This window comes from Ascidiella aspersa, chromosome 7 (genome assembly GCF_963924565.1).
Source record: "Ascidiella aspersa chromosome 7, kaAscAspe10.2, whole genome shotgun sequence".
Classification (NCBI taxonomy): Eukaryota; Metazoa; Chordata; class Ascidiacea; order Phlebobranchia; family Ascidiidae; genus Ascidiella; species Ascidiella aspersa.
Window position 1 is genome coordinate 278,856 of NC_139453.1, and position 119,636 is coordinate 398,491.

At 35.3% G+C, this 119,636-nt stretch overlaps 4 protein-coding genes across 5 annotated transcripts; 1 reads left to right on the plus strand and 3 right to left on the minus strand.

The window, feature by feature from the left end:
• Positions 1 to 588: 588 nt before the first annotated feature.
• Positions 589 to 35,201, minus strand: LOC146137161 (uncharacterized). Its single transcript, XM_083393736.1, has 29 exons — positions 35,043 to 35,201; positions 34,006 to 34,197; positions 33,405 to 33,552; positions 32,593 to 32,659; positions 31,620 to 31,653; positions 31,308 to 31,376; positions 29,290 to 29,457; positions 28,948 to 29,025; positions 28,491 to 28,553; positions 27,667 to 27,804; positions 26,785 to 26,938; positions 25,991 to 26,038; positions 23,418 to 23,489; positions 20,669 to 20,737; positions 20,313 to 20,375; positions 19,708 to 19,899; positions 18,856 to 19,003; positions 17,443 to 17,600; positions 16,059 to 16,121; positions 14,506 to 14,568; positions 13,809 to 13,892; positions 12,508 to 12,978; positions 9,564 to 9,740; positions 8,387 to 8,546; positions 7,786 to 7,890; positions 5,907 to 6,443; positions 4,734 to 4,872; positions 2,762 to 2,875; positions 589 to 2,087 (listed from the first exon to the last, which is right to left on the minus strand). The coding sequence occupies exons 2-29, from the start codon at positions 34,192 to 34,194 to the stop codon at positions 2,022 to 2,024; spliced, it is 3,837 nt and encodes a 1,278-aa protein (XP_083249862.1). The 5' UTR covers positions 34,195 to 34,197; positions 35,043 to 35,201; the 3' UTR covers positions 589 to 2,021.
• Positions 35,202 to 35,275: 74 nt separating this feature from the next.
• Positions 35,276 to 47,865, plus strand: LOC146137162 (NACHT, LRR and PYD domains-containing protein 3-like). The gene is made up of 9 exons (XM_083393737.1): positions 35,276 to 35,299; positions 41,336 to 41,387; positions 41,619 to 41,678; positions 42,068 to 42,106; positions 43,152 to 44,905; positions 45,209 to 45,370; positions 45,995 to 46,060; positions 46,762 to 46,827; positions 47,707 to 47,865. Exons 1-9 carry the CDS (start codon positions 35,276 to 35,278, stop codon positions 47,863 to 47,865), a joined length of 2,382 nt encoding a protein of 793 aa, XP_083249863.1.
• Positions 47,866 to 53,541: 5,676 nt separating this feature from the next.
• Positions 53,542 to 63,880, minus strand: LOC146137163 (S-adenosylmethionine synthase-like). 2 transcript variants are annotated; one of them, XM_083394800.1, is made up of 9 exons: positions 63,710 to 63,880; positions 63,376 to 63,453; positions 63,146 to 63,268; positions 62,507 to 62,763; positions 61,994 to 62,119; positions 61,587 to 61,679; positions 56,866 to 57,048; positions 54,670 to 54,803; positions 53,542 to 53,745 (listed from the first exon to the last, which is right to left on the minus strand). In XM_083394800.1, the coding sequence occupies exons 1-9, from the start codon at positions 63,789 to 63,791 to the stop codon at positions 53,568 to 53,570; spliced, it is 1,254 nt and encodes a 417-aa protein (XP_083250926.1). In that variant the 5' UTR covers positions 63,792 to 63,880; the 3' UTR covers positions 53,542 to 53,567. The 2 variants fall into 2 exon arrangements, with proteins under 2 accessions (XP_083250926.1, XP_083250927.1); XM_083394801.1 differs by lacking the exons at positions 53,542 to 53,745; positions 54,670 to 54,803; positions 56,866 to 57,048 and adding exons at positions 57,598 to 59,553; positions 59,867 to 60,000; positions 60,069 to 60,251.
• Positions 63,881 to 80,245: 16,365 nt separating this feature from the next.
• Positions 80,246 to 115,122, minus strand: LOC146137164 (uncharacterized). Its single transcript, XM_083393193.1, has 25 exons — positions 114,827 to 115,122; positions 114,387 to 114,524; positions 113,501 to 113,725; positions 113,021 to 113,131; positions 112,337 to 112,462; positions 100,748 to 100,862; positions 100,123 to 100,238; positions 97,028 to 97,109; positions 96,461 to 96,624; positions 95,992 to 96,074; positions 94,618 to 94,766; positions 93,949 to 94,031; positions 93,409 to 93,533; positions 92,456 to 92,618; positions 91,849 to 91,989; positions 91,365 to 91,458; positions 90,220 to 90,387; positions 89,494 to 89,587; positions 88,924 to 89,080; positions 88,068 to 88,625; positions 87,342 to 87,456; positions 84,894 to 86,911; positions 84,339 to 84,444; positions 82,854 to 83,969; positions 80,246 to 82,591 (listed from the first exon to the last, which is right to left on the minus strand). The coding sequence occupies exons 1-25, from the start codon at positions 114,947 to 114,949 to the stop codon at positions 81,459 to 81,461; spliced, it is 7,503 nt and encodes a 2,500-aa protein (XP_083249319.1). The 5' UTR covers positions 114,950 to 115,122; the 3' UTR covers positions 80,246 to 81,458.
• Between the last annotated feature and the right edge of the window lie 4,514 nt (positions 115,123 to 119,636).

The following is a 119,636-nucleotide window of genomic DNA, read 5'->3' on the forward strand; positions in this document are numbered from 1 at the left end:
TGAACATAAACATAATACAACTTCAACATACTCCCCGCACTCTCAGCAGTAAACCACCATTATCAAATCTCGCCAGATTTAGTGTAGGTTAGAAAAAATAGGTCGCGCCAAAAACTTCACTGCTGTAGAATTATTTAAGTTGGGTCCAGAGCGGCGTAACCTGAATTACTACATTAACGCATTTCTTTGGTTTCGTCTTATTGAACTTAATTATTGCAATATAAGCAGTTGTGGCGGCGTTTAAACTTCCTTCAATAAACCAAGTTTGTGTGAAGTCAAGTTTAGTTGATTACAGAACTATATTGGAGCTCAAAGGTTTAGTAAATATGTCGATGGGGCATTACGTCATCAAACAATTTTAAACTGCTTACTAATAAATAACATAATTTATACTGCCTTGGCTAGGCAGGTGCTAAAAACTAAAATTTTGACCTCACTTAAAAACGTTCGCGAACCACTGCTACAGCTCAACTAACTGAACAACAGTGAACACTCATCTCGTGTTTTCTGCGGATTTTTCCAAATTCCTTCAATTCCACTAATTGCATGACGTGTAAGTAGGGGCATTCCCGAATGTGAGACAACACGACAGGTTTATTATACTTTTTAATAACAAGGGGCTTAACGATAACAACAACAGTGTATATTTCCTTGATCCTTATACACGAAACACACCCGAACGCGGGCGACATCTGGCGGGGAGAGTTACACGCAACCGCTGGCGCTAGGGGGCGGCAGAGGTGAAGAAACAGTGAAAGGCACCAAAAGAAGGTTCACCAGCTCAAAACCGAATGAACCAGTTTGCTAAGAACCATGGGGTGGCCGATACTTGACATTCCGAATACACAATCCGATACCAAATGACGTCATTACTATTCTTAAACAAACAAAGTAAATTAATATTGAAACGTTCAAGGGAATTTTTTAGGTTATTAGGACCAAATTCGCTTTTGGGTGAAGAAGTTTAGTGACCTCTAGTTATTGGGCGAGTACCGATACTACCACTTGGCATCAGGTATCGGCTCCGATCCGATATTATCGAACAGCCCTAGTAAGAAATGACGTTATGAGTTTGTAAATGTTTCGTTCGAGTTGTGAAATCTTGGGCTGACAAAAAGGCGCAACAAAACGTGTGTAAGTTGAAAATATAACACAAAGAAATAATAACACGCAAGAGCTGAATCGCTTCTCATGGAATATATAAGAACTTGTTTAAACACTGGATTCTAAGTTTCATACAACTTAAGAATATTTTAATTGTTTGACGAGAAATTATTGTTTGCCGTTTTTAATTGAGCGTTGTTCATTAGCCACGTTCAGGCAGAGGGTTTACTTGAATCGCTTTTGCTAAATTATTTTGTCAGTGCGGGCAAGTATGACAGTGGAGTTTTACACATGACTCAGCAGTTATATTGAGTGAAAAGGCAGACTTCCCGGATTTTTATGATTGCGAAAACAAAATTTTGTCGACGAAAAGTTTGCGGCAGAAACAAAATCCAACTTCTCCATAAGTTTGCTGAGTTAGAAAAGGTTTGAGAATTCTGGCAAAAAACACTGGTTTGACCAAAAAACACAAAAACTACAGCGAAATACGTGAACAGCGAAGGAAGGGATTTAAAGCGCTGCTGGTTTAAAGCAGGTTCACAAAACTTTTTAATAAAAATAACTGTAAGGCCTGATAATGGCGGGTCGGACTTGAAAATAATTGTCGAACTTTATCAATTTGAATATCGTAACGAAAAGAATAAATATTTGTTTTAACAAAAATAAATCGTTAGCTTTATAAAATTTTATTTCGGTTCAAATTTCATCAAAATTTAGTTTAGAATTGCATCCGACTTTAAATGTATTTTATGTTTAAGAAATGTAGCAGGTCGCGGTTTGGCGATTCCTGGTTTAAATGTTCATCCCAGAAAAATACGACTTAAATACTTTTATGCGATGTTTGGGTCAAACAAACTGCGAAGTAAGCAAGGTTCACGCGAGTTTTTATTGAGAGAACTTATTGCAGAAAAGTTTGTTCAGTTGAGCAGAATGAAGGAAGTCGCTACAGCGAGAATGGCGATTAGAAGTCCCAAGAAAAACATCTGGAAAAATAATATTTAAAAGTTGAACATACGGAAATTTAAAAACCCTGAAATTGCAAAAGCGGGAGCTTGGTAAGAAAGTTGAATGTTGGTAACAAGTCATTTTAAAACCACTTAAGTTCCAGTAGACTTGAGTCAAAGCCAAGTGTTTCACATAAAAATGAAAACTCGTTCGATCATGAGCAATAACTTAACAAAAACGCAACATGCAGCAAAGTACATTGAAGTGAAAAAAATGAGTTAAATAATACAATTCATCAAATTTTCTCTAAAACGTCCTAATAACAATAAAAGGGTTGGCTAAAATAAAAAAACGCTAATTAACAGAAACACGTCAATTACTTTAAAAGTTCGACCCATGAAAAAAAACACTTCGGAATTTGGCCGTTAACCAAAAAAATATAAAAAATCGTAAATAAATAGAAAATATAAATAAACTATTGCTACCAGGCATTATATATAACCGAGTGTTGCTCTTCCAGTAGTTTTATATAAAATGATTATATTATACTGCTGGATGAGCAACACTCGGTTGTATATATATTAGGAAATAAGTTGAATCTCACCGCTTCCAACAAAGGTTAATAAAAAAACATAAAAACTCGCCCGAAAAATTGATTTATGTTTAACAAAAAAAAATAAAAAATAAAAGTTTGACAAAAGTTGAATCTCACCGCTTTCCCCCTGGCCTCCTTCCCCGCCACCGACTCCCTCTCACGTATAAGCTCACGACATCTAGTGGTCACTTCCGACAACTCGCTGTCCATGACGTCACACGCGGAAGTGAGCTGCGGCGCCCCCCGGCGGAAGTAGAAAACGAGGGTTAGTGGGTTAATTCGCATGAGAGCAGCGTTAGAACCATGCCACTAGAGGCGAGAGAGAGCACCACACCAACATTTTGTTTCAAGTTTATTAAAAGGTCGCTAATAACGAAATTTAATGGATTTTTTTAATTGGACTGTTTGTGAAAGTTTGGCGTTTGCCTACTTAATAGACCAGTAAAATTTATTATGGAGAAGCAGTTTAAAAAAGGCCTTAAAAACGATAAAATTTTGTTTGCACTTATTTCGATATTATATTGAATGATCTGTTTTATTTTTTTAAATATTGAGTATTTTGTGGATGGCTTATCAGCTTCCATCATTATGCGCAAGCTTGGAATAAAAAAATGGATAAAATTTAGGGGTTAACTTCCGGACTTAAAACTTTAGTTTTATTGAAAGTATTCCACTTGCAAGTAAGGTTTAAGAAAAGCAGTTATATTTTAAATTTATTATGCGCGAGTTAAGTAAAAAAATATAAAAAAAACAGTTAAGTTTAAAACAAAAAGGCGTTAGTACGATTAAATGTGCATTTTACGATTTTTTTTGTTGGTGTTGATTTACGTCACCATTTTGAGCAGAATTAACTTCAAGACGAAGTTGGTCAAGAATCCCTGCTGTGACGCAACAGTGATGCAGCTATTGTCTATTGTTTTGTCACTACAAGCGCGCAATAAAGCAACTATGACGTAACACTTTGCGATTATCAACTAAATGAAAAGCGAATACTGTTTGATAATGATGAGTTTAAAAACATGCTTTCCTAAAATTCACACAAATCAATATTATTGATTTGAGGAAATCGGCGAAAAAAAAAAATTCTAATTTTTTTTCTAAAAAACACGGAAAAAAATTCATCTACTTTTATAACACAGAAAAGGTCTAAAAGGTCTTATAGAGAAAAAAATCAATAAAAAACTTGAGTACGATTAAAACGAAAAAAAGATTAGGTTTTCACCCATTCACAAGCAACCAACATTCAACCAATCAGAGCAGCGCATTAGGTCACGCTTGATTGGTTCTAGTAACGCACCAGTGCACACAGTCACGTGGTTAGGGATTAGTCTACTTTTGCTAAAAGTTAATGTTTCGACGAAAACGTGACTTTTAAGCAAGAAACTACAGATCATTGGGTTGTGGTCACGTGGTCTCCATCTGCCAATAGGAAACAGACACGTCAGAAAACTTTAAACATTACTTTATTCACAATATGTTGACACAAATTATATAATGTTGCGAGCAGGATGCCCGATAGTTGACATATTATTCCGATACACGATATTTAGACAATAGTATCTCGATTCGATACCAAATGACGTCATTACTATGCTGAAACACGCGAAAAAGATAAAATTGAAACTTTAAAGGTGGTTACGTTTGGTTGTGGGGCTGCTTTAGGGTGAATAGTTTACTTGCCTCCGTTTTTGGTTAAGCGTAAAGATGTTGAGTTCATAAAAAAAACTGACTTTTAAGGTGGAAAATGCCAAGTAAATGAAAAACTCAAGCCATTATTTGCGATCCTAAGGGGCGGTTTAAACTTTAAGGTAAATTTAAAAAAAAAAAAAATAGAACGTTAATAGCTGGGGGTAAATAAACTTATCGACAATAAAGCAAGTTTGGGCGAAACAATCCAAAAATATAACCTTTGAACGTTTTACTTTCATATTTTTTGATTATTCGAGCATAAAAATGACGTCATCCAGCATCGGATCGCAGCACTTTGGCCCAAAATATCAAAAATATCGGGGATTGGGTAAAAACAAGCATCCCTACTCACAACACTCAGCGCCAACGTGACACGTGTGACGTCACTATGATGACGTACCTTCTCCTTCTCCTGCGCTGATGCGTTGAGCAGAGTTTTGTTCCGCTCGAGTTCTTCCACGAGAGATTGTTCTTTGATCGAAGTTGATTCGCGGATCCGCTTCAGCTCACAACTCACCTCCTCACGCTCACGCAGCGCCCTACAGCGGATGGTTGGTGGTTAGTGGCTAGCCGCTAGGGGGCAGGTGTGCTAGAGGCGGTATTTTTGTTCGTTTTAACTTCCTTTTTGAATATATACCATGAAGGGGTTGTATGCGGCGAGCATACACGCAAACTTTTATTTGACAGAGATGCTCAAAATCTTTCGCTAAATGTGACGTCACAAAATAATCACCAAAAACATAGTTTTATATGCGGAGTGGTGATTAGTAAATACGATATAGTAAATAAATACTCTTAAGATATAGTAATTAATTGACTAACTGTCGGAATTTAAGTGGAAGAAGCACCTCGAGTCGTACGCATTAAAATAAATCTAAAGTATTTTGCATAAACATTTATTGTTTCAGGGGGGCTGGATAGGACAAGTTTTCACTGGGAATACTCTTGACAAGACACACATTATCCATAATAACGATGTCATTATAATTTCGTGTTATACTTAAGCCACATATTTAAGTTTTTGCCGCTAGTTGAAAAGGCGCAAAGCTTTTGTGTAGGGGTTTATTAATACAGACGTGTGGAAATTTTAAACCCGCTTAAAATCACCACCAAATATATAAAACTGCTCTATATGTTTGCTGGACCGAATAAAATGCTCACAAAAAAATCACAATTGCATCAAACGACAATCACATTTTATCTAATGATATTATAAAGTTTCGCATGTCCAGGTCACGTCCATGGATCTAATCATCGCGTAATAATCCCATCAATTGCAATCTCTGTCTTAAGCCATATTTGCCTTATTCAAAAACTGAAGCCGAGTTTCACTTTTGATCAATTTTAATTTAAGTTACGAGCTTTTGCACAACCTTTGCTTCATCAGGTCAATGTAGGAATATATGTTCTGACTCTGACCTGTAAAGCAGGGTTGTGCGAAAACTTGTAATAATTTGCAAAAACATTTGAATGCCGTGAAATAAATCGCGTGCCCATAAAAACGTTTGTTACGTCATATATATCGGGGGGGGGGCACCTTCTCGCTAACTGAACTGACTAAACTATCTCTGACCATTCTTTAATCCGCTCCAACACGTCACGCTTCACCGAGCACTTGACGTCATCAGTAGCGGGTATGACGTCATCTTCGTCGTCATTAATCCCGATCAGCTGCGGAACAAAAATCCCCTCCAGGTTGTCGCCATGGTAACCGCATGATGGCGTCACAGAAAGTGCTTTCTCCAATATGATATCTGACGTCATATCTCGATGCTCTACGTCACTGATGACGTCATTATCCTCTTTGCTCGCAAAGTTTACGCGCTCTGACGTCATCTTCTGCGGTGCTACGTCACATGGCACGTGACTTTTCGCTTCACTGACTTCGCTCAGTTGCAGGTGAACGATCACGTCTTGTTGCTTAGCAACCGCGTCCCGGGGGGAATTCCCGGCGGCCCCAGCTCGTGGTGACGTCATCCTAGGGGTGGGGGGCTTGAGTCGGCTCCTGGGGGACCTGAGGGGGTTACCCGCGTCCCCGGCCCGAACCTTGGAAGTTTGTGGAACCGGAATCTTGGAACCGCGTCGTAAGCGGCCTGGAATCGCGCTCATGCTGTGACGTCACAATCCTGCCATTGTTACAAGCGCTTAAGTAACTAGGAAGGCCTAAATAAGCTGCAGTGGAAAGAACAAAATAAACTGACTAAACCTGCCTCGAAATAAGTCTGTGGTTTAAGCTTGTTCCGACATATTTTGCCCCAAAGGGGATTTACCGGGGACTTCTGGGGTGCGGGGTTAACACAAAGCGAGCCACGGAACATGATTACAACCCAAAGCATCCAAAATAATCACACACAGTCGTATTAACCCGATATTACAAGTATTCAGTCCAAAGTGGAAATGGCGCCTAGTCTCGTCAGCTCAGCTTAACTTTCTATAATTCAACAAAAACCTTATTTTCAAACACAACAAAATAACAGCTTTTTATTCGTCATTTAAGCCTAGATCCCTCACTATTAAAACTTCTTAATGTATAATTGCGCCGCCGCCTATATTTTGTAAATTTCGAACAACAAGCTTGTTGATAATATAAAACAACATAGGACGCCTATTTGCCACGAGGTATTACGTCACAAATGCTTACACAAGAAGTTTATAGAAACACCCCACACGTCCAACCTGCAAATATATTGCGCAATCCACCTGACACTTACACTTAAAGGTTTAAATTTGAATCAGCAGAAAATTATTAATTCTTTCCTACTTATAAATTTTGCTTTAATGAAGTGAACTTCAATTTATTTAAGACAATTAAATGCCGTTTATGACTTGTTGCAAAAACAAAACTCACAAACTGACAAATAAGCTAAAACACAAATCATGGCTTCGCAATCATTGCTGCTTAAATTATAACATAAATCAACTTTTAAAGCTCTGTAGGAATTACAAAACTAACAAGATCAAAAAACTTACTAATAATTCAATAAAACAATTCTAAATGAACAAAAGTAAAAACCTTAACTGAACCAATCAACCTGCTAAACAATGGAAACAATGCCTAACAATCGCGTCTATTCGGTAACAATTGAAGGCGCTTCAAGTGGTACTTCCACAACAAACACTTTACACTAAACTACATCGATTTAAATGTTTAAAGAGCTGCTAACAAACATGGGTTTAAAGCAGACTTGATAAAATCGCATTTAAAAGTGTTGCTTTGCATTTAAACGACTTTCTAATTTATTTACTTGATAAAAATGGTAAAAAACGTTAAATAATCCACCCTAGAAATACTAATCGCACAAAAAATATCAAAAACAAAATTTTCTTCAACGAAACATATTAAATGAGAACAACTTTCCAAAAACGAACATTACTTAGACTTTTAACCTTTAACAAGAAATTTGCAGCATTCTGCCGAAACAATGAATTTAAAGTCGCAAAACTAAACTCACTCTTTCAGTTGAGTCGAGATCTCATCGAAATCGAGTTTAATTTGATCTTTTTCTTTGCAGCACGCGCCAATCTTTTCTTCCAACGCAGCAATCAGTTCTTCTTTTCTGTGAAATTTGATATATTTGTAAACCATTCCCAGTGCGATTATGAATCACAAACAAATACACGTAACAATGGGCCGATTGATGACAAACAATCACAATTGTGTTTGCTGACCTGGGATTTAAATAAAGGAAAATAAATTTAAAAACATTTTTAAAGTGAATTAACTTTGTAACTAAGTGTAAAATAAACATTTTTTTATCTTGTTCTTAAATAAATTCGAAAAATAGAGTGGTTTTGTTTAAATGTCTATTTTTTCTTGTGCTATTTTGAAGAAAACAGGAATATTATGCCGAATTACAACAATTTATTTAAAGTAATTTTTACTTCAATTTTATTTTGGATTTCAGATTTAAATGTGTGTTATATAAAAAATATAATGAACACAGTAAATAACATACAGCACTTATACCTTTATCAACATAGCCTTATTTTTTATAAAAAGAGCATTTTTTAAACAAGCCGGATATAAAGTATGAAATTCTTAAAATTTCTTACTGTGCAAGTGTTTCAAAACATTCTTCCATTTTTTGTTTCATTTCAGCGCAACTTTCTTCAGAGTTGGCGAGGTGTTGTAGTTTTGTCGCTAATTCTTCTTTCAACAAACTTGCTTCGATTCCAAACGCAGAAATAGATTCCTGGTCAACCGCTGACTTTTCTGTAATTAACAACTTCATTCAAATCTAACTTTAGCTTTTTTTCCGTCCAGTTAAATTAATAAGATAAATTTATTTGACAACATTTTCTTGTTATTTTTATTTTTTTATGCTTATTAAGCTTGATTTACAGCAAAGGACTGTTTAACTAAAAATGTAGAAAGAAAAAAGTTTATCTAGAAAATAAGTTTTATTTTGTAAAAATTTGCAGTTTTTAAGTGACTGCTGTTCTTAAACAATAAAAATGACTGAGAATATTGACAAAAAAGCACAATATCCGTGATTTTAATAAGAATAATATAGAAAAATACATTTAAGTCTTTGTTGGTAACCAGAATATACAGAGCAAAAGTGTGTAATAATATAAGTACAAGATTTTAACCATATTAAAAATGTAATCTATGGATTAAGAAAAGGGGTTTAAACTGTGAACTATCAGTAAAATTTGTTTTATCAAAGTTAGGGTTAAAACTGAGTTGTTTTAGTTTTACAAACAAATCTTGGAAAAAATAAAAACATTGAAACTACCTGTAAAAACTTATCAACGAACATACTAAATATTCAGCTACCTATTTATTCATACCAGACAGTTATTACACAATAAATATTTTTATTTTTATTTATAATTGCTTATTTTAATATTTTTGTATGTCACATTTAAAACATACACAGAAATGTGATTACCCACAACTACAAAGTGGGCCACATTATATAAGCGCCTCTACAAACAAATATAAAATATCACTGAATTACTAATGTTATGTACAAATAATTTTCACAAAAGTGAATTAAATGAGTTTAAACTCTTTGTTGAATATTGCATTGGCAGACATAAGCAACTGTATGCCTGGTAGCAACAGTTTATATTAGTCTTAAATAAACATGCTTTACAAGCAAAAAAAAGGATACAAATCACTTATGGTGTTTGTTTTTCAAAAAATGTTAAATTGATGATTTTTAATTCAGTCTTTATTATTCCCACTTCAAAAATAATTTAGGCATACTACATTTTTTTTTACCTTTTAAAGTTGTGACGTCTGTTTTTGATTGGTCAAGATCTAGTTGATTGTCGGCAAGTTTCTGCTGAAGCGCCACGAATGACTTCTCACGCTCTTCGCCACTCGATGTCAGCATAGCGATGTCACTTTGAAGTTGGGGAACTGATTCCGCGGTCTTTCGCACATCGACCAATTCACCTGGAAGAATAAAAAGAGGTAACATCTGAAGATTATGCTCCTAAGGTATAACTGTTCTGTTGTATGCAAATACTATTAAAATTAAAAAAAAAATTTCCATGTTTCATGAGTATTGATGTTTTGCATGTACATTGTGGTATTACAGTGAATTTGGAAGAATGTGGAAACCACATGGATAGCCTTATAACCCAAAGCACTATTTGCTTGTAAAACCAGAATAAAGCAAAATGCATATCCTTCCAATATAAGCATGGTTCTATATATTGATTGCTTTGCATTAAAAGTTCCACTAAAACATAAAGACCAGATCAAATTCATTTTTTACAGCTCTTGCAATTTCATCAAAGTCAAGAAACCCTGAAAATGCGATATTTTTTTTCACAATATAAACTGAATATGTGAATTTATAATTTAATCCTAAAAGGAGAATTAAACACAAAACTTTTAGGGGATCACCTTTCCCGAAAGGGGGGCAAGAACAACATGAAAAATAATCACGCAGATGTAACAATGCATTCTGGAAGAATATTAACAGTGATGTCATAATAGCAATAAACTTTAAACAGAGCCACCAAGCATTTCATTTTTACAGCTCTGCAAAAAAAATTGAATCAACTGTTAAGCTAAACGATTTATAATGTGCAACTTTATAAGCATGGCTGCCAAAGCTTGAGCACCCAAAAATTAGGATGTTTGGAAAAACTATGATTTAACAAATAAATTTAGGGAAATAATAATATGGTTTATTTTTGTTGACTTGTTAAAAATTAAGCAAAAAAGAACAGAAGTGACATTTCTTAGATATAAGAACAATAATTTACTAATGTAGACCTTAACGATAGGAACAAATCTTAAGAAATAAGGATGATGGTGCTAACACATGTCTTTTAGACCTGAGTGTTGATTGTAAAAACTGAACTACTTTTTACATTTTAATAGCTTGTGATAAAACAACTTTTGACCACTTTGAATTTTGCTTGCAAACAAAAACAATTTGTACACTGCATTCCACACAACTGACAAAACTTCACTTAAAAAAAAAAAAAACTACAATAGCTGTCATGTCCAATTGTGAGCATTAAGGCCTTTTAAAAAACATAGTTAACTGTTCCTATTCTTCCAAATTCCATATAGATAAACCTTTTTATAATGTTGCATGTTTGTATTACTAAAATGTTCGGTCAACTAGTAAATAGCTGAACAATAAGCTGACTTTTCCAGCACAGTTCTATTTATAAAAACTATTTTTTATAATAGTATAAACTGCTGATTAAATTCGGCGGCCATGAATTTGCCAAACTGTTAATCTAATATATGAACAGCATTTTCACGACGTACAGAAATGCAGATAACGCTTACGAGCGTCATAAGGGATGTGTAGATATTTCCATTCCAACCATTTCCTGACAAATGTCAGAACAACGATCGCTCAATAAAATGTCAACAACATTTTAATTGTATAATACAATGAGACGAATATTTGCTACAGTAGCTTTATGCCCACGTTGAAAAATGTGGTGACAAAAACATACTAAAAATATTGTTGTCTTTTTATAAATTCACCAGACATAAATAGATATAGAAAATATTTAAAATATTATGGACTCTTTATTAAAATAGATACATTTCATGGTCGTGACTAATGCATTCTAAAAAGTCAACAAAATTTTAATTGTGCAATAATATTTTGAATTTTTAAATACAAATAGAGATAAAGAAAATATTTTACAAAATTCTGTCTGAAATGTGACATCCACCCAATATGTTTTACATTTTTCTAAAATTTTCTTCCAACTAGAAAGTAATATTTTTAGCTCCTTTTGCGATACTTGTAGTAAATAACATTTGCAAAAAGCTGCACAACCTTACAAAACAACCTGGACATTTTGAGGGGTGTCCATAAAAACTTTATTCTAAATGAAAAGTCTGGCATTTCCTGTAAAGCAGAATTTTTTGACTCTTTAGTTTAAACTACGACAAAATTCTGACTGATATCTCTACATTGTGTTTATGCAAACAAAAAGCATAGAGGTTTGGAACTGAATAAAATGAAGCCTTTCAAAGCACAGGGATCAATAATTCTGACGTAACGTTCCGCTACGATCGATATTAACCTGATTAACTTGGGTGAGCTGATGTTAACAGAAAACCGGGAATTTATATTGGCGAAGATTAACAACGTTATTCACAGAATGTGCACAATTTAAGGAATAAACTTGGGGAAAAATTGAAATCAGTATATTCCAATAGGAACTGATTATTTTTTGCAAAATTTATTCTAGGAGACTAACTATGGCAAAGTGATGATGAAATGCATTCAATTAATGTAAAATTTATTGCATAACATTTCAAAACAGAAATTAAACGATTTGACTTAAACCTGAAATACAAGACCATCAAAAAAGTACCACCAAGATAACAAACTTTAGCCTTCTGACAATACTCCAACAGAAACCATAAAGTAACTGTATAATATGACTGATACAAAACCAAACTGCTAAAGCATTACAGCCATGGCTTGGTTTAGTTTGGAATCTAGCCACTCATTTTCCACTTAAAAAGAAATTAGTTTTTAGAAAATAGCCTCATTACTTCAACTGAAAAATGTCTGATACTTCTACCGCGATTTGATATGAAATTATGTCACATGATGTACTGCTACAAGAGTTATCATGTGATAAATGATTATTCTCCTTACAGAATGTTATACCAAGTTAGCTCATATAAACATTATTCTTAAGTTACAATAAAAATTCACACTACCAACCTTTAAGATCTTTTATTTCTTTGTTCTGCTCATCCGTAAGTTTGCGGAACCTCTCAAGTTCCGTTTGGTTGTCTTCGAGTTCTTTCTTTAAACTTTCCACGTCTCCAGCTTTCAGCGCAAGAAGTTGTTGAAATTCTGCCATCTCCGCTTCTTTTATGGAAAACTTCTGCTTCCATGAATCATCAATTTCCACTTCCAGCTTTTGCTTGCAATCCTCGATTTCCGCTTCCGTATTTTTCTTCCATCCATCTCTTTCCTCTTCCATTTTTTTTCTTAAATCATCTTTTTCGGCTTCTGTAATTTTCTTCAATTCTGCCATTTCCGCCTCCATATTTTTCTTTAATTCCGCCATCTCCGTTTCCATTTGTTGCTTCCATCCCGCTTTTTCCGCTTCCAGCTTTTTGCTCCACGAATTACCGTCAGGTTCCATGTTCGATGTCGTTTGGAGTTGGTCGGTTTCCACTTGGTGCGCTGCAGAGCATACAGATAAATTTTTTTTATGTTTTCTTTCCTATTAGTCCAGTGGTTTACAATCGGGTGCCATTTCTGACATTCACTGGTACCGAGATATTTTTCGAATTATTTTGGATTCTAATGTTTGCTTTATTAGTAATCTTCTTGATTCAATTTTTTGTGTATGCTAGCAACAAACCAAAAAGTTTTTTCAACTTGCGAACAGTTAGTGTGATCACTCAGCAAAAAGCCTAGTAAGGGCGCCGCAAAACAATTTATAATTTCGGTACTGCAAGCAAAAAAGTTGGGACCACTGTGTATTTGGTTTTATTACAGCTGTTGTTGCATTATTTGCTTATATTTGCATTCTTTACAATTTTACTGCTCCTACCTTTGCATGTGTAAATAAGCCGTAGTAGGTGAATATAAGCTTTTTGTCAAACTGATTTCAATCATCTCATAAAAAGGATATTTTATGTTTATAATGAAAATTTCAAGTTTAAATATCCACACCAGTTAATTGATTTGTAACTATTTATATTCGATTTAATTAACAGCACTAGAGAATGCTTAGAGTTGTCATTGTCATTGCGCAATGATTAGTTTCAAGTTTTTTTATATTGTTATAATTCGGACAAAATAAAATAAAGTTAAGTTCGGAATGTTCTATTGTTAATACTACAACCAAGTTGTAAGTATAAATCATAACCTTAAAAAAACCTTGCAAATATTAGTTTGAAACATTAGTTCTGAATATTATATTATTAGCATTTTTAGGGAATAAACAATCTCATTTAAACTTATATTAGCGAGGAAACTATCAGGTTGGTGCATTCCCTAATGCAAACCTGCAGTTTGTACGACAGGGGATTCCATTTCTTGGACAGCTTCCGATTTTGCTTGAGATTCTGCTTCCATGCTTTGTAAACGATCTAAAAACAAAAAGTGCGATCAGTTTATTAGCTTTAACACATTCAGTGTTCAATAGACTTCTGAAAGACGTTTGTTAGTCAAGGGAAAAAGATGATTTCATTATTTAGTTCATTGGAGACATTTTAATAATTATTGACAAATAAATTCAAAAAAACATTTAGATGCAGCAGTGTTTTAATTGCAAACAATAAAATTATACAATATATAAACAAGTTAAAGTATGCAGAACACCTAATTTCAAGGTAGACCAAGTATTAAACATTACAGAAATACCTGAATATTATATAAATAAGTCTTAATTATTAACATCAATAAATTGCCCTTTAACAAACTAATTAACCTAACCAAGGTGTTTTAAATTATGCAGTAATGTAATGTATTTGAAAACCCTATTGGTGATACTGTATTGCTTGTTCTATCTTAAATCTTATCTTAAGCTTTTAAAACGAAATCATTAAAATAAAGATTTTAACATTTACATAACTTGGCCAATAACTTAACAACAACAAAAGTTAAAATGATTGAAATTGTTAATTTTAAAAATCTACATAACTAAAGTGAAACAAAACAATCGTTGACAGATCACAAGCTTTATTCTCAAATAAAACAAACCTTTCAGAACTTTATTTTCTTCTTTTGTTTCTTCAAGCTTTTTGTCAGAACTTTTGAGCTGACCTGACAAAAAATTAAAAGTAATAAATTCATAAATCTAAAAATTCATAACTAAACAGATTTTTCCCTTATAACTTTAAACCAAAAGTCGTTAAAACAATAATATTAATATTTTTATTGTTTATATTAGGATCTAAACCTGTTGCAATACTTCAGTACCACAAAGGTTAAAAAAGATCTAAAACAAATCTATTTAAAACACAGAAAACTGCAAGTATGCCAAAACCAGACTCTATTTGGGTAATTTTTATTACAACCAACTAATAATACTCTTTTTATCTCTACTGCAGTATTCTGCATTTTAATATAGTCATTTTTACATTTGTTTACCCTCTATGAGTAATTTTGAATCTCAAACCACAAGCTAACAAATATATCAGAAGTTATACCGGTTCACACCGAGTGAGCTGACAAGCAATAAATTGAAAGCCAAGTCCAAAGTGTACAGCACCGTTAATATATTACGCAGACCACGCGTGCCTAGCGCATGCTTGTCACAGACATTACCTCATACCAACGTCAGCAAGTCTTAAGGGAACGCACACAAGGTGGAAGTGAATACAAGGAATGCTTTCATTGCGTCACACAGATTTATTTCATAAAGTGAAATGACAACTGTGAGGCGACACATGAGCTTACTGGGGCTAAATAACAACCTTTTCTGTGTGGTACATGATTTTGAAAGGTATTACATGATAATCTTTTATGTGCAATTTATGATATCTTGTAGATAATTTTTTGGGTAATCTTATATCTATTCTATGATTTTTTTTTCAGATATGCTTAACTAACAATCTTAAATGTTTAATTTATGATTGATTTGTAGATAAGATTGTATGACAACCATTCACTTTAATTTATACTTTTTGTGCAGTTTATGCAATGTAAATCCCAAGTCAAACTAAGTTAATACAAATACCTATGAATAAAAACGTAGTGGACAAGTGGCTATAAAACATTAAACAACGTAATAGTTTGCTAATTGCTGCATTATGACTTGAAAATATTTTTTGTCAAATGCACCACACAGCATGTTATAGGCATTTCACATAGCAAGATAAAGACATTTAAAAGTAAAATGTTGCATCATTTCTATGTTCCTGTACTTATCTCAACAGGTTTACGATGCATAGTAGCCAGCATAGACGGTTACATCAACATACTTTATCTAAAAACAACCAGAAAAAACGTTTAATCACAATCGTTTTTTTTTTTTATCTACAGCTGTATTTCCTTTCATTTCCCAACAAACCTCAATGCATAACAGTATATCAAAATGAGCAACGTTAAAAATCACCTAGCAAAAGTTCAGGGCAATTAATCATTTTTTTTTATTTTTCTTAAAAGAAACCTTTATTAGATTACTGTTTATATAAAGTGGTCTTTAATTGTCACAGACAATTGTAAATCGTTATATAATGGCGTACAGTTGGAATCAAGGCTTAACAGTCTAGGTTCGGATATTTATGAATAAGCAGCTGGAATCCACTTACTTCGAACTTCTTTTAGTTTCGCTTTGAAGATGAGGAAAGCAGGCGGAGTGACGTTGCCTTTGTCTGAAAAAACCAACAAGGATCCAATAGGCAACTAGTTGGGATCTAAAGTTGGATATATTTTACTACTGTAAGCAGCAGCAGCATGAAACAACAGCAAATATCACATGAAATTAAAAAATTGATCTTAACATAAAAACCAGTACTTCCCATTGTGTGACTTCTTTTGACTTATTATAACTTTCCATGACACTTTGCCTTTATGTGTGACAAAGATAATCATAACATTGTCTGTTGTTTGCTGTGGTATGTGTTTATTAAAGTAAAGTGTGCATTTTTAGGGCTTTATTTTCATTTAGGTTTGACATTTGCATAATAAAAGAAAGAAAAAGTTAACTTTTACAAATGTAACACTTGTCAACACTGATAATGACCAATGTGCTTATTTTTTCATACGCAAACCCTTGGGTAACAACCCCCAGATTGAAACAATTGGATTTTCAGTTTCAAGTTTTGTGCTTTTTAAACTTCTCCAAACATTATAATCTTTTTTGAATAAAAAAAATGAAAATGTGTGAATTGGGTGATTTTTTAGAAACAAACACAGGGAAAAAACATGTCTCCTCCAAACATTAAAAACTTTTTTGCATGAAAAAACTGAAACAGCAAAACCATGCACAATAAAAAGTAACAAAACAATAACGGTTAAAAAAACAAAGAAACAATCGATTGTTACAGTTAAAGACTAGAATCAGCTTAAAACGGTAAAACTTCAATTTAAACCAGGGGTGTCCAATTCAAACATCCCGGCGTGCCAATATTTATCCTATAACTTCTTCCCGTGCCAAAGTTTAGTATTATAATTCTTTCTAATAGTAAAAACGTTTTGTTACAAATAATAAAAACGTGTAGTTAGCAGTGATCATTACTGCATCTAAATGTCCGTCGGTGAGCTGACTTTTGCTTTTTGTTTCTTCACAACAAACTTTATAGTTATGTGAATGCTAGCCTCCACTACAATATAATGTTATAGAAGAAATTGTTAGTTGTCGTGATTGCCTCGATTGTTTTATATTGTGAATAACAATGACAATTTACTGTATAAAAAATTAAGTAATTTAGGGGGGCTTGTGTGCTGCTTGTTGGACACCCCTGATTTAAACAAAATTTCAAACAATAAACAAAGTGAAAAAAAGCGACCCGTCTCCTTCAAACCTTTTTTGAACGACAGAACTAGAAAAAGTAAAAAAAACAATGATTTCTGAAAATAAAATTAAGCATAAATATTAAATATCTGTCAGCTAAAACAGTATAAAGCCTAAAAAACAAGAAAAATCAATTGTAACAGTTAGGTTAAAGACTAGTTGTTGAGTAGCGGTTATACCTTCAGTGTCAACTTCTTCGGTTTCGCTCACACTTCCAGATAAAGACGAAGATGAGTTGAAGATGTTGAGCATCCGTTCGGACTCCTCGACCTCCACACGAACTCTCTCCTCACGTTCAAACAATGACTCTCGAGCGCTTAGTGCCGCCTGGAGTTCACTAGATCACAACGATGTTAATGTAACGATGATAAACTAGTTATTAAAGTTTCAAAATACATTCAGGTGACAGGTTGTAATTGAAACCAAAAACACCTTTATTTTTTAGGGGTTTAAAATCTGGGGTCTATAGAACCCTTGGGGATACGTGGAATAATTTAAAGGGTTTATAAAGTCCTAATTGAAGCCTTAGTTTATTATTTAAAAAATAGAATGAAGTTTTCAAAAGAAAAGAGTTTGTTTAACGCTTCAGTGTATCCTTTTAAATGTATTTAAACCAGCTTGAGATTTATTGAACCGAAAACAGCAGTTTTATTAAGTCTGCTTGTTTTTAAGACCTCAATTCATACACCAAATTTGATGTACAACCAAGTGTTACGTGTTTATCAACACTTAAACACCCAAATTAATTAATTGCCACAAGCCAAATCTTAGAGTTCATTAAGTTATCTTACGAATTTTTAAATAGGGCTTTAGATTACGCGTTTCAGCTTTCGTTTGCCAAATATGTTCTTCAGTTACATAATATCATATTTGATGATGCAAAGTTTTCCGTATTGTTGTGTGTAAAATTCCTGTGTTTTCCTGCATCAGTTCGCCTCGTTTCAAACTTGACATGTAACCTTTAATCTCGTAATCTATAACTGTCAGTCTTGCGGGTGGTTTTCTCACGTTCTGCAAAACAAGCCACTTGTTTCGCTGGCGTCTGACTCCCGCTGCAATTTGGCCTTAGAATGGCCGCTGTAATGCCTAAGCCATGTTTTAGAGTGCCGGCCAGTCGTTTCTTAGCAGCTTTGAGCTTTTCTCTCGAGAAGTCTTTTGCGAAGTCTTAGCCGACAGTCGCTGCAATAGGCGGTGGCTGTCTGTCTCACATTAACTTGAAAATAACGTTCACTAATGCTATTTGATAACGTTTTAATTCGTTGTAACAATATACTTTTGATTGGAATTTTAGTTGTGGTTATGACAGGTAGCATATCTGACCAGAAACCTTTGCAAACAACAAGAACTCACGCGGTTGCGTCCCGCCGGGCAACTGTATGGGGTCAGAGGTCAGGCCCCACTGCACAGGTCGCGGTGCGGCGCAACACCAAGTCCATCAAAAACCAAAAAATTAAGGGAACCACTTAAAAGTTTAAAACCCCTGATAAAATAGCCGTACATCCCTACCCTGGTCCACACAAGCAAAAAATCATTTAGCACACCGCAGTGAAAGGTTTAATAACCACCCGATTAACATAAACATCCACACTCACCTGCTAGCCTCGTTAAGTGCTGCCGTTTGTCGTTCCTTTTCGTCCTGGAAGCGCAACATTTCTTCTTCCATCTGCTTCTTACTCTCCAGCTCCACCTGGTGGGCACTTTTCAACTCCGTGTTCTGCCGCTCCATCTCGTCGATGTGACCTGCAATGTTGCCATGTGCTCGGATAAATACATGTTTTATTATATTTTTTTAAAGTGTGATCCCCCTCATCAATGGTTAGTGTGTTTACCTCATTCTTACCTACATTTTTATTTGTAACATTGTCGAAATTGCTTTTGATTTTATTATCTGCCCGGAATGGGTTTGACTTCACGAATAATAAAATACCGCGCTGGCTTAAAATTGGCAACCAGGGCCGTATCCAGAAATCCGCTTGATTTATATTATTAATTGTCGAACACACACTTGCTGATCAGCCAACCCCGAACGAATAACGAAAGGCGAATCACGCAGCTTCGGACGGTGAGCAAAACTCTGACGAAAACGATAATGTCACGTACGAAAAGGAGGGGTGGGTCCGAACCCCCCAAACCCCCTCCCTGGATACGCCACTGTTGGCAACATTTAACACAAAAGATGTTAAATTTACCGAAATATGGTTACCCACTAATTTATGGTCCTAGAAATGTATTTCGTAAATGTTTAAAACAAATAATAAACTGTGGGAAATGTATGTTTACCTAAAAGTACCATTATTAAAAGCAAACCACGCTGCCCCATAGTGTTTTTGCTGAATGACTGTGTTTTTGAAAATTCAACAATATACGCAAAATTCCTAAAACCGGACAGATTATATTATTTGTTAAGTTAATAGACATGTATTTTTTAAAAAGTCATATTTCACCTTGAAGTTTCTCAACAATGATACTTTTATTGTCGAGATTTTTCTGTACATCGTCCAGTTGTTGTTTTAAGTCCATTGTTACGTCATTGAGCCTTTGTTCCATTTCTTTTTCCCTTTCTTCTAATTCTTTCCTCAATAGCGCCACCTCGTTGATGTTTTCAAGTGCATCAAGTTTCGCAAGCGACAAAGTTTCTGGAAATATTGAACAATATTAAGAATATACTTGGGTACACAATGCACGGATCTGTAATGTAGCTTGATAATAAATTGCAAAGTCAAAAAGGTCGAGTAGATCTACATCATCTTGATTAAGACGTTTTGATACAAACTTGTACCATCTTCAGTTAATGTGATAAAAAATAGTGTTTTAAAATAAATTTAGACTAATAAGTAAAAAAATGAAAAAAGTTATCAAACAATTTCGACAAAACATTTGTAATGGTTTTATTTAAAAAAATTATATTAAAGATATTTTATTTTGTTCATTAATTTTTTGGAAAAATGAATTACTTATTTTAGGGTTCTAGCAGACTAAGTAGATTTCTTTGGTTTCTATAAGATGTTATTCTCTAAAAAACTCCTCTATTACATCACAAAGGCAGTACCTTTTAAATCTTCAGGACCATCTGAAGTTGGTGAAATGGGATCTTCGGAGGAATCCATTACAACTGCAAAGTAAACAGAATTTAATATCATTAGAAGACAACACAATTTTAACAAAGTAGAAAAACTATTTATGACGGGATAAAACTTTTAAATAAATTACAAGCTTTTATATGCTTAACTTAAAAAGTGGAATTATTACTTTTATTGAAAAGTTAATTTATTAAAAAACGTGACAACAATCAGCATTATTCCCAACTAGTCCAAATAATACACTGGAATTTCTAACATTTATATTTATTTATTTATAATTTAATAGGTTACAAACCGAGTTATTTCACCTTATTTATGTTTTTACCTTCCACTTGAACTATTTCTTGTTTTGCTTCTTTAAAGTTGTGGTTTTCATCGGACGAATCTGGTGTATCTAACAAAAACAACACAAGGTCTAAAACATTTCTGGTATTCATGTCAATATTATTCAACAATAGTAAGCCATACATTTCTTTTAATCCAGCAGGCACCAAACTATAAAAAATGAAGCACAATTTAAATATTGCCGAATGCAATTTAAACAAATTTTGGTGAAATTTTAATCTTAAGCGACAATTTAACTACATTTTTGTTAAATAACCAACTATAATTTATTTGTTTAATGACCAAAAGATTAAAAACCAAATTTAAAACTGTCAATATGTCATTAAAGTGGACAGTACTTTGTCCAACAAAATGACAACAAGTAATAAATCAAACTATGGCTGTGCTTTTATCAAACACAACCAACCAAGCAGGTTTTGTTCCCTTATTTTTTACTTTTAAATTTTTTGTATTGCGACCCACGAACAATCAAAGAAGATTTTAAGTTACAAATATGAATTAAAAACAGACAAAAACATAGTTTGAAGTTTGAGATCGTTAATTATTTTCTATGTTTGATGACATTTAGAAATTTGGAGGATCAAAATTAAATTACTCAGAAAAAATAAAGTATACCTTGCAATTCTGCCGTTTTATAAGATAGCTTATATCATTTAGAAACCACAACCTTAGGCAACAGCAAAAACACAAAATAGTTGGGATGGTAACTTTTACTACGGCTTCCTGTAAAACTGTGCAAACATATTTAAAGTTTTGTGAATGAGCAAACAAACTACATTAGAGTGAACAACTCTCCTTAAAACAACTTGAAACGTTGGCACAATTTTTGTTACAGCAGTTTTTATATTCATAGCGTCTTCTATTTAAACAACTATTGCAGCAAAACCCTTTTTACCCTCGATGTAGAAATTACAGCAACTGAAAAAAAATAAAAAATAAAAATAAATAAATAAATTGCGATGTAATAGTATACATTGCGAGCAAGAAACAAACTAAAGAGTTTTACTCTTAAACTCTTATTGTTTAAAAAATGTCCTATTACATCACAAAGGTAACTTTAACATTATAAACTGATGATTAACAACCTAATACACAAGCTCATATTACTCAACTGTCTTGAACTATTCTATTGAAATAAGATAAACCTGACTTTCCGACTAAATTTCAGTTAATAATAAATGACGGTCACGCCCAGTATAAGTAAAGACCTTTAATACACTTTTGAGAAAACTTTATGCAACACTCTACTTATTTTTAAATAATTGCATAGCCTTACATTACTGTGACATAAAAAAGAGATATGACAATGTACCACTGTGACATGATAATAAGGATTAAAGGCTTTTGTCCACTAATGGATTTTATTAACAAGGGAATATTGTTGAAAGATACTCAACAAAATGAGATCAATTAGCGACTTATCTATATTTAAAGTAGCCTTGCGAAAGGTTTTATTAAATGTTGTGACAAATTTAGGAAATTTAAAAGTGTAAGAATGTAGTGTTTATGCAGATAACTATTTAATTTATCAGAAATGTAATTAACAAAGTACCTTATAAATTTAAACACAAAAATATTGTTTAGGCTAAGTTTTACAAGGGTTTAAAAGTATAAATTTTGTACCTCAAAGGTTCTATGACTAATTACCTTAAATTACCTAAAGGTGTGTAAATTCATAAGTTGAGAACACAGTATTTTACAAATGGCAATAGACTGGTTTAAATTACATGTAAATACAAAGTCTCTCATATTGGCCAAAAGTTATCCTTTAATGATGATTTCTGTCGTTTTTACTACTTTGAACCATTAGGATTGTAGCAAATCTGTTTATCATAGTCACAAGCTATTACCAGGCTAACCATTAAGTAAATAACAAAACAATTTAATGAAATTGGTAGAACATTCTGTTTTTTCTCTGCCAATAAAACTATCATTACTGCGCGAGAAAACATATCATAGTCACCAACACACCTTACCACCAAGCTTTACGTTTATAAAATATATAAAAACATCCTGGTGTAACATGCAGAACATTTCTAACAACTCAAAGCTGGCCCAACAAATCCACAAGCATCTCAAGTAAACAGCCACTTCCAGTTAAATGCATCGTCCCACGAATACCAAGAAACTTTAGGCCTTTTTCAGTTGCTTAATGTTATCTGCATTCAGTCAAACGTCTTGTGGGTTGTTGTGGTTATATTTATAAAAAATTAATGGAATATCACCACCTACTCATAAATGGTCTAAAGTTACAAGGAGGTTGATTTGGTGAAGTAATAAGACCAGACAAAGACTGATATAACTTATCAAAAATATATAATTAATATTTTTGAAGATGTAATTAATCCAAGACTGATTAATAAGAATTTGCTTTACAGTGCTCTTCGGCTTTAGAGTTAGTATGAAAAATAGTATTGTTAAAAAATGTGCAATATACAGATCATAACACCTGTGACTGAATTTTTTTTTCTTTGATAAAAACATAGAAAATCGTTTATTGGTAAGTCAACAAAAAAGTGATATAGGTTGGTGTCTAAATACGACAACAATCCAATCAACTATAGAGACTCAGTTTTTTGGTTAAAAAAAAACTGGAAAAACTGTTTTTTTGAAAGACCTTCAAAGATCCAACAATTTGTGGCAACCCTGTTATTTGAAACTTGAAACAAAAAACACATTACAGCTTACAAATCCCCAAAATAAATAGAAATCAAAAAGTTAAAACTCACCAGGACTTGAATCTTGCGTTGTGATGTCACAGTGATCACTGTCGAGGTTTGTCGTTGGTTCCGCTTGAACGCCTGCGACACAGTAACATTAACCACAAGATGGCACCAAAGATTAAAGTGTTCCTTGCTTGGAATTCAAGACAGCAGATGAACAAACAAAAGTTAAATGCTTTTTACTCAAAGGTTATTCAGAATTAATTTTTTATAAAATGTTGATAAACAAGAAATCTCCTAATTTATGTTCGCATTGTTTTGTTTATTTCTAGAGACTGAACATGCCTTTTTTTACAGAAAAATATTTTCTTAACATCTTATCAAAATGCTGACCGATAAAAAGACTAATTTTCCAGCTGTGTGCCATGTTACATAGTGTGCCTCCATGGATTGTAAAATGAGCCATGAAACGTTTTGTAGCTTTTGAAAATAAGTTGTTTGTTTTACAGATAGACATACATGCAAGCATTTCAGACTTTAAGAGTTTTACATACACAGTTTGTCATGTGAAGCAAGATTGTAAACTTACTATTTTATTTTTCTGATGAAAAGCGAGTTGCAAAAACATACAAGCAAAAAAAGTTGTTTGAAATGCCTCTCAGTAGAAGGTTAAAATACCAACGAAGTTATGTGCTAAGTATTGCCAGGTTAATTTTAACTTTGTTAAATTTTTTAATGAGTTCAAGCCATTATTGACCAACAAAAACTGTGTAAACTACACTTTACTTTAAGTGTACAACTGATTACTAAAGCTCCCACTATTCACACTTCCCTTATAGACAACAAGCCTAGAATGCTGAAGATGCTTCCTGACACTTCAACCTGGTTTAACACTAAGTTCCTGCTTCTAACTTACTTTGTATCATCACAATGATGGCATCATCACCAAACAACCATCAAATCATTGGACAACTGAACACAACTGCTTACAAGCATATTGGCTGGAAGTTGTAAGTTGCAATTGTTTTATATTGAACCTTAAATAGTTTGCCTCCTGCGGTATCTAAACCTGTAATTACTGGAGGAAATTCAAAGCTCACGGTAAACAGGCTTAACTAATATTTGTTCTTTTTTTAGGTTGTTTGGAATGAAAAAAGTTTTTTTTTTTAAAACCTAACACTAAAAGAAGTTAAGATTCTTGTATATGAGAATATTTTGACATGTTGAATTGTGAGAGTAAAAAAAACATCAAAAAATAATTTTGCACCAAGTCGGATTGACCTTAAAACAAAGTAAACAATTTAAATCAGGAATTATTACCAAACATTAAATAGAACTTAAGCAACTTCACTTAAATACCAAGGACATAACAAGAACAAGGCTAAAGAATTAAAACAGCGAAAACACATTTATGAGACCAAAAATGCTGCATTGCATGGAAACAAACAACCTCACAATTAACTATAAATATTCTAATCAAAGTATTTAGAATAAATTGGCTGAAAATGCTGGCAACTTTTCTGGCTGTGTCACTTATGAGTTAAAACTTTAGTATAAAAATATTGGCCTTATACTGTCAGCACACAACTTGTAAGACTTTCATAAGTTAAGGAAAAATCTTTGAGTCTTGCTGCACCTTTGCATTTGTATGCAGAATGAACATGCCAACATTATTTAAATGCACAACAGGAAACAGCATCACGGCTTGCCCAAAGGTCAAAGTCAACTACAATCCAACATTCTGGGGTTACTTTAGGTCAGCTTGCACTAGATCCAGGGGTCGTTGACATTATAAAGAGAAAACTGTGCTTAAAAAGTTCCTCAATGCATTTTTAAACAAACTAGTTAACCAGAATGCAATTGAGCTTGTATTTTTAATGTTGTATACCAGGGTGGGTAATTGGCAGGGGTCGCCTAAGGTACAAAAAATGTCAAAAACGGAATCTGAAATAACCATAATATAAAGTGCGATTTAATTTAAAAGAATAACAATCTGGTAAGAATGGGATTAGATGAGAATGGCTGGTAAGTGTAATAGATTCCTTAAAATTATAGGAAAATTAAACTATAGTATAATAATATGAGATTTTATTTCAGCCTTACAAAATGTCTCCTACATTGTAATATAAGCTCAGCACATGACAATTACTAACTTTAGAATGATGTTGCAAAATCATGTTTTCGACTTCAAGGCTGAAATATTAAGGGGATTTTAACAATGCCAACAAGTGACATGACTAATATGCGGAAGTTTAAGTAATAGACATGCATTAAACTGATTGCAGCTTTGGTTTTTCTGCAGCCAGTTGGTTTACAAAGCTGTACATTAAGGCATCACTAGAAATCTATGGATTTTATTTATAAAAGGTTCTGGAATCAAACATAAATATATTTTGATCTTATTTAGACTAAGGAAAAGCTCTCCCGGTAATTTCTTATTAAAAAAGTATAGCAGAAAATCAAAAATATATTGTTTCATGATTAGCGTTTGGCTCTAACACAATCACCTAGAAACAATTAAAACAATAAATTTTGGTTATTTTTGCAACAAATTAGAAATACTGAACCCACAAAACCATATCGTTTTACAATATATATATTTGCAATATCATCCCAAAGTTAATTTATTAAAAATTCACCTATTTCTTCCAGTGGATTGTTGTTCTTGAGGTCTATGGCTGTGAGTTCTGGAACACAAAGTAAAAACATAACAAATAGCAAACCACATAGGTAAGGCACATTATGTGAAACTTTAAGCCGAACAAACACGGCAACATTACCTTGTAGATAATAAATACAAAAACATTCACATTGTTAGCTTCATTGATGTTAACATTAATTTATTTATAAATTTTGCAGCCTGGTGCTATTAGCCCCGTAAAAAATAAAGTGTTTAAAATATCTTCTCTAACAGTTTTTTTGCGAAAATGGTAATTAAAAAACAATTTAATTTATAATCTGTCAAAAATTCAAAATCGGATCGCTGAACGTTTTTTTAATATAATTTGACAACCACCGTTAAAATCACACCAAAAAATTGTTTTCCACAATTATTTAACAAATTAAAAAACAAAAAAAACATCTTCAAAGACTTGTTGCAACCCTATTCCACTTGGTGGTGCGTTATGTCTCCGATCCGGTAATATCAGACATGACTAGCAAGAATCAGGAACTACCAGTTTCACTACTAGAGTCCAAAAAGCTGACCATCTTATTCCTGAGTTACTTACAACATATAATGCTGCTATTTAAACCAAAAAACTATCGCCTTATTCCAGTATTGCTCACAAACATACACTCAATGCAACTTCATCTGACCAAGCTGAGATAATATCAGACATTTCTGGTAAATATGAGAAACTACCAGTTTCAACCAAATGCTATCGCCTTATTCCCGCGTTATATACAACATATCATACTCAATGCTTTTTACCGAGCTGTTGAAGTCGGTTGTTCTCCTCCTGACAAAGCTGGAATGTCTCTGTCAGTTTTTCTTTTTCCTCGATAATTTGCTCGATACGAGCTTGCAGTTCCTCTCTGCTGCCCTCTAGCTCAGTCATTGTCTCCTTGTTTTTTCGTTCCGTTTCCTACAAAGCAAAGTTAATTGTACCATTGATGTTATAAAAAAAATGAGTTAAAAATAGAGTAAAAGTGACTGCTTTTAATAACTTGCTGCAGGCTCTTTTAATTAAAATGAACCAAGCTTTTCTGTAAAATTCTAATTTTACTCAAATCTTAGCTCTTTTTCGTTTTCACAGAAAGCCCTGAATCAATCATTGTTTAGCTTAGTGTAATACAGATAAGTTAACAAAATGTGTTATTCTTTAATGGTGAAAATAAGGCCCAAATAGACGTTAAAAGCAACATGCTTTATTTTCAAACGTTTCGGCAATTTCTAATGCCATCATCAGTGTGTAATTTTTTAGTTTTCATAAAATCCAAAACTTTCAAAACTGACTATTACAGTAAAAGTCAGAAAATATACTTAAACCTTCAACAGTAGTTTTGTCTAGCAAAGCTAGCAATTTAGGTTAAACACTATTAAAATATCCTAAAATATATATTATATATATTTGGCCGGCAAAGGCGTTGTCAGTTTATCTGAATTCAAATAGAATTTATCTTTGTTTTGTTTTTATTAACTTTTAAGGTAATTGAACAAATTTTTAATTTTTTTACCTGCATTTTTTTTTAACTAAACTGAAGAGAAACCTGTTAATTTTATAAAAAGTGAAAAAACCTCCACAAAAATAAAAGCTTTTAATATTTAAACCACATCTCCCATGCTTAGTAACCACAGAGAAACGCTATTCACCTGAAGTTTTTCCGATATTTCTTGGATGTCCTTGACTTTGCTCTGATGAGCCGCGGCAAGCTCGGTGAGCTCGTTCTGCGTCTGCTCGTGCATCAGTCGCAGATGAGTGCACTCGTCCTCCGTGTTGCTCAACGACCTCTGTAACAAGTGAAGCGTGAAGGTCGTATCATTTTGGTACGTGCATGAATTTGAAAATACAGAATTGGAAATAGAAGGTTTTAGTAGGGTACACTCTGCACGGATCTGTAATACAGCTTGATAATGAATCGCAAAGCCAAAAAGACCGAGTAGATTGACATCATCTTGATTACTAAGACGTTTAGATACGAACTTGCACCTAATTCTTTTGTATTATCTCCCACCTTAATGTTTTGATTTACTTCTCAGTCACATTAACTGAATACGATACAAGTACATATCAAAATGTATTAATTAAGATGATGTTGATTTACTCCATTTTTAGGCTTTGCAATTCATTATCCAGATTAATGTATGTTTTAATGTATATTTATCAAGCTTATGTACAAGTAGGTTGGATTGTGTAAGTGTTCGACATTAAACAATGTGCATTGTAAATGTAATAATAATTTAATGCTAACTGTCGATGGAAGAATGTTAAGTTAAAATTTTTAAAAATAAAATTTTGTTTTTCTGTAAACCCATGCACACAATCTAATTCTAAAAACTTTTGTACAAAATTAAGGTAATTATAATATAAATTGTTTAATATAATTTTAAGTACTGAAAACGGAAAAAATAAATGTTGGAGTCTTTTACACAACACTAGCGCACTAAAACTCTATGCTTTGGACAAAAAAACTTACTTCAAGATTCGAGAGTTTTCCGACAGCCTCTAACTTTTCTTGCAAAGCTTGTCGGAGAGTTTCCTGAAAAAAATCATCAGTTTTTTTATTTGGATGAATAAGAATTGCATTTTTTTATGACACAACCAAATCTGAATTTCCACAATTTTTTTTTTTAAGTACACAAATGCCGTTGTAAACAGGAACTAAAAAGAGCAGGGAAGCAAATGCCGAAATAATTTTAATAAAAACATAAAACTTTATTATAGTCGGTCTCCCGAAATATTTAAACACTTTTTAGTGAACATTATTTGTTTTATGTAATTAAATTGTTCTCAGTTAAATGGCATTTAAATAAATCCTATTTACGATGCTAAGAGTGCACAGCTTTAATATAAAACAAAAACACCTTAAAATTTTCAAATTTAAAAATATGTTAAGAGCCAAACATTTGGCTAAAATTTCTCTATTTCCCAACCTTTGAAGTTTTTTCGTAGAGGTATTTGTCTTCTTGCGTTTGTTGAAGTTTTGTTTGCAGCGAGTCTTCGTCCTGACTCTAAAACAATATTAAAAAATATGACACATTTTTTGGCTTCAAAACTGGACAAAAAATAGAACAAAAAACAGATCATGTTTTTATTTATTAAAAGTCTGGCTTAGTTTTCTAATAATGTATGATAATCTTTTCTTTTCACTTTTTGTTAAGGAAAATAAACGCCATTAGTATGTAATGCTGAAAAATAGAAATATGCTTTAAAGTTGTAGTTGTTTGTATATATTTTTATTTATTAAAATCTGAAAAATAGAACGCTAAAAAAACCTTGTTTAAAGTCTGAAGTTGGTTCTCGAGGAATTCCAAGCGGGACAACAATCGGTCTTCATCGATCAACGCTTGCCATCCTTTCTCCGACGCATCGTGAGATTTCACCACTAGGCGCTGCAAAAGAGCTAGCTTTTGTTCGAGCATTTGTTCGCGATGCAGAGCCTCCTGGAAAAATTAAAACAATTTTGAGTAAACATTTCACCAGAAGTTTAAAGATAAGATACAATGCGAACACAGTAGCAAAAGATCAACGAAAACCACAAAATGGTTATCGAGTCAGTTGACCCTGAAGGTAGAAGGAACTCAGAATATGAATCGTTATGAGAATAACTTCAATCAAACTGCAAACGAGATAGTACTGGCAGGAAAACAGGAACCGACTAAATTTTTTCACAAAGAACTGAATGACTATAAGGCCCTGACAATTACGGGCGGGATATTTAATTTCTATCAAACTTTATTAACTTGACCATCAATAAATGAAGGGAAGATAAATCGTTATTTAACAAAAACTGGAAAGCGTTAAGAAATCTTCATTCAGTTTAAATTTTTACCAAAAAAAAAATTAGTTTGGAATTGCACAAAACCATTTTAAGTGTGTTTTATTTTTATCTAGGAAATATGCGACGGGTCGGTAAAATTAACTCGCAGGTCAAAGTTTGTTTTTTATAAGGTTTTTAAATTAAAAAAAATACGATGTCATTCTGACTGAATATATTACATTAGTTATTAACTAACCTCAAATAACATTGCGTATTGAGCACTTCCTAAGAGTGCAAGAGTTCGTGAAAGCAAATCACCAGAAGTTAACAAAACATCATACTGGTCAAATAAACTATCTATAACCTCCATGATCCTTAAGAATACAATCTTTTTGATAAATGCACTACTTGTCCATGCCTTCAATACTAATATCCAAACCACGATTTAAAATTTATATTCTTATGTGTGCGTCTCATCTGCAATTAAACAAATTTACTTTATAAATAATACTGAGATCTTTCAAATATTGAAACGCTACACAATACTTGATTGAGCTAAGAGTTGATATAAATAAATTAATATATACTATAACTTAAGCATATGTATTATAAAACTGGAAAAATATAAGATTTCTTTTTCTTGCCAAAAATGAATTATCTAAAGCTCATTGAAATGCAATTGTTCTTTACATTTGTGAAAGCTTTTCTAAACAACTACAACCACCATTCAGGACTTGTGTTTTAACCTGCATTCCATTAGAACATTTCAGTGACTGTGAGTGAAATCATGTGAGGTTATTTTAACACCTCATTAGTGTTGATATTAATGTGGCAAGTGGATTAAAGCACTTACACCTAACTAATGTTGGTGAGTTGTAAGGTTAATGAACACACAATGCATATTTGAATTGTTTGTCACTTAGTTAACCTCAATCTGTTTAATACACTTATTTACAAGCAAATACATACATAACTAACATTTGCTGTGAGAAATTTTAGCTACTAAACAAAGCTCAGCATGAAATTAAAGCAGCATGAAAAAAGACACAAACTAAAATGATTGTTTTAAACGACAATAATTTGGGATTTATTTTCCATCAAAGAAACATATATTTTAGAGGGTTAGAAAAAAAAAGGTGTCAAGGTAAAACTTGATCAACCCCTGTTCCATCTAATGGACCTATTCATTAAAAAGGTATACCCAAATATTTAGCCTGGGAAAATTAAGGTATTTCTTCCTTTTGTATATTTATAAGTATAACTGGCTCAAGTTATTTCAGAAGTTGATGGACAATATATTAGTGGTGATATGATTAAGTTGTACAAACTACCGTTGAGCCCAGTATCGCTGCCACTGCAACATTTTAAAGGAAATGGACAGACACATTCAATTCAATGCAGTTTAAATCAAATTCCGGTTATAAATGAAAACCACTGACGACCTCATCTTATTTGCTGCAATGTCACTTGGTTTGTAGAAACCGTCATATTATAAATAAAAGTTTGCATTTAAACTTATTTAGGTTCTTTTACTTGTAAATATTGGTGCAGTTGGTAGAGGTCTTGGGATTGTACAACAGGGTAAGCGTTGTTGTAAGGAACCTAAAAATAAACAAAATACAAAATTATCACAAACATGTCAACTAAAATGTAGATTTTTTGGAAAATATGTTGAAACAATTTAGAAGATTTTTAGTTTGCAATGATATTTCCAATAATCGCATATTATTACAAAAAACATGGCATTTCGCTCGGAATGGTTTACAACAAAAACAAATGTTTATAGATTTGAAAGTAATTCTGCCTTGAAACAACACTAGAAAAATCACCAAAAACATTGCTTACCTTGTCCATAATTTGGTTGTTCCAGGCGTGGTTACTAAAAAAAATAACAAAATTATATTTACCTGACAATAAAATCAGCAAACAACCATAGAAGCGAAGATTAACTATAAGCTGTCAGAATTAAGTTGATGACAAAAGCCAAACTGACAATGTTTATTTAAAATTTAGTTTGACACAATCTTCCAAAACTAAAGCGATTTAAGAATGTTGCATTTTTTTACACAAATCTTTTGTCCGCTGGTTGTTCTTAACTTACAACAAAGTGTAAAACATTTCAAACGGTTTGCAATTAAAGCTAACTCCAGAATAAAGAATGTGTAATTTCTAGGTCCACATCGAAGCACTTGGAATTAATCAGCCCAGTGGCAACCAGGTATAACGTTGTTATGTGTGTGCTGCTAATACAAGGATACCACATTTTTTGGAAGTTAATTCAAACATTTAAATACTTTATAAAGCAAATTACAGGCTAGAGCTAAAATTTGATCACTCTACAAAAAAGCAAAAATGCTAAACGCAATAACAAATAAGAAAAAAAAATGTCTTACTAAGTAACTTTCTTTACACAAAACCTAAGCTGGACATAAAATAATTTCTAAGACTTTTGGAAAAACAATAGGTTTTTAAAGACTTAACAATACTTCGCTGTAATGTTAAACAGTTTGTATTTAAAAAGTATTTTTAAAACACAAAATTGCAAAGTATAAAGCATCAGTGCTTCAGAGATAAAATTAAATTTCGCTTTATATGTTCAAACCGAGTAACTGTTATCTTTGAAGCTTTTTTAATCTTATTGGCAATAATGAAAAATGCCGTCAGCTGCTGCATACGCCCCAATGCATTCACAAATTAACCGATTTAAACAAATTTAACAAATATATTCCCCATAGGGCATTAAGTGAAATAGTAATATGCCTTGCGATTGGCAACTTGTGTATAATGTAACAGCCGATAATTGCAGCAAGCGACTTACCTCTGTTTTGCTTCGTCACCATTAGGAAGATAAAGACGCAGCTGCGACACAATGCATCCATGTGTGACTAAACAAAGGTCAATTGTTGACACATACATGGTTTGAAAGTATGACAATTAGTACATAAAGAAAAAAAATTGAGCACGGTTTTACTTTCTATACTTTCTTTAAAGATATTTTTTACTTACAAATACATTTTTAAAGAGATTTTTTTACAAATAGAGAAAATAAATTTACTGGATACCAATTGAGTAATTAATGGCTAGCATTTTTTAAATATGAAAAAAGCATAGATTAGATTAGTAATGACTACAACAACGCCCACTTATGACTCAGTAAGTCCTGAACAACTGACTTTATTGTGGTATCATAAACACATGTAACATCAAAAACCTTTTAAAAAGACTATTTATGTTTCCGGTAAAACCATTGCAATTCCATTCCTTAAGTGTTTAACATTGTTGTTTAAATTTGAACTTCGCTATTTTGAAAACATTTTTGCTGATACTGGTTTTAATTATTTGCAAAAAAAAAGTTACATCCATTTGTCATTTACGAAAAAAATACAAGAACCAATATCCTGGCTATTAACCTGTTAGATAATGGAATTTTTTAAAACTTTCTTGCATTTTGGTAAAAACTGATTTTCTAGCAAAAAAAACATTTTTTCACGAAAAAGGATCGAAAATCTAAAGTTGACACCAAGTAAAAAACTTAAGGATGAAAATTGACTTATTACACAATTAACCACAAAATAGTGAGTTATGTGGACCCCTTTTAAAAAAAAGCATTGTTTAAAAGTCACTACTTACCCTTTTTCGTGTTGTCTACAACATCTACACCGAACTGCACGATGTCGCACGAGTTTACTTCAACTGCCGGACTTTCTTCCGAAGCTTTACTCAATCGCTGGTTGTTCACAAACGTCCCGTTGCTGCTTTTTGTGTCTTGCAAGTAAAACTAAATGAAGAAAAGATTTTCTGTTAAAATTTCAACCAAAATAAATTCTATACAAGAAATGCACCTCCTACCAAAAACATTTCACCTATTTTGTTTTTAATCTTAAAAGGCTGGCATTTATAATATAAATTAGATTAAATAAAACAAAGATTTAAAGTTGCTACTTTCTGTGTCTCGCATAGAACAAAAATAAGTAAAGATTTTCCATTAAAATATCTACTGAAAATAAATTCAATACAAGAAATAAGTAATTTTTGTTTAATGTGAAAAAATTGGCATTTTTTATTGAACAAATTTTTTTGTCTTTAATATCTCTATGTAAAACCTTATCAGGCAAAATCAAAAATCTAAGTAAAATAAAAAAAACATAAAAAAAATATTTTGTTAAAACAAAAAAGTAATGAGAACTATTTGCATCATCAGGAAAAGAAGTAAACAAACATCTATAAATACCTTTCCATTCTCGTACCACAGCAGAGCGTGATTTCTAGACAAAACTTTACAATCGAAGACAGCATTGTTGGACGCAGGTCTACATCGAGCAACCGACCGACCGATCTTCACCGGCTCTTTCAGCGTTAGTTGCCGGTCTTGGAACGGATGAGAGTTGGGTCGGCAATGGAAGTAGGCGAGGGCCGTCATTGACTGGTTAATAAAATATTTAGGATATTTAAAAATTGTGTTTGAATGTTGGAAAGTTTTCAATGAGACGTACAACTCTTCATGGAGATGTACAACTATATGTTATTGCCAACTGGTACAAGAACTGAATCTATTTGGGTATAAATGAAATGCTTAGAAAAGTTTAAAGTGGCAATTTTCCCGGATGGCTTGGATAGACATTGTACATCCATAGTGATTATCCATCTATTGATTTGTGTAAGCCGTTAGCGTTGGGGTTCAACTATTGAAAAGATTACATTTAATTTCTTGAGTTTTTTTTTATAAAGGGGTTGCATATGCCATTAGTAATCACGTAATGATTTGAACAACTTTGTTGTCTGGCTAAACCATTCTGCATTTCATGGCACTACAAGCCGAGATATCGGAATATTGAGTAATTTACCATTTTTCCTATGATTAGGTGCACAATATACCAATTCAGGTGTGCACACAATTTGTTTAAAAAAAATAGCAGGTGTGCACCTGCCACAGAATGCAGTCTGGATGGCAGGTAAATAGTCACCACCATGAGAATTGGCAAGTTCACCAGTGTGGGTGCAAATCACAAAGCAATTTTTTTTCAACATACTAGACTTGCACTCAGGGAAAACGGCTATGAACCCGGTTTTTCTATAAGTAATAATAGCGTGGGGCAATTTTGACCTTAGTTGCACCAGGTCACCCCAATATTTTCAGGTGTGCACCCGCAAGATCTGTCATATTTTCCAGACGGTATTAGCCAGTTTTGCAAACACAGATGTAAAACATATACATCCTAAACTAAAATATGTTTCTTAAATTTAATACACACTGTATTATAAACTTACAATACTTTTACCATCCGGGGAGATGAGATATTTGTCAGTGAAATTCAGACACTTAACTAACTTGTTTCCAAATCAAGTTATTCATATGAAAAACGTTTTTGTAGCTTGGACCCACATGAAGTGTTTAAAGAAACCAAATATCTGAAAAATTGAAATAGAGTTGTATTTAATTAAATAAAGCTTTTTCATTAAAAAGTAAAACAAATTTTAAAACAGAAAAAACGAAAATAAAAATGACGGCTAAGGACGTCAAGCAAGTAGGATGGCCGATACGCAAAGAATTATAAAACAAACAATAAATTAAAAAAATATTGGAAAGTAAGTTACATTAATTTCATATAAAAAGCCAGCTAACAGATTAAAAAAATTGTTAAAGCTATTTGCAACTATTTGAACATTTGGCAAAATTTTAAAACCAACTTTAACATTTGACGTAATAGAATTATCCTTGTAACGGCGGAAATGAAAACTTTGGCACATAAAATGTAGCTTTAAATTATTTAAAAAAAACAGCGAAACAAGGCAACAAACATCTTCAAAGTGGGCTGAGTAAGATATTTGACACACTGTTCGCTTGAGATTTTTCACCAAACATAAATGTTTGCAGATAAAAGGATTAAGAACTATGCAACCTAAAGCTTTAACTTTCACTTTAGGTCCCCTAATAAATTTAACCCGACCAATTAACTAGCCCCTCACGTTAGAACATCGAGACCAAAACGGCGGATGTCAGACGGGTGTTCCCAAATTGTCCCCTACCCCTACAGTTTCAGGGGTTATTTTGTTCATCTGGATTTATTTCTATAAACAGATTTACTTCCTTGGGTCAGTATGCCTTAAACTGATCCGCTTCAGATAGTGCGGTGGTCAGTGTCCCCTTGTTAAAATATACACGTAAATATGCATTTTCGTTTCAATGCTAAATGCAAAAAAATCCATCCGCACTAAACCAGAGTTTCCCCAAATGGGTCGCCGTTTGATCTGGTCGGTCGCCGACTGTGGTAGCCTACAGATTGATTCCGACTAGCAAGATTTTGCCAATACTCAAGATACTGCAATTGTAAAAAAATATCAAGATGTACTTTATATTTTTAAATTTTAGCTTTTTAAAATGTAACTTTTAATTCAGTAGAAAATTAAGTCGCCAAAGCTTCGTTGTTATAATTAAGTTTGTTTTTGGGTCGCTCTTTAAGCGATGTCGAATTGTGAGCAAACCCGGTCATTCGGTTCGAACAGGCTGGTCGGTTGTGACGTCATCATATCATGTCTGTGTGTAATTCCAACTTTCAGGATATTGCTGGAAGCGCTTTTTGTTTATTGTCCACAATTTCCTGTTTTTTTGTTTCGTGTTGAAACCGCGTTGTTACGAAATTTGATTTCCGCCACCTGTTTGATGCGACAACAAGGAGGCTGTTCACACGCGGAGTCGGTTACCCACGTTTACGGACGTGAAATTATTGAACTTGTCGTAAACCCCGCAATTACTGATTTACCGTTTGTTTATTCGTGATAAATATTCTATCATTGTGGTTCTTACATTACACCCCGAAAAAAGGTTAAGATACACTGCACTAAACAAACATCTGCGCAGAAGAGTTTATTTTAGACATGCAAGTTGTAAAGAATTTGTCGAGAAGATTTAAGAAGATTTAACACAAATGAGTAAAATGACTAGAAAAGTAAATCAACCAAAAAAATTGATATTGAGAGAAAATAGTTCAGACAGGGTATGAACCTGTTTTAAAATCAATAAAAATCGTGTAAAACAAAAGTTTGCAAACATTTACGTCAAAAAATAAGCAGTTTTAAAAACACGGGCCATATTCGATGTCGTGCACCAATATATAAAAAAAATCTACTAAAATCTAGGCTTACTTTCATCACAGCTCCAAACATTGCTTTACTAACGAACGTAATAATCATCTGACGCAACAATCGATTACAATCCGTCTTTGTTTTGCTGCAATTGTTTCTTTGTTTATTGTTCGGTTTAAAACAGGGAGTCGAACCGTTTGACTTTTCCGGTTCAGGTTCGGTTCGGGTTCAAGGATTTTTTCGGAATCCGGTTCAGTTCCGGTTTCGGTTTCGAGCAATTTAAAAGTTCCGGTTCAGCTCCGGTTCGAACATCGTTATTTCAAAACCGGTATATTAAGTTCCGGTTCAGATACAATATAATTTGCGTTAAATCTCAAAATGTGGGTCGATAAATGTAGAAAATAATTTTGAATTGTGAGTCATTTAATCTAAGTTACGTGACTCATTAAAAAAACAGCAACTCATTATTGAAATATCTTAAAAAATAAAAAATCAACGATTTTTCATTCATTATTCATATTTTTTTCATAAAATTTCGAACATGGCGTAACTCAACTTTGTAAAATACAAGTTGTGACGTCATGCTGGAGCGAACCGCTTTTATTTATAGGTTCGGTTAAGGTTCAGGTACTTTTCAATTATTCGGTTCAGTTCCGGTTCGGCTCCTTAAAATCTTATAAAAATGGTTCAGGTTCGGTTACGGTTCGGATAAAATTGACCCAGAACCGGTTCATAAAGTTCTGGTTCGGTTCTGGTTCGACTCCCTGGTTTAAAATGTTGCCGTGCGGTAAAGTACAAACTTTTAGCTTGTTTTTTTGTTTAATGAAACAGGTTTGCAATCAGTTTGTTGGTTAAATATTTGGCAGACCTGCGTCGCGAAAGTAATTGATGGGTTTGTGATGAAACGAAAACAAATAAATAAGACCCACGAACCAACAATATCTACAGCGGAATTATCTATAATATCATTGTATTTAAGATTCTTCAGACCTTATTCCGGCGGATTTAGTTTTTTTCCGTTTCAGTTGTTGTTCCGACTATTAGGTATTAGTTTTACTTTGACCAAATGTCAAAGGCAGAATAATGTATGACGTAATGCAGCTACTTGCAACGATAAAAAATTTTTTAAATAATATTATGCATTTTTAATCATGTATTGACCTAGGGGAATATTAATACCTGACCAACCCAAACTCGCACCCTAACCCCAAATAAATAGCTTCAGCATAAGCATTATGTCGTACCAGTTCGTATATATTGGCACTGGTCGAACCCCTGCCTAACATTCGATCAAAGCATTTTCCTGTTGCTGGAGTCCGATAAAACGTATTAAGATAAAATACTTTGGGAAGTGTCCTATTACCGCTAGACAGCGCAGCAGTTAATTACGTTGAAAACCTAGTGATATTTTTATTGTTTAAGTGCATCAATAAAATAAGTAATCGCAGTCATGAAATAGTTTAAAGTATTTTAATTTCGATACAAGGAGCCGAACCGAAACTTCATAAACCGGTTTTAGGCCAATTTTTCCCGAACCTGAACCGTTTTTGTAAGATTTTCTGGAGTTAAACCGAATATTTTGGAAGAACCTTAACCGAACCCGAACCTTGGTTCACTCCAGCATGACGTCAAACTTGCATTTTACAGAGTCAAGTTATGCCTTTTCGAAATTTTACAAACAATATGAACATTTATTAAATAAAACATTGCTTTTTCAATTTTTTAGATATTTCAATATTCTCTACTTTTATTGACGCACATTTTTAGATTTAACGCAATAATTGTATCCGAACCGAGCTTAATGAAATGGTTTAAAAGTAGCAATGGTCGAACCGGAACTTTTAAGTTGTTCCGCACCGAACTTGAAAGCCAAACGGTTCGATTTCTTGCTTCGAGATGGATTGCGGCTGTTTAAAAGTGCGCGAGACTATAATAATCAGTGACCCGTAAAGTTTTGTTCCTAGGGCGACCAGTTGACCGTTTCAGCCAAATAACAGAATTCCAACATACAGGTGTCTAAAAGGCTAACATTGTCAACAAAACTTGAAGCAAGCGTCTCAAAATGGTAAGTTAGATTGTTTTTCGGTGCTGATCTAGAATTATTTGGGTTAGCGTTTGGCTGGGTCAAGTAATATTATGAAACAGTGAATATAATAATATTTTACCCACCCGAACCTAAACGCTAACTCACACCCTAACCCTAATATTGTGGGTTGATTTAATAATGTGGTAGGATTCTAGACCAGCGCTTACTGTTGTTTATATGCTCGGATTTGATATGTAGCGGCTTGCCAGATTACATTCCAGCCTGAGGTTTTTGACCCAAATCTATCCAGCACACAAAATCCCCGAAGAAATTGTAACGGCAAATTAAACCTATTTAACTTAAATCCTTTTTGAAAAAAAACTTTACCACAACGATAAGAATGATCTATATTTACAAAATTAAAAAAAAAATACATTACAAATTAAAAAAATATTTTGCACACTGGGAGACCGAACAATTCGTGTAGCGCTTGATCATACTTTTACAACGATGCCAAACAGGACCTCTTGAAATTTGAGGATATCGGCTTTTATCGTCGATAACCGATACGAATATTAATAGGCGATTGCGGTCATTTTTAAACGTCTGTCACTTGCCCATTTCGAATTTCAATCGAGCGAAATTTTGCCAAGAAACTTCTAGAAACCTTATAATGCCATAGAAAGAAAAAAATTAAAAAAAACAATTTTAAAAATATTTTATATTTCACATTTAATATGCGTATTATCTCGAATTTTCATCCCACCAACATCCGACCAAAATAAACCCAAATATTAATTTACACAACAAGAGATCAAGACATTCGAATAGCGCTTGAACACACCTTTCTAACGATACCAAACCTGACCTGGTGAAATTTGAGGATATCGGCTTTTATTGTCGATAACCGATATTAATATTCATAAGCGATCGCGTTCATTTTTAAACAACTGTCACTTGTTCGATTTTCGAAATGACTTTTAAAACCACATATAGCGTCAAGAAAAATACCTTTGTTCTAACCAGCACGTCCTCTCATTCATTGTCTTTCTTTAAGTCTATGCGCCAAACTATTCTTCTTGTCCTAAAGGATCTGTTAACTTTTCGCACCAGTTTCCATACACGGATGTGACTCATTAAAAACTCGATTTCGCTGTTAATAATTAAAATATCGAAAAATGTATAAGCATTTGACTTGTAAAACAAAATCGAAATATGCAGGAGGACGTGGTTATATGTCAGGGGTGGGCAAATGTATTCAATGGAAGAGCTATTTGCAGAAAAAACAAGCACAAAAAAGCCTCAAAATTATTTCAATACAAAAACGGTAAATAATGTAAATCCAGCAATAACAAACGGGATTTAAATATAACGAAACGATAATAATTAACACAATAATAATAATGGTAATAACAAAATACCACACACAATATTTATCAATGTCAGTCTTTTGTTTGATTTGCTAATCTCTAAAACCTTGGCAATTAAATTGCGTTGACTTGCTGTTAACTAACTCTTTAGATTCTATGTATACGTCATAAACGAAATGCTTACCTAATTAAAGAAATGAAAAGGTGGGGAACGTTCAATAAACGGTACTCTTGGTAGCCACAATTTTTTTGGAATTTTACGATTCGACTAGAAGAACCACAAAAAACATGCCGGCGAGCCGCAGTTTGCCCACCCCTGCTATATGTGATAGCCTCTTTGTTGCAACAGGGGTTGTGACTTTTTCATGACACCTTGTCAGTGTTACCAAATTGCTGACACCTGTCACCAAATTGCTGACATCTGTCACTGATTCCGTGACACCCTGCCACCGATTGAGTGACACTCTGTCTCGATTCAGTGACACCCTGTCTCGATTTCGTGACACCCTGTTTCGATTTCGTGACACCCTGTCACCGATTCAGTGACACCCTGCCACCGATTCAGTGACACCCTGTCTCCGATTTCGTGACACCCTGCCACCGATTCAGCGACACCTTGTCACCGATTTCGTGAAACCCTGCCACCGATTCCGTAACACCCTGTCACCGATTTCGTGACACCCTGTCACCGATTTAGTGACACCCTGTCAGCGATTCAGTGACACACTGCCACCGATTCAGTGACACACTGCCACCGATTTAGTGACACCCTGTCAAAAAAAAATTGTAACAAAAAGTTTGTTTAATTTTAATGTTAATTTTTTAACAATTTCCTTAATGTTAATTTTTTTAACAATTTAGATTTCAAAGTTGAAAATCTCATGTTATGTGCAAACCATTGCCGAAATTACTTCAAACACAATGTCGTTAAAAATATTTTGTTTTACCACTTAATGAAGATTTTGCTTTGTATGAGAATCAGCAGTTTAGCAAAATTAAATAAACGAATTCAATTTCAAGTATTCACAACCATTACAAAAAGTCAGCAACATGTAATATTTTAATCAACTGTTTGAACTTAGGGATGTGGAACCTCGAAAAACTCATCTGGAGGAGTGAATTTCCAAGCTGAAGGTGAATTATTGTTGCTCAACAATAAAGTAAAACGGATTGGTGGTAACCAAATTGTTTAGAAATATCAGCTAAGGTTAAACATTGAGATTGACAAGCAGTTCTGTACGCCATCTTTTGATTGTAACTTTGTCTAGAAAGCAAAATTGCTGTTTGTATTGTTTTTTCGACTTGTAGTTTAAAACATGAAGACAATAAATAAATCCTAATCTTTTAAGCTTGTTGTTTATTCAGATAACACAAACATCAATAAAAGTATCATCGCTGGTGCTGTCCACATCCACCAACCTAATCGTGAGTAAAGTGATGCATTGTGTCACACATATAATGGATTGAACAACACAAAAATTGTATATTTATTCCTATGATATGCTCAACATTAATCCATGTATTTTGGCACTAATCTATGCACTTATATTGTATAGACTTATATTAATCTATTAACTTATATTTTTACATATTTAAGGCAGAATTGTTAATCAGCACTGCTAAGAGCTGAGTAAACTGTATTAATGTTTCTTTTTAACTCTTGTGTGGTGTTTAGTGTATGCAATTCACGTAATCTAATTTCACAATTCTTTAAACCTGAACGCTCACTACCATTTGTAAACACATAAGATTGACCTGTAATGTTTGTGTAAGGTTAATGATGTTTTATAAACTTTGATATTGTATATTTTTAGCACATGACAAACCTGATGAACGCTCCATTGCAGAGGCCGGTGAGTCATAGATACTTTACTGTGTTTAATACATTTGTTAATTCTATAACCTCAGTATTTTTCTCAATTCCAATTGGTCTAGGACTTATAACATTTACCTTTAAAGTAGCAGTGAAACAAAATGCCAATCACCAACTTCTGTAATTATATTTTATACAAACAAAATAAACTGTGTCATGGCATATCAATGCTGGCATCACCAGGCATTTATACTTTTCATTTTTTACATTTCTATACTAGAGTTAGTGAATACGTTTGCAAAACACTAATACACAACGGGATAATTATTCAGGCGAAGAAGGGTAGAAATTGAAAAAAAAATATGAAAAACAACAATTATTGACACTAACTTTTATTGACTTGTGTGGGATATTCTATTTTTTATTAGTTCTAAGTTGCCCAGGAGTTATAGATTAAACCTATAAAGTATAAGTGAAACAAAACGCAGCCCTAAAGTCCTCGTGTATTAACATTTTTATGAAAAACAAAGTTTCGTTTATTCACTGTGCCACAACATATAACTGCTGGCATACCTAGGCATATATATGCTTTCCATTTTGCAACATTACTATCCTGGTAATACACAAAAAATAATTCTTAAGCACACGATATTCAGGCTAGGCTCGCGAATTAGAAATTGTGAAATAAGCATTATTAAAATTATTTCAAATTGTAACAAAAATAATTTTAAGTTTCTGACATTAAAATATTTTTAAGTTTGTCACAATGCAGCAACATTCTGTGTCTTTCCCAGCATTGCTAGCTCCGATTTATTGGAAGCGACGTTAGGTCAATAGAGTATTGAAAGACAAACATAATGGTGATTTATGCCAATAACTAATGGCATCTGGTCGGTTTGTGTTTGCCTGAGCTCAATAGATTTACCCCTGGTTCGACTCATAGTGTTTTAACATATTCATAATATTTAGCCATAGTCGTACAAGCATCCATGCAGTAAACTAGTATTTAATTCAAACTTGCTTTTATAATTTACTTTATTTTGTTTGAAAACAGTTTTACAAAGAATGTTATTTTGTGTTTCCAGATGCAGCCTTAAGAGAAGCCCTCAATGAATATGCTGAGAAGATCATTGGAACTCTGCCGACTGATCTGTGTGAACTTGAGGCCATAGTGGAGCGTCAATCAACACCGGAGATGTTTGGTGCAAAAGGATTGATTCCCAGCAAAACATCAAACTCTACCAGGGTTACAGTGGATGAACTGGGTGCTACTGCAAAGGAAAATGCAGCTGAAGAGGCGGAAAGTAAGAATTTCAGCAACAAAGCTGCATTTGACGATCATGTTACAAGGTATGGCAACATTATTACTTTGATTGGTTCCGCTGGAATTGGCAAAACTACATTTGCTAAGCAGTATTTCAAGCATAGTAGAGACATATTAAAAAAGCATGTCAGAGATGCAATAACAGCTCACGATAGTTCGTATTTGGCATTTCTGTATCTTAAGGAACTAGATAATGACAAGGTTATGAGTGTTCTTGAATTTCTTACAACCTCAACTAGAAATTCCAATCTAAACTGGAAGAGTGAAGCAGGTTTAGAGAATCAACTTTTAGCCAGAATTTCCAAATCCAATAATGTATATATTGTAATGGATGGTATGGACGAATGTAGGTTTAAAGACCTTTCATTGGATGCTCCAGTGATTGGTTTGTATGACTGTGCTAAGCCACTTGTCATTCTCCAAAACCTTCTGCGAGGCGACATTCTTCCAAATGCTCACAAGCTGCTTGCTTCACGACCGGGGGCTTATCACAAATTACACCCAAGTTGCAAGCCCCACTTTCCAGTACGGGTAATTGGCTTTAATAAAAGCTCCCAAGATCGATACTTAAGAAAGATTTATCCAAACCAAAAGGATTATGACAAGATTAAAAAGTTACTCGAACAAAACCCATCAGCTAATGCTTTGTGTTTTATTCCAATGTTTGCCAAAACCATCGCACCTTATATCATAAAATATTGCACAAATGATAGCTCATTCACTCTTACTGATGTTTTTGCCTCGTTTGTTGACACTTGCATTCGCTCCCCAAAGTTTGAAAGTAACCCAAATATTTTACATAAACTTTCGCACTTGGCTGTTATCGGAATGCTCAATGACAAGGTTAACTTTGATATGGATGATTTTGATGAAGCTAATCTTGATGCTGCTGGTTTGGAAGATTTTATTAACATGCAAGTTTCTTCCACAGACCCTGACACCAAAATACTCGAGGGGGACAAAGTTTTCTTCTTTATCCACCTCCTTTGGCATGAATTTTTTGCAGCACTCCATCTGATGTTCGATACAGACCTTGACACTTTTTCGAAACAGCTTCAAAGCATGGAAAGTGATGAGTGGGAGATGGTTCTACGATTTCTTTTCGGGTTGCTAAACACGGAAATCCATCGTAAGCTAAAGCCCATATTTAAAATCTCTTCTGCTGATGTTGCCATGAAGAAAAGTTTGCTTAAAGATCTAATAACTTCGCTTGGGTCCCAACTTTCAACATGTGATTATTATAGTAAAAGCTTCAAATCAAAATTATTTAAGCTTTGCAGTTTAGCACAGGAATCCAATGATGAAGGCATCACCAGGTCTCTGGCTAATTCTCTCCCTGGAAAGCTTCATATAAGGAGGGGAACGATCGCTCCCAGTGAAGTGTCAAGTCTCTGTCACGTGCTTCGAGCAACACAAAGGGAGTTGGTCATCAGCATCGGGGATGTCAATTCAGTCACATTTACCGGCAACGGTTTGGAAATGTTGATGGATACAATGGCGCACACCAATCACAAGGTTTGTGGTTAATAATTATCGACTTTTCCAACACATTAGGTGCCAATAACACATAAGTGATGTAATATTGCGGCCTTAAGAATCGGATGCAGATCACTGCCAGTTTAGTTGGTTATTGTTACAATAAAATATTCATGGTTTTCTGCAATAAAATATTCGTGTTTTTCTAACGCTAACTTTAGGGCAGGCCTGTACAACAAACGACCTTTAAGGCAGTAATCTGTTCAAATACAGCAGGGACCCGACAACGTGGCGCATTTGTAGAGGGCGAGTGTGTAATAACTCAACTTTCTTGTTTTATAGATGGAGCATTTGAACCTGGGTGGAAACAACTTGGGGTCACGTGGGTTGAGTTGCCTGACAACAAGTGTAAGCAACATAAACTGGCTGTGGTTGTCTAATTGCGAAATCGCTGGATCCGATCTGCAACCTCTGATTGACGCCATCTCACGAATGGGTCGACGGGTAAAATATTAAACAGAGTATTTGCTGTTGTTGGAAGTGTGACGTCACTACATGTTAATTACGTCATTAAGTGAAAAGTAAACAAAATGCTATAGGAATGTTGTTCCTACGCGTTCCCGCCGCAATACAAACCAGCTGGTGTTTATTTAAATAAAAAAAATAATAAATTAATCGGTCCCAAACATACAAAATGATTAAAGTATATTATTTAGAAATGTTTCGTTTTGTTTATATTACAAACTGTGTGACCTTCAGCCAAAGTGTTTTTGTTAGTTTGGAACTCTGTTCATGTTCCCCGTAAATCAACACAAATTAATTATTGGCATCAAAATGACCCAATATTTGTTTACGTCTCAGTAAATGTCTTAATTATTCCCCTAAATTGGGCAGACCAGCAGACCCCGTACCTGTCGCCACTCTCGGTCGCTCTTATGGCAGCCAAACATTTACTTGGAAATCAACAACTTTTAATTAATCAATTATGATGAATGAAATCTCTTAATTTCCATCAATTGAGGAAAATAATCATGACGTCATCAACTCAAAATGTCGTGGTTATTTTAAGACAACGTGGCGCATCTGTAGAGGGCGAGCGTGTAATAACTCAACCTTCTTGTTTTATAGATGAAGCTTTTGGTCCTGAGTCGCAACAAGTTGGGGTCACGTGGGTTGAGTTGCCTGGCAACATGTGTAAGCAACATAAACCAGCTGGTGTTGGGGGGTTGCGAAATCGCTGGATCCGATCTGCAACCTCTGACTGACGCCATCTTACGAATGGATCGACCGGTAAAATATTAAACAGAGTATTTGCTGTTGTTGGAAGTGTGACGTCACTACATGTTAAACAAAATGCTATAGGAATGTTGTTCCTACGCGTTCCCGCCGCAATACAAACCAGCTGGTGTTTATTTAAATAAAAAAAATAATAAATTAATCGGTCCCAAACATACAAAATGATTAAAGTATATTATTTAGAAATGTTTCGTTTTGTTTATATTACAAACTGTGTGACCTTCAGCCAAAGTGTTTTTGTTAGTTTGGAACTCTGTTCATGTTCCCCGTAAATCAACACAAATTAATTATTGGCATCAAAATGACCCAATATTTGTTTACGTCTCAGTAAATGTCTTAATTATTCCCCTAAATTGGGCAGACCAGCAGACCCCGTACCTGTCGCCACTCTCGGTCGCTCTTATGGCAGCCAAACATTTACTTGGAAATCAACAACTTTTAATTAATTAATAATGATGAATGAAATCTCTTAATTTCCATCAATTAAGGAAAATAAATCATGACGTCATCAACTCAAAATGCCGTGTTTATTATTTTAAGACAACGTGGCGCATCTGTAGAGGGCGAGCGTGTAATAACTCAACCTTCTTGTTTTATAGATGAAGCTTTTGGTCCTGAGTCGCAACAAGTTGGGGTCACGTGGGTTGAGTTGCCTGGCAACATGTGTAAGCAACATAAACCAGCTGGTGTTGGGGGGTTGCGAAATCGCTGGATCCGATCTGCAACCTCTGACTGACGCCATCTTACGAATGGATCGACCGGTAAAATATTAAACAGAGTTGCGGTTGTTGGAAGTGTGACGTCACTACATGTTAATTACGTCATAAAGTGAAAAGTAAACAAAAATGATATGGGAATTTAACGGGGTTTACGAATTCGGTCCTCGTAAATTTCTTCGGCGACATATTTTTTCTAAACTTAAGTACGTTAAAAGCAGGGCTGCGGAGTCGGACTCGGGACTCAACGGAGTCAGTTTGTTTTGCTGGAGACTCGGGACTCGAGTAAGACCACGTAAAACTACCAGAGTCCGACGTGCGCATGCGCAGTAACACATTTTAAAACTGGTAGGGCCACCAACTGGAAAATGTAAAGACGGAATAGCAAATCCATGGTGGATATTTCCAACCTGTGTTTTGAGTGGAGAATTATATGACACTCTTATAAGGGATTGCTAAAAATCCACCTTATTCTAGTTACGTAACTTAGTGAAATACATTCTGTAGGGTCGGGGACCGGAGTCGGACTCGGGTTTATTTCATTGGCGGAGTCCTGGTTTAAATGCACCGCTACAAGAACTGCTTCAGAATGATTATAACGTCTGTGGTTGGGCTAAAATGTAAAACGTGAATTCACAAACATACCGTAGTTGGAGTCGCAACGCTGCCATGTGTTAATTAGTGGCAAATGCGTTGGTAGTAAGTCGACGTATCAGCATCGGACAAGTACCGATATTACGGGCTGATATTACACGATCTGTTTTAGTATCGAAACCTTTATGCAGCCAAACACGTGCTTGTATCTAACATTATGTTGTGCTTATGTAGATGAGGTTGTTGGACCTGAGCTTCAACAAGTTGGGATCGCAAGGACTCGCTTTTCTCCGAACTTGTGCCCACAATGTACAAGTGCTGAGGTTAGGTGAATGCGACATCGATAAAGCTGATGTGGATTCTCTGCGCAAGGTAGCTTACAAATATAAGTGACATGTTGCTAGGATAATATTCATACGCACGATGCCACTTGTTTAACTGACTGTGACGTAACACCGTTTCCATTGTGAACCAGTCATTTTAAGTAGTAAGTTTCATAAGGTTCAATTCGGTTGGACCTTGGACTTTAAAATATTTGTCGTTGTAATAACATTCAATTCTGCTTAATGAAGCACTATCTGCTCTTGAATAAGAATTGTTACCAAACTAAATCCCCCAAGCTATACATCACAATTATCAAGCTTAAACGTTACTTTTGATTTGTGAATGGATATAAATTGTCTCAAATTTATCCTTATTACAAACAACAATCAAGTGTCTTCCACAAAATGTGTCCTTATAAGCAGGGTTCCCATCTGCTGAGACTAAAAAATAAGCACGCTATGGATAAATCGGGCGGATCCAGTAATTTTTCGGGTCTCATCAAAAAGCAAATAATCCTAAAAACATAAAGGACCAATAATTTCAAGACCTAACCTTCGGAGGCCAGATAACTCAAGATTTACGATTTAGCTTGATTATCGTTAAACGAAGGAATCTATGCAATAAAAACTGTAGTTAGGCCTAATAAAATCTAAAATAAGACAAACTAACCACACAACTAAAAAATAAGCACGTTTCTTAGAAATAAGTAAATTAGTATTTCTAAGACACTGCAACCAAAAATAAGCACAAATCTTGAAAATAAGCACGGTATGGTAAACCTGCTTATCAGTCATTTTTAGTGAACCGCGAGCTATTCATTATTTCTGGGTTATGTCATTTAGTTGTGAGCCACCTGATAGCCGTACACCCATTCTACTGTATTTTAAAAGTTTGTGTGCCAAAAGTTTTATTTTGGCTCAGTGTTGCACAGAGAGCCATCATATTATAAAAACGCTACTCGCGATTAGATTGATGTCAGCTGCACATTTGCGCACGAGTTCGCTCGAGAGCAACAGGTTTATTTATAGATTTCATGGCAGAGCTCCAAACCAAATATTGCCCTTGAAAGAATGTTTCAAGCCGCTATAAAAATTGAAAAATGAGTTCATGTACACAGAATAAAGGAGGACACAACCCACATTACTAAATAAAGCCTTCCCAATCTTTCTCGCTAAAAAGCCGAGTTTGTCGCAGTTGATCGCTGTTCGCTGTCTGCGCTAATAACCGGTGTTGGTGTAACAATGTCATCTTTAACTGAAACAGATTCTGTACGACTCAATTTTCTTTGACCCTTTAAAATTACAATTTCCCGCCTCGGTATAATTGCCCCCTGTGAGGCAAGTAAATCACTTTGTGAATCCGGTTCTAAGTTGTTGTTACAAATTGTATTTACAGCAATGTGCGGGATAGGAATCTTACGATGAAGAAAGTTAATCTTCACGTGAAGTTGCGGAATCAACGCCAGACCCGCAAAAATTCAATATTCAATGAGGATAGGTGGGACAATACTGCTCTTATGACATCACAAACATTGTTCCGGTCCATCACTCATGCAAAGCAAAGTTTAATGACGCAGCAAATACGCAATTTCGCCAGATCATTTTGCTTTCCGGTGTTTGAATCTACCTTATTTTGTGTTGTACTTTATGTTTTGCAGATTTTATAATTTTGTAGTGTTTCATATTTATATTTTGTTTGTATTATTGACAGTTCTAACAAATATTTGTCCTCCTTGAGCGTTAGAAATGGCAGCCCAGGTTGCCGCGGCGGCCCGGATGGGAACCGCTGACTCAGGCAGATCACGCGTAATTAAAACAGATAAGCCAACTGGTCTTAACGGGAAATTACGCCAATAAACAATTTCATTTGCGTTGTTACGTTAAACCGAAAAAATTCAGCGTTAATTTTGGCATTCGAAAATAGCAAATAATTTCAACATCTCCCGGTTAATATTTTCAAATTCAACGCTAAGCCGTCGCCTACCATCGCTTAAAACAGGAAACATTTATCACGTTAATTCATCTCGCGCATTGCGCCAAGTCGTAAACATATGACGATGACGAAAACAGAGCGAAATTATTTGTTTTTCACTTTTTCTGACCAAACCTCAGTAACCTGAGCAATAGCGGTTCTGGCAGCCGTATCCTACATTAGATCCCAGAATCGAAACGCAGCGACCGTTTCTGTTCAGGTATTTTCCATACGGGCAAGTGCATTGCTTGCGGTATCGCTACGAGGTGCAGGTTGTAACATAAATAAGTGCAGCCAACACTTTAGTTTCATCTGCCTCTTTAAACCTTGTATTTTGCATTTATATTGGTTACCTAGAGTTGTGGTACAGGGGGATCCCCACCACCCATGCATGTACACTTGCAACGATTCCTTAAACCAGCGAATTTATTGGCTACTATTTGTAGAAATCCCTATAAGCGTAGTGACCAACTCATTGCCATGTATTCAGGGTATCTAAGCTAAAAATATTTTAAACCAGTGCTTCCCAAACTTTTCACTTCGCGACCCACTTTTAATGCAAGTTTTATTGTGCGACCGACAATGAGATAAGACCAAACGATATGTCATATGTCACTGCAAATAAAATGACATAAAACCTGCATCTTTCCTACTGGCGTACCTACTAAAATAAAAAATGCCATTGGACAAAGTAGCATTTTTATAAGAATATTCTTTTTTATTTTGTATAAAGCATAACTTAACTGCAAAAAAAAGAACAGTTTTGATGTTATGCCGGAGTGAACCGCTTTGAGTTCCGGTTCAGGTTCTTTCAAAATATCCTGGTGCAGTTCCGGTTTGGCTTAGACTTAAAATTTTACAAAAAAAGGTTCGGTTCGACTCCTTGGTTTTTACCTTTCAATGTAAAATTTATTTAATATAGTTTCATTTGTAAAGGACAGTATATGTTCCAACAATGGGACATAACCACCGTACTATCTGAACTCCACTAATTTCAAACCAAATAAACTGTCATTGCATCTCAAAGTCCATATGGTCAGATCGCTTATAAATTTATTGTACATTTCAAAAATGCAGCACTTTTAATAATATAACTTACAACCAAGTATAACGGTCTTGCAGGTAAAGCATGCATTTCTTGTGTATAGTTCTCTTTTTCCAACTGCCCTGTGAAACTAAACAGCACAAGAGCGACTCCGTTGGGTGTTAGTGAAGTCAAAAACTGGGGACTTATTCCTAGTTATTAAGGTCGAATCGTGAAATTGTTCGGTGAAAAACTATTCCGGAGAAAAAACGAATGGATTTGTAGAAAATAATTATTTGGGTAACAACCAGCATTTAAAGACATATAACATCACTCAAGTTCAAATACAGTTAATATAGATTAGTTGTCACTGCATTTGCGCCTCTAAACCAAACAAACAACCTTCACACGATTAATTTTTTAGACTCGTTTAATTGGGTCAGCTGACTCGATGACCTTCACGGTCTTTCGCGCGAAACATGAAATATTCCGAAAATTTTGATTCGTTGGTTAATCTTTTGTTTGATGTTTAGGACTTGTATGAAAGGACGGTAATAAACAACTTTTAACAGATTTCATAAAACTAGCCAAGGTTTAAACAACGTTTAGTTATTTGCCAGCATCGGGGTGGGATTGCTCTTGTAAATAATCCTAAATTAAACTAGATGGCAGTCGTTAGCTACAGAGAGCTAAATCGCAATATTTCAGGTTTTTCCCCCCAGTCAAAGGCACCTGGGAATGCATCCTCATAAACCTCTACATTGCACCTACATACCACTCTACGCCATGTCTGAAAATTTGAAGGTTCTACGATGTATAATTTTTCTATAATGCTCTGGACAAAAGTCGGTCTGAAACATTTTTGGGCAAAAACAAGATATGTCCCGAAAATAAATTTTCGGCCCATATAATAAAGCATATTATACATAAGCTAGTGGAGAGATACGCTAATAAAAACACAACAAACTTACCTGAGCGGTTGAGCAAGAATGACCCTTTCCACCTTGACAGCATTCCACCACTGACACGTTTTACTTTTTCTTTCTTCAATCTGCCGAAAAAAGGAATTTCCATCCGCGCTGATTACTCGTGAGGTCACGTGACGACTACAGCAGCCTCAAGCATCGACACATTTCGTAATTGGGTGGAGTAAAAGCAATGCTGTTCGATTGTAAAAGCAATGCTGTTCGACAAGCTTTAATATGTTTGGGAAATGTTAACTGTACCGTTACCATCAATCATAGTTTCAAGTAAGATGAAAAACAAAATGCATTTAACGTTTATTTTGAGAAACACAAATCAGCAGAAAAAAAACCCTTCTGGTTCAAGAAGCACTTTTTAGCCCAATCGTTTTTACGTAAATTTGCAATTCTGGCAAGTAGGCAAAATAGTCTTTGCCCCCAAATTTCTATTATTTTCAAAATATCTTAATTTTACGTGGAATTTAGCGGATATTCTCAAAGTAGCCTGTTAGAACTGCCTTAAACTGGTTCAAGTCGGTATTTAAACCAAAAAATATTTTGCGATAAATTTGAAAATTTCGGCTAGGCTTGCCCTTTTCGATTTTTACCATGCTTTGAGATGTCTTCTTTTCACAAAGTATTTTAACGGATTTTTTTAAGAGCAACTGTTTGGAACAGCTTTAAACTGATTCTAGTCAATATTTTGGTAAATCTGACCTCTCCTTAACTCTGACCAACAATAGAAAACTGTTATTTAGTTCAGCTGGAAAGTAAATTGAATTCTATCACAATCAAAAATAACTTAAAAAACATTTAGTGAAGATAATTTGTTCGCCAAAGTTCGCTGTTACACTTCGCTTGGTATTTAGGGCGCTATTAATAAAAACAAGGCTAGAAAATGCTCGAAAAGTTAAAGGATTCTTATTGGAAATCGTTACTTGAGTTGTTTAACTTTTTTATTTACTGTTGAACTGTAATTACAAATTTCATTAATCTTGCATGAATACTCAAACTATTACTAAAATAAAGATAATTAAATAATTAAAATACTTTTGTTTTTATAAGCGCTTTGCACAACTGGCTTCCAAATTCAAAACACTACAAGAATGAGAAGTTTGTTCGTGGATTAAAATTTAATTCATCTTCGGCAAAATAAAAACAAATAAACCATGAGAATGAAGCGTTTTCAAAGAAACGTTCGATGAAATGAAACGGCACCAGTTTAGTAACATTATTCTCCGGGTTAGTTGTACTATGACATAAATGGAAAAAACTGGCGCTGAATAAGAAATAAAATGTGGCAAAGCGAAGTTTGAGCTGAAAAGAAAGTTTTATTTGTGCAAGTAAAATTCAAGTTACTCTAAGAATACGCGAGAAAAGAAACGGCATATTGTTACGTCACTAACGCGAAAGGAATGTCGGACAAGTTGCAAAATGGCCGACTGTAAGGGACAAAATAAAGCGCTGGGGAGCAAGGAGAACCCCTCGACCAAGTGGGTGCTGCACAGGAACAAATTCATCAACTCGCGATGCGTAAACTGGGTAACAATGGTGTCAATATGACGTCATAAGGCGAAATGGTAAATGATATCTGCAAAGCGCACTTTTTATTTTTTTGATTTTATCATAAGTTGCTGATCGACCAAGCAACTCGATTTCTTCGCTATTTTTTTGAATCCATTTTCAGATAAAGCGGCAGGTTTTCAGGGTAATCCCCCAAGAATAGGCAGTTCCATTTTCAGATATCAGGGGAATATCCTAAGGATAGGCACTTTTTATTTGAACGAACAAATTGTTTGATTTGCGTCGAATCTTCAGTGGGTTCCGTACTTGGTGCGTTTCACGTCGGGGGAGTCCCCTGCGCGGTCGAGGGCGGCCTTGACCTTGGGCGGAATGTGGAGGATCTTGGGGATTTCCCAGGTGAAGTTATCGCGCCCGAAGTGCCCATAGCAGGCGGTGTCCTTGTATACAGGCTTGCGCAAGTCCAACTCACTGCAAAGCAAAGACGAGGTTAGATTTTTGTACAGGTGATATTTACATCACTGTGACGTCACATCTTTGTGCGCGTTATCAGCGGAAGACGTCACATTCAACCCCAAAGGTCGGTTTGTTGTTTCTACTGCAAGTTGCCTAAGGAGAATCGAACTTGAGACCTTTGGAAAATTTGAGATAAATGAAATTTCGTTCTAGCTCCATTACAACGTGAAGCGGTTGGTCAGCCCACACAACACAAGTTTTAAAAACTCATCATAAAATGGAGTGGGCGTGGCACAAGAAGGGGCGTGGCAGGCACGTGGTCAATGCGCGTCGCTAATTGACTGAAAGCGAGTAACGGCAACAACAAACCGGAAGCCAACATAATTTAAGGGAAGGGGATAATTTCGCAATATGCGCATTATGACGTTACAATAAACAAGCCTTGTTGAATACCAAGAGTCGATGTAAATTGAAAAAGGGTCAAATTATTTTCAAGAAGGGGCAAGTTTTATCGCAACGCGAAAAAAGGGGTTTGAAAAATACTTTGTCAAAAGCGTTAAATCTAATATTTAATCACATTCATGTTGCATTTTTCAATAGAACCGTCCATCTCGTAGTTTAAAGAGCAATGGAAATTTTGGGCAGAACGCAAAAACTATTCGCATTTACGATAAAATAGCCTAAAAATATGGGATACAGTAGATTCATGCCAGTTTACACTATTGCGTTATTATGTGTTGTTCCTGCAAACTGTTTGTTGCTCGGTGCATAAGGTGTCATGTTGTTCAGTCAAAAAGACCGACACCTGATTGTTGTTAAATCAACAAAAAACGGGATATTGCCTCATGGCCATTTTGTAAAAGTGGTGGTTTATATTGGTGGGTGTTGCCAGCGGGCATATGTAGTCCAGCTCTGCTTTAAAGCAATTGTTTGACTTACTTCACGATGATCCCAGGCCTGAGGTCGAAGTTTTCGTTGATGACCGAGAGTAGTTCCTTGTTTGTGAGTTTGGAAGTTCCGTACGAGCTCACGTACACGGAGAGGGGCTCAGATATACCGATGGCGTAAGATACCTAGGGTAGGAACAACTCGGTTAGGGGTGGAGCCAAACATCAAAGGTAAGAACGCAGCTAGAAAATACATCAGTGTTGTAAACAAGTCATTTTGAAATGACTTAAGTCCCAGTCAAGTCATCGGTTGCCCAAGTCAAGTCACAGTCAAGTCATTACTAGAGCAAGTCAACTTCAAGTCACGTCCTTGTCATAAAAATAAAACGTTAAACTATTAGAATTTTAAACTCGCATGATTATGAACAAAAACTGAACTAAAAACTAACGAAAACGGAACATATAGCAAGCAATTTGTTTTTTGTGCAAAAATCGGACAAAATACTTAAAGAACTGGGGTAGGAACAACTGGGTTAGGGCTGGAGTCAAACATCAAAGGTAACAACGCAGCTAGAAACTTCATCGCGTGATGTCTCCCAAAGTAAACAAGATATTGATCAGAAATTACCGCACGTTACTTAAAGCAACCTAACTTAATCAGCAAACGGATATATATATATAAAACAATGAAATACCAAAATGTTTTTTTAAACAGGGGACATTAATCGTAGGGACAAGCAACCTTTGTTTAAATATAATAAATAAGCAAATAGTATGAAAAGCCAGCGATGTTATCCAAATGGCTTATAATAAATAAAGTTTTAGAGTTGGTTTGTGAAACGTTTGTTAAGTGCCAATCAATGTTGTTAAGATTTTAGGAACCTTTCCAACAGTTAAGCCCCTATTTCCAGTTATAACTCGTTGCCTGATAACAAATGCTGTCTTATCTTTGTAACTTTACGATGGTAGAACAACAGCACTTTGTGTGGAGAGGTATTATCTTGTATCAACACACTAATCGCGTCACACGTCAATTGGTTCTAGTGAGCACAAAATGCAAACAATAGGTTCGCTGGTATGCTGACGTTGTTATGTAATGATGATACGAAATGCACAACAACATTAAGTTGGCAAGTTGTCTGTAGTGTGATTAGTGGAGGGCGCTGGTCTAGAAGCCTGCCACTATTTTTTTACAGTAATGAAACATGTTAAAATTGAAAATTGCTAGAAAAATAATAAACATGAGAGAATAAATAAACATACTACTTGACCCACCCAAATACAAACGCTAACTCTCACTCAAATAATGTTAACAATAGAAACATAAAATTTTGTAGGATTCCACACCAGAACCTAGTTGGGTTTTAATGGACCGCACAGTTTCTCGAAGACTTAAATGTCCATGTTGATGGAATGCTAGCGTGTTGTTTTGCAACGAAACGAGTTTGTCAAAATTGAAATTGCAAGAAAGAAAGAAATAGGAGAAAATAAGTATTATATTAATACTTGAACCACCCGAACTCAATCGCTCACTCGCACCCTAACCCAAATAATGTTAGCTATATAAACCCCCTGACGAAAATGCGGTAGGATTCTAGACCAGCGCCTAGTTTTAAATGACCACACGGTTTCTCCAAGATTAACAATGTTATAAAAAATCAGATTATATTGTGTTTGAAATCTTTTTGTTAAAGTTTAACATTTTTAGTTGCTTTTTGTTTAAACACATACAAAGCTTTCAACCAGTTTGTTGGAAAAGACTTTATCACAATTAATTCTTCAAACAGAATGTTTAACATAAACGAGTTGCTCATTGTTTTGTTGTTATCAATATTCTAGAACAGGCTTACCGGAAGTAGTTTATGACGTAATATTGGATGATGAATAGAGAATGACGAGAATCGAAACCATGCGATGTTTACTGGAAGTGTGTTAAAATAAAAGGATTTCTGTGCGAGACTTTTATTTTTGCGACTTTTTGGCAACATTCATAATGTGTGTTTTATGACTACAAGGGGACCTAGAAAAATGCCTCACAAGTTAAAATAATATGTTCGTATGTTTAACAATTCGAGAAGTTTAAAAATTAATTAGGTTGTATAGAATGAAAAATAGAAACGAAAATATGCTTTATGTATTTTCATTACATTTTTTCAATACTATTTACGTCAAATAAAAATGCACCGGTTTTCTTTATTTCTAATTTAAATGTTAAACATTTGAGCTACCACGCCCCCGCCACACCCACCTGCACCAGCACTCTCCTGCAGAGCCCAGCTTTGACGAGCGACTTCGCGACCCATCTCGCAGCATAAGCGGCCGACCTGTCCACTTTGGAGAAGTCCTTCCCCGAGAAGGCACCACCCCCGTGTGCGCCCCATCCACCGTACGTGTCCACGATGATCTTGCGGCCAGTCAGTCCTGCGTCACCCTGGGGGGTAAAAATAAAGGGTGACGTCACTGTTTTGGTTTGTGACGTTATCTGGGTGATTTGTCCCCTCGAAATCATTATTTTTTGGGTCGCGTTGCAGAGTTTTAGAGTTGAGGCCTATTTATTTTTTGGTTCGTCTTAAATTGGGTTTGTGACGTTATCTGGATTGTTTGTGACGTCACAACACGTACGTTTCGTCATTAGTTTTGGGTCATGATACATATTTCAGGTTTTAGTTCTAGGATACTGTTGGGTGAAGTTTTGGGGATATTACGCCAAATTTGTGGGATATTTAAAAGGTTTTAAATGTAATTATACCCAAGAAGAAAATAATTTACTTCAAGTGTTGTTTTTTTAAGTGTTTTCTGCCTTCTTAGGAAAAGTTGTAAAGAAATCTAGAAGATACGTCACTCAAATGGTAAAAGTTATACACAATAGGTTATTTTGATCATTTTTGGCGGAAAACCTAATTATTGACTATTGACGAAAATTGTTCAGCTGTTATTTTGATTGAGTGAAGTTAAGCACAAAAATGCGCATGTTTAGCACAGAATTATATCTTTTAAGAAAAAAGATTAAATCTTAGTGTAGGTTTTGCGATTTGGAGAAAGTTAGGTAAATGTGTTTGATGCTATTTTCTTCTGGAAGTACATTTTGACAATTACGATTTTTGACAAACAAGAAAATGTTTTAGGTTGCTCAAATTAACAGAGAACAAACAAATTAACCTGCAAGATTGGTTAGGCTTAAATTTCCGCTGAAAAAAGTAAGGTTAGCAAATTTACAATAAGAGCAGTAGATTAAAATACACAGCAGATTGTTCAAACACAAGTTACGAGATTATAAACTGACAAGGTTTAACCCACCAACCAGGTCACACCACACACACACCAAACAAAAGAATAAAAAAAAACGCCCATGCAGCGAAATTCAAAAGCAAACAGCTCGGCCATGCAAGAATTGTGTGAAAAGGTCGATCAGTTCGCCGCTAAATCTACAACCTTGCAAAAAAACAGCAATTATTACGGCGCTTGGCAAATAGAGCTCCTAACGCGTCCTACCTTTGAGCGCGGGCTCCAGCAAATGTGGGACGTACCAGGTGGAGCCTGCGGTGCCAGGACGCCCTGGACCTTGTTTGCTCGGTATATAGGACTTGCTTCTTCCGGGCGGCCAACGGCGCCAGTTGGGCCACTTCTGGGGTCGTTTTGAGCCAGGAACCACGGACCGGGGGTAATAATAGAACACGGGGGGTGAGAATTTGCTGAGTTGCGATAATTTTTTGCTGACTTGCGATAATTCGCTCGTTAAGGGTGGGACTAGGCCAGGTGAACGACAGTTGGCAGATTAACCACACGACGATCGTGTTTGCAGCCAACTTAAAGTGTTTGTCCCTTCGTGCCCCAATAAACTTGCTGAACGCACAACACTTGAAACCAGCCGATGTTCTTATCGATAATAGAATAGACTTGCAAAAACAACTTGTTTTTAACATCTGGATTGTAACCGTCCGTAGAAAAGCATCGTCAGCAGTTACACAACAGATAAAAAGTGGGGTGGGATACAGGCAGGTGTGGGTGTGATGTCATAATGATGACGTCAGTAGTGTTTGGGGGGTTGGGAAAAAAGATTTTGATTTCAATACAACAGAATAGAATTGGAACACTAATTTATCTAAATATGCTTAAGTTGAGGCAATATTGTTTGAAAAAGGTGAAAAACATTTTTTGTGGTTTTATAACTTTTAATGTTTACCCAGGCACACCTTTGAATATATTTGCCATCGTGACTTCAGAAAAGGATTTGAAACTTTTGCTGAGTCAGACAGTACAATAGGAGCATGACATAGCAATTCAAGGTCACAATATTTGGACAACTCACTTTTTAAATTATAACTGTAGTATGGTAATTTTAATTTGTACAATGCTTGCAATCTTGATAACATTAAAACTTGTAAAATAGTAAAAAACCAAGGTTTTGACAAAAGCTTTTTATTTTCATTGTAGCGGCACCAAAAACATTTCTATTTACAATGCAACATTAGGACAAACGGCTCTCAACTTGCAACATCATCATTGGAATTAACCTCTTGGTTGGCAGTTAAAACATAAATAGCAAAAAATATAAAGTGTTGTTTAGAGGTAACAATTTTGTTTTCCAGAATGTAAAGGCTTAAAAAAATTTTTATTGTTTACACTTTATTTTTTATTTGATACAATTATAGATTGAAAGTGGGATGTTGTAAGATGTAAATGCCTTCTGAGCTACTGCAAAAGCAATATTTCACTTTGAAGAAAAGGTCATGACACTCATAAAAACAAAAGACATTACTCATACATATTCATACTGCAGTAAACTTTCAACTAGCAACAATTTGAGGGTTCTTAATAGCTCTTCAGCTTATCTGGTATATTTACTTTCCTTTCAGTTTCCCAAGTGAAACCTGGCCTTCCAAAGTGGCCATAACCACAGGTGCTCTGGTAAATCGGGGTTTTAAGGTTCAAGACCCTGTGGTAAAAATAGATATTTGCAAAAACCAAACCTGGAAGTGAAATGTTTTATATTGAGCAAAAATGGCAGTCAGAATGTGGAGAATCTCATGTTAATTTGGATTATAGAATTCTAACAGGTGAATTTGTTTGGGAGATTATTTGAAACATAGATTAAATCCTGAAACTGTCTGTATTTTGGGGTTGAGTTGTAATAATATTATTCAAATGAAGCACAATCAAGGCATAAATTTGTTTTGATTTTTAAATAACTGTATAAAGAATTTGACTGCAATTTTGGCTGCAAATTACAGGTGAAAAGTTCCACTTACTTAATAATAATGCCAGGTCTCAAATCGAAGTTGTGCATTACGATATCGTGGAGCTGGTTATTTGAGTATTTGCTTGTTCCATAACTATGCACATACACAGCCATGGGCTCCGCAATACCGATCGCGTACGCCACCTGGTGCAAGACAACTCTGCATAAGATTTCTATGGCTTTTGGCAAAAAAAGCGCAAAAAGTTGCCAACCTGTACAAGAGCTCTTTTGCAAATGCCGGCTTTGACGAGGGATTTTGCGACCCAGCGAGCAGCGTATGCGGCAGATCGGTCAACTTTTGAGGGGTCTTTCCCGGAAAATGCACCACCGCCGTGCGCTCCCCATCCACCGTAGGTGTCAACGATTATTTTTCGCCCGGTCAGCCCAGCATCGCCCTGGGGGTGGCGGTTAGGGTTTTCACAAAACCTTGTTGCAATTTTTTCACAATTTACTAATCAGATTGCAACAAGCTTCGACGAATTATCAGAACATTTTTTTTACTTTTTACCATGATTTGGGAGAAATGGTAATTACAATCAAACCAAAAAAAGTTTTGATTTCCAGCTTTCTAAATACACTAATTTGACTTTTTTAATGTCTTTATACATATCTTTTTATTTTAATACAATTAGAGGACATATGGTTTCAACTTCTGAGATACTTTAAAACATTTGTATATTCAATTAACTAGAAATGCTAGTAAAATCTTTTACATTGAAGCAGCAAGGATACCTCTATTGCAAATTTAGTAACTTGTGCCATTGCAGTTTGCAAACTTCGCAGAACTTGTTGAAAATTAACAAAGCTTGAGAACAATAAACAGACGTTCTCTGTTAGCACAGGAAACATAAACTGCTATATTTAAAGTAGGCAACTGGTTCAAGTGGCTGCACAAAAGATTCATTTTATAGTGGAATTGTAAAGTAATGCTATCATTGATTAACTCAAATACCACGTCAGCAATAAGATTTCTATTGTGTTATTCAGAGCAAGGGTTTTATGATGCAAGGTCTTTAATCACCCAGCTTTATGATTCTTGAATGAGAACAAGGTGTCATTGTTGCACAAAAACCACCAGCTCGCTTGGAGCAGACAGTAAACAGTTTCACGGAGGTATGGCGCTCGTGCCAGGTATTAATAGCAATGTCCACATTTACTCGACTGGCGAGCGATCGCAAATTTGCCGTTGCCAAACAAAAGATTGCAAAGTTAAACAAAAGATAAAACTGAAAACAAACGGACCAGCATTTCGCATGAAAACTTTGTCAGCTCAAAACTGCTGACTTGCAATATGCTTGTTAGATGTTTAGTAAGAAAAGGAGTTTGAAATAAAGGTTTTCATGCAACTCGACACATTCACAGGAACAGAAACATATTAATAGGAAAAGTGGCGCCAAAGAAGTGTTAAAAATATTGCTTGTTTTATGTAAAACAAACAACATGCTTTTTCAAAAGTTACAAAAAATAAATTTAAAGCCACTTTGCACTGTAGTAAGTATATTTACTAAAATTTTCAAGGTAATATTTGCAAAATACCCTTTAAAATCTTTTGTTTTTCTTATACAAAACTAATAATAAAAAGATTTTAACCATTTTGCGAATCTGCTCTTTGGCACCACCTAACCTTCAGTCAAACAACAAGAAACAGCAAATTACCGGATATCAACGGTTAATATATATCGGTGTGACACGTTACTGTAATTACGCAACAACAAAGTGCTCCCACTCACCATAGGCCCTCCAATGATGAATTTTCCTGACGGCTGGATGTGGTAGATTGTGTTTTCGTCGAGGTATTGGCTCGGTACGACATTGGAAATGACCTGAAAATTAGCTGTTTTTTAATAAATGTAAAAAAAATGGAGTTATTTGTCGCATTATTTTAAAATACAACATTTTCTTAAGCAGTTCTTTTAAAAGCATTGGAAGGTATTTAAACACTATGGAGTTTTGTTTATTTCTAAATAAAATAATATGGCTTAACAAAAGCCGTTTAATTTATGAAACAGAAAAAAAATATTGTTAAGTTAAAAACAAAGTTTTAACGAAAAAATGCCATAAATTTCCTGAACCTTGGGTGTTAATTACTGAAAGTGGAACCTAATATAAAGTTTTACAATAACACAATTTTTTGCACCTTTTCCATGATCTGCTTCCTCATTTCCTTCATGTTTACGTCTTCGCTGTGTTGTGTCGAAATAACAATTGTGTGAACTCGAAGGGGAATAACCGCGCCGTTGTCAAGACGATGCTCGATGGTGACCTGGAATACAGTGAGAAAAATATAGTAAAAACAAATGTTTAAAAACCGGAAAATGGTTAAATTTTATCTAAAGTTTTAGCTTTTTTATTATTGTAATTTAGTTTTTTTTTTTTAAAACGGACTGTATTCACTTTAACGCAGGTTTGTCAGACAAATCTGAAAAACAACATTTTTGTTTAAAGATCTAAAATTGCATTATCTACGGCAAGTTTGTATGAAATTTGAAAATAAAACAGTATAAATGCCAAGCACAATGAAAACAAAGTGAAGTAATTTTTTTTTTATTTTCTTGGCAATTTCAAAGACTTTTAAAGGTAAGGACTTTACTTTTTTTAGCAAAATTACGAAAAACATTTAGACCAGGAATAAATGATGAGCATATTGAACCTGGGTCTTTGAATCTGGTCTCAGCCACGGAAGTGTTCCGTCTCTGCGGAGTTTTGACAGCTGTGCATTCAAGCGGTGCGCAAGCATGATTGTCATCGGCATGCATTCCTCCGTCTCATCCGTTGCGTACCCAAACATGAGACCCTGGTCTCCGGCGCCGATGTCCTCGTCCTTCTTGCCGATGTGAACCGAGTCTGCAATTTCTTTGCTCTGTTGCTCGATGGCGATTAGGACGTTGCAAGTTTTTGCGTCAAAACCTGCGAGGCAAGGAAAATACCTTTTCAGTTACCTTTTGGTTTATAAAAAATTGGGCAAAAAGTAAATTTGTTAAAATGTTGGTGCATTTTTGCCACACCTGCCCAAAATACCAATAAAAAAGTTTTTTAGGAGATTGATAAATTCTTGGCCATTTCCAATATCATATTCACCATAAGGTGCAAGCAGCTATTTTCAATTGTGGTTAAAACAAATTATAAAGTGGTTAACTATCACACTGTTTTAAAATAATGAGAGCTATTTTTGTGGAAAGTTATTAAAGGGGACCAAATCAATAAAACATCTTGTTTTCAAAACAGAATTTAAAAATAAAAGTTGGTTTAGAGTTTTTAATAATTGACCTTAAAAAAACACACTATTAACCTTTACTGCTGTTGTCGTAGCCGATATGTTCAACGGTTTGTCTGATAACTTTCTGGTAATCGATGACAGCGTTGGAAGTGATTTCCCCACCGACAAGAATCATCCCAGTTTTTGCAAATGTTTCTAAAAATGACAATTTTATGAGTTGCAAAGTAAAAAGAGTTCAAGTACTGGTTTAAACGTAATGTTTTAGAAGCTGTGGAAATTTTTGTGTTGATAAAAACACTCACCACAGGCGACTTTTGCGTTGGGATCAATCGCAATATGAGCGTCAAGAATTGCATCGCTTACTTGGTCACAAAGTTTGTCTAAAAAGAGAAGAAAAATTAAAAAATAAAAACACTGGAGTTAAAAAAATAATATTTATACCCACTAATATTATTACCTTGTACTACCTTAATTATAAACATGTTTAAATATTATTACAATTACGGTTTTAATAAAAAAATTCTAAAAAAAATCAAGCTAATAATATTATAACCTCAGAATTTAAAATTGCAGCCAATTTTTTGGTGTACTTTGTGGATTTTAAAAGAAACAAATCAATTTATATTGACAAGTTACCTGGATGCCCCTCGCCGACCGATTCGGAGGTGAATAGAAATGTTTCTTCTGGGTGACCGTTAATGCCGTTAACACCGTTCATTGTGGCTTCTTTTGATGGATTGGAACAATATTAAAGTACGACAAATAAATAAAAACAACAAGTTTAAGAGGTAAAATGCTATCTATTGAAAACCTGGGAATTTAAAAAGAGCATTTTGATATGAAAGTGCGTAAAACCTTACAAATGCCTACAAATCTAACGAAACTAATGACATTTACAATTAAGCCTTGCATAATAATAACAGTATTTTCGTTTTTATTTTATAAGTTTATTTAAATGCTAATAAAATTCATCAGAACAGATAAATAACAATTTCATTAAAGCTACAATCTTAAAATTTCGCGCACATGGCATCACAAAACTGACCAGTCATACTGACTCAGCAAAACACAGCCGTACCAACTCAGTTATTACGCGTTTTTTATTCCATAAACCTTAACTTTTCAGCAATTTCCTTTAACATTGAGCTTTAAGCGTAACAGTGCAACATATTGTCATAAAACCAGCGTAATTTTGACTAAAAGCACCGGCACAGCTGCAAATGTTTTGCCATTCTATCCACACCAAGCTCTCAGCGTGTCAGGCGAACTGTGGAGGCAGATATCTGCGCAAATTCCTTTTTATAGCCGAATAGTGCGCACTCATGCGTTGCAGAAAAAAGCTTACTGAATATCGCCAGCAGGCCTTTATTCATTCAAGGGGCTGCTGACTTTTCTAAAATTACGACCCGCAACGCGAATATTTTACCTATTTAATTGCCCCATATACTTACCTTATATATGTGTATCTAATTTATTTATTTTTTCTAAAAAACTAAATTGAAACGCGCATTTACTGCAGAAAATGGATCCAGATAAATCTTTCTGCAGTATCGCACTAAAATTAGGCCAAAAAAAAAAGTTATACCGACTTAAATCACAAATAATATAATTTCAACCTTTGTCCCAATCACGTTTGCTTTCAAACAGAGTTCTTGGATAAATAAAACTTTTATTTGTACTTTGAAGAGCTTTACAAACAAAGATGGGCTCGGTATGACTAGTTGGCTTGTAGCTCACATATTCTCTATGTACATTTTACTTTTATTTCGTTTAATTCCTGGAAAAATCACTGTTAACACAAAATGCTGGCTCATATTTTAAGTAGGTCAATTAATTGTTTAGTCACGGCAAAAAATCTGGAATATTCGTTGTTATTTGCTGGAACTTTGCACTAGGTGTTAAGTTTGCGGATGATCATGCTTTAAAATCATGCAAGCAATAATGGACAATGCGTGCTTCTAAAAGCAAACATTACGACATCGCCAAATAAATTAAAAATTAATTTTTACACCAGGTACGATTGAACAAAACTAACACGAGCGCTTCACATTTTAGGTCGAAAACTTGGACCAGTTAATACTTCGGTTAATTTAACGACTTCATAAACTAAAATTGAAGTGTTAGTTGTATAACTTGTAAAACCGTTGCAAACATTTTACGCTAAAACTAGTTTGAAAATGTTAACAAATTAAACAAAATAAAGTATGTTGCCCCAAATTGCTATTTATTCTAAAACACAGGCCTTGCATTAGCGGGATTGTTATGTTAATGGCGTTTGGTGAAATGTAGCACATTATGTTGCTAAAACAATTTTAGTATTTTATACAAACACTTTTGTTAAAGCGGACGATTGCTAACACATAATGTTAACACAAATCTATGATTTTTCGTTGTGAATAAACAACGTTGTGAAATAATACACAACTTTGTAAAGTCTGCTTTCAAATTTTCACCCTTGGAAGCAGATTTTTAGGTACTTTGACTTACAGTGGTTGTTCTTTTAAGCAATCTTAGATTTTTTTGTTCAGTGGTATTGCTAAATTCAAATTCAAATTTTGTTTCAACGCTAAGGTTACAACATTATTTTTACTCAACACGTAGACATTAGTTTGGACTCCGATTAAGAATTGTAAAATCTAACCTCGAACATTCAATGCTAAGCTGTGACGTCACGCCACACCCATTTGTGAAGCGGTTGTGATTGGCTGGCGCTGTGAGCTTGGCGGAAAGCAAGCAGCTAAGCAGAAATCTGGGGAAAAAAATGGAAATGTCTCTTCACGTTTTGCAATTAAGCCGGAGCTTGGTCGGCTTCCGCCCTGCAGCTGTACAAGTAGTTGTTGGGAAATCGTGATGAATTATGATCTAAAAAGCTGTATTTTTTAGCTGCTTACTGGTGTTGAGTTAATTCTGTTCATTGCATACAAAGTTCGTGCTATAGATCTAGCTGTAATGTTCAAAAACATTTCCGTTAGATGCGCTTTTTAAGCAATACTTATCAACATCTGCTTATTTTAATACAAAGCGCAAAAAAAATTTTTTTGTCTTTTCTAAGCTACAAAAGAATAAAAGCAAAATCCCAATAAAGAAATTATTGTGCTGAAGGATGTTAATCTAAAGTTTTTGTCGACTTTGCTAATTTGCAGCTTAAAATTGCTACAAGAAGAAGCACAAATCTTTGGGCGGCGCAGTTTTTACCGAACCAGTAGAACCAGTGTCGTCCAAGGTTGCCCAGGGCAATGCGACTTCAACCAGTGGCAAGTTGCTCAGCTGAACTGCATTAAGCGCTAACACTAATAATAAGGCCGTAACTTACAAGTTAGCTAAACATTCTTGATTGCTTGGCATAATGGATTTCAAAATTTAAACAATCACCGCGATTTTTTTGGTAAATCAGAAGTTAGATTCTAACCAAACCGTGACATACTCACAAAAAATATATCATAAAACCGTAACATATTCACAAAATATATGATAAAACCGTAACATATTCACAAAATATATGATAAAACCGTGACATATTCACACAAAATATGATAAAACCGTGACATATTCACAAAAAATATGTCATCTTTACTACATATGTCCGATAATTTCAGATGGTGGTATCGTTCCAGATCCGATACCTACTTAAATATTCTAAAGTTGGTTTGAGGCCAATAGCAGCATTTTTTATACTTTGACCAGGAATAAATATAAATTATTCTTTAAACGTTTTAGATTTGCCTAATTTCTTTTTTTGATCACATCAATGCAATCATTTGTCTGCGGGATCGCGGTATTCCTGCGTAAATTTCGGAGATCGCTATCATAAACAAACAGCAACACTAAAGGACAAAGGACATTATAACATAAAGTGTCCGATAATATCGTAGCCGATACCCGATCTCAAGTAGTGTGTCGCAACTCGTTTGGAACTAGGGTGGTATCGTTGTCCACCCGATACAAAATTAATATAAAAACAGTAATAATTTGCGATCAAAAGGAGCTGTTCTGTCTTGAAAAATAAATTTATAAAAAGTAGGCCGACAACTGGAAGTAACTAAATTCCCTCGCGTCAAAAAAAAGTACAACCTGGAAAAGCTTTTCAAGTTTTAATTTTATCTATTCTGCTTATCTGGACATGACAATGACGTCATTGGTATCTAATCGGGTCGCGATAGTTTTTGTCCAAAATATCGGTTATCGGAACATCCCACCAAGCACCGGGCATACCTTCAGCTACAACTGCTTGAACCCCAACTCACAACAACTCACAGCAACTCACAGCAACTCACAGCAACTCACAACAACTCACAGCAACTCACAACAACTCACAACAACTCACAGCAACTCACAGCAACTCACAGCAACTCACAGCAACTCACAGCAACTCACAACAACTCACAGCAACTCACAGCAACTCACAACAACTCACAGCAACTCACAGAAACTCACAGCAACTCACAGCAACTCACAGCAACTCACAACAACTCACAACAACTCACAGCAACTCACAGCAACTCACAGCAACTCACAGCAACTCACAGCAACTCACAACAACTCACAGCAACTCACAGCAACTCACAACAACTCACACCAACTCACAGCAACTCACAGTACAACTTGTTTTATTCTCTCTGTTTGTCTGACGAAACCTTTCGTGTGTTATTATAACAACTTGCTGCCGGCAAACTGTGTGACGTCACAATTGCTTGTTTGTACTGTTGATTTAAATGTAAACAATAAAGTAGTTTTCTATCTGATTTGCGTTAAAATTAAATAAAGGTGGGGAAAGTCGCGCCATCAAAAAGTTAGCTTTTTTAACTTTCGTACTTTACAAATTATCGACAATACAAAAGTTTCTCAAATACTTCAACAGGGATTTATAGGAGATTTTTGCTTATATCAGTGTGACATTACTGTAATAAGCTGAATACAACATGTAAAGGTTATTTGTTTGTAGCTTATTTAGGCTTTACTTGGATTATTTCCACGTTTATGGGCATTTTTTTTTATCTGTATCAATTGGAGATCAGGTTATAATACCGATTTATAATATAATATACATTAAGTGTGGTGGTGAAAAGCCTTACAACTGTGGTCAGCAAGTTAAAAAAATACACCAAAGCGTGGTTTAAAAGTAAACTTGGAACTATACAAGCGGGAATGTAAACACGCCAACAATTGTTCTCACAACACAAAAACTCGTTTTTCTGACGCAACTTTTCGTGGGTCGACTTGCCAGCTATGGAAGGTTAATTACAACACACATAAAGTTAATTACAAGCGAGGTACAAGGTCACTGAGGCTTTAAGATTTATTTAGAAGCGCTTAGGCATTGAAAATAACAGTTAAATAAAACAGACTTTTCAATTCTCCAGGCCTCCTAACACATGAATTGAGCGAATTACAGTCCTCCACTTTTTAAAAGTAAGGGGTGTGAATTTAATGAAGGCTAAATCACGTTTAACCCAGTTATAGCAATACACGGAAAACAATAATTTTATTGGCGGGTTTAAGTAAACAAAGCATTCGTAAAATGAACCATTTTTTAATTTGTTTATTTCATGTATTATTATTTTTTTTTGTATCTATTAAGGATAAAGCGTCATTTTTAAGGTTTGTAAGTAAAATTTATATATTTCTGGTCAAAGGGGCGCTCGAAAACGACTTTTCTAAATAGGTGATGTTCTTAATAGAGTCTACAAAAACCTTTTATAGATGTTGGCGATTATTTGCAACCTTTCCTGAGCAGCGTTTATTTAAATGACGTCATTCGCAATAATTGTTGGCGGTAAGGTCAATTGCGCCACCTGGCGACTAAATAAATTTAATGTAATTTATAATTTATGGTGTTTTTGGGAATTTCGTCAAAGCGTATCTGCTATAAAACGCAAAGCATCTTAGAAAGCTTTTTGTACATTACGAAAATGTTTATAAGGCCGTTTGTGTCAAAAATAATTAATTGATTTGACTTCCACTTTATTCTTAGTTAAAAAGATTGGTTCGTGATGAGAAATAACAACGCAACGTACTGCAGCCTTGAACTTTTCATGTTTCACTAACTGCGATTTTAAACAGGCTTTTTAAACATAACAGTTGGATTTTATTTTGATAATAGTTTCGTTTATGAGGTCACAGACGTTCAGCGCCGTTGGCGATTTCGCGCCAAACTTTGGGAAATTTAGGAAAGGTGAATCATTTTGCCGCAATCTTGTCTAATATCGATTCAGTTTGGTTTTTTTTTCTGAGTTTAAGCTGTGCTTTGTGTGAATCTTTACACCATTGTTATGGTTTTCAGTAATTCCGAAGGTTATTAATAAAACCTATCTAGAAAATTGAACTTTCCAAACAGTACTGGACCTGAACAACTTTGTACGAGATATGTTAAGTTGTGGTTAGTTGATATGACACAAAAACAAAACACTATAAGATGACAAACCAGATTTGTTACTTCTTTTCAAAACGGGACAAAACAACAAAATAATAATTTCATCTGCAGAAAATTCAAAAAATTCAAACTGTAGCTCTACCACCGAACATTTTACAGTTTGGAAAAAATGACCTAATTGAATTACAACTAGTTATGCAAGCATGCGACAGTTAACTGATTATTTCATGGTATTTACCTGTAAAACGTGATGTTTTTAGCTTTCTGTGTAATAAGGCGCATTCAAGTTTTTGCAACTGTTTTTATGCACCATGGAAAGCGACGTGTTTTTCTTAAAGTGCCACAGGCTGGAAAAGTTGAGCACCACCGGTTTCGCTTTTGCTGAATATAAGAACTCTGAATCACAACTGATTACGTAGACTGGCAATTATTACCTTTTTTTGCAAAAACTTGACTTGGACTTCGATTTATATATTTGCCACTGAACTGTGATTTTAAAACGTATGAACAGGTTTCGGTGACAACATTTGTTTCAGCTTTTGCGCGTGGAACACCGAAGTATGTTTTTCGGTTTGAGACAAGTTAACATTTCGTGTTTTAACAAAATGTAGCGCGATAAGAACGATGGAAAAAAAACAGAGCAGGAAAAACAAATGTTATTATTTGGTGGTAGTCTACGAACTTTGACATGCCAATAAAACAACAATTTTAAGCAGTATCGCTTATAACCAAGGATTTTAGTTTGGAAACAATTATTTGCAGGGAGTCGAACCGTTTGACTTTTCCGGTTCAGTTCCTGTTTGACTAAATTTACATTCGAAACCGGTTCATAAAGTTCCGTTTTTTTGAGGTGCGTTTCACATAAATGTGGGTCAATGAATGAAGGGAATAAATATTGAATTGTATCCCGTATTTAATCAAAGTTACGTGGCGTATTAAAACAAAACAAGCAGCTGATTATTAAAATATCTGAAAAATTAAAAATCAACGTTTTATTTAATCAGTATTACAGTTTATAAAATTTCAAACATGGCATAACTTGAATCGGTAAAATACAAGTTGTGGCGTCATGCTGGAGTGAATCGCTTTTTGACAGGCTCGGTTAAGGTTTAGGTTCCTTTAAGTTATTCGGTTCAGTTCCGGTTCGGTTCCTTAAAATCATTCAAAATACGGTGCTGGTTCGGTTAGGCCTCGGGGAAATTTGGCCTAAAACCGGTTCATAAAGTTCCGGTTCGGTTCCGGTTCGACTCGCTGGTTATTTGGTGTTGGTGGACAGTTTGCTTTTTACCCCCAGTTGATGCTGTTTTTCGATAAAATTAACTTTTCAAGGTAAAAATCACTGCATTATAGTGCGCGAAAAATGGTTGAAAACCCTATATTAGTTTATTGTCCGATCGGCACCGATACCTTCTTTGTATCGGGCATATATCGATACTACTGCTTCATAAGATATCCGCTCCGATCCAATATTATCGGACATGCTAACCTCATGTTATCCACTTTATATGAAGCAATACGAACAACTACAACGATGTTTAATCCAAATGTGTCACTGCTTGTCGTGACGTCACTACTTATAATGACGCTTCACTTCGTGACGTCATCAAAACCAGCGAGCCGTGACGATTTCCTCACGTGTTCGGTCGGTTCCAAGTCGTTCGACGGAATCCGCATTAAACTGGCGGGGGACGAGGGGGGACCCACCTTGAGGGGATTACCCGGGAAAATGGGGCCCGTGGGACCGCAAGGAAGCCCTGGGGACCCCGGTGCCGCTGGCGCCGTTGGAACCAAGGGGGAGATTGGGCCAAAGGGGCAGAGAGGTCAAAAGGGGGGTCAAGGGTTAAAAGGGGCTAGAGGGCAAATTGGTCCTAAAGGTAAAATGGGGGTGGTTGGACCAAAAGGTGCTACTGGCGCCGTTGGGACCAGGGGACCGAAAGGTTCCACTGGTTCCACAGGTGCCAGGGGGGACGTTGGGCCAAAGGGCGCCGGGGGCCTTACAGGTTCCACTGGCCTAAAGGGTGCAACAGGGCCTAGGGGTGTGAAAGGGGTTCGGGGACCGGTCGGACCCAGGGGGGCCAAGGGGACCACAGGGGTCAGGGGGGTGCAAGGACCAGTTGGCCCAAAAGGTGCAGCAGGAACCAACGGAAGGCCTGGCCAGAAAGGCGCCACTGGAAGTGTGGACAACACAAGGGTCAAGTTGTTAGAAGGTTGGGTTCAAAATTTTTACTTTTCGCCTAAAATACCGTAATAACACGAGCGCCACCGTGTGGACACTCCAATCACGTCGCTTTGGCGCGAGGTGGCGGTAAAGATTCAACTATTTGGTTTAAAGCAACTTCTCCGTAAAATCAACACTAAATTAGACAACTGGAATGATTTTGTTGATGCCCTGTTTTTTGCCAGTGTTGTTTACGCAATGAATATTAACTTAGCAGCGATGATAAACCTTTAAAAATGTTTTAATTCAGTCACTTTGACCACAATACGATAAAAGTAAGTGTAATCGATGCGAAGTGATGCAAGCAAACATTTACCTTGAACTTGGATTGTTTTTTTAATGTAAAAATTACAAGATTCAAGTTTTAATAGTTTTAAAGTTGTTGTTCAGGATCATTAGTGGTTCAATATTGCTCTTTTTATTTTCAGCGCGAATCAAGGCTTTGGAAAACGAAATTGGTGAGTTCATTTAAAAGGTTTCACACCTGAGTTTACATGAACCTAGAAAATTAGAAAAAATAGGAAAAGTTCCAAAGTAATTATATGTGGCATAAATAGTTATTTTTGTGCAACGTTTTTAACGGGTTTGAGCTTCGATCTGTTCAATTATTGTGACCTTAAGGGCGTATCGCTTTTTTAGAACGACGGGAGGCAATATCTAATCATTTTTCTTATCATTGTTTTCCATTGAAAAAATAAGGGAAACGCCAAATCATCCTTGGCACGATTCCGCCTTAAAATTTGTTTCGTTCTTTTGCTGTTTATTTTACTTAATATCCGAATTCAAAAAGGAAAGGATGAAATCATAAAACGTAACAAAACCTTGCGTTGTACTTTTTGTTCTGATTTTGGGCGGAATTGTCTTTACTTTAAGTAATGAAAAATTGACAGGCCTGCATAAACAAACTACTCTTTTATAACGTATCAGTTGGACAATGGGGCAGCTGGAGTTCGTGGGGGAGATGCAGTCGAACTTGTGGACCTGCCGGGGTTAGGGTGAGGAGACGGACCTGCAGTGGACTCAGACCAAAGTGTCCCGGCCAGCCATCGACCACTCAAGCGTGTAATACTTCATCGAAGCCTTGCATAACATACCCCCCTTGTAAGTACTAATTGACCAAACATTCATACTTTTTCCTGGTCGACTTTTAAATTAGTCAAATTGAAGAAAAAATACTTTTTAAGTCCTTTAAAGTTAGAACGTTTCTTATGTTAAAAAAATCTAAAACATTAAAAGTAAAAAAATATTTATACTATCACCCAAACTTCGACAAATTTCCTTTGAAAGCCTAACTTCCTGAAATTATAATTTCAACTATATTTTTTTTCAGGTCCTACAATTCTAGTATGTCCTTGGCTTCAGAAATAAACGCAAACCCATTTGCAGCCAATGAGCATGAACACATATAGTATAAGTTTGACAGTTTAGGTAAGTCAGCAGTAAGGTAGATCTAGTTTTTTTGTTAGGTTAGCTTCTTCTTTTTGACAACGCTTGTAGATTCGCGTGTATTTAACATGACGGATAAAATGTTACAAAACAAATTATAAATCAAAATAAACGTTTTACGAGATGTAAAAAATTAAATAAATTGGAGAATATGAGAGGCTGACTTATTTTATAGGTGATTTTTTTACTACAGACGAACATACGTCGCCCTTAAATGTACAGTGGCCTAAACGTGCATTGACTCGAAAATGTGGCAGGAATTGTTCTTCAGGAAAAGTGCAAGTGCCCATGAAAAAAAAAACGAAGTAATAATTTCCTTAGTTGGTGTAGAATGAGTCCAATTTCAAGTTGTTAGGGCCAGTAAGTATTTACCACATATATAAATAGATCAATAGCTGTGTGGATAAAACTGCATTATAGGAAGACACGTTGAGCAAAAAAAGCAAAACAATTTATATAGATTAAGTATGTGAAACTTTATTAGGGAACACTATCAAACGAATGCCTTAAATCAGGGGTCGGCAACCTACGGCCCGCGGGCCGGATCCGGCCCGCCGATGAAATTGATCCGGCCCACCGCCTCTTTGATAAATTGGAACCGAGTCTATTTCACATACTTTTTGACTATTTTAACTACGTAAGAGGGAAAAATTTTCGCGCTTCGCGCGAATGACCGTTCTACGTCCGGTTTGTTTACGTTTTGATGCTGTCTTTTGAACTAGATCAGCGCTTCTTTACCGTTGCGCCGTGGAAGATTGCCAAGTGCATGTATGAAAACTTGCAAGAAATTTAAAAGAAATGCCCGTATACAACAAAAAAAATCGCGCTCGCTTCGCTCGCCAAGTATACTTTGCCCCAAAAGGTTAACAAACACTGAGCTATAGATGAAGTGTTATCGCGTTCCATCAAAGTAGTTTTATTACACTTTTCATTCGTTGCACGGATGACGACGTGTGAACTCGAATTTTAAACCAAACAAACGCTTTTTTCGCGCTTTGCGTCAACACTTTACTGCCTCCTTAAATGTAATTAAACACGTTTTTAAGTGCAAGAACTATCCGAGGCCTGCCTGATTCACATTTCTAACATGTTAATAACACAATTATTAGTTAACATTTTGTGCGGCCCGCAGAGACCTTTCTGAGTTTGGTTTTGGCCCGCGACTAGAAAAAGTTTGCCGACCCCTGCCTTAAATGGACCATTTCCATCTGTTAACTGATAATGTCATGGTATTTACCAATAAAATATTATATTTTATCTATGCCTTTCTGTGTAATGAGGGTTGCATTGCAATAAAGGTTTGCAAACTAATTGTAAGCACCTTAGTATGTAAAAAGTGCAGCGCCTGTTTTTTTCCTCAATGTGCCACAGGCTGAAAAAGTTGAGGACAACAGGTTTAGACAAATAACCTTTCGCTGAACAGAGATATAAGAACTCTTAATAACACTAAAGCCCCGAGGTGTGTTAATAATACCTGTCGTTTAGCGCGTCAGAGCATAGATGGAACAGGTTTGAATGTTTGGTGGTAGGCCTACTTGTGTAACACAAAAATTGTAATTACTTGAATAAGATTTACAAACGGCAGGTCCAGTTTTAGTTTTTAATTTTGTTTGTACTCAAAGCTTGGGTTAAAATGAAGTGTTTTTATTTAACATTTTCTGTAAAATTGAATTATTTATCTTAAGTTTTCCACTTGCTCTAATTATGACTTGTCTGGGACTTCACTTAAGCAACTGATGACAAAGGAACTGGAAATAAACTTGTTATTTTTTGCAAAAAACTTGACTTGGATTTCGATTTATATATTTGTCACTAGACTGTGATTTCAAAACATATGAACAGATTCCGGTGAGAATTATTTGTTTTAGATTTTGCGCGTGAGACAGAAATATGTTTTTTGCTTTCAATCGTGGATGCAAGTTAACATTTCATGTTTAACAAAATGTAGCGCGGTGAAATAGATGAAAAAAAAACAGAGCGGGAAAAACAAATGTTATTATTTGGAGGCCGGGCAATTGTGAACTTCTACACGCCAAAAAAACAAGAACTTTAAGTAGTAATGTTTATCTTTTAACCAAAGATTTTAGTTTGGAAACAATTATTTGGTGTTTTACAAAAATTCTACAACAATCTTTCAATTTATTTTAAGAAATAATCTAAAGCCGCGATAAATCATGAAATTCTTTTAAATGGTTTATTGTGTTTTATGCAATTTAACTCTCACCACTTGTATTTGAACAAACTTTTGCATAAAGGCAATAGTGAACCGATTTACGTCATAAATAAGCATATTTGATAAACAGTAATTCTTCCAGGTTTTTAACCACAACTTGCATCGAGAAGTTACCTCCAGTTGCTAACCCAAGGTTTTTTGATAAAGTTAACTTTTAAAGTAAAAATCACTGCGTTTTATCGCAAATCATGGCGATAATTCTAATATAAATTTGGTATCGGCACCGATAGTCCATAAATAACCTCATATTATCTACTTTATATGAAGCAATACAAACAACAATTAACGATGTTTAATCAAAGCACGTCACTGCTTGTCGTGACGTCACTACTCACGATGACGCTTCACCTAGTGACGTCATCAGAACCAGCGAGCCGTGACGATTTCCTCACGTGTTCGGTCGGTTCCAAGTCGTTCGACGGAATCCGCATTAAACTGGCGGGGGACGAGGGGGGACCCACCTTGAGGGGATTACCCGGCAAAATGGGGCCCGTGGGACCGCAAGGAAGCCCTGGGGACCCCGGTTCCGCTGGCTCCGTTGGAACCAAGGGGGAGGTTGGGCCGAGGGGGCAGAGAGGTCAAAAGGGAAGTCAAGGGTTGAAAGGGGCTAGAGGGCAGTCTGGTCCTAAAGGTAAAATGGGGGTGGTTGGACCAAAAGGTGCTACTGGCGCCGCTGGGGCCAGGGGACCGAAAGGTTTCACTGGTTCCACAGGTGCCAGGGGGGACGTTGGACCAAAGGGCGCCAGGGGCCTTACAGGTTCCACTGGCCTAAAGGGTGCAACGGGGCCTAGGGGTGTGAAAGGGGTTCGGGGACCGGTCGGACCCAGGGGGGTCAAGGGGACTACAGGGGTCAGGGGGGTGCAAGGACCAGTTGGCCCAAAAGGCGCCGCAGGAACCAACGGAAGGCCTGGCCAGAAAGGCGCCACTGGAAGTGTGGACAACACAAGGGTCAAGTTGTTGGAAGGTTGGATTGAAACTTTTGACTTTAAGCCATAAATATTAACTTAGTAGCAATGATAACATTTTTAAAGAAGATAAAAAGTCAGTTTGACTACAAAATGATAAAAACAAAGTGTAATAAATGAAATATATGCGCAAGGAACCAGCCAAACATCTACCTTTTACTTGGATATTTTTTTATGATTTAAAAATTGCAGGATTGAGGATTTAATTTTAAGAAAGTTTAATTGTGTTCTGGAGCGTCAGTAGTCAAATATAAATATTGCTTTTTTATTTTCAGATCGAATCAAGGCTTTGGAAAAACAAATGGGTGAGTTTAATTTTTTAAGGTTTTACACTTGAGTTCGGCTGAACCTAACAAAATAGACAAAATAGGAAAAGGTCTAAAAAATAAATATATATATTATTATTAGGGCCCGCAAAAGTCAATAAAGTTAAAATTTTTTAAGGACCTCGTCTGTCCACGAATCAAAGAATAAAGTTGTTTTCAGCACCTAGGGGACTGTTTATAAGAAGTTTATAGGTTAAAATAAAGTTAAAAATTACAATAAAGTCAAAATTTTCTAATAAAGTCAAAATTTGTCAAATTATTGCTTTGACAAAGTTTTTTGTGTTTCTTGAAAGTTATTTTTGTAAAAATCGTCATGAAAGCATTGTAAATCAGGAACTGCGACACAATTAAACCATATTAACCCATAAAAGCAGGAAAAATGTCACAATGCCCACTTTGATCCGCAGTAACTTTTATCGCAAATCGTCCATTTTATTGGTTGTTACGTATTTAAATAATTCTTATAAAACACTTCCTCTTCATAAACGTGGTCTTTTCGAAGATCAACATTTTGGATCTTAGGAATAGCCTACTGACATTCTGTAATACAAAAATGCCTAAGCAAGCTAAATCTAATGCCAGAAAACCGACGCACTTTTTATAATCCATAAAATAACTTGACTTTGCGACAAAATATTACGTTTAAATCTGAAATCGACAAAATATTATGTTTGGGTAACTGGCATCAATTCAAGGAAGAACTGTGGCCTCTACAAACAAGCAATTTCGTTAGGTTAAAATAAAGTTAAAATTTGATAAAAATAAAGTTAAAAAAATTTTTTTTAGGTTAAAATAAAAATGGCCCTAATTATTATAAATAATTGTATTTTGAGCTATATACTCAAATGTTTGTGCTGTGATGTCGAGTCTGCTACAACCATTGTGGCCTTAATAAGGCTCATTGTTTTTTTGAACTAGACTAGATTTGGTTATTTGAACGAACGGTCAATTTTTATGTATGTTCCATAAATTCTCTTTTCAAAGAAAAGTTAGTAGGCCTCCGAAGGAACTGGAAAATAACAAAATGTCATCTTTTTATGTATTTTGCGTTTTGTTGCTTGTATTTTACCAGAAAAATATTACTATTTGACTTTTATGCATGAGGTAATGTGTGATTATTTTTCTTCAATGTAAAGGTTCTACCGAAAAAATAAGGGAAACACCAAAGATCATTGGGACAAATTAAATTTACCCTTTTTGTTGTTGTTACTTTTGCTTAATATTCGAATTCAAAAAGTGGTGATAACATCATTAACGTAACAAAACCTTGCGTTGTACTTTTTGTCCTGTTTTTGGGCGGAATTGTCTTTATTTTAAGTAATGAAAAATTGACAGACCTGCATAAACAAACGACTGCTTTATTACGTAACAGTTGGACAATGGGGCAGCTGGAGCTCGTGGGGGAGATGCAGTCGAACTTGTGGACCTGCTGGGGTTAGGGTGAGAAGACGGACCTGCAGTGGACTTAAACCAAAGTGCCCAGGGAAGTCATTGACCACTCAAGCTTGTAATACTTCAAGGAGGTCTTGCCCTAGTAATCCCCGACTGTGTAAGTACCAATTGACAATTCGGTTGTTATACTTTTCTCTGCCCGACTTATTTTAATCTGATAAAATTGGAGAAAAAATTACTTTTGCTACATTTAAAATAAAAATTTTGCTCTCTTTAAAATTAAATTTTTTTGGCTCCCTTTAAAATTATTAAACTTCCATTTTTTCCTAAATTTAGCAAAATTAAATTCCCTTACGTTTAAAACAACTTACCACATTGAAAGTAAAAAACAAATATTTATACTACCTCCCCAAAACCTGTCCCGAGTTCCTTTAAAAGCCTAATTTTCTACAACTACAGTTTAAACTATATTTCTTTTTTTAGGTTTAAGTTCAAATTGTCTCCGCTTTGCTGCCGAATTACAATGAAGAAACTTTGCTGTTCATTGAATGTTTGCCTTGGACTCGGCAATAAACGCAAACCCTTACAGTCAATGAGCAAGGACACACATGAACACATAAGGCAGTATAAGCTTGGCAGTTTAGGCGAATCAAAAGGGAGGTTATTTCAGGTATTTGACTGCGATAACCCGGTTTCTAAGGCTTAAAGATTTTTTATTGTGAAAGGGGGCACCTTGGCTGGTAAACCTGTTGGTTTTATCGGTGCCTCCTGGCATATTAAATAATCTTTTGCTTTTGTTGTTGTATTAACGTTATTTCCCAAAATAATAAAAAAATTGAATTGATTCGCGTGTAAATTTTAACATGGGGGAGAAAATGTTTTTTCATAAAACAAATTCACAACTTTTTTTTACGAAATGTAAAAATTATAGAAATAAGAGGGGCTAATTATTTTCCTGGTTGACAATTTTTTTTTACAAGAAAAAATAGTAACGCATTAGGAGTTTAAAGAGATCTTTAAGTAAGATATTTGGCACTAGATTAAGGAAATGCAATATTTTGCTTAACTTAAACGCAAAGTACGAAACAAATGCTTTTAAGTCGAAAAAGTTGGCGAAAATTTTCCTTTATAGAGAGAAGTGCTCGTGGAAAGCAAATGTTCTAAATTTTATAAAATTAAGCCCGTGTGAAATGATTACAGTCTCACTTCACAAGAGTTGTCAGGGCCCTTGAGTATTTCCAACATATATAAATAAACCAACAGCTGAATGGCTAAAATCTGCATTTTTGGAAGACACGTCGCCAAACTAGCAAATGAAATCATATAGAATAGGTTTGTGACACTTTATTAGGGAACACTATCCAACTCGCGGATTTGAACTAAAAAAATTCAATAGGCTAAAAGTCACTACAAAGCGAATTAGTGTTGGTGAGATGGCAAGTAAGTTGAATATTACTAAAAAGCAGGAAGGCTAGTATTGTGAAAATACTTTAAATAACCAAAGTCCAAGTCAAGCCATCTGCAAAAAGCCTAAATTAAAGCCTAATCGTTTTTGGCAAAAAGCCCAGTAACGTGGATAAAACCAAAAAATATAAATTCTTAAAGATGCCAAACTTTATCCTTCGCAAGCATAAATCCAGAAACATTATCAAGGGACACTGTTTCGTGGAAAAATGAGACATACTGGCAGAAGTTATTTGTTTCATTGGTGCAGGCTAGTTGTTGAATTGCTTAGTTTGTAACATTTTGTAAACTGACCCACGCGATTCTTCGGTAGGAACCCGGTTGTGAACCACTGATCTACAATCTATACAACTGTTGCTATTAAAATACTAGAATGTATACAAAGTGTAGCTCTAGTTCCACATGACCTACTTGGCTAGTTTGCTCAACACTTGGTCAGAAACCTGCAGTTTGGAAGCCACTGATCAATGAGAATGCCGTAAGTACTTAAAATATATTAAAAAACTGGGCAACTTGAAGTTAAGTTCTGGCTGCTTTTTTAAAACAGGGCTCGGTAAATGTTATTTGGGGGAATCAATCTATTTATTGTGTGTTTGTTTAGAAGCACTAAAATTGACCAATAATGTCGTGCTGTAACTGGTGTCTAGATCAGGTTAAAAAAAATTGAATCGTTCATTTTTATGAAACAGAATTACTCACAACAAGATTGCTAATGATTTAGTAGGAACTCTGAAGTGACTTGTAAAAAATCGGTATAAAAGCAAGTGAGCTAAATCGACTTGGGATTCATTTAATCAAAATACGATGCGGATACCAATATATATACACTGTAAAACAAAAAACGAGACGATGTGTCGCCCCCAACACGAATAAAAAAGTTGCGCTACTTGAACCAATGTGAAAATACAAGCCGCCGGTAAATTTCAAACGCACAAAAAATGTACAAATAAGTTGATTTTGTGCAATTTTGAATGACTTTCGTACTTTTGTGAAGCACAAAAGATTTCTTTGAGCAAAAAATGCACAAACAAGGACAAAATTTTCACCGGATCTCGTTTTTTGTGTGAGTTTTTTTGTACATTTCAGGGCAGTGTACGTTGTCCGCCATGAGCGGTAGAGAGTCGAGAAAAAGAACGGTGAAAATTGAAAGAAACGAAACGCTAAGGTAAAGAATTAGCACAAGAACATGAACTTCGACGGTTGTAGACACCTTCTAGTAAAACAAAAGTCTGAAATCGTTCGAACAAAGCCAAGCAAATGTGGTTTGTCTGTAAGACTCAAAGCAGTGCTTCCTCAAACTGGGATGGGCCATTAAGTTAAGGGACCTGCGAAACTTCTTCCAATACATCGACTGGTAAAGTTGGCTAAAACACATTCTTTTAATTCAGTTTCCATACTTTTAAAGCATTTGACAGTTTGTGTACAGTGAGAAATTTGTAATATCGGATCGGAGCCGATACCCGATAGCAAGTGGTGGTATCGTTACTCGCCTGATAGAAAACAAATGTAGGAATTTTAGTCATGATTTGTCATCAACGCAGTGATTTCTGCCTTAAAAGTTGAATTTATCAAAAACTAGTGGTGAAAATAATTGGAAGTAACGAAATGTAAGCGCTGAAGCAAGTTTTGTATGTAATAATAACCCAGAAAAAATTACCTTTGAAAGTATGGGACACGGCTAACACAGATTTAACGTTAAGAGTAATTATTGTACCGCGTTGAACAGTCGGTCAGGTGGAAGTTGGAGAACCACTGATTTAAGGAACAAATTTCTCGAAAACTTTCAACCAACACGAAATAAACAGCAATTGACGTCTTTATGTGAGAGAACAAACGACACCTTGTGACTAAACAAGTGAAAATTCACAGAAAACGCAGCTTTTTTTCGACAATATTTTATATTTTGGTCAAGATTTAAGGAGCAAGTTGAGATAAGAAGTGACACTTGATTGAAAGTGGGTAAAAATGTTGCTACCTGTGGGGAAACGAGTTGTTGTAGCCGCCCTGGTTCGTGTAGCCGGGGTAAGTGGGGCCACTGTAGTAGGGGTGCAAATTAGGGGGTCGGGGGTGCATTTCATGGGTGGGGAAGGGGGGACGCACCCCCAGCCCCTCGTACCCCGACCCCTGTTCGTAGGGGTCTCTGCCCCCCCAAGTTTGTCTGTTTGGGTTCATCAACATGGAGTTGTGGGGGGTGTTTTGGGGGTAATTACCCCCACTGGGGTGAGTGAACTTTTGTGACGTGTATTGTCGCTCCAGTTGACAATGGGGCGCTTGCGTGGAATACCCTGGGTAAGTCCCAAATGCCCCAGGGGGCCACGATTGTTCGTAAGTGGGGTAGCTGGGATTATGTCGGGGAAAATGTTGGACGCCTTGCTCCCAGTTGTACGGGTATTCACCACTAGCTAGGGTATTCACCCTGGCGTAGGGGTCCTTGTTGCCATAGTAACCGTCCCTGGGGCGGTCCACCATCCCCGCAGGGGGAGTCGAGGGGTGAGGCTTCTCCATCGAGGGGATTACCGGGGGTTGTACGCTGGCCGGGCGCTCAGGGACCCCGGTATATCGGGGGCGGCGCAGGTGGGTCTGGGGTGTTGGGAAAGCCCCCTTCCCTAGGGGGGCCCGGTGGGTCGCTGAGGGGCTTTCAACCGAGATCTGTCGCGTCAGCTTCTGCAGCTTCATCAGCGAGCTAGGGGCTGTGTGGGGGGGCGAGGGGACAGGGGGGTGCCGGGGTTCCACATTCCCCCCAAACCCCTCCTCGGCGCGCGGGAACCCACATTGGGGGGTTGTTGGGGTTTTGCTGACGGAGGGGGAGCGCTGCTGTTGAACCATGCAAGGCATCAGGTTCAAGTTCTGCGGGGGGTGCAGGGGGTCCCCCACGGCGCAGCTGGGGCGGCTTTGTTGCGTCATATTGGTGTTTTGTTGCGTCATATTGGGAGAGGAGAGGTTGTTGTAAGATCCTGCGGAGTTTAGTTGTTGTCTCGCCTGGGGAAATGATGGTTCCGGGCTCATCAGGGTCTGCTGGGGCACCACGCTCGGTTTAGGGGGTGTCCCTTGGGTCGAAGACACCCCCAAACTTGGGGGAGACGAAAGGTACTCGCTGCCGTGACCTGGAAATTAATTTGTGTTAACTTTTCATCTGTTTTTTTCTGATTCGACTAACTATTGAAGTTAAAGAGAAAAGAGAATATTTTTCTACGAAAAGAACTGACAAATAAACGATTGTTTATTAAAGTTCTTAAATGTCAATTTTGTCTCAGTTTTAAGAAACGATGATATTTAATCTATTCTAAGTGAAGTAAGGTTAGAAAACGGTTCCATCGAGGTCAAATGATCAGCAAAAACGACGTTATTGGTTGATTCAAAACTCACCAGAATCAATACTTGGCGGGAAGTTTGCCTGCAGATGTTGTTGTACCCCCACAGACATGGGTCCAGCCCCCAGGGGAATTCCCGCTTGTTCAGGGGTGAATGTTGCCGAGGCTGTTGTTGTTATCGTGTTGTGGTCACAACTTCCAGGGTTCAAGCTTTCAGGCGAGGTGTAAGGACTGCAGCTGTTGTTACTCAGGGTCTCGTACCCACTGGTGGAACCGGAACCCCCTGGCGCCGGGGGGTACGCGGGGTGTCCCTGGGGGTGCTGGGACCCCTGGGGGTGCACCTGAACCACTGAGGCGTGACAAGCCGGGGCGGCCATTGTTGTTTGTGAAACCTGCTGCGCGTAACTTGGTTTGGGTGACGTCATAACCGCTTGATTGTTTTCGTCTATGACGTCATGCTGGGGTGGAGGGGGTTGCGACCCCATGCACGAAGCGTTGTACATCCGCTGGGTGTCGCTTTCGTAGAGCGGTTGCTGTAGGTTACCGTTGTCCTGGTAACCGCCGCTTTGTTGCTGGCACTGAAAGGCGAGCTCTGATTGGTAGGTTTGAATCTGGAGCGGCTCGTTATTGGTCGACACGAACTCGCCGCTGTAGGGCGCCTCGTTGAAGTTGCATTGCTGTGGTGCGGTTGCTAGGGGCTGGGAGGCCGTTGCTAGGGGCTGAGAGGTGGTTCCTAGGGGTAACTCGCTCTGAGGATCGAATCCTTGCATCTCACCCATATTGGAGGGGAATTCCCCGCTGGAATGCAAGGCAGAGGATTCGAGAAACTTTTCTTCTGTGATCGTCCTTTCCATCGATTCATCCGGGGATTGTGCTGTGTCATCCTGACTCAGCATCGGTTGTTCTGCGCCACGAGTCAGCAGTTTTTCACCACCTTCATCGTAAGTCAGCATTATTTCATCTTGATTTTCGTTATTCGGTTGGTTTTGTGCCTCGTCATTATCATTCAGCAGATTTTGCTCTACGTCATTGGACGCAGTTTGTGCCTCGTCATCGTGACTCAGCATCTCTTGAGCGTCGTCATGGCGATCCAAGCGGATGAGAGGTGGGTCGATCGGATGAGGGGAAGGTTGTTCTTCGAGAATTGCTGCTCCAGAGTAATCCGCTGTTACTATGGCGAAAGAAGAAGTAGATTAAAAAAAAGCTCGATTGTAGAAAGTTGGAAGGGTTGTAATTCGTAAAATAGCTACAATAAAGCTTACGCCACTTGTGTTTTTAGGAACCGAAAACTTTGAGAAGTTTTGTTACTTTTCAAAATTATACAGACTTTAACAAAAAGTTTTTTAACGCTGCTGAAGTAAGAGGCTAAAAGTTGAGGCAAACTTTGAGACACTCGTCCAGGCCACAAACACTCGTGTTCCCACATGTTATTACCGCATGTTTGATATGGCTCCCATACATAGCAGCATTGTACATATGTATTTGTGGATGTTTATGTGGTGCTTGTAATGTAGACAGTAGAATTGCACTTATCACTTACCAAGTGGCGATGCGGCGTCCAGTTGTGTGATGGAAGCAACTGCTGCGTTGATCTCATTTTCCTCTTCAGCTCTTGTCGAACATTGTTGGGGCTTCCACGCAGAAGTCTGGCATTAAACAATGTTTTATCATCAAAAAGTTCATGCAACAGTATTATGTGCGGCATGGTTTTTCGCACAACACACTGGAAATTAAGTAAGTAACCTAATTTAGGTAATTTGCGTTATGGAAAGAAAACTTGCATTTACAGTCGGTGGTGTTATATGAAAAAAAAAACTATAACGAACGATTAAAAAATCTTGTCACTAATAAATATAAGACCGATAATTAAAATCAAAGACCAGTTGCACTTACAGACATGAAAGTTTATAAAGATTCTGATTTTAATCAAACAGATTAAAACTAAATAAATGTTAATAAAAAATGTTGATTGCATTTAAGGTTTTTGTAAGACTTAGGTAAAGTCAAATCTATATCACTTAAATCTAAATCGTAGAACTCAAATAGAGTAAAATACCGCTGCAGTTTCCTGCAAACAACAGATCCCACAATTCACCTCGGGTGTTGTTCTTGTGTCCTCCTCATCCCGAGCATCTCTGCTCCCATCGAGATCCATCGCTGAAGGTGAATTGTTCTCAAGGGCGGATGAAGGTCGAATCCCGCTCATGGTCGGAAACACCGTTGTCATGGCAACATCGTCGTCCATCGCCAGCGAGTTTGCGGATGACGGGGTTTGGTTCGCGTCGGGACTCTTCCGGCCCCAGCAGTCCTGCGATGTTGCGCAACTATCAGAAGCCCACGTCGGGAGGGTAGGGTCGGCATGGCAACGCAGAGCGCTCTTGCCGTCTTTTTTGTCGGCGAAGTTTTCGTTGGAGTCGGAATCTTCGCAGCTTTCTGACAACTGGGTACGTTCCGGTTCGACTGAAACTTCTGTTTTTGGAGTTCGCTCTTCGGGACTCTTTGGTTCCTCCTGGTGGTGGGGCGAGTTAGGAGCGCTGGAGAGCGTTTGTTCCGCTGCCGCATCCTCGGTGTGCGTTGTGTGGTAACCGACGCTCGTTCTACGAACCGTCAACTTTATCTTCTCACGAACTTCCTCAACTTTCTTTGACTTCTTCTTAACCTTTATCTTCTCCGAAACACCGCTCGGATCTTTCGGGGGGTATTTTCGAGGCCTCCCGCGACCCCGTTTGACCCCTAGTCTCTCCCGAACAGGACCTGTGGCCCCCACATCCTCTTGTTTCTCCGATGATTGAGAAGAAGTTTTCATTAACCGCTTTGTTTTCTCGCTCCCCCTCCATTGCTGGTTTGTGGAGGATAAATCTTCTCCGACGTCGCGAAGTTCGTTTTGTTCCTCGTCAGATGAATTGTCGCACGATGACTCAGCAGAAGAGCAACTCGATGACTCAGCTTCTGAGGAGGAACTTGAAGAAATGTCGATGTCTTCGTCGTTGATTTGGTTCATATCCCTGTAGGTTGTGAGCGACGGTGATTGCCAATTTATCGCCGCTTTAACTTTCTTGTTCTGGCCGAGAGCGTTTGTGTTTGCCGCTTTGAAGGACATGTCCTTGAAACGACCTTCGTGCGCCAGCGTGAACGAGTTGTGGCTTGATTGCGCAACATTTGAAGACCCGCTGCTGACGTTAGCGATCCAGGGTTGCGCGAAAGCGACTGTTCCTTCAGCTTTTGGCTTATTGTTGCTCACTGCTTCATTCTGAATGTGGGGGCTTTGAGCTAAAAAAGATTCCTTTACATCCGAGGATTCAGCTCTTTGTTCATCCACCTCCTGTGGAGGACTCTGATCCTCCAGGGAGTTGGGAGCTGTTTCGAGTTCAGGAGGAAAGTTGATGCGGGGTCTTCCTCTCGGACGCTTCTTCTCGAGCGTTTCTCTCCGCGGAGTCCGAGTCGACAACAAACAGCTTGCGACGAAGTTGTCGCTTGCGATTGCGCTTCGACGTCGCTGTTTCGGCTCCGACCCCGGCGATATGAGCGCGCTTTGTTTGCGCTTCGTTTCAGGAGAGGTGAGCTGCTGTTTGAGCGGAGATTTTGTCGGCGATATCGTCACACTCGCGACCACAACGTGCTTCGAGTCGATCAGCGCATTGCTCAAACTTTTCATCTCCGTCGATGACTTGCTCGCAGTGATGTTTATGTTGTTGTTGTTCGAACTTGACGCACTTGATTCGTTCGCAACCAAAAAAGTCGGCTTTGGTTGAAAGAAGCGGTCCATTGTTGTTTGTTTCGGCTTTTTTGTGTCAACTTTTGTCGTTACTTCTTTAAGTTTTTCGGCAACAAGCTCGCTTATTTTTGGCTGATTGTTATGTTTTGCTACTGCACCTCCAGTTACGCGACGCAGCACCGAGACAAAGGTCTTCTTTATTTTGCGCTTCTTCGTTCCCCACTGGTATCCCTTCGATTTTCGCCGACGTCGCTTTCGCATTTGGGAGAGGGCGGCAAAGTTTTCGGGGGAGCAACTTTCGGGGGGTTCCGGAACATCTTCGATCGAGTTCGTGTCAATCTGACTCATCTCGGAACTCATTGTGTCTGATGCCTCTAGTGGCGGGTGTTTTAAGTCTTCTGAAAAGTTAATTTTCCGATTAAAACGCTGGATTTTATCGAAACCTGAGCTAGATTTGTCAATTCAGGTTTCATGTTCAATAAAACTATGATTTCGCCCTAAACAGCTCAATGTTTGCCTTTAATTCAAAGCTTTTTACAAGCTGTTGTTTCTAACAGACCGTCATGGGCCACAATCGAATACAACAGCTGGTCAACAAATTTCAGTCGTTGAAATGCTGTTTATTAGATTATAACACACTTTATTTTTTAAAGAACGGTTAGTTTAGTTAGATATTACTCATGTTAGTTGATCCTAATTATTCATGCATTTAAATCCGGTCAAATATAGAAAATATCCTAGTACAGATAAACTGGGATATATGATAAAAAGTGCAATATCAGAAGAGTAACTTTTTAATGTCGTACTTCAAGCAGTTGTGCAACTCACCGTCTTTATCGTTTTCTTCTTCTGACTCAGACGAGAAGTGAGGTCCCCCCATCCTCCAACCATTACCCCGGGTCGGTTTCTCACTATCACTCGTGTCAAGCTTGTCCGATGAATTCTGTCAAATAAAACAAGTTTGCATTACTGTGTGGAAACACCATTCCCATACTACGCAACTTGTAGCTTTCCACATTCTGTTTAACACATGCATTCTAGAAATTATTGCTTGAGTAGTAATTATAGCGACAACCCTTACAGGTTTATATATAATTCAGAATACATTAGGTTATTATAAATTTGCCCAAATTTAAAGTTGTAAATGTTACTTATCAATACGAAAAAACAGTATTGTATAGTGATTAGAAAACTGTTTTTGCAGGATTGTTAGATCAAAAATCTTAAAGTAGGTAATTTAGTAAACCAATTCCTAAAATTCACTCTCTCCTTTTATATGTAAAATGGCCACTATGTGGTTTCAATAACTCTTTTGTTGCACTAAGTAAAATAAAAAAAAATACATTAAAGAGTAAAAATTGTTTTCCCAGAACCACTACCTTTTGTTAAAAAGGAAAAATAGTATTTGTATTAGTGAAAGTGAAAAGGAGACAAAACTTAGTGAAGTTAAAAACTAGGAATGTTCAAAATTTGTATAAAAAAACACCAAGAATATTTTCAGCACAAAAAATAACAATTACATTCAATAAATCAACAAACTTTAGCAAAACTTACGTCAATGAATTTCTTCTTTTTCTTTTTCTTCTTCACTTTTCCCCAAGGGTAACCTTTGACCTTTCTTCTCCGTTTCTTCCTCGAGTTTAAACTTCCGGGGCTCGACCCCTCCTCAGGCCCCTCCGGTTCCATCAGCCCAATGCCCGGGTTCTTTCGGGGCCGGCCCCGTTTCCTCTGCACCACACTAGAGGGCGGTAGAAAGCCTTTTGAGATGTCGTCGTTTGTGATAGGTCGATCCTGGTTTGAATCTGATAAATCCTGCATTGTGATTGGCTCATCTTGATTTGAAGGTTTTAAATCCATGGTTGTGATTGGTTGGTTTAAAATCGTCTTTTCCGCTTCCGAAAGAGTGGGAAGATTTTCTTTCGCTTCCACCGAGTCATGGTTTGAATCGTTTGCTTCGGTCGACAACGTCACTTGGATGTTCTCAATGTCGGAAGAGTTGTGCGACTCGACGGATGCGCTTTCTTGTTTGTTTGTCGCGCTGAGGTTTAGTCGGGATGTCGGGGCAAGCGGGGGTCGCTTCTCGGGGGTCGTAGAGGGTGAACGCAGCCCAGACTGGAAGATAAATTTACGTTTATACCACACGGTTGTCACACAGTTATGTGAATTAAATTCAAAGATATTCAAAACTTATAAAGAAAAATTATATCTTTTAAACAATCTAAAATTGGAACCTCAGTGATATGTTTTGAGTAAAATTCGTAAACAAAACAGTATAAGCGCCATGCTCAATATAATATCAATGAATTTGAATATTTCTATGACACTTTCTTAATTCATGTTGCACAAACAATTAAAATGACATTTTAAGACTTTTGGAAAAACATAGTCTTTCAACTTTTTAGCAACTTGCCTCATCGCTTAGAAAACTTGTCGAAGCGACAAGCGGAGTCCATCTTAAACAATCAGGGTCAAGGGTCGGTCTTGAGGGTCTCGTGGGGTCATTGCGCATACCTTCACGCTTGTTCATGTACTCCGACAGAACTTGACGCTTGCGGGACAAGTTGAATCTGGGTGAAAATTAAAAATTTACATTATATTATTAAGAAAAAAAAAACAAAAAAACAGTTTCAGATATATTTTAAGAAAAATCAAAATACCAATTTGTATCTCTGGTAAAAGTCAACTGAAACAACATTTTTTAATTTAAAACAGAAAGTTAATATCTTTGGTAAATGCTTAAAAATGCCAGATGTAGTTAAACCAAGAAATACAGCCTGCAGATGTTGATAATATTTGTGAAAAAGTCAAAAAGTTTGACCTGTGCACAATCAATCAACAGCTTCCAGGTTTTATTACAAAATGAACTGAAATTCACTACGGCCAGTTTTATTTTCCAAAACAATTATTAAAAGGCGAACAAAAGGTGAAAAATCACCAAAAATATATTTCAGAATTAAAAGAAGCTTTTGTGTTGACTCACTTAAACTGCTGGGGGGAGTTTTCGTCTTTTGACTTGAGGACTTTGATCATTCCGAGAGATTGCAGCGCGCTGGCGACATCATGTGGACAAATACCTAAGCAGGGGAAAGTATTTATAAGAATATTAAGCGGAAATTATATTATTGAAAAAATGTTAAACAACCAAGGGTATTAAAGAGTGGTTTTACTATAGTTTTTCAGATAGATGAATATAACAAATAACTACTTGTCAGTAACATTTTTATTATTAAAGCTAAGCATTACTTGATGTTGAAACGGTCAGAAATCACCTGCTGAGCTAAATATTAAAACCTACAACTATTGGGCCTCAAATGACCGAACAAGGAATTACAAAGGCTTTATGATTCAGTTATTATTTAGTGTTTGGTATCGATTATGTTCAGATCAAACAAAGCATTTTTCTGTGAGTAAAATTTTTAAAAAGTTGATCTCCATTATGCAAGTTTCCTCTTATAAAGAAATATTATAAATACAACAATGTACCAACAAAAATACTAATGTATTATGCAAACAAAAATACTTTATATTAAAATAAGGCAAAATATATCAACTGGGAGTTAAAATACCATGGCTTTTTTTATGTTTTTTTCCTGCATTTTATTAACGTTTGTTTGTGAATGATATAGACACACCAGTTGCTCGTTTGTTAATAATATAAATATTACACACCAGTTGCTTGTTTGTTAATAATATAAATATTACACACCAGTTGCTTTGCTGATATCTCGGAGAGAGATGAGTTTAGTTTGTGTTCTTGTTGAAAGGAACTCGAGGAGAGCGGATTTCCAGTATGCGTTGTAGGAAACTTGACCCAGGTCAGAAAGTGGTTTCTCTGGTGAGCCAGCCTGGCCCTCCTTACGCGACAACAAGTAGCCTGCGCAAATATATATTTTTAACAAGTTACCTGAACTTAAGTATATGCATTTTATATTAGGCAGTTTTATAATAATTTTAAATAAATAAAAAAGTAAAATATAAAAAAATATTTATTTTTACAAGCCTTTATCAGGTGGTTATATACATATTGTTTAACTAGTGACTTGCAAATAATGACATGCACTTTTTACCAGATGTTTTTTTTAGAAAGCTGTAAAACACATTTAATAAAACAATGTTTCTTGAAATTTTTATAATATTTAAAAAAAGGTTAAATGTAAAAAAGTTTTAATTTTTACAAGCCTTTATTATCCTTTATAAATACACAATGTTTTTTTAAGGCCAAGTTTTTATAAAGATTTCATTTATGCTTTTAGTTCACAGTATTTGAAATAAAACCATAACAATGTACATCCTATGCAGGGTGTCACACAGAGCACAACGCTATACCGATAAAAATAAACAAAACCGTCAGACACTTATTGTCTTATTGTCACAACATTATAAGTTAAGTATTAAACGCATTCTGATATGAAGAAATAATTGTTTTAAGATATATATATATATATGTATTAGCATTGTTAATTTGCAAACCTTATCGTAACATCTTGGTTGCCATATTATGAAACAAAATTGATTCTAAGACTTTTCAAATGGAATTTAAACGTTTAAAAAAACCTAAAATAAGGTGGCTTGATGTTATTTTAATATATTTCAAAAGCAGAATAAATGCCGTGGTCAACACCATTAAAAAATTTAACGTCACTTTTAAAAACACATAACTTAAGCTTGACATAAAATAAATTCAAAATTTTTTTATTAACTTTTAAAAAATCGTAATGTATTTTAAAGACTCTTGAATGTGTAAATCAATTTAAAGACAATTGGTCAAAACTTTTATAGATTCCAAGGCTTTGTGGTAACCCTAACCACAAAAACAACAAATGTACAAAAATTACAAATGTGTGAACTTACTGAAATCGATGAGAAACCTGCCATAACCCTGCCTCTGATATTGTGGCATCGTCATAATGCAAGAAACATTGTATTTCTGCTGACAGTGCTTCTCCTAAACAATAAGTGCCAGATTTAGATTTTTAAAACACAACTTATAAAATATTTTTACAAAATTTAACTTAAAAAAGCAATCAACTAAGATTTCACTGCAATGTCTTTCATCTAATAAAGTGCAATTTTAATATGAAGGCAATGACAAATACTTTTATCTCATGTATGTTAATCAACAAAATCTTGTCAAAACCTAACTTTTTAAAATGTAAGAAACGAAATCTTAAAAAAGAAGGTTTTTAGTTTTATTTAATAAACCATTTTTTTGAAGAAATATTTTTTTAAACTATCTTTTATTAAATTTTTCTGTTTATTTAAAAAATGTGAAAGCAAAACCTGTTTAAGCCAAGAATTCACTCATATTTTTTAATTTAAAAGAACAATCACCCACCTTTGAAAAATATCCAATCAGGTGGCAGCCCTTGCTGTCGTTGATTGTGAGGCAATAAAAGGAGAATGGTTCGACGTCGTAATACAAGGTTTTGTGGTCGAGGAACAACTTGGCGAGGAGACACAAGTTCTGGCAGTAGATCTACAAACAAAAGACGATTAAACAACAATAAAAAGTGGCAACATTGGAATACTCAGAAAGGGTCAAGGTGATTTGGCAACATGTATTAAATCTACATTTTGTTATAACACGCTTAGGAATCTCAGGAAAATTCAGCCTTTTAAAACACTGGAATTATTATTTAATAATTGGAATAAAATGAATGACTGCACAAATGTTATTAATTCAAGAAAAAACATTTAAGATTTGTAATTAGACACACCAAATTTGTAAGTCTACTTGAAAACAGATTAGACAAACATTATAATTATTATTAAATCCATTAAACTAGAATAAATACTGAGCAGACACAAAAACTCAACAAAACTGTATTTTTTCAATATGTTTAAATATTTATTATTGTTTTACCGTTTTCATGTGTAGACTTTCTAAGCATTAATTTTAATAAAAAAATACTGTGAGGAAATGAATATAGTAAAAGGTTTACCTTGCTAACGTTGCCATCAACTTCGAACACAGATAGATTGTTCGAGCGATATATCTCGTTAGCTGGGGGGTGGAACCACTGGCACTTCTTGGCGTGCCGATGCAGAATCGCTCGTGACTTCATGTACTTCAGGCAGAACTCACACAAGTACAACCTCTTCAATCTGAACAAACAACAAGTTTGAATTATCATAGTAAAAACAAGACCTTAACCAGTGTTTCAAAACCCATTTGTCGCAACCAAAAAATTAATTTGGATATCGCTGATTGCAAAAGTGTCGAACACGGTTAGATTATTAGGGTTAGATCTGAGCAAGATTTGTCAAAATGTAAGAAAAAATTCGGAAGCAACACAAAGAAATGTATCAGCTAAGTAAAAAGTTATTTCTGCATTTGCCTTTTGTTTTGTTTGCTCACAAAAAGTTCAGCGAAGAGAGTTAAGTCACTAAAGGTACACTGTTCACAATAAAATGACAAAAGGTTAAAAACCACTGCTTTACATTTAGGCAAACATGAGAGATCAATATTAATAATTATAAATCAAAGTTACATATTCAATTGTTTTTGCAGTCGTTCTCAACTTGGATCCATTGGTCCGTGAGAAGGTTTATAAGGGTTTGTGTGACACATTTTATAGGCTGATGAATTATATTAGTCATAAGAGTATTTTTTCAAATGAAATTTATCAATAATAAACCTTTTTTGTGCAGTGAGTCATGAGAGTATTAAAAGTAATTATAATACTGTAAATTTTAGTTTCCCTGTTTTTACATTAAAGTGGGCTGCCATTATTTTAAGGAAGCATAAGGAATCTGCAAGGTGAAGAAATTTGAGAATCACTGTTATATATTGTTCGTGTGACTTACAGACATTAAAAAATGTTTTTTTAATTTGGGTTGCTGAGGCAGCTAAAAGCATCACAGAAGCTAGTTTACAAACCAATGAAGAGGTTACCTTGCATACTCCTGTGGGTATGGCGACGAGTACCACGTCTCAATCGAATACTTCCCAAACTCAATGTTCTCGGGGCAACGGGCCGCAGATGGGTCAGGGTTCTTTCCCTCAACAACCCCCGTCCTCTGGGGGGTAAAATGACATCATTGATGAAAATATTATATTTAGACTGTTTATTAAAAACGGACCTGAACAAAGCATAATTAATTTCAATAAAAACTAACAGAAATATTTCTAAAAGATTACAAATAATGATTTATGCGTTGTTTTTATAATCTGTCTAAATATCATTTGGCTTGAAAGCAAGAATCTCTCTTTTACATTAATTAGACATTTCGCACAGAAAAGTATTTCAGAAAATGAAACGTTGTTGAGTTTATGGACAAAACAGTTTCCAATATTTTGGCTTTTAAATGGAATTTGTTCTAGTTATTACTCTACAACAACCACTTAAGGAACTTGATTAAATGTGTTTGTTCTGTACACTTTATTTTGTTAAATCACTAAATTAACAGTAAAACTGGAAAATTTGATTCAAACCTGTAATGATTCTTCCCGTGCCCTGAAAAACATGTTTTCGTCGACTTCTGTGATGTTCGCTTTGCAAGATTTCTTGGCAGGGTCTGAAATAAAAAAGACTTCTTCAAATTCTAATCCCAACATATTATTCATGGTTGCTTAATGTATCACAAGTTTCTCTAAATTGCCCATACAATTGAAATAACCACTTATGCTTATACTGTCAAATACAAAGTACCACTTTACTGTGGAATAATAGTATTGCTCTAAATAGGGAAGTCCAATATATGTTTTAATACAATACCAATATATGGCCGATATTTTGAGCAAACTATTACAATCTGATATTATAGATATTATCAGCCATCCCTACGTAGCACTGAATATGTGATTAACACTTCAAGAAAGAAAAAAAATAAATGCCAACCTCAATTCCTGATCAGGAACAGCACAATATTTAAGCAAAGCTTGTAATGTAGGTCAGAAACTTTTTTATAGGCTTTAAAAAATGAAATTCATTCGAACTAAAATATACTAACGATGCCCTTGCTGGCGAAATATATATATATTTTAACAAAAAGTGTCTGACAAAAATTACGAGCTTTGCAAGAGTATTTGTCTATCAGACATCCCTAATGCTCAATTTAACACAAAATAATCATGGTTGAAAGTTTCTTGTCTAGCACCAACCTGTAGTTTTGTCGTTAATGTTTTCCTCGTCCTCGTTTGCGCTGGTACAATCGCTAGCGGTCACGCCTGATTGCTTCATGATCATCAGCTGCGTTGTTCGAGCTTGTGAGGTCATAGTTTTGCGCCCCCCCATCGAAGGGGTGAAAAACCTGCAGGGGAGAAGAAATCGTTTATCAGGATGTAAACCAAATTAATCAACAGATAACTGACATAATTCATGAAAAAGAGTTCAAATTTATAAAACAACAAACTTAGGGATGGGGAAGCAACAAAATGTGTGGATTGCATGAATTTGTTGCATATCATTTCACAAACCGAATATGGTTTGAATGCGCTGAAAAATGTGCATAGGGAAACACTGGGCTTCATTGTAAGGCTTTGTTTGTTTGTTTGTTAATAAACCGCAAAATGTGTCAAAGCCGCATTGGTGAATATTTGTACACAAGCATTTAGAATTGTAAATGTTGTGTTGTGTACGTAATAAAAATTAAGTCCCGGCCAGAATAAAAAGGCATGGCACAAAGTTGCCTGTTCCATAGCACAACAAAACATTGCTTACCGTTTGTAAATTTAGTATGTTTTCTGGTTTTGTAGAATTTAAGTTTAACAGCAATAGCTTTGTTTAATTAATGGTATATGTTCTATTAGAAATGTTGTCAGTAGCATTTTGATTAAGTTAGCTCGTAAAAATTCCAAAGTGTATAATATTTATTTATTAAAAGAGCAGTTTATAAAATATTTGCTTTGTATTGATGTATGACAAAGAGGTCAGCAAAGCTGTGATATATCTAAAAATATTGATGAAACAACTTTATCACTGTTTTGGGAATTTGCGGGCTTGATAAATTTTGTGGATAATTTTACCAAGCACAGATAATTCTACACTTCACATTATTCTGTGGATTTTGTTAATGATTGATATCGCATGTTCTTGTGTAAATACAAGAAGTAAGATGCCAATGTTAGCTGCTCATGTAATGTTGGGGATTGACTGTGCATCAAATATAATATCCGAATAATATCAATATGTTGCAATATCAGCACCATGTGTAAGCAAAGATTACCGCTAAATTTTGCAATATTAACACTTTTTGCATTTTTTTTTAAATCGCGTAACAAAAATAATAAGACATTTGTTATCTAGGCATAGAATAAACACTTCACAAAACAAATAGTTTTTTTTTTTTGGTAACTGTTAATGTGTTTTTTACTAATAAGCGGTATAGTGTTGATTCCAGTGTACTTTGCTTTATTCTCAATTAGCCTTTTTCTTCATTACAATAAAATTTCAATTACTTCAATAATGTCAAAGCAAAGATATATAACACAGAAAAATAAACATGTGAATTTAGAAACAGTTTCAACACCACATACTTTGTCATTCCATCGATAAGTCCTTTTGGTTTCTTGTCGAAAGGAACTTGTAGAAAATGTTGCCCGGATTCCGACAATACTTCCTGCGGTTGTTCACCCACAGCCCCGTTCTTCATAGATCCTAAAAAAGCAGAAGGGTTAAACAATGCAGGTTTAATGCATTTGGTTGTTCAACTGCTATGATGAGCAATAATGTTTCTGGCCTAGGTAATCAATCAATTACTCATCCAACATATAAAAAAATAGAGAAATATACAGGAAATGTAAACTCTTGATTATAAAACAACCAAACTTAGTTCAATACAAGCCTTACAAGACAAGACAATCTTACTATTCAAACACATTTTATTAGATATACATTTCTGTTTATTTAAAGTAAAATTCTTTTGAATTGCTCAGTTGTATTTATGGGAATGAATGATTTTTCCTAGAAAGGTACAAATATACACTTGTAGATTATTATCCACACATCACTTTGCTTACCAGTGGATCTTGGGGGTGTGGTCCCTGGGGCCAACAATCGTCGCTGGGCATGTGGGGGTCTTCCTGGCCCCCTGGAAGGGAGTTTCCCATGTTCAAGGTCCCTCTTCTTGTGGACGTCGGAAGTTTTACACAACTCGCACACAAATGTGCCTGAGAAGAAAAAGAAAGATTAAGATAAGTAAAACAAGTTTTCAAGAGTGCAAAATGCTGCTGGGTATCAAACATATTTGTAAAATTTTTAAAATCCAAGTTGTTTTTGAAAGAATATTGAATAAAAAATACAAAATTTGGCCATGGAGAAAATATGTCAATAACTAAATTATTATAAAACAAATAAAAAAAGTGGCATAAGGTGCAAAAATCACTGTTTTTAACATTTGGTCTAGTTTACAAACCAAATTAGTAATCAAAGTTATAATAATTAACCAATATAAAGCTTTAATTAGTCAAGTTGGGTAACTAAAAAAATGAACCACAAAAAGAAATATAATCTTGCCAAGAAAGGAAAACCATTTTAAAGTAAAACCAAATAAAAAGTGATATTTCCAGCTACCTTTAGGCATCTTGGTGAGAGGTGGTGTGCAGCATTCCATGTGGATTCCACGATCGCAGGAATCACAGAACAACAAATTGTCCTGGAAGAATGAATAAGTGATATTACCAAGGTATTTAGACAAATGTTGATTTGTTACTACAAATGCGAACCCTGTAGCAAAGGATAAAAAAAGAGTCAGTTGGCCCTGGAGGTTTACGAAATTTATAAGATAATGTTGAAAAGGTTTTTTGTTTACTGTTTTTATCAAATAATTACATTTTCAACTTTTAATAAATGTTGTGCGAAAAATGTAAATTCTAATTTTGTTTTACTAATTTGAATTAGAGGGTGATAGTAGTACTAGGTCAACTGCGATTTAGAGTTGTTTTAAATAAATTAAGAATGATAGTTAGCAAAAAATGATCCATTAGAAAAAATACAAAGTTCCAGTTACGGAAAAACTTCTATGTTTTGTACAAAAATAGCTTTAACACTATTACAAAAAGTGTTTAAAAGTATCGCCAAAACAAGGATTTATTTCTAGGCGAAAGGTTTCAGGCCTAGTGGTGTCTCAATTGGAAAGAAGAGTTAAAATTGTGCGACCAAAGTGGAAAAGAGAAGGCACCAGCACAAAAAGACACAATGGTGCCAAGTGCCAAGTGAATATCGCTGAGCACTCTGTGTTAGCTCGATCAACGACAGCTCTTGATGTTACATTCCTCAGCTGCGATGAACCCTGACTAAGTGCGATGTAGCGCGACCAAAAGTCTGTGGAGGGTTGAAGTGTTTGTGACCTCACTATGGGTCTGGGGTGTGAGAAAACAGCACTTGGTACATTGAACTATCAAGAAGTTAAAACTAATTGGAAAAATATTTTCGGCACCATAAAAAATTAAAACGGTAGTAATGCAATTTAATTGCACTGATCTATTAAAAAAATTCCAAAACTATTAAAAACAGTTTTTAGTTTAAATGGCCTTTCTTGTTTTGTAGTAATAAAACTTATATTTTTTTCAGAAATAAAATTTTTATCAAGTTTCTTGAAATTTTGTTTATTTTTTTGCATATTTAATTGATAAAACTGAGCGCAACTAACATTATTTCATCCTCTGATCAATATTTGGGAAAACAATATTGTTTTACTTGCAACGCAAAAAACCTTTTGTTATATCCTTTCCAAGTAAAAGTCAGGATGCAATAAAACACAAAACAAACATTCCTCCGATGTTTAGCGAGCAGATTGAAGAAATGCTCTAAATATAATGATGCTTAATGCAAAAGAACATTATTTAGGATGCTTTCTTGTTGAATACATTTCTGTTAACTACATAAAAAAGCATAGTATTTCTTTTATTATATTAATAAATTTAAAAAATCAAATTTATGTTTAGAGATGACCACCTTTTTAACAAAAGTCAAGTGCTTCTCAGGCAAATTTTACACAAACTTTTAAATCATGTGTGAAAGTTAATTTTGGCCAAGTTAAGGGAATGCATTTGGGAATTTTCGCCAGTTATCTATTTGTTTGGGAATTTTCGCCGGTTATATCTATACAACAATAAAGTATTTGGAAGTAAATAAAGCTTCCAGTGGCTCACAGCAACCTCACAAAATCAATAGTTAGAAGTTTCTTGAACAAACAGAGAGAGGTGTTGGTGACACAGCAACGCAAATAATGTCAGGGTGGTTACAGTGATTCATAGGCTGGTGACAGGGCCGCGTAAATATACAAGTGAGCTTCAAGGATATAAATAAAACTAAACTACCAAGAAGTTCAAGTTTGAAAGGGAATATATAAGTTACCAACCTGAGGTTGAGGTAAAACATTTAAAACAAAAATAAATTTGTACTGTTGTTTACAATACCTTGGGCATTTACCTTGTTCGATACAATGGCAAATTTAGTTACAATCAAAACACAATAAATCTTTAGTGGGGTTTAGTTTGGATTATAATAAAATCTGCTTAGGACTTGTGTTTTAGGTTTAGAGTTGTTTTGGTAAATAAACCAGAAATATTCTTTTAAATAAATGCTCCAGCCAGATTTCACCCAACATTAACATTCAGTAAAAAAATAGACAAAAATGAAGACAAAAATAAACAAACATGCTTTAATTTAAGTTCAGAAAACCGTTCGAATATAACCAACAACGACGCCCGAAAAGTCACGCTTAAACATCCTGGCACACATAAAACAACAAGTGGGAAAAAAAAGCTTAACACAATTACCGGCGTTACATTTCAACACTCGCTTAAAAGCCCACAAGTGAAAGCAAGTGAAGGGATAAAGTGTGTCGGTGAGACTGAAACGTGACGACTATCTTTGCCTAAAGTCAACAAAAAATGTTTCTTGTGACCTTTACAACTGTATTGTTTGCAAGGCTACATTAAACATAAAAAAATAAAACCTTTTTTAATGTTTTTTTAAATACAAAATAAAAATATAACTAATTTAATAATGATTTTCGCACAATAATTTAAAAATACATTTTCTTAGAAACAATTTTAATAGGTACAAATAAATGTTAGATGAATGCCAGAAAAAACACACTTAAAATACAATATTTGTTTGAAAATTCAGTGAAGACCAAAAAACAAGTTTTAAATATATAAAGCTCACAATAAAAACAATATATACTTATTTATGAAGTGATTAAATTTATTTGAAACAGGACATGTATTTTTTAAATGCAGTGTGTCTATAAAACAGCTTCATATTGACTTTCTATGCAATAAATTTCCACAACGCTGGAATACAGGAATAAATATGTGCAAGAAATATAGAAAAACTTTTTAATACTTGTGGTGAGATTTCTCAATTGGGTTAAAAAGGTAAATTACAGTGCTACAAAATTTTAACTTTACTTTTTATGCCAAAGTTTAAATAAAGGGTTTCAATAAGTTTTTCATTATTTTTTGTACTATATTTAGTTTTTTTCTTCTCAAATGTTCAGAAACCTCCGGATTAGTGGAGATAGCACAACCCCTTTTTGGATTGGAATCCACATTTCCCCTATTTGGGTCATTATTACATAACTCAATCGAGACTAAGACAAAATTATAACAAAATTATCACAGAATTGATAAAAAAAATATTAAACTTGTTTGTCTTACGGCATTTCCCTTTGATCCGCAGACCTGACAACTTTTGCACTCTATGCATTGCCACTTGAGGTCGCCCCTGAGGTTTGCTGCGAGGTCCGGCGAAACTTTCATGCATGAAGGGTGGCCTGCAAATAGAAATCATACCACGCTAATGGTTCATGCATAATGCATCACAAAGCAAATTGCCACTTATATGCTGGATACTCGGCTATATGTGAATATGTTATAGCTTTAACTTTCAGTAACCATTTTTAATTACTGGTTTTATTAAAATTATACAAAGGAAAAAACATAATCATAGAGCGTTTACGTTAACCTAAAAAAAAAGAAACAAATAATTTCCGACACTGAATAAATGGACCTCAAAAGTCGTTTTGTTTATCAGCAATTAAAAATTATGAAAATGCTTAGAAAAAAAAGTGTCAAAAGTTAAACTTAAACACCTTCGGTTTGTTATCGAAACACTTTTTTTGAACCAAAAGAAAATTACTTTAAATTGTTCTTTTTTCAAGTTACACTTTTCTCAGCATTTCAGTGTTCCGACCCGGTGTTTTAGTGTTTACCAATTTTGGGCATTACTCAATACAGAAGACGTTAAACATTTTACATGAATTCTACATTTAGTTCAACCCACCACTGTTTCCACAATCGACACAAGAAAGAAGCGACTCAGCGTTCCCGTCTTTGTTACATTGCTCCGTTCCGCAACAATAACTGCACACTAGGAGGGGTAAGGGGGACGCAAGAGGCTGAAAAAAAATTTAACATTGGTCAATTTATTCCACATTTACTTAAAGTGCATTTTTCATATATGTCTTATAAAATAAGCTAAAAATACTGAAAACAAGTAATTAATTATTTAGGATTGGTTGTTAAATTAAATTAATTAAATTTATACCAAGCCATATTTACAATGCACCCAAGTTTAATCTAATTTTTTAATTGTAATATTATTATATAACTAAAAAGATATATATTTGAAACAATAAGCATTCTTTAGGACACTGTGTCACTATTCAGCAAAAAACTGCAAAAAATTCTACAATTAGCAACTGTGAGGTCTCTCATTAGTAAACAAACAAATCCATATCAGCAAGTAAGCTGACCTGGAGTGACCCCGCGCCACGTGACCCGAGGTAACCCCGACACGATAGACCGGGTTCAATCGGGTTCGCTTGGCGCTGGCGAGTTGCCATTGTTGCGTAATAGCGGCATTGTGTGTGACAATCGCGACCGGCATTGTTTGTTTTTCGCTCCCTTTGTTGCGTAATAAAGCCCGGTTGTACGTGGAGTTACGTTATTATATCGGATTGGAAACGATACACGATACTTGCTGCTGGTATCGGTGTTTGACCGATATTAAGTTAACAAGCGATTACAAATACCTGTGCCAAATATTTTGTAAAAAAAATTAACCTGACCAAGAATTTTTCATTGCGTCACACTTATGGCACAAGTTACTTTCTGCTTAGATCAATTTCTTTAACAAATCAAATTCGTTTTGGTTGCCCAGAGCAACGCTGAAGCACACGTGACACACAAAGGTCAAGGTCATGCACGTGACGCAAGGAATAATCGTTGCCAAGTCGACTTCATATGCAAAACATCTGCGCGGATCAAAGCTCCATCAGTGCGGTTATGATGACTTAACCTTAAGAACTTTCTTCACATTTTTGAAGTTCCAGGTCAAACTTGGAACAGATGTTTACAAGCTAGGACGTCAACAAACGACGAACGATTATTACGTAATAAGCAAACTATTCAAAACACGCAACATTTCATATTTGACACAAACAAAGTTAACCCACAGGTAAAAGTTTGTTTGTACATTTAATGCTAAGTTAAATTCAAAATGATTAAATCTTGTCTTTGTCCTTCATGTAAATTGTAAACGAAATATCCACTTTATTTCACCAGTTCGTTGAAAGCAAATAATTCCTTATACGAGAAAACACCAGCAGATAAATATGTCAGTGGAATCTCTTTTCATCGTGTTTCGCAATTCCACGAATCCATCAATTCACTTTCCCAACAAACAACCTCAATTCCCGCTACCACAACAACACTTCCAGAAGCGCGTGTGACGCAACAAGGCGTCACACAAGGTAGCGGGGGTCAAGCGGTGTGTGGGGTACTTGATGTTTGTGGAGATGCGAAGTGGTGCATTATACATGAGCTGTTTGGCTTAATCGATCCAGCCACTTCAAGCTCGTATCAACTTAACAGATTTAACTTAAATATAGCTTTCTGCCGCAGGAAATAACAATTCGTGGGCAAAGTGGTCGTCTAGTACAAGCTGGTTACAATTATCTAACAAGTTATTATTATTTGTAAAAGGTTAATCACTAATACATTACCTCAAGGAAGAAATAAATCTGATGGACGATTGATTTTTATTCGTAAAACAGTAACCGTAAAGTACATCAGTAACAATCACAATAAAAGCAGGCGTTTAGCTATAAAGAATGCAACCCACACCTAAAATCATACAAAAAACATTTACATTTTTCAAATGTTATGGAAACATTTCTACCTTTATAAAAGAAATACATGAAAAATGTCTTCCTAATTACAAACGTGAAGTTTAAACGAGGATCGCATCAAGAATGAGTGGCATCACAATCAACAATGAGTGACATCACAATAAGGAAATAGTGACATCACAATAAGGAAAGAGTGACATCACAATAAGGAATGAGTGACATCACAATAAAGAACCATTCCACCATCCACTTGTGTCGGTGTCTGAGATTAATTTTGCCTACGAAGTTTACAAGGATGTCTATATAGGTTGTATCTGGGAGATGTTATTCCCAACACGTTTTTCCGACGATTTGCAATATTTCGAGCGCTGCGTTTGGTTGCAGACAAGGATCTAAGGTTGAAAGTGGCGGTTTGTTGCCTGAGGCATGAACACACAGGTCGCACCCAGGTTATGGACAACTTGCCACACAAGGCAACCACATCTGACAAGGCTGGCTCCCATTAGCGCAAGTGTTGTGCGTTATACACTCGTTTCACACGATATTTTAGGGACTTGATTTTAAAGGATACCTATAGCATTTGGTGTATATAATGATGCGTACATGAAATAACATAAGCACGGTCGCTGGTCGAATATTTGGATTAAATATATTTATTGATGCTATAGCGTATGTAATAAAAACAGTAACTATTTTGCTTAAGTTTATCTGGCATTTAGTTTCCAACGCCGAATACTTAAAAGCACGTTTCTTGGATTACACATTTTCCCTTTTAGCATCCAACAAAGGGTGGTTATAAGTGGCGAGGTCAAATTAAGCCAGAGCTTCTCAAACTGTGCTTTGCGGCTCCCTGGTGCGACCTTTAACTATTTTAAGGGCGTCGCGCAATGATTCAATTCGTATCAAAACTCGATTGTGGTGATAAAGTGCTTGGAGATATTATCCACTGGCAAGTACATTCGAATCCAATGTTACGAGAAAACTGCAATTGATTGCGATTTTGGAAACAACGTGTAGTTAATAAGAAATAAGGGTTAATAAATACATATTAGTGGAATTCCTAACGCTTGATGAGATGCGAGTCCAACTAACTTATTCAAAGAAACCGCAAGAAAATAAGTGGAGAACCTCTGGTTTAAACAAAGCAATCAAGCAGGGGAAGCAAAATGCGCGTGGCACAAAAGCACTCGCGCTAATCTCATTGTTGCAACACAAACACGCCATTGTGACATGCAGTGGCGCTATTAATAGCACAGTGTCGTGCATCTGGCAATTAAAGGCGATAAAAATACCGCGGAACATCATGTGATTTTTCACTCTAAATAACTCCCCCATTAAAGTAGATTTTACGTCTGGAAATCTGTTCACATCATTTGTGATTTTTTAATTTTTTTCGACAAATGTTTGAAAAGTTTGGCAATATTTTTGTAAATTTTAAACCATATGAATAAAGTTTAAGGAAATATTCATGTTTGCTCGTCTGATTAACCAATGAAGATTCCTAAATACGACCTCAAATGCTAACCAACATTGTGTTGTACAAAGACAAGGTTTGTTGTTGTTGCTTCAACAACAAAATGAACCAAGTCAAGTCATTCACAGAATGCTAGAAAGTTGAGCGTCAGCTACAAGTTATCACAAATCCACATCAGAACATTAAGAAGCCGCAAAAAGCGCAAAGATCGAAGGTCCCGCCTAACAAGACGAACGTAAACAGGCGAGTTCGCTCCACCGCAGATATAAAGCGCCAGGGTCGAGTGTTCTTGCGCTAAATGTCACTTGTGACGTCAGCACACCAGCTCTGTTACGCGCGCGTAAAGAGTGTGACGTCACAGTAGACCAGACAGGCACATTGCGCAGATGAAAGGCTGATTTTAGAAGGGCCAGTTGTGACGTAATAAAGAGAAGCGGTAATTACACTTGGTGGTTGAATTTCAATGAGTGAGTTGTCGCAGGTATTGTGGCAAAACAACTGGATTTCAACCGAGATAAGAATTTTCAAAAAAAGGTTGAAAAACATCTGCCATCAGGGATAAAAATAAAACAATGTTTTGTTTTTAAATGGCTATGACATTTACTGTACACTTAAATAGTTATTTAAAACAGCAGACCAAACGCGGGCAGAACCACGCGAATGTTGGAATCTGTAAGCACATTAAATATGGCAGATTGGCAGGATTGTTACGACCTGGGAATCAACTGACATGACAGGGGTCGACATTTCATGCGGTTTTGCAAACATTTTGGGTTGCTTACGGTTTTCGGTCAAAGATTTGACCTACAATTCTTTCTGGTTGTAGTTCCACGCAAAAAATTAACGATTATACGCCAAATACGACTATTTCTTATTGTAAATCACTAGGCCGGAGATATTTTACTCCCAAGTGACGTCACTGACGTGGTTTTGGACAAGCATTCCACGCCAAGATATTTCGTGTAGTTATGCAAACATTTTGCTCCACTAGGATGGCAAGGTTTGGACGATAACACTTTCATAAAACAGAATAATCTGACAAATCAAAGTTTGCATTTAATTTTTTTCCAAAGTTGTAAATACCAAAGACTCGCAAGAACATTCCACACAAAAATGTGGCAATAAATCACGTATTAGACACTTTATTCGCCAATTCTCATTTCGAGCTCTGCGCATTTGAAATGTCACTTCGGCCGTAAGATTATACGTCAGGTTTCAAAGGTCGGGTTCGTGCGGTTGCGATAGGACTGGAAGGAGGGATTACGGTGGTCAGTGAAGTGTGAAGCCGGCTTAGAGTTGTTAATTGAAAGACGTAAATAAACACCACAAGGTAATAAGCAGAGGGTTGAATCTAAGTTCACAATAACACAGCGTTGCTTACAGTCATTACACAATAGACTGTGGCTACTGTTGGAATTTTAACAAGTATTAATTGTGAAATAAAGTATTTTGTTTTAAAATTTAAACATAGAATAAGTTTGACTGACAAGGCACATACAAAAATTGTTTATATTTGTGTTTATTTGTAACTAGGTGCGAACTTGTCGGTTTTTTTTGGCAAAAAAATTTTAAAACTGTTTGCCCTAAATATATTTGTATTCAAATGTGAAAATACAAAGCAGCCATAAAACTTGATTAGCACAAAATGTTTGCGCTGGCAACTTGCCACAACATGCATCTACGTTATGCTTCATCCAAGGCTAATCAGAAAAAAACTGCCACAAAAGTGTTTCTGTGCCCTTGCAACAAAACAGAAAACAACAACATTTTACTAGATGCCATGAACGATTGTACTTTAAACAATGAATTTTATATTTATTAAACCATCAAGCACGTTTAGTTGCAACATAACTAAATCCAAAATAACTTTAAAACAATGAGTAATCCAGTAAAAAAGCAAATTATATTGTCGATTTAAATATGCATTTTGACGCAAATGCTGTGGTATTTAAGAAACAAACATCGTCATTTTACGATGTTAAAAATACATCAGGTCAGATGGGCCGCAACTAAACCAGCTCGCGTTAATTTTTAATGAACTCACCAGTTCGTGTTCACCACCTTCCACAGGTCAGAGCACATGATGTGCTGGGGTATGTTTAGATCGGGGCACGAAACAATAGAAAGCACTTCAATTATTCACCGCCGCCATTACGAGAGCTCAATAGTTTGAAGTTGGCTAATTTATTCGCGCGGCGGATTGCGCAACAATGCCAACTTCAACGAGAAAAAATGTTGCCATAGCGACAAGCGTAATTTGGCGCGAAACTAATATCATCATTTGGCGCCAAACTCATCAAAATCGAAACTTGTAAATTGCCTAAAAGAGGGATTTTGTAAAAATAACACGAGCATGGAAAAGAACGGGCGAAGATTATTTATTCACACGTCACAATTATCAACCACTTACTTACTGTGATGTCACTATTTAACAAACAACCACGTGGTGCTACGTCACAAAATGATGGGGAATAAGAGGCGGGTTTGAGAGTGTATATATTTTTGCGTTCTGAGCAGTTTTGTGTTTTGTCTGAGCGTAAACGTGGATTCGACCAAAAAAAAAAATAGTTACATCAGCCATCCAATATTAAGTAGTAAACCAGTTATTTGAAAAGGAAATCGATACGTCCTTAAAAATAAATGCAATTCATTGCAGGTTGTTTGGGCGTAATACCAAACTAGGTTATGTTATAAAACGTTAAATACATTTCGTCTACAAGTAACCATCAGTCAATTAATTGGAGTGGATCTATGTTAATAGAAACCAACAGATAGTTGTTTCGATGGTTGTGCGCCAATTACCACAACACGTGATGCAAGGAGCAAAAGGGTGGATTGCAATTAGGAACGCTAGCCGCCAGTTATTGATCGATGGATGGCCAAGGTGTTGTGTTGAATTCCCTCAAAACATTAAGCATCTAGGAGGGAAGTGATGATTATTCTGTTCAACGAAGCTGAAAATAGGTCGGAGACAAACAAGAGGTTGTTTCCAATGTCCGTTTCAAACTATCAAGTTTCAAGGTTGTGAGAATTCAAACAAACACTCATCACTCATCAGTAGATTTGAACGCAAAACAGAACGAGGTTAAATTAGAAAGTCGCAGAAGAAAGTGACATTGTGTGATTCCTTTAAGCATAACTTTACACTTAACTGGATGTTGCTAAACAAACACGTTTAAACTAAAATGTTGGCGCTGGTCTAGAATCCTGCCACATTTTCGTTCATGGGGTTTATATTGCTTACATTATTTGGGTTAGGGTGTGTACTATTAGAATATTTTTTCTCCTATATTTATATATTTTGTGCAATTTTATTTTTGACAACTCGTTTCGTTACTGTAAAAAAAGTGGTAGGAAAATGTTTAACATTGGATTTACGTCTTACTAAACACTCTAACTATTATGACGTTGATAATGCACATTATTGTATTGGAATATTCGAACAATGGATACCTACTTTTAAATGATCATATCACACAACAATAACACGTCGCTCATTGTGCTTTGAAAGCTGCTTTAACTCATAATAACCAAGCCTCAGTGTAGTAAGCTGCTGCTCGGTTTAGAGATGGTTCGGTCGCCACAAAACAAATCGATAAATCAATTGTGCGCTTTGTATCGCCTAAGTGCTGCCGATTATAATCGCAACCTTTGGTCGGATTGTGTAATGCTTTGCTTCCGGCGTTGCCGAATAAAATACTTATTTAAAAAAATTAACAAGAAACGCAATTGTGAAACCGTTAGCAATTAAATCACACTTCAAAAAAATTACCGTTAAAACAAATTACACGCCATAATTACCAAGTTGAGATTTAGTATAGTTAGATCACTGAGATCTATGCAGTCATAAACATTTTCAGTTTTAAACCAGAACGTCTAAGCCCGTTTTTATAGTATTTAGCATCGGCCCTTCAATTAACGCTTGACGTTGCAAAACGACAAAACTGAACAAACATACCACAAAAAAATCTCGTGTCAAAATCGACATTGTTTTAACGTAAAAATAAGCCGATTCACAAAACAAATCGTCAACTTGTTGACAACTTTGCAGACAATCGCATTAACAAAAACAATTTCACATCGCTTCGAACAACAACCGTGGTTCGCTTAAGCGGGGTTTACCCAGGGGGGAGAACCGACATTTCCCCATTCGTGATCTGAATCATTTGCATACGAGCGACTACGTAGGGGAATACCCGCGATTTAGGTTAAGTTAAACTGCTTTTACATTGGGTAGATATTTCAAATTGTGACGTCTTAATAATGTCGTAATTACGGCGGTTTTAGTGACGTCATGTTACGTTACGTAATTCGCGTTTAATATTAAGGACAACGTTATGAAAATTCGTTGAAATACAAAGTTCTCATCTTAAGGTTTTATAAGAAAGCAATGGTTTAAAATATTGTGGAAAAAGATTTAGTTGAGTATCGCCCACAACATTACTCTTGAAAGAAGTATTTGCGTTAGTGGTGAGCAGGAATTGTGAAATCGCTTCTCTTTAAACAAACGACAGGTTCGCGCAAAATTAAAAAAAAAATTCTTCAGTTCCCAAATAGTCGTTTTTGATCGAATTAGCGTATATGGAAAACTTATATGGAAAACTTGCTATTTTCAACTTGACGTAACTAACAAACCTTAATATAAAGATAACACAGGTTTCGATTGTTTAATCCTTCCTTCGATGCACGGAAGATGAACTGTGTACGCGCCCACGTAATATAAGTGCTACTAGAGAACCAGCTACTGCAGTTTGCCCGCCCACAACATGTTCGCCCCAAACAAACAAGGCCAGCTTATGAAGATTTCGTGATTAAGTTCATCGTTCACTTTACTAGTGAGAATTTGCGGCTTCAACAAAAATAAGCTATTTTTAGCAACTTTACCGTTCAACAAAACTTATGTTTGAGATCATTGTTAAGTATAGTTTTGAGATAGGCGCAATACATCGTTAAGTGATATCGCGGCGGGAAAGTAGATTAATATCTCATCTACTTAAAATACTTTTTTGACAGGACTAACTACGAACTCTTATAAAAGGCAATTTTGCTATATTTTATGAAATATCCATAAATATAACTATCGGCTTTAGGGTATGTGGACTAACTTATAATAACGAATCTGAAACCGAATAAAACTGTTAAATTTAACCAGTTTTTTTCACGTTAATTCTGGCCCAAATCGTCAGTTTATATTGCGTCACAAAAATACATTTAACTTTCGCCTTAAATGGCCCAAAAGGTGCCGGCCTCGCTGAAAGTGGCCACATTTTATGGCCGAAGTTATTCGGAGCGCAAACAGTAATTACGTGTTTGAAGTGGCGCAAAAGTTGAGCGGACGGAAGGCACTTAAATCAATTATAAGGTCGCCGTATGTTTGCCGATTCACACCAACATCTTCACAACTAACGAATGCAAGGACGGCTAAATCAACCATTTATGAGTTGAACGAAAAACAACACCAGTGTAATTTTTTACAAAAAGCTACGAACTTTAGTTTTATTATTTCGATTGAAACATGAACGCTAAAAACAATTAATTATTAATTTGCTTGTAAAAATCTAGAATACGTTTTATGTTTGTTTAATCATAATAAAAATGTAAGGCCATATTTAAATTAAGCGGTTATGTGACAACAACAAAATAACGATGAGCATTTAAGTGCAATAGAAGCATCTGTCAAGTGCGCGAGTTTGGGGCGGTAACAGCTCACCACTGTCAGTTTGTCACGTATTCAAGTTTTAGTAGCTGCTTAAAATCTGTTCAATTCTTTTTCAATTTTCTATCCTAAAGTTAAATTTAAGCAGAATTTTTGCTAAGTTACCTTTTTCAGTAGCTCTCTAACATTTTCGTGGATTTTTTCACTATAGCAGACTTTTGATATAACAAATCGAAAATAAATCGATAAGTAGCAGATCCTTTACTGTTTAACTCTTATATGTGAGTCTAAAAGTTTAAAAATACTTAAGATAACAAATTGAAAGTAAACAGAATAATGAGTTAATTATTTCATTTTAAAATCTCATGAAACAAGGCACACATCAATTACATATAGAGAGACAGGCAGCATTAGGCTGCAAAAAGGGTTTTGTTGGTAAACAAGTCAAGTGTTGCAAAATAAAAGTTGCTTTAAATTTAATGGAACTATGTAGCATTGGTCCTACATGTTTTTTATTACTGCAATAATTTGAATGCTACTTGCCAAACACAAACTGATTTACTACTTTACAGAAATATATTGTAAATTTAACACTCATCTGGAAGTCAAATTCTTTCTTGTAATACATTAAATATTATTATTTGTCTATGTGGTATAAACAAAAGATCAAGAGTGGAATTCCCTTTATCATCTCATAATGGCATGACTGTGAGTCATAAATCGAAACAGTGATCTGCCATCCTTAAAGCAACAACGCCATTGGAATTGACAGCCTTGGAAACGAAATAAACAAACACTAGCCAAGTCACAACGCCAGCCACCATCTCTTCTATAAATACTCACAAGCTGCCACCAGCCAACTACATTTCTCCTCAACACAATAGGCCACTATGACGTCACAATCATTCAGTGCAGCTGGCAAATCAACAGAGGCTTGTGTGACACAACAATCGCGATTCCGCCACTGCTGCTTTGTAACAATTATATTTGTTACACTTGAAAGGGGATTGTTGTGTAATTACAACAATATATAGGTAATGTTATTTCATCAGCTTGATCAGCTAAAGCTATTAACAATGTTATGCACATGATAATGTAATATATATTGATCAATTACTCACTTTTGTCTTTTTTGTCACTTGCACACAAAAGAATCAATTAAAATTAATTTAAAAAAACTATATATATATATATGTAAAATAAATATTTTGTGCTCAGTGTTCAACTTTATACAATTAGTAATTCAATAAGTTTATAAAATTGTATAAAAAACATTTTTTGTTAAGGATCTGTTTAGCATTGTTCAAAATCATTTAAATTTAGCTTTTATTTGTAGTTTTAAGACGTTCTATTGCAATGGGAGTAAATGAAAATAGCTTCACCAATTTTGTGTATTGTCAAGTTTGACCTACATTCACAAAACACTGTAAATATGCCCCAAGAAAACCCAATTAACTTGCCATCTTGAAATGCAACCACAAAGAGATTAAATAGGCCATGGAAACCGATGGTGCATGACGGTTACGCTACACTGAACAAAAGAAAAACAAGTGTTTTTGATTTTTTTTGTAACCAAATTGTAATACATCTTTTTGCAGCTAAATTTAAAACAGAATATATTTAAAAATATTTGTGGTTAATTGAATTGTTTAACAACACTTAGTTGACATATCAAACCTTCACCTGCAAATATATGTAATTAGTTATTTAATTACAATTAATTTTTTTCACAAAAACAGATCTTAATCAAAGTCCAATCTTGTTTTACATTTGGAACCTGACAGTATGAATCACACTTTGCATATTGTTATTGTAAAGTGTTAGGATGAAAGCATGTTACATAACAAGCCAAGGGCCAATGTAATCAATTATTCATTGATTTGGGCTGATGAGATAGCACACACCAAATATAAATGCTTCGAACTCTACCATGGAAAACAACAGGGTCATTAAAAAAACAATAAATCTTTTGATTTGGATTTGGGATGGATAGTTAAATTATTCATTTGTTTAATTTTATATATTTAGTTTGTTACAGTTACTATATATTACATTAACGCCCCTAAATTACCCTAATTTTTTATTTTTATTTGTTAATGTTTGCCATTTTTAATGGTAACTACAACCTTTTGTCAGTTTTTGGTTTGGTAAAAAAAACATTTATGTTTTCTATTTATGTTTATTTCAAAACACTGGCTGTGACGCAGAAGAGAAGAGAATAAAAATCTTACGTTGTGGCCAAAACTGACAAAAAAGGTTTCAAGAAACAAAATGCCTATGCCTCACATGACAAGTTTAGGCAAACTGATTAGGAATGTCTGAACTAAAAATTTTACTAAAAACTAACTAAACTTAACTGCCTGATACCTATTTGAAATAAAAACTAGTTAAGTGCAATTAAATAGTTGAAAAAGTCTGAAAAAAAAATCTTATCTTTATACACGTCTTCACAAAAAGACCAAATTTATCCAGATTTCAAACCGTCCATTTGATACATGAGCTAATCAAAGCATAGAACTCGACAATCAGGAAAAATACAACTTATATAATGTAAATCACCTTGTTTTCAGACTTCTCTTCAGAATTTGTTGCGCCGTTTGTCGTTTTTGCTTCCGGTGTGATCGGAGGGTTTGTGGAAAGTCTGAACACGAGCCCGTCACGCATCAATCGACCGGCGTTAACCAATCGCTTGCAAGCAAGTCGCAAGTGCCGACTAAACTCAATCGCAGAAATTCCCTGCAAATAAAAATTGATGGCGAAAATGTTGGAAAAATAGTTTGACCATTACTAGAGATTTGTCAGCTTAAATTGCGCTGGTCTCCTAAAATAAACAGTCTTATGTAAAAAAGTTAAGACCCCGGCTATTCTGAGTCGTTGTATTGAATTTGGACGCAGAAATCCACTGCGAATGCAATTAAGTCTAGGGGTTGTAGTTGAACGAACATTAAAGCCAATGCAGAAGTAGGTAACATTTAGAATGTTTCAAATAAATTTTAGGTTAGACGTAAAGTTAGAATTTTAAAGCCCCACAAAAGTAAGTAGTACTTTGATACATGGTTAAGAGTGGAAAGATAGAAAGACAACCATTTCGGCCTCAAAGGTGGTCTTTACAGCAAAGAACAATGCTTTGACAAAAACAATTATTTAGGAAAAAAACAAAACATAGAAGTTTATATACTTAATAAATAAAATACAAATCTATTAAGTATCATCCCTAAAAGCTACAATTGTAAAAAAAAAAACATGGATTTTGTTATTCTGTGAAAATTATACACTTGAAACAATAATAATTACCTCAATGTAGTATGTAGTCTCCAAGTACTTGTCCATGTCCTTAATCGTGGCACCCTCGGGCTGGGAAAGTCCATCCAATGAGACCTGGACCAACTTAATGTAGTCTGTCACCTAGTGGTGAAACAAGGTTGTTGTAATTGAGGTGACCAGTACGATTCACAACACAAATCAAAATAAAACTTATTTTCAGCATTTACGTTTTTTGAGTAAAGTAATATAAAATCAAAGTATTTAAAATATACCTAAAATAGTATAAGAAATGCATCACAAAAACTTAAAGACATAACAAATTAGTAAAGTTTAAAGAGAAGGTATTTTTTAACTGTGAAAATTGATTAAATACCATAAAACGTAAATAATTATATTTGTTAAAGCAGGTGTCCACAGAACAGTTTAAAGACTAACTTTGGTTGAACAATTTAAAATTAGTTGTTTTACAACAATTGCACTGAATATATATTTCACTGTGACGTTTTAAACCTGTAATGTTTTGTGTCTCATTAGTGAGTTTCTTGGTATAAGTGTCAGTTCAGGAGATGCAATCTTGGGGCTTGTGGGTGAAATAAGGGGGCTTTTGTGGGTCTTGGGGGTTGTAAGGGGTGAGTTCCGTTGCTTTGCTTCCTTCCAGTGCTTTGGGGTTCTTCCGCATGTACGAGGGGTCATCGTTTCTGGGTCACGGTACGAGTATTCACCCTGGTTGAACACCTGTAAAACAGCTCGGTTGAAAAGTGATTTCTTCACAGGGTCTTGTTGTTTATTTTGAAGTATTTCACCAAAAAATGAGGTAAATAGTTCAGAGTTGTGAATAAGTACGGTTGATCGAAACAACTGATTTTATGGCAATAAAAATCTTATAGAAAACTATTCATAGAAAAATAAATATACTTTATACTACAAAAATCCTAATATCATACTGGTTTTATCCTAATATCATACTGTTCAGAAAAATTGCAGACTTCAAATTAAAAAGAAAAACTTCTTTAAATTTACAATACCAAACAATTGGTGTTTACCAACAGAATATGATAAATAAAGACAATAAAGAGTGTTTTGTGTTTTAGGATTTCAATACCAAAAAAGGTTTTGTTTATTAAACACATTAACTGCACCTCTTACAGTTCAAAATGTAAAACTTTGACACAATAACATTGGTACTATTGCTTTGTTATAAAAATATATCAGTCAATATTTAAACAAAAATGTTTCAGCATTTTATACAAGAAGTCTAAATTATAAGTTTAAAAAAAATTAACTTTGGTAACCTTAAAACCTCTTCCCAAGACCAAAACAGTGACCTCTTAACAAAGGCATTTAAAACTTGAAAAACAAAAATAAAAGTTCAAGGAATATAGAAATGTTTGTCGACCTTGAGAACTCGACCCGATGCTGACATGGCTTCCAGTTGCTCGTGAACTTGTTGAAACGAGCAATCTTTAGCGGCGGTGTGAGCCATCACCCACTTGCTTATTCGCTCCAGGGAGGGCCGCTGTTTCTGCGCACGAATCTGTGGTACAATCAACATTAGAAGGTTGGTCTTTGAAATAAGCGACCACACAGCAAATGTATTCTAAACCCGCTGGGACACCCTAAAATGTGGAACAAACTTTGTACAGGTGAACCTGTGATTTCCAAAATTGCTTGAATTACAAAATGATTATTACACAAAAATGCTTGTGATTATTTATTAAATAACTTGAGGCTTATTCCCTTTTGATAGCAATTCAACAGAGAGCCACAAAAATAGTGTGAAAAAGTTTTGTAAAACAATTATAATGTTGATAAATGTTAATTAATGGCTTTTTTTACCCTTCTAATTGTTTCCATGATTGCCACGGAGAGAATTTCCAAATCATCAGCCGACATTCCGTTGTTGTTATTTGAAGACGGAGATTTTGCACCGACTGAAGAAGTGGAACCGCTACGGACCATTTTGCGGCAATTTAATCCAATTCGGCTTTGATAAATTTAAAGTCCCAAAATATAAGTGTAAATCCACAAAAAGATTTGTTATGTGACATCACAATTGAGCATATTCCCATGGTGTATTTGAAGCCAAAACATGTTTTAAAAAAACAGAGAATTTCAACATTATTCTGCAGAATATAAACGCTGGAAATACAGAAATGATTAGATGTTAAATCTATGATTTACGGATTATAGCTCAGCTATGTTTTAATCTCGCCTTTTGTCATTTTTTTGTAATTTACTTGGATATTGCATTGAAAAGAATTACTAAAATATTTTGAATAAAACAAGCTCAATTTTTATGGAAGATAAATGCTGCATGAATAATTTGTATGTAAAATGTAGAAAATGCCAGGCATTTTGTATTACAAATTAATAAAAAAGTCATATGCCAAAATACTCAACACCATTTCTTTCTTTCAGCAAATATTGTGAATCATATTCACTCCTAAAACAGTGCTTTAGAAAGTACAAGGGAACCCTTATGTGATATATATAAGCGAGTCATACTTACTTTTGTGTCACTAAAAAAGTATAGTACGCTAAAGCTAAAGTAATGGTCTTAACATTTTTTTTTTTAAATTAGGATTTATTAGTTTTAAATTGTAATATAAAAAAAAACCTACATATCCGTGCTGTATCTTAGAAATTTTTATATTTTTTTAAATGTGATTAAAAAAACATTCATGTTTGTATTTTGGAATTTCCTTATCACAGAGTGAACATTTTGATTTACACTTGTTATACAACATCCCACAATTGTTGACAATAATGCATTTATGAAGTTCATCGGACATAACAATAGTATCTTGCTGGGCGCTATAGTGCCTAAGGCGTATTATATCCGTGGAAGCAACCACAGTCTGACATTGACTTTAATAATTATTGTGACACATCGCATGAACATCTGCTACCCATAGGAACAGGTTTGTCAATGGCTTATGGCACTAATGTAGGATGAGGTACTGCCGAAACATTTGTGGACAGGTTTGGTTCCACACTTCTACACCAGGGGTCAACAAACTTTTTTTCATAAGGGGCAGGATAACTGTAAAAATTAAAGATCACAGGTCCGATATAAAACTTTGTATTGACCTTATTTAATGAAGTAATTAGTAAGGTTTTCATATTGACATTTAGAACATTATTTAAAATTTTGCTCAACATGCATACCACAAGCTATTCCTGTTAAAAACTAATGTTTCCATATCTATATATATGAGCTTAGAATTTCTCACATATATTTTTTAAGTTATATTACCAACATTAACCATATATAAATATTTCTTACACTGTATCTGAAATAGTTCACTTTAGAAATTGCACTGGCCTATAAAAAATCTCCGCCTTTAAGATTTTGGTCAGTCATCCGTAACGACTATTGGATGTTCTCTTTTATCAAGGTAATAAATAATGAGGATAAAGATAATAATCCGAGTCTTAAGAAATGGGTAATTCCAAAATTAAACATTCAACCACATTCCTTGTGGCTCTAATCTGGATAATATTTTAAGACTGATCTAACTTCAATTTAAATGGTTTAAGATAGGTTTTACAGACTGTTCAAAGTATCTTTTGCAATGAAATACCTTAAAGGCATATTTCTTACAAAAATACCAATAATATTCAAAAAGTGCTCAATTTTACAAGTGTCAATACATAAAGTTTAAGCACACTACATATCAGCCAACAAAGGAACTATTTAATAACTTACTGTTAAAAGATTTAAGGATGAGTTTACAGTAGAACTCAAAACATTATGGCAAATGAGACAACACTTTGCAAAATGATTATTCTTAAAATTAAGAATGTAAGGAAAGTGCAGTCATTATGTAATAGTTGATTACTAACTTAATCCTCCCAAAATTAAAGTCAGGCCCTAAGATTTCCTTCAAATATAAGCCAACTAACAATTTGTGAAGGGCACAATTTAATGTTTATTAGACAAAATGTAATAAATAAAGGGTAATTAGGCTTAATATTTAGTATGAAATTATTTTGAATTAATATAAAGACTAAGAAGTGGTTATCAGACTGGCAACAAAATTTCAACCTAATTACTCGAAATACAAGATTGTTTTCCATTTCTGATCTACATCACAAAGTATTTCACAAAAGTTATAATGTACAAGTATTTTTATTGTACTACATTCTTAGGACCCAGACATGCAATTGAAACCTTTAAGTCACATTAAAAAAAAAGATTGAAGTGAATAAATGAAAAAGTACTTTTTCTCAAGGCTAAAACTCAACAGCAAGAGAATGTTAGTTTAACCAGAAACCAAAACATTAAGTACAGCAATTTATTAGCGAAAATTTTAAATGTTTAGTAACCTGTGACTTGTTTTTATGTTTTCTACAGATATTGTTTTTGGCGAAAATGGGGACATGTGCTGTCTTCTTAATCTTTAATAAAGAAATACTAAAACAATTCTGCTGGCAATAGGTTAATATAGCAAGGGGGGATTCACAATTGTATGGTGAAACATGCCTGCTAAGAACATTTAGGAAGTCAAGTATTTAAGGATGGTAAACGAGTGCTAGATCAATTGAGAAGATATCTTTCTTAGGTATATGTGATATTTCAAAACAAACCATTACAATGTGAAAAGTTAAGTGCATACAAGAGTAAATAATGTGCCCAACAAAATAGAATATGCACATTTCACTACAAAATATGCACAACTTCACCACATGTTTAACAAGCAGGTACGTTTGTTAAATTTGGGCAACCAAATTTTTCTGGTTGTCCACCACATTAAGATCTGCCTCCCAGAATGTTAACGATTCGGTTACAGCCTACTACGAAAAGTATGGCAAGTGAACCCCTATTTTTTTTTAACCGACTAAACCTGCACCCTGGAAAAAATTAAATTGTGGGGTGCACTTTTGGCCTTAGTTGCACCCGGTCACCCTAATTTTTTTGGCTGTTAATTTGTGAGATTTAGTCAAAATTTGCCATACTTTCCAGAGGGGTTACGACTAGCTAATTAATGAAAAGAATATTATTTTTTCAATATATGCTAAGTTCATAACTGATTTCTGACTTGAGATTCTTGATTTGTCTACAAATAAATTTCTGTTTTAGCTAATAAAATCCATTGTGGGCAATTTTTAGACAAAAATGTTAAATAGCAGATTTTTTTTAGACGAGCAAGGCTCATTCCAATTATCATTTTTATGTGTGTTAATATATATAACAGTTAATTAACTATTAAAAGTATAATTACTGTATAAAAAATAAATACTGTTTAGTTTCTCTAAAAAGTAATTCTGCTTTACACAAATACAAAACTTCTTTTTAGGTTATTAAAAACATACATAAAAATCAAGCACAAATGGATTGTGGTTAGATAATCGCATTTAACATCTTAAAGTAATGAAAAATAAATCACTAACTTTTCTCACAATTACAAATTACAATGGTAAAAAATAATCGAAAAAAAAACATTACGTTAAACATGTAAAAAACACAAAAATATAAGTCAGGCAAAAAATACAAACATAACACGGCTATACATATGCAACAAAAACAACTACAAGCTTTAGTTCCTCTTAAAAATCACGTTTAACTGCGCAGACAGGTCTGAAAACGCGCTAAAACCTGTGAATTAATGAGGTATTGTATTTACACGTTCGCATCCCGACATTTCTCGGCTGTCCATTAAATTCTCGCAAACATGAAGACTCAGTCGTAAAGCTCGACGCTCATTGGCTGGATCGATCATGCGTGTCGTGACGACATTATTTTTATGACGCATTTCACTGGACTTTTAGGGCTTGATTTTTGTTTACAATAGTCCAGTAAAAAGTTAATCTTTATAGTCAAACATTCAAATTGGATGTGGTGTAAAAATACACGTTTCTCCATTCAAACAACTATTTAACAACAATAAAACGTAAGAACTGAGGGTATACAACTTGTTGTATCTCATTTTGTTCACGTCTGTCAAATAGTCAAAATCCGAACCGCGAAATCACTCGCGTAATTACCAGGTAAAACTAAAACGTAAATACTTCTTGGTGTCGAAGAAGCATGTATGATATATTTGCAACAAATCAATAAAAGTGGTCATATTTTCGTTCTAGGTTAGTTAGATAAAAATAGTTCGGGACTAGAAGTGTTTAAACAGTGATACTCACCCCACCACGTACCAACACCTATCTTCTAATTATTTAATTGATATATTTGCTTACTTTTACTATATCATTACCGCTGGAGCGAAAAATATAAACAAGATATCCAACGTAATTTCACACATGCGGGAAGTCACGTGTGACTGTTTACAATACATGCTTTCAAACTGGGCTATTTTTAACTCCGGGTTGCTTCTTTAAGTCAGATGCGCAGTAAACAATGAAGATATTAACAACAATTGGAACCCAGCAACAATGCTGCAATTAAAAATACCATCTCGTAAAAACAAAACACAGTTCGGGTTAAACTGGGCTATAATAGTTTATAGACGACATAACGCCTAAGCAACTACTTACAAAGCAGTAAATTTTATCACAAAATTCCCTTATAGTTTTAACCCTAACCCAAGTTACCCCCAACCATTACCCGCCCTTATTCCAATACAGAGGAAAGTCCGGTGCCAAAACAGCGACGACGTTCATATTCGGTGCCCATACGTCGATACCAGAAAGT

Coding starts and splice junctions, on each gene's coding strand:
- LOC146137162 (XM_083393737.1), top strand. CDS start 35,276: ATGACGGCTAAGGACGTCAAGCAA. Junction 42,107..43,151: donor ACGCTCCATTGCAGAGGCCG/GTGAGTCATAGA, acceptor TTGTGTTTCCAG/ATGCAGCCTTAAGAGAAGCC. Junction 46,061..46,761: donor TGAGTTGCCTGGCAACATGT/GTAAGCAACATA, acceptor CTTGTTTTATAG/ATGAAGCTTTTGGTCCTGAG.
- LOC146137163 (XM_083394800.1), bottom strand. CDS start 63,791: ATGAACGGTGTTAACGGCATTAACGGTCACCCAGAAGAAACATTTCTA. Junction 63,454..63,709: donor GGTCGGCGAGGGGCATCCAG/GTAACTTGTCAA, acceptor TTCTCTTTTTAG/ACAAACTTTGTGACCAAGTA. Junction 62,120..62,506: donor GACCAGATTCAAAGACCCAG/GTTCAATATGCT, acceptor ACTGTATTCCAG/GTCACCATCGAGCATCGTCT.
- LOC146137164 (XM_083393193.1), bottom strand. CDS start 114,949: ATGGTCCGTAGCGGTTCCACTTCTTCAGTCGGTGCAAAATCTCCGTCT. Junction 96,075..96,460: donor CCACTGGTAAGCAAAGTGAT/GTGTGGATAATA, acceptor GAACAACCGCAG/GAAGTATTGTCGGAATCCGG. Junction 83,970..84,338: donor GGACGCCGCATCGCCACTTG/GTAAGTGATAAG, acceptor CTTTCGCCATAG/TAACAGCGGATTACTCTGGA.
- LOC146137161 (XM_083393736.1), bottom strand. CDS start 34,194: ATGACGGCCCTCGCCTACTTCCATTGCCGACCCAACTCTCATCCGTTC. Junction 29,026..29,289: donor AACTTCAGACTTTAAACAAG/GTTTTTTTAGCG, acceptor ATATTGTTTTAG/AGTCAGGACGAAGACTCGCT. Junction 20,738..23,417: donor AACGCAAGATTCAAGTCCTG/GTGAGTTTTAAC, acceptor TGTTTTTGTTAG/ATACACCAGATTCGTCCGAT.